This window comes from Salvelinus fontinalis, chromosome 6, assembly GCF_029448725.1.
Source record: "Salvelinus fontinalis isolate EN_2023a chromosome 6, ASM2944872v1, whole genome shotgun sequence".
Taxonomy (NCBI): Eukaryota; Metazoa; Chordata; class Actinopteri; order Salmoniformes; family Salmonidae; genus Salvelinus; species Salvelinus fontinalis.
In genome coordinates this window covers 65,918,490-66,062,668 of record NC_074670.1, presented here as the reverse complement: position 1 = coordinate 66,062,668, position 144,179 = coordinate 65,918,490, and the positions used below count along the sequence as shown (strand labels likewise).

General features: G+C 45.9%; 1 protein-coding gene across 1 annotated transcript; it reads right to left on the bottom strand.

Moving 5' to 3' along the window:
• Positions 1 to 27,243: 27,243 nt before the first annotated feature.
• Positions 27,244 to 77,195, bottom strand: LOC129858320 (melanocortin receptor 5-like). Its single transcript, XM_055927471.1, has 2 exons — positions 76,733 to 77,195; positions 27,244 to 30,175 (listed from the first exon to the last, which is right to left on the bottom strand). Exon 2 carries the CDS (start codon positions 30,099 to 30,101, stop codon positions 29,076 to 29,078), a length of 1,026 nt encoding a protein of 341 aa, XP_055783446.1. The 5' UTR covers positions 30,102 to 30,175; positions 76,733 to 77,195; the 3' UTR covers positions 27,244 to 29,075.
• Between the last annotated feature and the right edge of the window lie 66,984 nt (positions 77,196 to 144,179).

The window sequence follows — 144,179 nt, the reverse complement described above, 5'->3', positions numbered from 1 at the left end:
GAATGGTACAAACACTAACACAGGAAACAATCACCCACAAAACACAATAGAAAACAGGCTACCTAAACATGGCTCCCAATCAGAGACAACGACTGACACCTGCCTCTGATTGAGAACCATACTAGGCCAAACACATAGAAATATAACATACAGAACAAATCATAGAAAAACAACATAGAATGCCCACCCCAACTCACGCCCTGACCAAACTAAAATAAAGACATAAAAAAGGAACTAAGGTCAGAACGTGACACCGGTACATCGGAAGATTTATTATTATTATTATTATTATTTATTAATACATTGGATTGTAGTTCTGGCCAGTGTTACACAAATGACAAAATACTCAAAAGTTATTCAAAGGTTACTAAATATAGTATGTATTTCAAATAAATGTAACAGCAATACTGCCCATCTCTGCTTACAACCATATATCTAGTCAACTGTAATTTCAAAATAAGTTTTTATTCTTCTCTTTTTTAATCAGAAAAAAAAACATGCATAGCTGGAGGTGGAATGTAATGTTACCTTAAGTTAGGTAATGTCTGTACCTTCGACCATAGTGAAACCCCCTTCAGTTAAGACTATGGTTACGTAGTCTACGTAGTTTACGGTTAGCGTTAACCCTACTCCTTCAGCTAATTATCTGTAGTACTTGAGCAGTATTATTATTTTACTGGTAAAATAGTGTCCAACCATGATGTATACTGGTAAAATAGTCTAGCTAGCTACATTTTCATTTTTCTTAACCTTTATTTAACTAGGCAAGTCAGTTAAGAAGAAATTCTTATTTTACAATGACGGCCTACCCCGGCCAAACCCGGGCGACACTGGCCCAATTGTGTGCCAACCTATGGGACTCCCAATTACAGCCGGTTGTATCTACAGTTACAGAACTGTTGTATCTACAGTTACAGACCTGTTGTATCTACAGTTACAGACCTGTTGTATCTACAGTTACAACCCTGTTGTATCTACAGTTACAGACCTGTTGTATCTACAGTTACAACCCTGTTGTATCTACAGTTACAGACCTGTTGTATCTACAGTTACAGACCTGTTGTATCTACAGTTACAGACCTGTTGTATCTACAGTTACAGACCTGTTGTATCTACAGTTACAGACCTGTTGTACCTACAGTTACAGACCTGTTGTATCTACAGTTACAGACCTGTTGTATCTACAGTTACAGACCTGTTGTACCTACAGTTACAGACCTGTTGTATCTACAGTTACAGACCTGTTGTATCTACAGTTACAGACCTGTTGCATCTACAGTTACAGACCTGTTGTATCTACAGTTACAGACCTGTTGCATCTACAGTTACAGACCTGTTGTATCTACAGTTACAGACCTGTTGTATCTACAGTTACAGACCTGTTGTATCTACAGTTACAGACCTGTTGTATCTAGTTACAGACCTGTTGTACCTACAGTTACAGACCTGTTGTATCTACAGTTACAGACCTGTTGTATCTACAGTTACAGACCTGTTGTATCTACAGTTACAGACCTGTTGTATCCACAGTTACAGACCTGTTGTATCTACAGTTTGAATGTTCAAGGCATGAAAGGGACCCATCTTTATCTCAAAGTTGTCATGCTGCAAACTTGGTGATGCTGCAATGCACCAGAAAGAGGAAGGACGTACAGGATGTGCGCAAAACCAAATAAACGACCAAAATAAACAAACACGTAACGGGGGCTGGGTGGGAGGTGGTGTGTTTATTTTGTTTATCTTGTCTGGGTAACTGCCACCCCTCCACATAGTAACACAGTCTTACCACCCCTCCACATAGTAACACAGTATCACCACCCCTCCACATAGTAACACAGTCTTACCACCCCTCCACATAGTAACACAGTACCACCACCCCTCCACATAGTAACACAGTATCACCACCCCTCCACATAGTAACACAGTACCACCACCCCTCCACATAGTAACACAGTACCACCACCCCTCCACATAGTAACACAGTACCACCACCCCTCCACATAGTAACACAGTACCACCACCCCTCCACATATTAACACGGTACCACCACCCCTCCACATAGTAACACGGTACCACCACCCCTCCACATAGTAACACAGTACCATCACCCCTCCACATAGTAACACAGTACCACCACCCCTCCACATAGTAACACAGTACCACCACCCCTCCACATAGTAACACAGTACCACCACCCCTCCACATAGTAACACAGTACCACCACCCCTCCACATAGTAACACAGTACCACCACCCCTCCACATAGTAACACAGTACCACCACCCCTCCACATAGTAACACAGTACCACCACCCCTCCACATAGTAACACAGTACCACCACCCCTCCACATAGTAAAACAGTACCACCACCCCTCCACATAGTAACACAGTACCACCACCCCTCCACATAGTAACACAGTACCACCACCCCTCCACATAGTAACACAGTACCACCACCCCTCCACATAGTAACACAGTACCACCACCCCTCCACATAGTAACACAGTACCACCACCCCTCCACATAGTAACACAGTACCACCACCCCTCCACTTAGTAACACAGTACCACCACCCCTCCACATAGTAACACAGTACCACCACCCCTCCACATAGTAACACAGTACCACCACCCCTCCACATAGTAACACAGTACCACCACCCCTCCACATAGTAACACAGTACCACCACCCCTCCACATAGTAACACAGTACCACCACCCCTCCACATAGTAACACAGTACCACCACCCCTCCACATAGTAACACAGTACCACCATCCCTCCACATAGTAACACAGTACCACCACCCCTCCACATAGTAACACAGTACCACCCCTCCACTTAGAAACACAGTACCACCACCCCTCCACATAGTAACACAGTACCACCACCCCTCCACATAGTAACACAGTACCACCACCCCTCCACATAGTAACACAGTACCACCACCCCTCCACATAGTAACACAGTACCACCACCCCTCCACATAGTAACACAGTACCACCACCCCTCCACATAGTAACACAGTACCACCACCCCTCCACATAGTAACACAGTACCACCACCCCTCCACATAGTAACACAGTACCACCACCCCTCCACATTGTAACACAGTACCACCACCCCTCCACTTAGTAACACAGTACCACCACCCCTCCACATAGTAACACAGTACCACCACCCCTCCACATAGTAACACAGTACCACCACCCCTCCACTTAGTAACACAGTACCACCACCCCTCCACATAGTAACACAGTACCACCACCCCTCCACATAGTAACACAGTACCACCACCCTTCCACATAGTAACACAGTACCACCACCCCTCCACATAGTAACACAGTACCACCACCCCTCCACCCCTCCACATAGTAACACAGTACCACCATCCCTCCACATAGTAACACAGTACCACCACCCCTCCACATAGTAACACAGTACCACCACCCCTCCACTTAGTAACACAGTACCACCACCCCTCCACATAGTAACAGAGTACCACCACCCCTCCACATAGTATCACAGTACCACCACCCCTCCACATAGTAACACAGTACCACCACCCCTCCACATAGTAACACAGTACCACCACCCCTCCACATAGTAACACAGTACCACCACCCCTCCACATAGTAACACAGTACCACCACCCCTCCACATAGTAACACAGTACCACCCCTCCACTTAGAAACACAGTACCACCACCCCTCCACATAGTAACACAGTACCACCAACCCTCCACATAGTAACACAGTACCACCACCCCTCCACATAGTAACACAGTACCACCACCCCTCCACATAGTAACACAGTACCGACACCCCTCCACTTAGTAACACAGTACCACCACCCCTCCACATAGTAACACAGTACCACCACCCCTCCACTTAGTAACACAGTACCACCACCCCTCCACATAGTAACACAGTACCACCACCCCTCCACATAGTAGCACAGTACCACCACCCCTCCACATAGTAACACAGTACCACCACCCCTCCACATAGTAACACAGTACCACCACCCCTCCACATAGTAACACAGTACCACCACCCCTCCACTTAGTAACACAGTACCACCACCCCTCCACATAGTAACACAGTACCACCACCCCTCCACATAGTAACACAGTACCACCATCCCTCCACATAGTAACACAGTACCACCACCCCTCCACATAGTAACACAGTACCACCCCTCCACTTAGAAACACAGTACCACCACCCCTCCACATAGTAACACAGTACCACCACCCCTCCACATAGTAACACAGTACCACCACCCCTCCACATAGTAACACGGTACCACCACCCCTCCACATAGTAACACAGTACCACCACCCCTCCACTTAGTAACACAGTACCACCACCCCTCCACATAGTAACACAGTACCATCACCCCTCCACATAGTAACACAGTACCACCACCCCTCCACATAGTAACACAGTACCACCCCTCCACATAGTAACACAGTACCACCACCCCTCCACATAGTAACACAGTACCACCACCCCTCCACATAGTAACACAGTACCACCACCCCTCCACATAGTAACACAGTACCACCACCCCTCCACATAGTAACACAGTACCACCACCCCTGCACATAGTAACACAGTACCACCACCCCTCCACATAGTAACACAGTACCACCACCCCTCCACATAGTAACACAGTACCACCACCCCTCCACATAGTAACACAGTAGTACCACCCCTCCACATAGTAACACAGTACCACCACCCCTCCACATAGTAACACAGTACCAACACCCCTCCACATAGTAACACAATAGTACCACCCCTCCACATAGTTACACAGTACCACCACCCCTCCACATAGTAACACAATAGTACCACCCCTCCACATAGTAACACAGTACCACCATCCCTCCACATAGTAACACAGTACCACCTCCCCTCCACATAGTAACACAGTACCACCACCCCTCCACATAGTAACACAGTACCACCACCCCTCCACATAGTAACACAGTACCACCACCCCTCCACATAGTAACACAGTACCACCACCCCTCCACATAGTAACACAGTACCACCACCCCTCCACATAGTAACACAGTACCGACACCCCTCCACTTAGTAACACAGTACCACCACCCCTCCACATAGTAACACAGTACCACCACCCCTCCACTTAGTAACACAGTACCACCACCCCTCCACATAGTAACACAGTACCACCACCCCTCCACATAGTAACACAGTACCACCATCCCTCCACATAGTAACACAGTACCACCACCCCTCCACATAGTAACACAGTACCACCCCTCCACTTAGAAACACAGTACCACCACCCCTCCACATAGTAACACAGTACCACCACCCCTCCACATAGTAACACAGTACCACCACCCCTCCACATAGTAACACGGTACCACCACCCCTCCACATAGTAACACAGTACCACCACCCCTCCACTTAGTAACACAGTACCACCACCCCTCCACATAGTAACACAGTACCATCACCCCTCCACATAGTAACACAGTACCACCACCCCTCCACATAGTAACACAGTACCACCCCTCCACATAGTAAGACAGTACCACCACCCCTCCACATAGTAACACAGTACCACCACCCCTCCACATAGTAACACAGTACCACCACCCCTCCACATAGTAACACAGTACCACCACCCCTCCACATAGTAACACAGTACCACCACCCCTCCACATAGTAACACAGTACCACCACCTCTCCACATAGTAACACAGTAGTACCACCCCTCCACATAGTAACACAGTACCACCACCCCTCCACATAGTAACACAGTACCACCACCCCTCCACATAGTAACACAATAGTACCACCCCTCCACATAGTTACACAGTACCACCACCCCTCCACATAGTAACACAATAGTACCACCCCTCCACATAGTAACACAGTACCACCATCCCTCCACATAGTAACACAGTACCACCTCCCCTCCACATAGTAACACAGTACCACCACCCCTCCACATAGTAACACCGTACCACCACCCCTCCACATAGTAACACAATAGTACCACCCCTCCACATAGTAACACAGTACCACCTCCCCTCCACATAGTAACACAGTACCACCACCCCTCCACATAGTAACACAGTACCACCACCCCTCCACATAGTAACACAGTACCACCACCCCTCCACATAGTAACACAGTACCACCACCCCTCCACATAGTAACTCAGTACCACCACCCCTCCACTTAGTAACACAGTACCACCACCCCTCCACATAGTAACACAGTACCACCACCCCTCCACATAGTAACACAGTACCACCCCTCCACATAGTAACACAGTACCACCACCCCTCCACATATTAACACAGTACCACCCCTCCACATAGTAACACAGTACCACCACCCCTCCACATAGTAACACAGTACCACCACCCCTCCACATAGTAACACAGTAACACCACCCCTCCACATAGTAACACAGTACCACCACCGCTCCACATAGTAACACAGTACCACCACCCCTCCACATAGTAACACAGTACCACCCCTCCACATAGTAACACAGTACCACTCCTCCACTTAGTAACACAGTACCACCACCCCTCCATATAGTAACACAGTACCACCCCTCCACAAAGTAACACAGTACCACCCCTCCACTTAGTAACACAGTACCACCACCCCTCCACTTAGTAACACAGTACCACCACCCCTCCACAAAGTAACACAGTACAGCCACCCCTCCACATAGTAACACAGTACCACCACCCCTCCACATAGTAACACAGTACCACCACCCCTCCACATAGTAACACAGTACCACCACCCCTCCACTTAGTAACACAGTACCACCACCCCTCCACATAGTAACACAGTACCACCACCACTCCACATAGCAACACAGTACCACCACCCCTCCACATAGTAGCACAGTACCACCACCCCTCCACATAGTAAAACAGTACCACCACCCCTCCACATAGTAACACAGTACCACCACCCCTCCACATAGTAACACAATAGTACCACCACCCCTCCACTTAGTAACACAGTACCACCCCTCCACATAGTAACACAGTACCACCACCCCTCCACATAGTAACACAGTACCACCACCCCTCCACATAGTAGCACAGTACCACCACCCCTCCACATAGTAACACAGTACCACCACCCCTCCACATAGCAACACAGTACCACCACCCCTCCACATAGTAGCACAGTACCACCACCCCTCCACATAGTAGCACAGTACCACCACCCCTCCACATAGTAACACAGTACCACCACCCCTCCACATAGTAACACAGTACCACCACCCCTCCACATAGTAACACAGTACCACCACCCCTCCACATAGTAAAACAGTACCACCACGCCTCCACATAGTAAAACAGTACCACCACCCCTCCACATAGTAACACAGTACCACCACCCCTCCACATAGTAACACAGTACCACCACCCCTCCACATAGTAAAACAGTACCACCACCCCTCCACATAGTAACACAGTACCACCACCCCTCCACATAGTAACACAGTACCACCACCCCTCCACATAGCAACACAGTACCACCACCCCTCCACATAGTAACACAGTACCACCACCCCTCCACATAGTAACACAGTACCACCACCCCTCCACATAGTAAGACAGTACCACCACCCCTCCACATAGTAACACAGTACCACCACCCCTCCACATAGTAACACAGTACCATCACCCCTCCACATAGTAACACAGTACCACCACCCCTCCACATAGTAACACAGTTCCACCACCCCTCCACATAGTAACACAGTACCACCCCTCCACATAGTAACACAGTACCACCACCCCTCCACATAGTAAAACAGTACCACCACCCCTCCACATAGTAACACAGTACCACCACCCCTCCACATAGTAACACAGTAGTACCACCCCTCCACTTAGTAACACAGTACCACCACCCCTCCACTTAGTAACACAGTACCACCACCCCTCCACTTAGTAACACAGTACCACCACCCCTCCACAAAGTAACACAGTACAGCCACCCCTCCACATAGTAACACAGTACCACCACCCCTCCACATAGTAACACAGTACCACCACCCCTCCACATAGTAACACAGTACCACCACCCCTCCACTTAGTAACACAGTACCACCACCCCTCCACATAGTAACACAGTACCACCACCCCTCCACATAGCAACACAGTACCACCACCCCTCCACATAGTAGCACAGTACCACCACCCCTCCACATAGTAACACAGTACCACCACCCCTCCACTTAGTAACACAGTACCACCACCCCTCCACATAGTAACACAGTACCACCACCCCTCCACATAGTAACACAGTACCATCACCCCTCCACATAGTAACACAGTACCACCACCCCTCCACTTAGTTACACAGTACCACCACCCCTCCACATAGTAACACAGTACCACCACCCCTCCACTTAGTTACACAGTACCACCACCCCTCCACATAGTTACACAGTACCACCACCCCTCCACATAGTAACACAGTACCACCCCCTCTCCACATAGTAACACAGTACCACCACCCCTCCACATAGTAACACAGTACCACCACCCCTCCACATAGTAACACAGTACCACCCCTCCACATAGTAACACAGTACCACCACCCCTCCACATAGTAACACAGTACCACCACCCCTCCACATAGTAACACAGTACCACCCCCCCTCCACATAGTAACACAGTACCACCACCCCTCCACATAGTAACACAGTACCACCACCCCTCCACATAGTAACACAGTACCATCACCCCTCCACATAGTAACACAGTACCACCACCCCTCCACTTAGTAACACAGTACCACCACCCCTCCACTTAGTAACACAGTACCACCACCCCTCCACTTAGTAACACAGTACCACCACCCCTCCACATAGTAACACAGTACCACCACCCCTCCACATAGTAGCACAGTACCACCACCCCTCCACTTAGTAACACAGTACCACCACCCCTCCACAAAGTAACACAGTACAGCCACCCCTCCACATAGTAACACAGTACCACCACCCCTCCACATAGTAACACAGTACCACCACCCCTCCACATAGTTACACAGTACCACCACCCCTCCACTTAGTAACACAGTACCACCACCCCTCCACATAGTAACACAGTACCACCACCCCTCCACATAGCAACACAGTACCACCACCCCTCCACATAGTAGCACAGTACCACCACCCCTCCACATAGCAACACAGTACCACCACCCCTCCACATAGTAGCACAGTACCACCACCCCTCCACATAGTAACACAGTACCACCACCCCTCCACATAGTAACACAGTACCACCCCTCCACATAGTAACACAGTACTACCACCCCTCCACATAGTAACACAGTACCACCACCCCTCCACATAGTAAAACAGTACCACCACCCCTCCACATAGTAGCACAGTACCACCACCCCTCCACATAGTAACACAGTACCACCACCCCTCCAACTAGTAAAACAGTACCACCACCCCTCCACATAGTAACACAGTACCACCACCCCTCCACTTAGTAACACAGTACCACCACCCCTCCACATAGTAAAACAGTACCACCACCCCTCCACATAGTAACACAGTACCACCCCTCCACATAGTAACACAGTACCACCACCCCTCCACATAGTAACACAGTACCACCCCTCCACATAGTAACACAGTACCACCACCCCTCCACATAGTAACACAGTACCACCACCCCTCCACATAGTAACACAGTACCACCACCCCTCCACATAGTAACACAGTACCACCCCTCCACATAGTAACACAGTACCACCACCCCTCCACATAGTAACACAGTACCACCACCCCTCCACATAGTAACACAGTACCACCACCCCTCCACATAGTAACACAGTACCACCCCTCCACATAGTAACACAGTACCACCACCCCTCCACTTAGTAACACAGTACCACCACCCCTCCACATAGTAAAACAGTACCACCACCCCTCCACATAGTAACACAGTACCACCCCTCCACATAGTAACACAGTACCACCACCCCTCCACATAGTAACACAGTACCACCACCCCTCCACATAGTAACACAGTACCACCACCCCTCCACATAGTAAAACAGTACCACCACCCCTCCACATAGTAACACAGTACCACCACCCCTCCACATAGTAACACAGTACCACCACCCCTCCACATAGTAAAACAGTACCACCACCCCTCCACATAGTAACACAGTACCACCACCCCTCCACATAGTAACACAGTAGTACCACCCCTCCACTTAGTAACACAGTACCACCACCCCTCCACTTAGTAACACATTACCACCACCCCTCCACATAGTAACACAGTACCACCCCCCCTCCACATAGTAACACAGTACCACCACCCCTCCACATAGTAACACAGTACCACCCCTCCACATAGTAAAACAGTACCACCACCCCTCCACATAGTAACACAGTACCACCACCCCTCCACTTAGTAACACAGTACCACCACCCCTCCACATAGTAACACAGTACCACCCCCTCTCCACATAGTAATACAGTACCACCACCCCTCCACATAGTAACACAGTACCACCACCCCTCCACTTAGTAACACAGTACCACCACCCCTCCACATAGTAACACAGTACCACCACCCCTCCACATAGTAACACAGTACCACCACCCCTCCACATAGTAACACAGTACCACCACCCCTCCACTTAGTAACACAGTACCACCACCCCTCCACATAGTAACACAGTACCACCACCCCTCCACATAGCAACACAGTACCACCACCCCTCCAGATAGTAGCTCAGTACCACCACCCCTCCACATAGCAACACAGTACCACCACCCCTCCACATAGTAGCACAGTACCACCACCCCTCCACATAGTAACACAGTACCACCCCTCCACATAGTAACACAGTACCACCCCCCCTCCACATAGTAACACAGTACCACCACCCCTCCACATAGTAACACAGTACCACCACCCCTCCACATAGTAACACAGTACCACCCCTCCACATAGTAACACAGTACCACCACCCCTCCACATAGTAACACAGTACCACCACCCCTCCACATAGTAACACAGTACCACCACCCCTCCACATAGCAACACAGTACCACCACCCCTCCACATAGTAACACAGTACCACCACCCCTCCACATAGTAACACAGTACCACCCCTCCACATAGTAACACAGTACCACCACCCCTCCACTTAGTAACACAGTACCACCACCCCTCCACATAGTAAAACAGTACCACCACCCCTCCACATAGTAACACAGTACCACCCCTCCACATAGTAACACAGTACCACCACCCCTCCACATAGTAACACAGTACCACCACCCCTCCACATAGTAACACAGTACCACCACCCCTCCACATAGTAAAACAGTACCACCACCCCTCCACATAGTAACACAGTACCACCACCCCTCCACATAGTAACACAGTACCACCACCCCTCCACATAGCAACACAGTACCACCACCCCTCCACATAGTAACACAGTACCACCACCCCTCCACATAGTAACACAGTACCACCACCCCTCCACATAGTAAGACAGTACCACCACCCCTCCACATAGTAACACAGTACCACCACCCCTCCACATAGCAACACAGTACCACCACCCCTCCACATAGTAACACAGTACCACCACCCCTCCACATAGTAAAACAGTACCACCACCCCTCCACATATTAACACAGTACCACCACCCCTCCACATAGTTAAACAGTACCACCACCCCTCCACATAATAACACAGTACCACCACCCCTCCACATAGTAACACAGTAGTACCACCCCTCCACTTAGTAACACAGTACCACCACCCCTCCACTTAGTAACACAGTACCACCACCCCTCCACATAGTAACACAGTACCACCCCCCCTCCACATAGTAACACAGTACCACCACCCCTCCACATAGTAACACAGTACCACCCCTCCACATAGTAAAACAGTACCACCACCCCTCCACATAGTAACACAGTACCACCACCCCTCCACTTAGTAACACAGTACCACCACCCCTCCACATAGTAACACAGTACCACCACCCCTCCACATAGTAACACAGTACCACCACCCCTCCACATAGTAACACAGTACCACCACCCCTCCACATAGTAACACAGTACCACCACCCCTCCACTTAGTAACACAGTACCACCACCCCTCCACATAGTAACACAGTACCACCACCCCTCCACATAGTAACACAGTACCACCACCCCTCCACATAGTAACACAGTACCACCACCCCTCCACATAGTAACACAGTACCACCACCCCTCCACATAGTAACACAGTACCACCACCCCTCCACATAGTAACACAGTACCAACACCCCTCCACTTAGTAACACAGTACCACCACCCCTCCACATAGTAACACAGTACCACCACCCCTCCACATAGTAACACAGTACCACCACCCCTCCACATAGTAACACAGTACCACCACCGCTCCACATAGTAACACAGTACCAACACCCCTCCACTTAGTAACACAGTACCACCCCTCCACATAGTAACACAGTACCACCACCCCTCCACTTAGTAACACAGTACCACCACCCCTCCACATAGTAAAACAGTACCACCACCCCTCCACATAGTAACACAGTACCACCCCTCCACATAGTAACACAGTACCACCACCCCTCCACATAGTAACACAGTACCACCACCCCTCCACATAGTAACACAGTACCACCACCCCTCCACATAGTAAAACAGTACCACCACCCCTCCACATAGTAACACAGTACCACCACCCCTCCACATAGTAACACAGTACCACCACCCCTCCACATAGTAAAACAGTACCACCACCCCTCCACATAGTAACACAGTACCACCACCCCTCCACATAGTAACACAGTAGTACCACCCCTCCACTTAGTAACACAGTACCACCACCCCTCCACTTAGTAACACAGTACCACCACCCCTCCACATAGTAACACAGTACCACCCCCCCTCCACATAGTAACACAGTACCACCACCCCTCCACATAGTAACACAATAGTACCACCCCTCCACATAGTAACACAGTACCACCACCCCTCCACATAGTAACACAGTACCACCACCCCTCCACATAGTAACACAGTACCACCACCCCTCCACTTAGTAACACAGTACCACCACCCCTCCACATAGTAACACAGTACCACCCCCTCTCCACATAGTAACACAGTACCACCACCCCTCCACATAGTAACACAGTACCACCACCCCTCCACTTAGTAACACAGTACCACCACCCCTCCACATAGTAACACAGTACCACCACCCCTCCACATAGTAACACAGTACCACCACCCCTCCACATAGTAACACAGTACCACCACCCCTCCACATAGTAACACAGTACCACCACCCCTCCACATAGTAACACAGTACCACCACCCCTCCACATAGTAACACAGTACCAACACCCCTCCACTTAGTAACACAGTACCACCACCCCTCCACATAGTAACACAGTACCACCACCCCTCCACATAGTAACACAGTACCACCACCCCTCCACATAGTAACACAGTACCATCACCGCTCCACATAGTAACACAGTACCAACACCCCTCCACTTAGTAACACAGTACCACCACCCCTCCACATAGTAACACAGTACCACCACCCCTCCACATAGTAACACAGTACCACCACCATTCCACATAGTAGTCCAAATGTCTTTGTCAACATTTTCAAAGCTAACCCTCGCAGGCATGACATTAACCAAAAGCACCCCATTGGGTACAACAGCAGAACATCAAAGGAAAAATAGTATCTGGAAAAGACAAACCAGGGCTTCTGTACAGCAACCCCTAACCCTAACATAGTAAGCTGTTTTTTCTCTGTGTTGGTTGGGGTGTGATGGTGACTTGGGTGGGTTATCTAGGTGAATTTGTATGTCTATGGTGGCCTGATATGGTTCCCAATCAGAGGCAGCTGTTTATCGTTGTCTCTGATTGTGGTTCATATTTAGGCAGCCATTTCCCTTTTGTGTTTGTGGGATCTTGTCTATGTTTAGTTGCCTGTCTGCACTATTTGCATAGCTTCACGTTTCGTTCGTTGATTTTGTAGTTTTTGTTAAGTGTTCATTCATAAAATTCTCTAGGATAGGGGGCAGATGAAAAGCATACTCAAATTCAACTGCCAGCTACTTATCCCCAGAAGATAAGATATGCATATTATTAGTAGATTTGGATGGAAAACACTCTGAAGTTTCCAAAACTGTTTGAACCATGTCTGTGAGTATAACAGAACTTATTTAGCAGGCCAAACCCCGAGGACAAACCATTCAGATTTTTATTTTTGAGGTCACTCTCTTTTCAATGGATTTTCATTGGGAATCCAGATTTCTAATTGACCTTCTTGCAGTTCCTACCGCTTCCACTGGATGTCAAAAGTCTTCAGAAATTGGTTGAGGGTTTTTCCTTTGTGTATTGAAGAAGTACGCCCATTTTGAATCAGAGTCACTTGAAGTGTACTGTTAGGCGCGTGACCAGAAAGCTAGCTACAGTTTGTTTTAATCCTTTATTGAACACAGATCATCCCATCTTCAATTTTATCGATTATTTACGTTAACTTCTTATGGCCCGACACCGGTACACTTATGACAACATCCAGCTCAAGTGCAGAGCGCGAAATTCAAAAGATATTTTTTTTAAATATTTAACTTTCACACATTAAAAAATACATAAAGTTATATTACAAAAGTAGTTTGAAATGTTTGGACAAAGCTTACAGGTAACTTTTGAGATATTTTTTAGTCACGTCGTGCAAGTTGGAACCGGTGTTTTTCTGGATCAAACGCGCCAAATAAATTGACATTTTGGATATTTATCGACGGAATTAATCGAACAAAAGGACCGTTTGTGATGTTTATGGGACATATTGGTGTGTCAACAGAAGAAGCTCATCAAAGGTACGGCATTAATTATATCTTTATTTCTGCGTTTTGTGTCGCGCCGGGAGGGTTGAAATATGATTGTCTGTGATTGTTTGCTGGGGTGCTCTCCTCAGATAATAGCATTGTTTGCTTTCGCCGTAAAGCAATTTTGAAATCTGACACGTTGGCTGGATTCACAACAAGTGTAGCTTTAATTTGGTATGTTGAATGTGTGATTTCATGAAAGTTAGATTTTTATAGTAATTTATTTTGAATTTGGCGCTCTGCATTTTCACTGGATGTTGGCCAGGTGGGACGCTACCGTCCCATATATCCCAGAGAGGTTGAACATTTGGAGCATTTTGAAGATAGAAACCACCTACATTTGTTTATTAGGCTACTGTGTAGTCTGACAAGTAAAGATAGCCTACAGTACATACTGTAGTAAACATGGTATAGTGCCTAATTCCTTACATAAGGAAGAGCAGGCCATGTCCAGACTTTCTCGGTGACCTCAAGTACTCATTAACTCTGTCTTTAATGCTTTTTCGGGTTGAATCAGTCATGGACAGAAACTTCTAAGACAGTAAACCACATTTGCCTCGGGATCCATCCCAGTTGGTATTCTGTGTCCACTCGTGGTATCTCTCTTCGGTTACACATCCTTGGAATAGCAGAACAGCATAACGGTCCGGGCGGCCCTTGCTGTGCCCGGTGAGCAGTTGGTCAAATTCTGTTGTCAGAAGAGGAATGGAAATGTCAGGGTGAACTGAAGACCTGACGAACCCACCACGTATGTTGACTCTGCCTGTCGGAGGCGGAGTGCAAGAGCTCACAGCCTGGCATGGATTGTGACTCCATCTCATTCCTCGCTCTCTTCAATGAGTCATTCTCCGCCTGACTCTCCACCAATAGCGCCTGACAGTTCACTAACAAGCGGTAAATTGCTGCATGCCTTTTAGGCCGCCCGTTGTGACTTGCTTGTGGGCGTGCTGGCAGCATATGGCAACATATGATTTGATTGTGCGTGAAGAAGTCAGCATTACAAGTTTGTATGAAGATCTGGTTATTAAATGGGTAAATAGTTGAATAGTAATCTGCTCTAAAACGCTCTGGTAACAAAAACACTTTGCATCCCTGTTTCTAATTGGCCACATGGCTGGAGAACCTATTCATGTAAATAAAAAAGCAATTCATTATTTGTTAACTAGCTACAGTGCTAACTGACATGAGCTGCTAAATGAGCTAACTAGTTGACTAGCTAGCTATCTAGCCAACTTTACATACTGTATAGATAGCTAGCTAAGTGATTAAATATCACCAGCTACCTAACTTCATATTAGCTAGCTATCTGGATGTATTTATCACTGTAAAAAACAAACTCCAAATGCATTTGTAGGTAGCTAGCTAACAACCATGGAGGAGGGTGAAAGGATAGCAGCCCCAATTGTCAAAGTGAGAGAGTAGGCTATTCTCGATAGGGCAGGTACTTGTGTATTTCCAGTCCCTAGAAGTGAAGACGGAGACCATAGTAACTTGTGTGGTCTTAAGTGAGTCTATGATCGTGTGCTATCCATTTGTATTTATTGTATGCTGCTCTTTTCTATGCCATTTTAATATTTGAGAAATTAACCAATGATATTAGGCCACTCTTGGCCATGATTACAGACACCTGTGTGTCTTGACACTATATAAGCGAGTCATCCCGCAGTGTCTGTGATTGTACCCTGATGAAGACAGCTTGCCTGTCGAAACGTTGGTAAATTAAATATTTTTTTGCATCTGAGCTCCTAGAGTGTGCGGCTCTCCTTTATTTTTAAGGAGACCATAGTAACAAAATATTCAGTGCGATGTAATTTGAGTATAATGAAGTCTGTTTCTTTTGAGGTTTTCTGTAGGAATATGGAAGATAATGTCATTATTAGACTGTTACATCACCAGGTCATTGTAGATTACTAAAGCATAACATCCCTTATAACAAATCATGATAATATTGGATAGATATTTGCATGTGTAGCATGTGACAATAACAGGATCATATCAAGGATAGCATCACCAATTATTATATAAATACCACTTGAGGCTTGATGATGAGTTGATCATTTGTATCAGCTGTGCAGTACTGAGGCAAAAACAAAAATGTGCACCCTTTTGAGTCCCAAGGACCGGGACTGAGAACCACTGCTCTTCATTGGGACCTCTTCATCTGTAGACAGGCTTTCATAGCTATCTTTATCTGAAGATACCTTGTAACTGGAGATTCTTTCAAAACGATTGTCTAAAGTTACCGTGTAGAGCACTGCAAGGTCCGGTGACCAGGGCCATCTGGGACTGCCTCCTGGAGGAATTCAGGTGTGTGAAGGCTACCTGTGTCCTGCATAACTGCACGAGGATGGACACGAGGACCAGGAGGGGATCTGCAGCTCGCCGCCGTGTCCCAGAGGAGGAGTCTGCTGCTCTGCAGGATGTTTCAAGGATGAGGTCCAACAATGCAGCAAGAGAGGCAATCCGTGTGCAGGAGATCTTCACCTCCTACTTCTTCAAAGAGGGTGCTGTTCCCTGGCAACACCATAGACTACACTATGCACAACCAAAGGCTCGTTTTTAGAGCCATTCACATTGCAATAAGAGTATTCTTCCATTAACTTAGCTATGTCAACTGCAGTTATTCTCAGTTTCTCTCCCTTTGTTTTCTACTTCTCAGGTGAGGGGGCTGTTTAGGTAAGGTTGTGATGTTTGTACAAAAACAAAACAGGCTATTTTAAGTCACCCATATTGAAAAAATGTAGAACAATTAGACACCCTATAACCCACACCTACACACTCATGTATCAATCTGATTGATGGATTGTGTTGTGCAGTAAGCAGGCTCAGGTGTATAACTGTGGCTCCTTCCACCTTCAAAGAATAGCCAAGAGGGCCAACCATGGAGAATAGTAAGACACTTCATTATTTCTATAACTATGCTATATTGTTTGTCCTTGTGGGTCCGTTCATGTTTTTCAGCATAAAGTACTCTGCAGCCACTTAGTGTGGACACCAGGTTAGACCCGACACACAGATTCCTGTTGAACACTCACTTTAACTACATTATTTTCTCAATAACAGTCTCTCTCCTTCACTTTAATCCTCTCTCCCCTTCTCCCTAAATCCTCTAGGTTATATCAGCTGTGTCGGTGAACCCCGCCCACATTTGAACTGGCTACGTAGAGGGCACAGCATGATCAGAGGTGAGAGGTCACTTGGTCAGGTCAACAGGAAGTATTATTAAAGAGATGCTTTACATTGAAATACAGGTAGAGATGCAGTAATTCTAGAGTTAATGATCCAAGGTTAGTTTTGCATTTCACCTCCTGATGATTATGATGACTGACAGTGTTAGAATAAAAAAAAAACACATGCTCTCTCTCTCTCTCTCCATCTGTCTCTCGTCTGCAGGTATGTTTTGATGTGAGAGAGGATGCGAACCCCCAGTCCCGTCATCACCACCTCAACCGCTCTTAAGATAACCTTAGGGCCGACTGGAGGTCGAAGGCTGGTGAAGAGAGGCCGCATGAGACACTATTATGTAACTGTGATGAACTGAGAGAATATTAGGATAGCACTGTAGTTCATTAATCATATGCTGCTCACCCTGCCCCTCCCTGCCCCTCTGTTCTTACCTCTTTCCCTTTGTCTCCCCACCTCTTTCTTCCTCTGTTTTTATAATGCACAACAGATGTGCATTGAAGTAAAGATTGAACTTGTATTTATAATATAATATTACAGTTATGATAATTAGAATGCATGTATTATGTATTTATAACACCTGGATAATGAACTTTTCACATTCTCTACTGGTTGAAGTCTCTGGTTTGATGAAATACTACACCTATCCTGTGTTTATCAGATCAATACAGATTAAGGCAATTAGACAAAGAGATTAACCGGTTTTAGAGTATTTACATGATGCATAGGAAGTGTTGTGTACTGGTTTTTAAAATTATATTTCTGTATACAGTTGAAGTCAGAAGTTTACATACGCTTATGTTGGAGTCATTCACTAATGTACACTACTCTGTTATAAACACACTATTTAGTTACATATTAATGAATGTACACTACTCTGTTATAAACACACTATTTAGTTACATATTAATGAATGTACACTACTCTGTTATAAACACACGTATTACTGTTTAATTACATATTAATGAATGTACACTACTCTGTTATAAACACACTATTTAGTTACATATTAATGAATGTACACTACTCTGTTATAAACACACTATTTAGTTACATATTAATGAATGTACACTACTCTGTTATAAACACATGTATTACTTTTTAGTTACATGTTAATAAATGGACACTACTCTGTTATAAACACACTATTTAGTTACATGTTAATGAATGTACACTACTCTGTTATAAACACACTATTTAGTTACACGTTAATAAATGGACACTTAAGGTATTACCCTATTTTTATTTTATTTCAAAAAACAAGAGTTTTTTCATTCATTTTTTTACTGGAGGACATATGACAAAAAATATATATATATCGTGTTCAATCAATTTTATTAGTGGAGTGCCTTTGTTACAACTATGAAACAGAAAGTGTTGGAACATGGTAACATGCGTATTGTTACCCATAATACCAAGATGCATGGTCAAGCGGTCACATGATGAAAACATCAGCATCCTCCACATCATTATAACACGTGGCCTTGATACATAGTGAAACTCAGCACAAAAGCAATGAAGGCATTGTAATGAATGTAAGTGTAGATATGACAGCAGATAAAAACAGTCAATTATTGTCAGCTCGTGCTTGTGTGCATCTTCACTCAATGGCATCAGTTGGATGTCAGTTAGCTGTTATCCCTTGTCCTAACAGTTGGATTTAGCTGTTATCCCTTGTCCTAACAGTTGGATGTCATTTAGCTGTTATCCCTTGTCCTAACAGTTGGATGTCAGTTAGCTGTTATCCCTTGTCCTAACAGTTGGATGTCAGTTAGCTGTTATCCCTTGTCCTGTCAGTTGGGTGTCAGTTAGCTGTTATCCCTTGTCCTAACAGTTGGATGTCAGTTAGCTGTTATCCCTTGTCCTAACAGTTGGATTTAGCTGTTATCCCTTGTCCTAACAGTTGGATTCAGCTGTTATCCCTTGTCCTAACAGTTGGATTTAGCTGTTATCCCTTGTCCTAACAGTTGGATTTAGCTGTTATCCCTTGTCCTAACAGTTGGATGTCATTTAGCTGTTATCCCTTGTCCTAACAGTTGGATGTCAGTTAGCTGTTATCCCTTGTCCTAACAGTTGGATGTCAGTTAGCTGTTATCCCTTGTCCTAACAGTTAGATGTCAGTTGGATGTCAGTTAGCTGTTATCCCTTGTCCTAACAGTTGGGTGTCAGTTAGCTGTTATCCCTTGTCCTAACAGTTGGATGTCAGTTAGCTGTTATCCCTTGTCCTAACAGTTGGATGTCAGTTAGCTGTTATCCCTGGTCCTAACAGTTAGATGTCAGTTGGATGTCAGTTAGCTGTTATCCCTTGTCCTAACAGTTAGATGTCAGTTGGATGTCAGTTAGCTGTTATCCCTTGTCCTAACAGTTAGATGTCAGTTGGATGTCAGTTAGCTGTTATCCCTTGTCCTAACAGTTGGATGTCAGTTGGATGTCATTTAGCTGTTATCCCTTGTCCTAACAGTTGGATGTCAGTTGGATGTCATTTAGCTGTTATCCCTTGTCCTAACAGTTGGATGTCAGTTAGCTGTTATCCCTTGTCCTAACAGTTGGATGTCAGTTAGCTGTTATCCCTTGTCCTAACAGTTGGATGTCATTTAGCTGTTATCCCTTGTCCTAACAGTTGGATGTCATTTAGCTGTTATCCCTTGTCCTATCAGTTGGGTGTCATTTAGCTGTTATCCCTTGTCCTATCAGTTGGATGTCAGTTAGCTGTTATCCCTTGTCCTATCAGTTGGATGTCAGTTAGCTGTTATCCCTTGTCCTATCAGTTGGATGTCAGTTAGCTGTTATCCCTTGTCCTAACAGTTGGATGTCAGTTGGATGTCATTTAGCTGTTATCCCTTGTCCTAACAGTTGGGTGTCAGTTAGCTGTTATCCCTTGTCCTATCAGTTGGATGTCAGTTAGCTGTTATCCCTTGTCCTAACAGTTGGATGTCATTTAGCTGTTATCCCTTGTCCTAACAGTTGGGTGTCAGTTAGCTGTTATCCCTTGTCCTAACAGTTGGATGTCAGTTAGCTGTTATCCCTTGTCCTAACAGTTGGGTGTCAGTTAGCTGTTATCCCTTGTCCTAACAGTTGGATGTCAGTTAGCTGTTATCCCTTGTCCTAACAGTTGGATGTCAGTTAGCTGTTACCCTTGTCCTAACAGTTGGGTGTCAGTTAGCTGTTATCCCTTGTCCTAACAGTTGGATGTCAGTTAGCTGTTATCCCTTGTCCTAACAGTTGGATGTCAGTTGGATGTCAGTTAGCTGTTATCCCTTGTCCTAACAGTTGGGTGTCAGTTAGCTGTTTTCCCTTGTCCTGTCAGTTGGGTGTCAGTTAGCTGTTATCCCTTGTCCTAACAGTTGGATGTCAGTTAGCTGTTATCCCTTGTCCTAACAGTTGGATGTCAGTTAGCTGTTATCCCTTGTCCTAACAGTTGGGTGTCAGTTAGCTGTTATCCCTTGTCCTAACAGTTGGATGTCAGTTAGCTGTTATCCCTTGTCCTAACAGTTGGGTGTCAGTTAGCTGTTATCCCATGTCCTAACAGTTGGGTGTCAGTTAGCTGTTATCCCTTGTCCTATCAGTTAGATGTCAGTTAGCTGTTATCCCTTGTCCTAACAGTTGGATGTCAGTTGGATGTCATTTAGCTGTTATCCCTTGTCCTAACAGTTGGATGTCAGTTAGCTGTTATCCCTTGTCCTAACAGTTGGATGTCAGTTAGCTGTTATCCCTTGTCCTAACAGTTGGATGTCATTTAGCTGTTATCCCTTGTCCTAACAGTTGGATGTCATTTAGCTGTTATCCCTTGTCCTATCAGTTGGGTGTCAGTTAGCTGTTATCCCTTGTCCTATCAGTTGGGTGTCAGTTAGCTGTTATCCCTTGTCCTAACAGTTGGATGTCAGTTAGCTGTTATCCCTTGTCCTAACAGTTGGGTGTCAGTTAGCTGTTATCCCTTGTCCTAACAGTTGGATGTCATTTAGCTGTTATCCCTTGTCCTAACAGTTGGATGTCATTTAGCTGTTATCCCTTGTCCTATCAGTTGGATGTCATTTAGCTGTTATCCCTTGTCCTAACAGTTGGATGTCATTTAGCTGTTATCCCTTGTCCTAAAAGTTGGATGTCAGTTAGCTGTTATCCCTTGTCCTAACAGTTGGATGTCAGTTAGCTGTTATCCCTTGTCCTATCAGTTGGATGTCAGTTAGCTGTTATCCCTTGTCCTATCAGTTAGATGTCAGTTAGCTGTTATCCCTTGTCCTATCAGTTGGATGTCATTTAGCTGTTATCCCTTGTCCTATCAGTTGGATGTCAGTTAGCTGTTATCCCTTGTCCTAACAGTTGGATTCAGCTGTTATCCCTTGTCCTAACAGTTGGGTGTCAGTTAGCTGTTATCCCTTGTCCTAACAGTTGGATTTAGCTGTTATCCCTTGTCCTAACAGTTGGATTCAGCTGTTATCCCTTGTCCTATCAGTTAGATGTCAGTTAGCTGTTATCCCTTGTCCTATCAGTTGGATGTCATTTAGCTGTTATCCCTTGTCCTAACAGTTGGATGTCATTTAGCTGTTATCCCTTGTCCTAACAGTTGGATGTCATTTAGCTGTTATCCCTTGTCCTAACAGTTGGATGTCAGTTGGATGTCATTTAGCTGTTATCCCTTGTCCTAACAGTTGGATGTCAGTTGGATGTCAGTTAGCTGTTATCCCTTGTCCTAACAGTTGGATGTCAGTTAGCTGTTATCCCTTGTCCTAACAGTTGGATGTCAGTTAGCTGTTATCCCTTGTCCTAACAGTTGGATGTCAGTTAGCTGTTATCCCTTGTCCTAACAGTTGGATGTCATTTAGCTGTTATCCCTTGTCCTAACAGTTGGATGTCATTTAGCTGTTATCCCTTGTCCTAACAGTTGGATGTCAGTTAGCTGTTATCCCTTGTCCTAACAGTTGGATGTCAGTTAGCTGTTATCCCTTGTCCTATCAGTTGGATGTCATTTAGCTGTTATCCCTTGTCCTAACAGTTGGATGTCAGTTGGATGTCAGTTAGCTGTTATCCCTTGTCCTATCAGTTGGGTGTCAGTTAGCTGTTATCCCTTGTCCTAACAGTTGGATGTCAGTTAGCTGTTATCCCTTGTCCTATCAGTTGGATGTCATTTAGCTGTTATCCCTTGTCCTAACAGTTGGATGTCAGTTAGCTGTTATCCCTTGTCCTAACAGTTGGGTGTCAGTTAGCTGTTATCCCTTGTCCTAACAGTTGGGTGTCAATTAGCTGTTATCCCTTGTCCTAACAGTTGGATGTCAGTTAGCTGTTATCCCTTGTCCTAACAGTTGGATGTCAGTTAGCTGTTATCCCTTGTCCTAACAGTTGGATGTCATTTAGCTGTTATCCCTTGTCCTAACAGTTGGATGTCATTTAGCTGTTATCCCTTGTCCTATCAGTTGGGTGTCAGTTAGCTGTTATCCCTTGTCCTATCAGTTGGGTGTCAGTTAGCTGTTATCCCTTGTCCTAACAGTTGGATGTCAGTTAGCTGTTATCCCTTGTCCTAACAGTTGGATGTCAGTTAGCTGTTATCCCTTGTCCTAACAGTTGGATGTCATTTAGCTGTTATCCCTTGTCCTAACAGTTGGATGTCATTTAGCTGTTATCCCTTGTCCTATCAGTTGGATGTCATTTAGCTGTTATCCCTTGTCCTAACAGTTGGATGTCATTTAGCTGTTATCCCTTGTCCTAACAGTTGGATGTCAGTTAGCTGTTATCCCTTGTCCTAACAGTTGGATGTCAGTTAGCTGTTATCCCTTGTCCTATCAGTTGGATGTCAGTTAGCTGTTATCCCTTGTCCTATCAGTTGGATGTCAGTTAGCTGTTATCCCTTGTCCTATCAGTTGGATGTCATTTAGCTGTTATCCCTTGTCCTATCAGTTGGATGTCAGTTAGCTGTTATCCCTTGTCCTAACAGTTGGATTCAGCTGTTATCCCTTGTCCTAACAGTTGGGTGTCAGTTAGCTGTTATCCCTTGTCCTAACAGTTGGATTTAGCTGTTATCCCTTGTCCTAACAGTTGGATTCAGCTGTTATCCCTTGTCCTATCAGTTAGATGTCAGTTAGCTGTTATCCCTTGTCCTATCAGTTGGATGTCATTTAGCTGTTATCCCTTGTCCTAACAGTTGGATGTCATTTAGCTGTTATCCCTTGTCCTAACAGTTGGATGTCATTTAGCTGTTATCCCTTGTCCTAACAGTTGGATGTCAGTTGGATGTCATTTAGCTGTTATCCCTTGTCCTAACAGTTGGATGTCAGTTGGATGTCAGTTAGCTGTTATCCCTTGTCCTAACAGTTGGATGTCAGTTAGCTGTTATCCCTTGTCCTAACAGTTGGATGTCAGTTAGCTGTTATCCCTTGTCCTAACAGTTGGATGTCAGTTAGCTGTTATCCCTTGTCCTAACAGTTGGATGTCATTTAGCTGTTATCCCTTGTCCTAACAGTTGGATGTCATTTAGCTGTTATCCCTTGTCCTAACAGTTGGATGTCAGTTAGCTGTTATCCCTTGTCCTAACAGTTGGATGTCAGTTAGCTGTTATCCCTTGTCCTATCAGTTGGATGTCATTTAGCTGTTATCCCTTGTCCTAACAGTTGGATGTCAGTTGGATGTCAGTTAGCTGTTATCCCTTGTCCTATCAGTTGGGTGTCAGTTAGCTGTTATCCCTTGTCCTAACAGTTGGATGTCAGTTAGCTGTTATCCCTTGTCCTATCAGTTGGATGTCATTTAGCTGTTATCCCTTGTCCTAACAGTTGGATGTCAGTTAGCTGTTATCCCTTGTCCTAACAGTTGGGTGTCAGTTAGCTGTTATCCCTTGTCCTAACAGTTGGGTGTCAATTAGCTGTTATCCCTTGTCCTAACAGTTGGATGTCAGTTAGCTGTTATCCCTTGTCCTAACAGTTGGATGTCAGTTAGCTGTTATCCCTTGTCCTATCAGTTGGATGTCAGTTAGCTGTTATCCCTTGTCCTATCAGTTGGATGTCAGTTAGCTGTTATCCCTTGTCCTATCAGTTAGATGTCAGTTAGCTGTTATCCCTTGTCCTATCAGTTGGATGTCAGTTAGCTGTTATCCCTTGTCCTAACAGTTAGATGTCAGTTGGATGTCAGTTAGCTGTTATCCCTTGTCCTAACAGTTGGGTGTCAGTTAGCTGTTATCCCTTGTCCTAACAGTTAGATGTCAGTTAGCTGTTATCCCTTGTCCTAACAGTTGGATGTCAGTTAGCTGTTATCCCTTGTCCTATCAGTTGGATGTCAGTTAGCTGTTATCCCTTGTCCTATCAGTTGGATGTCAGTTAGCTGTTATCCCTTGTCCTATCAGTTAGATGTCAGTTAGCTGTTATCCCTTGTCCTATCAGTTGGATGTCAGTTAGCTGTTATCCCTTGTCCTAACAGTTAGATGTCAGTTGGATGTCAGTTAGCTGTTATCCCTTGTCCTATCAGTTGGATGTCAGTTAGCTGTTATCCCTTGTCCTAACAGTTGGATGTCAGTTGGGTGTCAGTTAGCTGTTATCCCTTGTCCTAACAGTTGGGTGTCAGTTAGCTGTTATCCCTTGTCCTATCAGTTGGGTGTCAGTTAGCTGTTATCCCTTGTCCTAACAGTTGGATGTCAGTTAGCTGTTATCCCTTGTCCTAACAGTTGGGTGTCAGTTAGCTGTTATCCCTTGTCCTAACAGTTGGATGTCAGTTAGCTGTTATCCCTTGTCCTATCAGTTGGATGTCATTTAGCTGTTATCCCTTGTCCTAACAGTTGGATGTCAGTTAGCTGTTATCCCTTGTCCTAACAGTTGGGTGTCAGTTAGCTGTTATCCCTTGTCCTAACAGTTGGGTGTCAATTAGCTGTTATCCCTTGTCCTAACAGTTGGATGTCAGTTAGCTGTTATCCCTTGTCCTAACAGTTGGATGTCAGTTAGCTGTTATCCCTTGTCCTAACAGTTGGATGTCATTTAGCTGTTATCCCTTGTCCTAACAGTTGGATGTCATTTAGCTGTTATCCCTTGTCCTATCAGTTGGGTGTCAGTTAGCTGTTATCCCTTGTCCTATCAGTTGGGTGTCAGTTAGCTGTTATCCCTTGTCCTAACAGTTGGATGTCAGTTAGCTGTTATCCCTTGTCCTAACAGTTGGGTGTCAGTTAGCTGTTATCCCTTGTCCTAACAGTTGGATGTCATTTAGCTGTTATCCCTTGTCCTAACAGTTGGATGTCATTTAGCTGTTATCCCTTGTCCTATCAGTTGGATGTCATTTAGCTGTTATCCCTTGTCCTAACAGTTGGATGTCATTTAGCTGTTATCCCTTGTCCTAACAGTTGGATGTCAGTTAGCTGTTATCCCTTGTCCTAACAGTTGGATGTCAGTTAGCTGTTATCCCTTGTCCTATCAGTTGGATGTCAGTTAGCTGTTATCCCTTGTCCTATCAGTTAGATGTCAGTTAGCTGTTATCCCTTGTCCTATCAGTTGGATGTCATTTAGCTGTTATCCCTTGTCCTATCAGTTGGATGTCAGTTAGCTGTTATCCCTTGTCCTAACAGTTGGATTCAGCTGTTATCCCTTGTCCTAACAGTTGGGTGTCAGTTAGCTGTTATCCCTTGTCCTAACAGTTGGATTTAGCTGTTATCCCTTGTCCTAACAGTTGGATTCAGCTGTTATCCCTTGTCCTATCAGTTAGATGTCAGTTAGCTGTTATCCCTTGTCCTATCAGTTGGATGTCATTTAGCTGTTATCCCTTGTCCTAACAGTTGGATGTCATTTAGCTGTTATCCCTTGTCCTAACAGTTGGATGTCATTTAGCTGTTATCCCTTGTCCTAACAGTTGGATGTCAGTTGGATGTCATTTAGCTGTTATCCCTTGTCCTAACAGTTGGATGTCAGTTGGATGTCAGTTAGCTGTTATCCCTTGTCCTAACAGTTGGATGTCAGTTAGCTGTTATCCCTTGTCCTAACAGTTGGATGTCAGTTAGCTGTTATCCCTTGTCCTAACAGTTGGATGTCAGTTAGCTGTTATCCCTTGTCCTAACAGTTGGATGTCATTTAGCTGTTATCCCTTGTCCTAACAGTTGGATGTCATTTAGCTGTTATCCCTTGTCCTAACAGTTGGATGTCAGTTAGCTGTTATCCCTTGTCCTAACAGTTGGATGTCAGTTAGCTGTTATCCCTTGTCCTATCAGTTGGATGTCATTTAGCTGTTATCCCTTGTCCTAACAGTTGGATGTCAGTTGGATGTCAGTTAGCTGTTATCCCTTGTCCTATCAGTTGGGTGTCAGTTAGCTGTTATCCCTTGTCCTAACAGTTGGATGTCAGTTAGCTGTTATCCCTTGTCCTATCAGTTGGATGTCATTTAGCTGTTATCCCTTGTCCTAACAGTTGGATGTCAGTTAGCTGTTATCCCTTGTCCTAACAGTTGGGTGTCAGTTAGCTGTTATCCCTTGTCCTAACAGTTGGGTGTCAATTAGCTGTTATCCCTTGTCCTAACAGTTGGATGTCAGTTAGCTGTTATCCCTTGTCCTAACAGTTGGATGTCAGTTAGCTGTTATCCCTTGTCCTATCAGTTGGATGTCAGTTAGCTGTTATCCCTTGTCCTATCAGTTGGATGTCAGTTAGCTGTTATCCCTTGTCCTATCAGTTAGATGTCAGTTAGCTGTTATCCCTTGTCCTATCAGTTGGATGTCAGTTAGCTGTTATCCCTTGTCCTAACAGTTAGATGTCAGTTGGATGTCAGTTAGCTGTTATCCCTTGTCCTAACAGTTGGGTGTCAGTTAGCTGTTATCCCTTGTCCTAACAGTTAGATGTCAGTTAGCTGTTATCCCTTGTCCTAACAGTTGGATGTCAGTTAGCTGTTATCCCTTGTCCTATCAGTTGGATGTCAGTTAGCTGTTATCCCTTGTCCTATCAGTTGGATGTCAGTTAGCTGTTATCCCTTGTCCTATCAGTTAGATGTCAGTTAGCTGTTATCCCTTGTCCTATCAGTTGGATGTCAGTTAGCTGTTATCCCTTGTCCTAACAGTTAGATGTCAGTTGGATGTCAGTTAGCTGTTATCCCTTGTCCTATCAGTTGGATGTCAGTTAGCTGTTATCCCTTGTCCTAACAGTTGGATGTCAGTTGGGTGTCAGTTAGCTGTTATCCCTTGTCCTAACAGTTGGGTGTCAGTTAGCTGTTATCCCTTGTCCTATCAGTTGGGTGTCAGTTAGCTGTTATCCCTTGTCCTAACAGTTGGATGTCAGTTAGCTGTTATCCCTTGTCCTAACAGTTGACACCATTTTCGTAACGTTTACTTGCTTGACACACTCTGACATACCTTTGTTTGGTTGTAGTGCGTAACAGGCGTCTTTTAATTGTGTTCCTGTCATCTTGTCATTCTTCAGCACCTTTGTGGAGTATAACGACAGTGCAGTTGCTTTATTCTGCACAGAGGGAGGGAGGGAACGTCTAACTTTGTTCATTGTGCCGACCACAAGCAACTTGTTCTCCAATGACAGTGAAGAAGTTGTCCATCGTGACATTTCTCCCCTTGCCTCATCACCACATTCTTTGACACTCTCTCGCTCACCTGCTGCCTGATGTGTATATTTTCCCAGATATTGAAAGCCGTTCAGCATGTACAATTACGCACGCTCTCACTGTGTAGCCTACTCCAAGTAGGCCAGAGTAGGCTGATGAGACTGCTTTGATTCTGTGGACGGATATACACCGTAGGGTCAAAATGACTGCATTAGTAGTTCTAGTGTTAAGGCACAAAGGGTTCTACAAGTTGAGGTTAATCAGATTGGTACGAGGCAGTCTAAGACACATTTTAATAAGACAGTCTTCTATTCCAATGCACTCGGTTCATGCCCAAATCCTGCTGACTAAACCACTTGTAGGACCCATGGCCAAATCCTGCTGAATAAAGCACATGTAGGACTCATGGCCAAAGAGTCTATAAGGGCAAGAGTTCTATGCCACTCCAGGTTTATAGCACACAGGGAGACACTCAAACACGTTCCTCAGGCTGTAGCAACAGATAATCTCCTTAAAGGTATTCCTCATTTCCTGACTCCTGAAGGCGTAGATCAGAGGGTCGATCACAGAGTTACACATGATGAGGATGAGGTACATGTTGAAGTGAGACATGAAGCACACACAATACAGGTTCCTGGGGCAGGAGATCATCAGGATAAGGTGGAGGAAGAAGGGTGCCCAGCAGACGATGAAGATGCCCAGGAGGATTGTGAGAGTGATGGCTCCCTTCATGCTGGCCCTCTGGTGGATGGAGTTGTACCCTGGCAGAGCCGCGATGCGCTTAACGTGGGAGCGAGCCAGCATGAACATGTGGCTGTACAGCGAGGCCATGAGCACCAGCATGGTGAAGAACATGGACACCAAGCAAATGATAACAGGGGTGGTGTCGGAGTACATGATAAAGACGATGCCGCAGCCCGTGCAGAAGGTCCAGATGGCTCCGATGATGAGGGCGGCCCTTCTATGGGTCATGATGCTGTGGTAACGCAGAGCATAGAAAATGGTCACATACCGGTCCACAGCGATGGCCAGGAGAGAACACATAGACGCCACCACTGATATACAGATCATGGAGTCAAAGACGTTGTCCATCTGACGAATAAAATGGTCGTCCACAATGAGCTGCCGGTTGGTCAGCAGGTAGATGATGATGGTCTCCCAGGCGTTGGAGACGCTGACCAGCATGTCGGCCACAGCCAGGGAACACACAAAGAAGTACATGGGGGAGTGGAGGTTCTTGTTCTTGATGATGGCGCAGATGACCAGGATGTTCTCCAAAAAACTGATAATACCCAGGATGAGGAAGACCTCTATGGCGATGTTGAGCTGCTCACAGGCCTTGGGTTTGGTGAGAAAATTAGGGGCCACAGTGGTGTTGGGGTTGTAGTACAGCTGGCTGGAGTTGGTGAAGAGAGCCCACATCGGCAGAGACATGGTCGTCATTTCCTCCATAGGCTTCATCTTTATAACTTTGAGTTGACCTTCAGCTCTCTCTCTTTTCAACTCACTGGCACATTGTCAGGAGCATCCTGTTCCTATGGGGAATTAAGAAGAAGAGGATTTAGTATGAGGGACAGGAATTAACTGTCTGTTTGTCTTGTCCCGTACCATGTATATATCTTTTTCTTCGTATATATTTTGTATATATATATATATTATTTTTTTTCAATTTCCATCTACGGACTGAACATACTCTCCTGCAACCCGCCTTACACAATGTGGTACGGATCTGCTATTTTTTACACTTTAGAACCGGAACCCCCATCAGCAGCTAGCCAGCTAACTAGCTACTAGCTAGTAGTCAGTTAGCCACTGCTAGCGGTCATCACCGTTAACTTGGACATCAACCAGCCTCAGCCTGGTCAATTCCTGCCAGTCTGCACAGCGCGATTTCAACCCAGAGCTTATTGGACTGCTTTTTCTCTACCTCACCTCCGGATTCCTACTACTCTGAACCTTTACACCGGATCATCGCGGCTAGCTAGCTGCTATCCGAGTGGCTACTGTCTCTGTCCCGAAGAAAGCACCAGTTAGCCTGGAGCTAGCCTGGAGCTAGGCCCATATCCCAGGTAGCTGAAGAGGTCCATCAGCCAATTCTTGGGCGACAATATCTATTTTTCCCATTGGCCTGGTTCCTTTTACTGCCGATACGGTGCCCTGCCAATCCATCACGACTGGTCTGCCGACGTAACCGTCTGAGGGGGTTTCAACAGGCTCTTCCTTTGCAACGTCCCCCGAAGGCCCATCTACTAGCCTGCTAGCCCCGGCCTGCTAGCTATTTGAATCACCATGTCTCCAGCTCACCTAGCTACTCACTGGACCCTATGATCACTCGGCTACACATGCTTCTCCCTAATGTTAATATGCCTTGTCTATTGCTGTTTTGGTTAGTGACTATTGTCTTATTTCACTGTAGAGCCTCCAGCCCTGCTCAATATGTCTTAGGGTTAGGGTTAGCCGTTTTGTTCCACCCCCCACACATGCGGTGACCTCACCTGTCTTAAATGGTGACTCTAGAGACAAAACCTCTCATCGACACTCAATGCCTAGGTTTACCTCCACTGTATTCACATCCTGCCATACCCTTGTCTGTACATTATGCCTTGAATCTATTCTTCCGCGCCCAGAAATCTGCTCCTTTTACTCTCTGTTCCGAACTTACTAGACGACCAGTTCTTATAACCTTTAGCCATACCCTTATCCTACTCCTCCTCTGTTCCTCTGGTGATGTAGAGGTTAACCCAGGGCCTGCAGCCCCTAGCTCCACTCCCATTCCCCAGGCACTCTCATTTGTTGAGTTCTGGAACCATAAAAGTCTTGGTTTCATGCTTGTTAACATCAGAATCCTCCTCCCTAAGTTTGTTTTATTCACTGCTTTAACACACTCCGCCATCTCGGATGTCCAAGCCATGTCTGAATCCTGGCTTAGGAAGGCCACCAAAAATCCTGAAATTTCCATCCCTAGCTATAACATTTTCCAACAAGATAGAACTGCCAAAGGGAGCGGAGTTGCAATCTACTGCAGAGATAGCCAGCAGAGTTCTGTCATACTATCCAGGTCTGTGCCCAAACAATTCGAGCTTCTACTTCTAAAAATCCACCTTTCCAGAAACAATTCTCTCAACGTTGCCGCTTGTTATAGACCCCTTCACCCCACAGCTGTGCCCTGGACACCACATTTGAATTAATTGTCCTACATTTATCTTCAGACTATTAGGTGACCTAAACTGGGACATGCTTAAAACTTCTCTAGGATAGGGGGCAGAGTTTTCACTTTGGGAAAAATAGCATGCCCAATTTCAACTTCCTTCTACTCATCCCCAGAATATAAGATATGCATATTATTAGTTAGATATTAGTTCGTTAGATATTAGTTAGATTTGGATAGAAAACACTCTGAAGTTTCTAAAACTGTTTGAATCATGTCTGTGAGTATAACAGAACTTATGTAGCAGGCAAAACCCTGAGGACTAACCATTTATGTTTTTATGTCACTGTCTGTTCAATGAGTTTTCATTGGAATACAACATTTCTGATCACCCTGTTCTCAGTTCCTACTGCTTCCACTGGATGTCACCAGTCTTAGGAAATAGGTTGAGGATATTCATTTGCGCAATGAAGAAGAAGGCCATCAGGAAGTAGAGTAACGTCATGTGTACTGTTTGAGAGTTGCGCAAGACTTGAGAAGTAGCATTAGTTTGTTGACCTCCTGTATTGAAAACAGATAGACCAGTCTTCAATTTGATCGATTATTAACGTTTACAAATACCTTAAGTTGTGCTACAAAAGTAGTTTGAAATGTTTTGGCAAAGTTTAGAGGTAATTTTTTAGATATTTTGTAGTGACGTTCTTCAAAGTGGAAGCTGTTTTTTCTGGATCAAATGGGACAAATAAATGGACAATTTGGACATATATGGACGGAATTAATCGAACAAAAGGACCATTTGTGATGTTTATGGGACATATTGGAGTGCCAACAAAAGAATCTCGTCAAAGGTAATGTATGTTTTTATATTTTATATCTGCGTTTTGAGTAACGCTGGCATGGTTGAATATGCTTCTCTCTCTTTGTTGACATTGTGCTATCATCAGATAATAGCATCTTATGCTTTCCCCGAAAAGCCTTTTTGAAATCTGACATGTTGGCTGGATTCACAACGAGTGTAGCTTTAATTTGATATCTTATATGTGTGATTTAATGAAAGTTTGATCTTATATAATTTTTTTTATTTTGGCGCTCTACATTTTCCCTGGCTATTGGCCAGGTGGGACGCTACCGTCCCGCTATCCCAGAGAGGTTATCACCCCGGCCGTCCTACAATCTAAACTTGACGCCCTCAATCTCACAATAATTATCAAGGAACCTACCAAGTACAACCCTAAATCCGTAACAATGGGCACCCTCTTAGATATCATCCTGGCCAACATGCCCTCTACACTTGTCTTCAATCAGGATCTCAGCGATCATTGCCTCATTGCCTGTAATGGGTCTGCGGTCAAACAACCATCCCTCATCACTGTCAAACGCTCCCTAAAACACTTCAGCGAGCAGGCCCTTCTAATCGACCTGACCCGGGTATCCTGGAAGGATATTGACCTCATCCCGTCAGTAGAGGATGCCTGGTTGCTCTTTAAAAGTGCTTTCCTCACCGTCTTAAATAAGCGTGCCCCATTCGAACAATTTTGAACTAAGAACAGATATAGTTGGTCCAACCCAGACTTCATTGCCCTTGGCCAGCAAAAAAACATCCTGTGGCGTTCTGCATTAGCATCGAATAGCCCCCGCGATATGCCACGTTTCAGGGAAGTCAGGAACCAATAGTCAGTTAGGAAAGCAAAGGCTAGCTTTTCAAACAGAAATTAGCATCCTGTAACACTAATTCCAAAAAGTTTTGGGACACTACAAAGTCCATGGAAAATGAGAGATCCATCTCCCAGCTGTCCACTGCACTGAGGATAGGAAACATTGTCACCACCGATAAATCTACAATAATCGATAATTTCAAGAAGCCTTTTTCTATTGCTGACCATGCTTTCCACCTGGCTACCCCTACCCCGGCCAACATCTCAGCACCCCCTGCAGCAACTTGCCCAAGCCCCCCCACTTCTTCTTCACCCAAATCCAGACAGCTGATGTTTTGAAAGAGCTGCAAAATCTGGATCTCTACAAATCAGGAGGGCTAGACAATCTGGACCCTCTATTTCTAAAATGATGAGATCACCAAAGATTGGAAAGCTGCCGCAGTCATCCCCCTCTTCAAAGGGAGAAACACTCTCGACCCAAACTGTTACAGACCTATATCCATCCTTCCCTGCCTTTCTAAAATCTTTGAAAGCCAAGTTAACAAACAGATCACTGACCATTTTGAATCCCACCATACATCCTCCACTATGCAATCTGGTTTCAGAGCTGGTCATGGGTGCACCTCAGCCACGCTCAAGTTCCTAAATGATATCATAACCGCCATCTATAAAAGACAGTACTGTGCAGCCAGCTTCATCGACCTGGCCAAGGCTTTCGACTCTGTCAATCACCGCATTCTTATTGGCAGACTCAACAGCCTTGGCTTCTCAAATGACTACCTCGCCTGGTCCACCAACTACTTCTCAGATATAGTTCAGTGTGTCAAATCGGAGGGTCTATTGTCCGGACCTCTGGCAGTCTCTATGGGGGTGCCACAGAGGTCAATTCTCGGGCCGACTCTTTTCTCTGTATATAGCAATGATGTCGCTCTTGCTGCTGGTGATTCTCTGATCCACCTCTACGCAGACGACACCATTCTGTATACATCTGGCCCTTCTTTGGACACTATGTTAACAAACAAAAAAGCTCTTCAACCGATTGCTGCTCCCATCCTCCCGCCCAACTAGCATTACTACTCTGGACGGTTCTGACTTAGAATATGTGGACAACTACAAATACCTAGGTGTCTGGTGGGACTGTAAACTCTCCTTCCAGACTCACATTAAGCATCTCCAATCCAAAATCAAATCTAGAATCGGCTTCCTATTTTGCAACAAAGCATCCTTCACTCATGCTGCCAAACATACCCTCGTAAAACTGACCATCCTACCGATCCTTGACTTCTACGATGTAATTTACAAAATAGCATCCAACACTCTACTCAGCAAACTGGATGTAGTCTATCACAGTGCCATCCGTTTTGTCACCAAAGCCCCATATACCACCCACCACTGCGACCTGTATGCTCTTGTTGGCTGGCCCTCGCTTCATATTCGTCCCAAACCCACTGGTTCCAGGTCATCTATAAGTCTTTGCTAGGTAAAGCTCCGCCTTATCTCAGCTCACTGGTCACCATAGCAGCACACACCCGTAGCACGCGCTCCAGCAGGTATATTTCACTGGTCATCCCCAAAGCCAACACTTCCTTTAGCCGCCTTTCCTTCCAGTTCTCTGCTGCCAATGACTGGAACGAATTGCAAAAATCACTGAAGCTGGAGTCTTATATCCTCTTTAACTTTAACCTCTACAGAGTACCTAACCCGGATCCGGGAGCACCCCCCCCCCCCCCCACACACTGATTAGCATCGCTAGCATAGCGTCACAATTAAATAGTAGCATCTAAATATCATTAAATCACAAGTCCAAGACACCCAATGAAAGACACAGATCTTGTGAATAAAACCACCATTTCAGATTTTTTAAATGTTTTACAGGGAAGACAAAATATGTAAATCTATTAGCTAAACACGTTAGCAAAAGACACCATTTTCTTACTCCAACAGTTTCTTACTCCATCAGGTGCTATCACCAATTCGGCTAAACTAAGATATTGATAGCCACAAACCAACAAACAAATTTATAAGATGACAGTCTGATAACATATTTATGGTATAGCATAGTTTTTTTTTTTTAAATGTGCATTTTTCAGGTATAAATCACAGTTCTACATTGCAGCTGCAATCTGATATAGTGCTGATGCAGCTAGAACAATTACAGAGACCAACGTTATATAACTAATTACTTGTCTTAAAACATTTCAGAAAAAATACACAGCGTACAGACATTGAAAGCCCAACATCTGGTGAATCCAAACAATATTTCAGATTTTTTAAATGTTTTATAGCGAAAACAAAATGTATCGCTAAATTAGCATAACCAGGCCAGCCAGAACCGGCTGGACGCGCCCGACCAGTTCACATGCACGACAGATATATGAAATAACATCGTAAATTGGGTCTTACTATTGCTGGTCTTTCATCAGAATGTTGATCAAGGTGTCCTTAGTCCTGATGAGTCGTTCAATCCATTCACAATGGCAACCTCCCCTCTTCATTTAGCCTGGGTACTGGTCGACTGGCACGGTCCATGTCCAAAGTTAAAAAACTCAAAGAACGGAACACGGCAAAACTCCCGAAAAAATTCTAATAATCTGATTAAACTATATTGAAAAAACATACATTACGGTGATATGGTCACATGTATCAAACAAACTTCGACACGGAGATAGTTTTCATCCGTAACGTCAGCATAACAAAAGACAATGGCACCTCTGAAAACGCGCATCTCAGAAACCGGAAGTTGTCGGTCACGCTAAAGAAATAGGTCTTATTTCACGTCAGTACAAGATAAACAAAAAATTTCTCCTCTGACGTCTTCCAGACACCCAGAGGAAGAAGAAGGAAGTGTGTTTCGGGTCATAGGTCGCGTGACCATATATAGGCAGAGCTTTGAAGCGAGCATACACATCTTGCAATCTTCTTCAGGCTCAGGGAAAGTGCTGTGAAATGACCTGTGTTTGACTCAGAGACAAAATTGGAACGGTTTTAGAAACCATAGCTTGTTTTCTATCCAATGGCATATGGTTATATGCATATAGTAACAGCAATAATTGAATAAGAGGCAGTTTAATCTGTAGAGGCAATTATGCTAATGCGAAACAGCACCCCCTGTATTCTCAAGAAGTTAAACAACATTTTCAACTGCTAGAGGTTAATAGGCCTTCCCACACGTACACTGTGAAAATATTGACACATTCAGTGACAGGTGAAATATAGAATTTTATAAGCGAGACAAACTATAAAATGCTGTGCAGGGAGAGAGTTGTAATTTCTGTCCCAGGGATGTCTATCTCTCTATCGATCAGACAAAACGTTCTGATGCTGGATGAATCAGACCACATAATTTTGCCAATTGGTGGAAATGACTGGAAGCAAATAGCAGCAAATTGTTTGAGGTAAAAACAGACTTCCTACATCAATGTGTTCACCTTTAGGTTCGTGGTTGGGTTTAAAATTCACCTCACACGGCATTTGATGGAGAGAAAAAAACCTACACCACCCCGGACAGAATCATTGTTAATGTCCCTGCATCCGCCTCAGAGAAAGACAACAGTTTAAGATTTTAGGACTGGCAGGGAGAGAGTGAATACATGGATGAACAAACCAGAAGGAGGAGAGAGAGAGAGAGAATACATGGATGAACAAAGCAGGAGGAGAGAGAGAGAGAATACATGGATGAACAAAGCAGGAGGAGAGAGAGAGAGAATACATGGATGAACAAAGCAGGAGGAGAGAGAGAGAGAAAATACATGGATGAACAAAGCAGGAGGAGAGAGAGAGAATACATGGATGAACAAAGCAGGAGAAGAGAGAGAGAATACATGGATGAACAAAGCAGGAGGAGAGAGAGAGAATACATGGATGAACAAAGCAGGAGGAGAGAGAGAGAGAGAATACATGGATGAACAAACAAGGAGGAGAGAGAGAGAATACATGGAAGAACAAAGCAGGAGGAGAGAGAGAGAGAGAATACATGGATGAACAAACAAGGAGGAGAGAGAGAGAATACATGGAAGAACAAAGCAGGAGGAGAGAGAGAGAGAATACATGGATGAACAAAGCAGGAGGAGAGAGAGAGAGAATACATGGATGAACAAACCAGGAGGAGAGAGAGAGAATACATGGATGAACAAAGCAGGAGGAGAGAGAGAGAGAATACATGGATGAACAAAGCAGGAGGAGAGAGAGAGAGAATACATGGATGAACAAACCAGGAGGAGAGAGAGAATACATGGATGAACAAACCAGGAGGAGAGAGAGAGAGAATACATGGATGAACAAAGCAGGAGGAGAGAGAGAGAGAATACATGGATGAACAAAGCAGGAGGAGAGAGAGAGAATACATGGATGAACAAAGCAGGAGGAGAGAGAGAGAATACATGGATGAACAAAGCAGGAGGAGAGAGAGAGAGAATACATGGATGAACAAAGCAGGAGGAGAGAGAGAGAGAATACATGGATGAACAAACCAGGAGGAGAGAGAGAATACATGGATGAACAAACCAGGAGGAGAGAGAGAGAGAATACATGGATGAACAAAGCAGGAGGAGAGAGAGAGAATACATGGATGAACAAAGCAGGAGGAGAGAGAGAGAATACATGGATGAACAAAGCAGGAGGAGAGAGAGAGAGAATACATGGATGAACAAAGCAGGAGGAGAGAGAGAGAGAGAATACATGGATGAACAAAGCAGGAGGAGAGAGAGAATACATGGATGAACAAAGCAGGAGGAGAGAGAGAGAGAATACATGGATGAACAAAGCAGGAGGAGAGAGAGAGAGAGAGAATACATGGATGAACAAAGCAGGAGGAGAGAGAGAGAATACATGGATGAACAAAGCAGGAGGAGAGAGAGAGAATACATGGATGACCAAAGCAGGAGGAGAGAGAGAGAATACATGGATGAACAAAGCAGGACGAGAGAGAGAGAGAATACACGGATGAACAAAGCAGGAGGAGAGAGAGAGAATACATGGATGAACAAAGCAGGAGGAGAGAGAGGAAGAATACATGGATGAACAAAGCAGGAGGAGAAAGAGGAAGAATACATGGATGAACAAAGCAGGACGAGAGAGAGAGAGAATACACGGATGAACAAAGCAGGAGGAGAGAGAGAGAATACATGGATGAACAAAGCAGGAGGAGAGAGAGAGAGAATACATGGATGAACAAAGCAGGAGGAGAGAGAGAGAGAGAATACATGGATGAACAAAGCAGGAGGAGAGAGAGAATACATGGATGAACAAAGCAGGAGGAGAGAGAGAGAATACATGGATGAACAAAGCAGGAGGCGAGAGAGAGAATACATGGATGAACAAAGCAGGAGGAGAGAGAGAGAGAGAATACATGGATGAACAAACAAGGAGGAGAGAGAGAGAATACATGGAAGAACAAAGCAGGAGGAGAGAGAGAGAGAGAATACATGGATGAACAAACAAGGAGGAGTGAGAGAGAATACATGGAAGAACAAAGCAGGAGGAGAGAGAGAGAGAATACATGGATGAACAAAGCAGGAGAGAGAGAGAGAATACATGGATGAACAAAGCAGGAGGAGAGAGAGAGAGAATACATGGATGAACAAACCAGGAGGAGAGAGAGAGAATACATGGATGAACAAAGCAGGAGGAGAGAGAGAGAGAATACATGGATGAACAAAGCAGGAGGAGAGAGAGGAAGAATACATGGATGAACAAAGCAGGAGGAGAGAGAGAATACATGGATGAACAAACCAGGAGGAGAGAGAGAGAGAATACATGGATGAACAAAGCAGGAGGAGGGAGAGAGAATACATGGATGAACAAAGCAGGAGGAGAGAGAGAGAATACATGGATGAACAAAGCAGGAGGAGAGAGAGAGAGAATACATGGATGAACAAAGCAGGAGGAGAGAGAGAGAGAACACATGGATGAACAAAGCAGGAGGAGAGAGAGAATACATGGATGAACAAAGCAGGAGGAGAGAGAGAGAGAATACATGGATGAACAAAGCAGGAGGAGAGAGAGAGAGAGAGAACACATGGATGAACAAAGCAGGAGGAGAGAGAGAGAATACATGGATGAACAAAGCAGGAGGAGAGAGAGAGAATACATGGATGAACAAAGCAGGACGAGAGAGAGAGAGAATACACGGATGAACAAAGCAGGAGGAGAGAGAGAGAATACATGGATGAACAAAGCAGGAGGACAGAGGAAGAATACATGGATGAACAAAGCAGGAGGAGAGAGAGGAAGAATACATGGATGAACAAAGCAGGACGAGAGAGAGAGAGAATACACGGATGAACAAAGCAGGAGGAGAGAGAGAGAATACATGGATGAACAAAGCAGGAGGAGAGAGAGGAAGAATACATGGATGAACAAAGCAGGAGGAGAGAGAGAGAGAATACATGGATGAACAAAGCAGGAGGAGAGAGAGAGAGAATACATGGATGAACAAACCAGGAGGAGAGAGAGAGAATACATGGATGAACAAAGCAGGAGGAGAGAGAGAGAATACATGGATGAACTAACCAGGAGGAGAGAGAGAATACATGGATGAACAAAGCAGGAGGAGAGAGAGGGAGAGAATACATGGATGAACAAAGCAGGAGGAGAGAGGGAGAGAATACATGGATGAACAAACCAGGAGGAGAGAGAGAATACATGGATGAACAAACCAGGAGGAGAGAGAGAGAGAGAATACATGGATGAACAAAGCAGGAGGAGAGAGAGAGAGAATACATGGATGAACAAAGCAGGAGGAGAGAGAGAGAGAGAGAATACATGGATGAACAAAGCAGGAGGAGAGAGAGAATACATGGATGAACAAAGCAGGAGGAGAGAGAGAGAATACATGGATGAACAAAGCAGGAGGAGAGAGAGAGAATACATGGATGAACAAAGCAGGAGGAGAGAGAGAGAGAATACATGGATGAACAAAGCAGGAGGAGAGAGAGAGAGAATACATGGATGAACAAAGCAGGAGGAGAGAGAGAGAATACATGGATTAATAAACCAGGAGGAGAGAGAGAGAATACATGGATGAACAAAGCAGGAGGAGAGAGAGAGAGAATACATGGATGAACAAAGCAGGAGGAGAGAGAGAGAATACATGGATGAACAAAGCAGGAGGAGAGAGAGAGAATACATGGATGAACAAAGCAGGAGGAGACAGAGAGAGAATACATGGATTAATAAACCAGGAGGAGAGAGAGAGAGAGAGAATACATGGATGAACAAAGCAGGAGGAGAGAGAGAGAATACATGGATGAACAAAACAGGAGGAGAGAGAGAGAGAATACATGGATGAACAAAGCAGGAGGAGAGAGAGAGAGAGAATACATGGATGAACAAAGCAGGAGGAGAGAGAGAGAATACATGGATGAACAAAACAGGAGGAGAGAGAGAGAGAATACATGGATGAACAAAGCAGGAGGAGAGAGAGAGAGAGAATACATGGATGAACAAAGCAGGAGGAGAGAGAGAATACATGGATGAACAAAACAGGAGGAGAGAGGTGTTTTGCAAGGATTACTTGAGAAAGGAATAAACCGGCATGTTCCTCTTGGACACCTGGAGATAAATAGAGCATGATGGGACAGGGACTGAACATGTGCTCGTTTTTCCCAAACAAATAAAGCCAGGACATCACATGAGAGCTAGAAGCTTCATTACTCCTCAAAGGATGTCTTCTCTTAAAGAGATCCCAGCTGCTCAGCCCTACCCATTCCTCCCTTGGTCCGTAATCAGTAATAATTTCATAGTATGAGTACTGATTTAGGTTCAGTTGAGCTGTTTAGATATAAGATAAGACTAGTGGACATGACCCTAGATCAGCACTCCTATTCTGAGAGAATTTCTAAATACTGTGTGGCGTACAGCAGGTCAGCCACCAGGGGGAGACCCGTCGAGGCTTGGTGACAGACGGAGTATACATCACTAAGCGATGGCTCCATCTGCTGGACGTGCCAGGTCTCGACGGGCTCTCTGGCCAGGACTAATTGGGGCTGATTGGGGATCGGTGAGTAATCAAGGGCTGATTGCTCACCAGCTGTACAACTCCCATAAAGCTGCCAGAAGGGCAGCCCACAGGGGAGAGACAGGTGGAGGAAAGGACTCCCGTATAGTTGGGGAAGGTACCAGAGGAAACAGGAGAGAGTTCAGTTTTTGATCCCCACAGGATACAGCAAGACCTGGAGCCCAGAAGACGGGAGCCCAGAGAGGGTCTCTTGGGGGAGACCTATTCTTTTAGACTATTATTTTAATAAACACTTTTGAAACTGAGCTAATCCAACTCTGTCTGTGATAACGTTTTAGCCTCTGATCTGTGTAAACCACAGGTGTCAAACTCATTCCACGGAGGGCCGAGTGTCTGCGGGTTTTCGCTCCTCCCTTGTACTTGATTGATGAATTAACATCACTAATTAGTTAGGAACTCCCCACACCTGGTTGTCTAGGGCTTTATTGAAAGGAAAAAACAAAAACCTGCAGACACTAGGCCCTCCGTGGAATGAGTTTGACACCCCTGGTGTAAACGTTTTAGCCCAACCCCCCTGGTCTGACACAACTGATGGATCATTCCGTTGAGATATCTCCCTTTCAGCCCTACAATCTCCCTAATCTCCCTAATCTCCTCCCTACCCTGTTAGGCATAAATCTCTAAAACCTCACATTTCAGCCCTACATCTCTCTAAAATCTCAATGTTAGCCCTAAATATCTCTTATCTGCACTACATTTCTCTAATATCTCCCCTTACAAGGGGGAGCCATCAATCTCTCTATTATCACCCTGTCATCCTTAAATCTCAAATATCTCCCGTTCAGCCCTATATCTCTCTAATATCTCCCTGACGGCTCTAAATCGAAGTCTGTAGTTAATCTACACTACCCTGGCCTGCACTAAGAGACCTGGCTGTCTGTCTACAGTACCCTGGCCTACACTAAGAGACCTGGCTGTCTGTAGTTAATCTACCCTGGCCTGCACTAAGAGACCTGGCTGTCTGTAGTTAATCTACCCTACCCTGGCCTGCACTAAGAGACCTGGCTGTCTGTAGTTAATCTACACTACCCTGGCCTGCACTAAGAGACCTGGCTGTCTGTAGTTAATCTACCCTGGCCTGCACTAAGAGACCTGGTTGTCTGTAGTTAATCTACACTACCCTGGCCTGCACTAAGAGACCTGGCTGTCTGTAGTTAATCTACACTACCCTGGCCTGCACTAAGAGACCTGGCTGTCTGTAGTTAATCTACCCTGGCCTGCACTAAGAGACCTGGCTGTCTGTAGTTAATCTACCCTGGCCTACACTAAGAGACCTGGCTGTCTGTAGTTAATCTACACTACCCTGGTCTACACTAAGAGACCTGGCTGTCTGTAGTTAATTTACCCTGGCCTGCACTAAGAGACCTGGCTGTCTGTAGTTAATCTACACTACCCTGGCCTACACTAAGAGACCTGGCTGTGTGTAGTTAATCTACACTACCCTGGCCTGCACTAAGAGACCTGGCTGTCTGTAGTTCATCTACACTATACTGGCCTGCACTAAGAGACCTGGCTGTCTGTCTACACTACCCTGGCCTGCACTAAGAGACCTGGCTGTCTGTAGTTAATCTACCCTGGCCTGCACTAAGAGACCTGGCTGTCTGTAGTTAATCTACACTACCCTGGCCTACACTAAGAGACCTGGCTGTCTGTAGTTAATCTACACTACCCTGGCCTGCACTAAGAGACCTGGCTGTCTGTAGTTCATCTACACTATACTGGCCTACACTAAGAGACCTGGCTGTCTGTAGTTAATCTACACTACCCTGGCCTGCACTAAGAGACCTGGTTGTCTGTAGTTAATCTACACTACCCTGGCCTACACTAAGAGACCTGGCTGTCTGTAGTTCATCTACACTATACTGGCCTACACTAAGAGACCTGGCTGTCTGTAGTTAATCTACCCTGGCCTGGCCTGCACTAAGAGACCTGGCTGTCTGTAGTTAATTTACCCTGGCCTGCACTAAGAGACCTGGCTGTCTGTAGTTCATCTACACTACCCTGGCCTGCACTAAGAGACCTGGCTGTCTGTAGTTAATCTACACTACCCTGGCCTGCACTAAGAGACCTGGCTGTCTGTAGTTAATCTACCCTGGCCTGCACTAAGAGACCTGGCTGTCTGTAGTTCATCTACACTATCCTGGCCTGCACTAAGAGACCTGGCTGTCTGTAGTTAATCTACCCTGGCCTACACTAAGAGACCTGGCTGTCTGTAGTTAATCTACACTACCCTGGCCTGCACTAAGAGACCTGGCTGTCTGTAGTTAATCTACACTACCCTGGCCTACACTAAGAGACCTGGCTGTCTGTAGTTAATCTACCCTGGCCTGCACTAAGAGACCTGGCTGTCTGTAGTTAATCTACACTACCCTGGCCTACACTAAGAGACCTGGCTGTCTGTAGTTAATCTACCCTGGCCTGCACTAAGAGACCTGGCTGTCTGTAGTTAATCTACCCTGGCCTACACTAAGAGACCTGGCTGTCTGTAGTTAATCTACACTACCCTGGTCTACACTAAGAGACCTGGCTGTCTGTAGTTAATTTACCCTGGCCTGCACTAAGAGACCTGGCTGTCTGTAGTTAATCTACACTACCCTGGCCTGCACTAAGAGACCTGGCTGTCTGTAGTTAATCTACCCTGGCCTGCACTAAGAGACCTGGCTGTCTGTAGTTAATCTACACTACCCTGGCCTACACTAAGAGACCTGGCTGTCTGTAGTTAATCTACCCTGCCCTGGCCTGCACTAAGAGACCTGGCTGTCTGCTTTCTGTCTTCCACACCTCTCTCTCTCTCTCTAACACTACCTCGTTCTCTCTCTCTCTCTCTCTTTGAATCTCTATACATTACTAGTAACAGGTTGTCAACAGCATTAGTATCATGTTTGGTACTTGGCCTCCATCTCTCTCCCTTCCTCAGGTCTCTCATCCATCGCTCCTCAAACCTCCTCTAATATTCAATTTAAATACGTCCCTCCATCTCTCTCCCTTCCTCAGGTCTCTCATCCATCTCTCCTCAATCCTCTACTATTCTATTTAAATACGTCCCTCCATCTCTCTCCCTTCCTCAGGTCTCTCATCCATCTCTCCTCAATCCTCTACTATTCTATTTAAATACGTCCCTCCATCTCTCTCCCTTCCTCAGGTCTCTCATCCATCGCTCCTCAAACCTCCTCTAATATTCAATTTAAATACGTCCCTCCATTGCTCTCCCTTCCTCAGGTCTCTCATCCATCTCTCCTCAATCCTCTACTATTCTATTTAAATGGGAGCCCACATCTCTCTCCTCCCAATTTGTCCCAACAGGCTTTGAACATCGACTTGCTGTTGAGCCTCTGTCTGGACCCACCCAACCCCCACTCCGACTTCCTCACACCCACGCACTGAACCGCTGACTCAAGCTTGCAGGCACACAGAACCACAGAGAGCAGACAGAGATCTACAAACCATGTTATTTTATGAAATAGTCTGGCTGAATGGCAGACAAACAAGTTACTGAAAGAGTAATTGTCTGGGTAACTCTACTGGTAGTGTAGGTGTCTAGGATGGTAACTCTACTGATAGTGTAGGTGTCTAGGATGGTAACTCTACTGGTAGTGTAGGTGTCTAGGATGGTAACTCTACTGGTAGTGTAGGTGTCTAGGATGGTAACTCTACTGGTAGTGTAGGTGTCTAGGATGGTAACTCTACTGGTAGTGTAGGTGTCTAGGATGGTAACTCTACTGGTAGTGTAGGTGTCTAGGATGGTAACTCTACTGGTAGTGTAGGGGTCTAGGATGGTAACTCTACTGGTAGTGTAGGTGTCTAGGATGGTAACTCTACTGGTAGTGTAGGTGTCTAGGATGGTAACTCTACTGATAGTGTAGGTGTCTAGGATGGTAACTCTACTGATAGTGTAGGTGTCTAGGATGGTAACTCTACTGATAGTGTAGGTGTCTAGGATGGTAACTCTACTGATAGTGTAGGTGTCTAGGATGGTAACTCTACTGATAGTGTAGGTGTCTAGGATGGTAACTCTACTGGTAGTGTAGGTGTCTAGGATGGTAACTCTACTGGTAGTGTAGGTGTCTAGGATGGTAACTCTACTGATAGTGTAGGTGTCTAGGATGGTAACTCTACTGGTAGTGTAGGTGTCTAGGTAACTCTACTGGTAGTGTAGGTGTCTAGGATGGTAACTCTACTGGTAGTGTAGGTGTCTAGGATGGTAACTCTACTGGTAGTGTAGGTGTCTAGGATGGTAACTCTACTGGTAGTGTAGGTGTCTAGGATGGTAACTCTACTGATAGTGTAGGTGTCTAGGATGGTAACTCTACTGGTTGTGTAGGTGTCTGGGTAACTCTACTGGTAGTGTAGGTGTCTAGGATGGTAACTCTACTGGTAGTGTAGGTGTCTAGGTAACTCTACTGGTAGTGTAGGTGTCTAGGATGGTAACTCTACTGGTAGTGTAGGTGTCTAGGATGGTAACTACTGGTAGTGTAGGTGTCTAGGATGGTAACTCTACTGGTAGTGTAGGTGTCTAGGATGGTAACTCTACTGGTAGTGTAGGTGTCTAGGATGGTAACTCTACTGGTAGTGTAGGTGTCTAGGATGGTAACTCTACTGGTAGTGTAGGTGTCTAGAATGGTAACTCTACTGGTAGTGTAGGTGTCTAGGATGGTAACTCTACTGATAGTGTAGGTGTCTAGGATGGTAACTCTACTGATAGTGTAGGTGTCTAGGATGGTAACTCTACTGGTAGTGTAGGTGTCTAGGATGGTAACTCTACTGGTAGTGTAGGTGTCTAGGATGGTAACTCTACTGGTAGTGTAGGTGTCTAGGATGGTAACTCTACTGGTAGTGTAGGTGTCTAGGATGGTAACTCTACTGATAGTGTAGGTGTCTAGGATGGTAACTCTACTGGTAGTGTAGGTGTCTAGAATGGTAACTCTACTGGTAGTGTAGGTGTCTAGGATGGTAACTCTACTGGTAGTGTAGGTGTCTAGGATGGTAACTCTACTGGTAGTGTAGGTGTCTAGGATGGTAACTCTACTGATAGTGTAGGTGTCTAGGATGGTAACTCTACTGATAGTGTAGGTGTCTAGGATGGTAACTCTACTGATAGTGTAGGTGTCTAGGATGGTAACTCTACTGGTAGTGTAGGTGTCTAGGATGGTAACTCTACTGATAGTGTAGGTGTCTAGGATGGTAACTCTACTGATAGTGTAGGTGTCTAGGATGGTAACTCTACTGGTAGTGTAGGTGTCTAGGATGGTAACTCTACTGGTAGTGTAGGTGTCTAGGATGGTAACTCTACTGATAGTGTAGGTGTCTAGGATGGTAACTCTACTGATAGTGTAGGTGTCTAGGATGGTAACTCTACTGATAGTGTAGGTGTCTAGGATGGTAACTCTACTGATAGTGTAGGTGTCTAGGATGGTAACTCTACTGGTAGTGTAGGTGTCTAGGTAACTCTACTGGTAGTGTAGGTGTCTAGGATGGTAACTCTACTGGTAGTGTAGGTGTCTAGGATGGTAACTCTACTGGTAGTGTAGGTGTCTAGGATGGTAACTCTACTGGTAGTGTAGGTGTCTAGGATGGTAACTCTACTGGTAGTGTAGGTGTCTAGGATGGTAACTCTACTGGTAGTGTAGGGGTCTAGGATGGTAACTCTACTGGTAGTGTAGGTGTCTAGGATGGTAACTCTACTGGTAGTGTAGGTGTCTAGGATGGTAACTCTACTGATAGTGTAGGTGTCTAGGATGGTAACTCTACTGATAGTGTAGGTGTCTAGGATGGTAACTCTACTGATAGTGTAGGTGTCTAGGATGGTAACTCTACTGATAGTGTAGGTGTCTAGGATGGTAACTCTACTGATAGTGTAGGTGTCTAGGATGGTAACTCTACTGGTAGTGTAGGTGTCTAGGATGGTAACTCTACTGGTAGTGTAGGTGTCTAGGATGGTAACTCTACTGATAGTGTAGGTGTCTAGGATGGTAACTCTACTGGTAGTGTAGGTGTCTAGGTAACTCTACTGGTAGTGTAGGTGTCTAGGATGGTAACTCTACTGGTAGTGTAGGTGTCTAGGATGGTAACTCTACTGGTAGTGTAGGTGTCTAGGATGGTAACTCTACTGGTAGTGTAGGTGTCTAGGATGGTAACTCTACTGATAGTGTAGGTGTCTAGGATGGTAACTCTACTGGTTGTGTAGGTGTCTGGGTAACTCTACTGGTAGTGTAGGTGTCTAGGATGGTAACTCTACTGGTAGTGTAGGTGTCTAGGTAACTCTACTGGTAGTGTAGGTGTCTAGGATGGTAACTCTACTGGTAGTGTAGGTGTCTAGGATGGTAACTACTGGTAGTGTAGGTGTCTAGGATGGTAACTCTACTGGTAGTGTAGGTGTCTAGGATGGTAACTCTACTGGTAGTGTAGGTGTCTAGGATGGTAACTCTACTGGTAGTGTAGGTGTCTAGGATGGTAACTCTACTGGTAGTGTAGGTGTCTAGAATGGTAACTCTACTGGTAGTGTAGGTGTCTAGGATGGTAACTCTACTGATAGTGTAGGTGTCTAGGATGGTAACTCTACTGATAGTGTAGGTGTCTAGGATGGTAACTCTACTGGTAGTGTAGGTGTCTAGGATGGTAACTCTACTGGTAGTGTAGGTGTCTAGGATGGTAACTCTACTGGTAGTGTAGGTGTCTAGGATGGTAACTCTACTGGTAGTGTAGGTGTCTAGGATGGTAACTCTACTGATAGTGTAGGTGTCTAGGATGGTAACTCTACTGGTAGTGTAGGTGTCTAGAATGGTAACTCTACTGGTAGTGTAGGTGTCTAGGATGGTAACTCTACTGGTAGTGTAGGTGTCTAGGATGGTAACTCTACTGGTAGTGTAGGTGTCTAGGATGGTAACTCTACTGATAGTGTAGGTGTCTAGGATGGTAACTCTACTGATAGTGTAGGTGTCTAGGATGGTAACTCTACTGATAGTGTAGGTGTCTAGGATGGTAACTCTACTGGTAGTGTAGGTGTCTAGGATGGTAACTCTACTGATAGTGTAGGTGTCTAGGATGGTAACTCTACTGATAGTGTAGGTGTCTAGGATGGTAACTCTACTGGTAGTGTAGGTGTCTAGGATGGTAACTCTACTGGTAGTGTAGGTGTCTAGGATGGTAACTCTACTGATAGTGTAGGTGTCTAGGATGGTAACTCTACTGATAGTGTAGGTGTCTAGGATGGTAACTCTACTGATAGTGTAGGTGTCTAGGATGGTAACTCTACTGATAGTGTAGGTGTCTAGGATGGTAACTCTACTGGTAGTGTAGGTGTCTAGGATGGTAACTCTACTGGTAGTGTAGGTGTCTAGGATGGTAACTCTACTGATAGTGTAGGTGTCTAGGATGGTAACTCTACTGATAGTGTAGGTGTCTAGGATGGTAACTCTACTGATAGTGTAGGTGTCTAGGATGGTAACTCTACTGATAGTGTAGGTGTCTAGGATGGTAACTCTACTGATAGTGTAGGTGTCTAGGATGGTAACTCTACTGATAGTGTAGGTGTCTAGGATGGTAACTCTACTGATAGTGTAGGTGTCTAGGATGGTAACTCTACTGGTAGTGTAGGTGTCTAGGATGGTAACTCTACTGATAGTGTAGGTGTCTAGGATGGTAACTCTACTGATAGTGTAGGTGTCTAGGATGGTAACTCTACTGGTAGTGTAGGTGTCTAGGATGGTAACTCTACTGATAGTGTAGGTGTCTAGGATGGTAACTCTACTGGTAGTGTAGGTGTCTAGGATGGTAACTCTACTGGTAGTGTAGGTGTCTAGGATGGTAACTCTACTGATAGTGTAGGTGTCTAGGATGGTAACTCTACTGATAGTGTAGGTGTCTAGGATGGTAACTCTACTGATAGTGTAGGTGTCTAGGATGGTAACTCTACTGATAGTGTAGGTGTCTAGGATGGTAACTCTACTGGTAGTGTAGGTGTCTAGGATGGTAACTCTACTGGTAGTGTAGGTGTCTAGGATGGTAACTCTACTGATAGTGTAGGTGTCTAGGATGGTAACTCTACTGATAGTGTAGGTGTCTAGGATGCTAACTCTACTGATAGTGTAGGTGTCTAGGATGGTAACTCTACTGATAGTGTAGGTGTCTAGGATGGTAACTCTACTGATAGTGTAGGTGTCTAGGATGGTAACTCTACTGGTAGTGTAGGTGTCTAGGATGGTAACTCTACTGATAGTGTAGGTGTCTAGGATGGTAACTCTACTGGTAGTGTAGGTGTCTAGGATGATAACTCTACTGGTAGTGTAGGTGTCTAGGATGGTAACTCTACTGGTAGTGTAGGTGTCTAGGATGGTAACTCTACTGGTAGTGTAGGTGTCTAGGATGGTAACTCTACTGGTAGTGTAGGTGTCTAGGATGGTAACTCTACTGGTAGTGTAGGTGTCTAGGTAACTCTACTGATAGTGTAGGTGTCTAGGATGGTAACTCTACTGGTAGTGTAGGTGTCTAGGTAACTCTACTGGTAGTGTAGGTGTCTAGGATGGTAACTCTACTGGTAGTGTAGGTGTCTAGGATGGTAACTCTACTGGTAGTGTAGGTGTCTAGGATGGTAACTCTACTGGTAGTGTAGGTGTCTAGGATGGTAACTCTACTGATAGTGTAGGTGTCTAGGATGGTAACTCTACTGATAGTGTAGGTGTCTAGGATGGTAACTCTACTGATAGTGTAGGTGTCTAGGATGGTAACTCTACTGGTAGTGTAGGTGTCTAGGATGGTAACTCTACTGGTAGTGTAGGTGTCTAGGATGGTAACTCTACTGGTAGTGTAGGTGTCTAGGATGGTAACTCTACTGATAGTGTAGGTGTCTAGGATGGTAACTCTACTGGTAGTGTAGGTGTCTAGGATGGTAACTCTACTGGTAGTGTAGGGGTCTAGGATGGTAACTCTACTTATAGTGTAGGTGTCTAGGATGGTAACTCTACTGGTAGTGTAGGTGTCTAGGTAACTCTACTTATAGTGTAGGTGTCTAGGATGGTAACTCTACTGGTAGTGTAGGTGTCTAGGATGGTAACTCTACTGGTAGTGTAGGTGTCTAGGATGGTAACTCTACTGGTAGTGTAGGTGTCTAGGATGGTAACTCTACTGATAGTGTAGGTGTCTAGGATGGTAACTCTACTGGTAGTGTAGGTGTCTAGGATGGTAACTCTACTGGTAGTGTAGGGGTCTAGGATGGTAACTCTACTGGTAGTGTAGGTGTCTAGGATGGTAACTCTACTGGTAGTGTAGGTGTCTAGGATGGTAACTCTACTGGTAGTGTAGGTGTCTAGGATGGTAACTCTACTGGTAGTGTAGGTGTCTAGGTAACTCTACTGATAGTGTAGGTGTCTAGGATGGTAACTCTACTGGTAGTGTAGGTGTCTAGGATGGTAACTCTACTGATAGTGTAGGTGTCTAGGATGGTAACTCTACTGGTAGTGTAGGTGTCTAGGATGGTAACTCTACTGATAGTGTAGGTTTCTAGGATGGTAACTCTACTGGTAGTGTAGGTGTCTAAGATGGTAACTCTACTGATAGTGTAGGTGTCTAGGATGGTAACTCTACTGGTAGTGTAGGTGTCTAGGATGGTAACTCTACTGATAGTGTAGGTGTCTAGGATGGTAACTCTACTGGTAGTGTAGGTGTCTAGGATGGTAACTCTACTGATAGTGTAGGTGTCTAGGATGGTAACTCTACTGGTAGTGTAGGTGTCTAGGATGGTAACTCTACTGATAGTGTAGGTGTCTAGGATGGTAACTCTACTGGTAGTGTAGGTGTCTAGGATGGTAACTCTACTGATAGTGTAGGTGTCTAGGATGGTAACTCTACTGGTAGTATAGGTGTCTAGGATGGTAACTCTACTGGTAGTGTAGGTGTCTAGGTAACTCTACTGGTAGTGTAGGTGTCTAGGATGGTAACTCTACTGGTAGTGTAGGTGTCTAGGATGGTAACTCTACTGGTAGTGTAGGTGTCTAGGATGGTAACTCTACTGATAGTGTAGGTGTCTAGGATGGTAACTCTACTGGTAGTGTAGGTGTCTAGGATGATAACTCTACTGATAGTGTAGGTGTCTAGGATGGTAACTCTACTGGTAGTGTAGGTGTCTAGGATGGTAACTCTACTGGTAGTGTAGGTGTCTAGGATGGTAACTCTACTGGTAGTGTAGGTGTCTAGGATGGTAACTCTACTGGTAGTGTAGGTGTCTAGGTAACTCTACTGGTAGTGTAGGTGTCTAGGATGGTAACTCTACTGGTAGTGTAGGTGTCTAGGATGGTAACTCTACTGGTAGTGTAGGTGTCTAGGATGGTAACTCTACTGGTAGTGTAGGTGTTTAGGATGATAACTCTACTGGTAGTGTAGGTGTCTAGGATGGTAACTCTACTGGTAGTGTAGGTGTCTAGGATGGTAACTCTACTGGTAGTGTAGGTGTCTAGGATGGTAACTCTACTGATAGTGTAGGTGTCTAGGATGGTAACTCTACTGGTAGTGTAGGTGTCTAGGTAACTCTACTGGTAGTGTAGGTGTCTAGGATGGTAACTCTACTGATAGTGTAGGTGTCTAGGATGGTAACTCTACTGGTAGTGTAGGTGTCTAGGATGGTAACTCTACTGGTAGTGTAGGTGTCTAGGTAACTCTACTGATAGTGTAGGTGTCTAGGTAACTCTACTGATAGTGTAGGTGTCTAGGATGGTAACTCCACTGATAGTGTAGGTGTCTAGGTAACTCTACTGGTAGTGTAGGTGTCTAGGATGGTAACTCTACTGGTAGTGTAGGTGTCTAGGATGGTAACTCTACTGGTAGTGTAGGTGTCTAGGATGGTAACTCTACTGGTAGTGTAGGTGTCTAGGATGGTAACTCTACTGGTAGTGTAGGTGTCTAGGATGGTAACTCTACTGGTAGTGTAGGTGTCTAGGATGGTAACTCTACTGGTAGTGTAGGTGTCTAGGATGGTAACTCTACTGGTAGTGTAGGTGTCTAGGATGGTAACTCTACTGGTAGTTGAGGTGTCTAGGTAACTCTACTGGTAGTGTAGGTGTCTAGGATGGTAACTCTACTGGTAGTGTAGGTGTCTAGGAAGGTTAACTCTACTGGTAGTGTAGGTGTCTAGGAAGGTTAACTCTACTGGTAGTGTAGGTGTCTAGGTAACTCTACTGGTAGTGTAGGTGTCTAGGATGGTAACTCAACTGGTAGTGTAGGTGTCTAGGTAACTCTACTGGTAGTGTAGGTGTCTAGGATGGTAACTCTACTGGTAGTGTAGGTGTCTAGGATGGTAACTCTACTGGTAGTGTAGGTGTCTAGGTAACTCTACTGGTAGTGTAGGTGTCTAGGTAACTCTACTGGTAGTGTAGGTGTCTAGGATGGTAACTCTACTGGTAGTGTAGGTGTCTAGGTAACTCTACTGATAGTGTAGGTGTCTAGGTAACTCTACTGGTAGTGTAGGTGTCTAGGTAACTCTACTGGTAGTGTAGGTGTCTAGGTAACTCTACTGGTAGTGTAGGTGTCTAGGATGGTAACTCTACTGGTAGTGTAGGTGTCTAGGATGGTAACTCTACTGATAGTGTAGGTGTCTAGGATGGTAACTCTACTGGTAGTGTAGGTGTCTAAGATGGTAACTCTACTGGTAGTGTAGGTGTCTAGGATGGTAACTCTACTGATAGTGTAGGTGTCTAGGTAACTCTACTGGTAGTGTAGGTGTCTAGGTAACTCTACTGGTAGTGTAGGTGTCTAGGTAACTCTACTGGTAGTGTAGGTGTCTAGGATGGTAACTCCACTGGTAGTGTAGGGGTCTAGGATGGTAACTCTACTGGTAGTGTAGGTGTCTAGGATGGTAACTCTACTGGTAGTGTAGGTGTCTAGGATGGTAACTCTACTGGTAGTGTAGGTGTCTAGGTAACTCTACTGATAGTGTAGGTGTCTAGGATGGTAACTCTACTGGTAGTGTAGGTGTCTAGGATGGTAACTACTGATAGTGTAGGTTTCTAGGATGGTAACTCTACTGGTAGTGTAGGTGTCTAGGATGGTAACTCTACTGATAGTGTAGGTGTCTAGGATGGTAACTCTACTGGTAGTGTAGGTGTCTAGGATGGTAACTCTACTGGTAGTGTAGGTGTCTAGGATGGTAACTCTACTGGTAGTGTAGGGGTCTAGGATGGTAACTCTACTGGTAGTGTAGGTGTCTAGGATGGTAACTCTACTGGTAGTGTAGGTGTCTAGGATGGTAACTCTACTGGTAGTGTAGGTGTCTGGGATGGTAACTCTACTGGTAGTGTAGGTGTCTAGGATGGTAACTCTACTGGTAGTGTAGGTGTCTAGGTAACTCTACTGGTAGTGTAGGTGTCTAGGATGGTAACTCTACTGGTAGTGTAGGTGTCTAGGATGGTAACTACTGATAGTGTAGGTTTCTAGGATGGTAACTCTACTGGTAGTGTAGGTGTCTAGGATGGTAACTCTACTGATAGTGTAGGTTTCTAGGATGGTAACTCTACTGGTAGTGTAGGTGTCTAGGATGGTAACTCTACTGGTAGTGTAGGGGTCTAGGATGGTAACTCTACTGGTAGTGTAGGTGTCTAGGATGGTAACTCTACTGGTAGTGTAGGTGTCTAGGATGGTAACTCTACTGATAGTGTAGGTGTCTAGGATGGTAACTCTACTGGTAGTGTAGGTGTCTAGGATGGTAACTCTACTGGTAGTGTAGGTGTCTAGGATGGTAACTCTACTGGTAGTGTAGGTGTCTAGGATGGTAACTCTACTGATAGTGTAGGTGTCTAGGATGGTAACTCTACTGGTAGTGTAGGTGTCTAGGATGGTAACTCTACTGGTAGTGTAGGGGTCTAGGATGGTAACTCTACTGGTAGTGTAGGTGTCTAGGATGGTAACTCTACTGGTAGTGTAGGTGTCTAGGATGGTAACTCTACTGGTAGTGTAGGTGTCTAGGTAACTCTACTGATAGTGTAGGTGTCTAGGATGGTAACTCTACTGGTAGTGTAGGTGTCTAGGTAACTCTACTGATAGTGTAGGTGTCTAGGATGGTAACTCTACTGATAGTGTAGGTGTCTAGGATGGTAACTCTACTGATAGTGTAGGTGTCTAGGATGGTAACTCTACTGATAGTGTAGGTGTCTAGGATGGTAACTCTACTGATAGTGTAGGTGTCTAGGATGGTAACTCTACTGATAGTGTAGGTTTCTAGGATGGTAACTCTACTGATAGTGTAGGTGTCTATGATGGTAACTCTACTGATAGTGTAGGTGTCTAGGATGGTAACTCTACTGATAGTGTAGGTGTCTAGGATGGTAACTCTACTGGTAGTGTAGGTGTCTAGGATGGTAACTCTACTGATAGTGTAGGTGTCTAGGATGGTAACTCTACTGGTAGTGTAGGTGTCTAGGATGGTAACTCTACTGATAGTGTAGGTTTCCAGGATGGTAACTCTACTGGTAGTGTAGGTGTCTAGGATGGTAACTCTACTGATAGTGTAGGTGTCTAGGATGGTAACTCTACTGGTAGTGTAGGTGTCTAGGATGGTAACTCTACTGATAGTGTAGGTGTCTAGGATGGTAACTCTACTGGTAGTGTAGGTGTCTAGGATGGTAACTCTACTGATAGTGTAGGTGTCTAGGATGGTAACTCTACTGGTAGTGTAGGTGTCTAGGATGGTAACTCTACTGATAGTGTAGGTGTCTAGTATGGTAACTCTACTGGTAGTGTAGGTGTCTAGGATGGTAACTCTACTGATAGTGTAGGTGTCTAGGATGGTAACTCTACTGGTAGTGTAGGTGTCTAGGATGGTAACTCTACTGGTAGTGTAGGTGTCTAGGTAACTCTACTGGTAGTGTAGGTGTCTAGGATGGTAACTCTACTGGTAGTGTAGGTGTCTAGGATGGTAACTCTACTGGTAGTGTAGGTGTCTAGGATGGTAACTCTACTGGTAGTGTAGGTGTCTAGGTAACTCTACTGGTAGTGTAGGTGTCTAGGATGGTAACTCTACTGGTAGTGTAGGTGTCTAGGATGGTAACTCTACTGGTAGTGTAGGTGTCTAGGATGGTAACTCTACTGGTAGTGTAGGTGTCTAGGATGATAACTCTACTGGTAGTGTAGGTGTCTAGGATGGTAACTCTACTGGTAGTGTAGGTGTCTAGGATGGTAACTCTACTGGTAGTTTAGGTGTCTAGGATGGTAACTCTACTGATAGTGTAGGTGTCTAGGATGGTAACTCTACTGGTAGTGTAGGTGTCTAGGTAACTCTACTGGTAGTGTAGGTGTCTAGGATGGTATCTCGACTGATAGTGTAGGTGTCTAGGATGGTAACTCTACTGGTAGTGTAGGTGTCTAGGATGGTAACTCTACTGGTAGTGTAGGTGTCTAGGTAACTCTACTGATAGTGTAGGTGTCTAGGATGGTAACTCTACTGATAGTGTAGGTGTCTAGGATGGTAACTCCACTGATAGTGTAGGTGTCTAGGTAACTCTACTGGTAGTGTAGGTGTCTAGGATGGTAACTCTACTGGTAGTGTAGGTGTCTAGGATGGTAACTCTACTGGTAGTGTAGGTGTCTAGGATGGTAACTCTACTGGTAGTGTAGGTGTCTAGGATGGTAACTCTACTGGTAGTGTAGGTGTCTAGGATGGTAACTCTACTGGTAGTGTAGGTGTCTAGAATGGTAACTCTACTGGTAGTGTAGGTGTCTAGGATGGTAACTCTACTGGTAGTGTAGGTGTCTAGGATGGTAACTCTACTGGTAGTTGAGGTGTCTAGGTAACTCTACTGGTAGTGTAGGTGTCTAGGATGGTAACTCTACTGGTAGTGTAGGTGTCTAGGATGGTAACTCTACTGGTAGTGTAGGTGTCTAGGATGGTAACTCTACTGGTAGTGTCGGTGTCTAGGAAGGTTAACTCTACTGGTAGTGTAGGTGTCTAGGAAGGTTAACTCTACTGGTAGTGTAGGTGTCTAGGTAACTCTACTGGTAGTGTAGGTGTCTAGGTAACTCTACTGATAGTGTAGGTGTCTAGGTAACTCTACTGGTAGTGTAGGTGTCTAGGTAACTCTACTGGTAGTGTAGGTGTCAAGGTAACTCTACTGGTAGTGTAGGTGTCTAGGTTGGTAACTCTACTGATAGTGTGGGTGTCTAGGATGGTAACTCTACTGGTAGTGTAGGTGTCTAGGTAACTCTACTGGTAGTGTAGGTGTCTAGGTAACTCTACTGGTAGTGTAGGTGCCTAGGATGGTAACTCTACTGGTAGTGTAGGTGTCTAGGATGGTAACTCTACTGATAGTGTAGGTGTCTAGGATGGTAACTCTACTGGTAGTGTAGGTGTCTAAGATGGTAACTCTACTGGTAGTGTAGGTGTCTAGGATGGTAACTCTACTGATAGTGTAGGTGTCTAGGTAACTCTACTGGTAGTGTAGCTGTCTAGGTAACTCTACTGGTAGTGTAGGTGTCTAGGTAACTCTACTGGTAGTGTAGGTGTCTAGGATGGTAACTCCACTGGTAGTGTAGGGGTCTAGGATGGTAACTCTACTGGTAGTGTAGGTGTCTAGGATGGTAACTCTACTGGTAGTGTAGGTGTCTGGGATGGTAACTCTACTGGTAGTGTAGGTGTCTAGGATGGTAACTCTACTGGTAGTGTAGGTGTCTAGGTAACTCTACTGATAGTGTAGGTGTCTAGGATGGTAACTCTACTGGTAGTGTAGGTGTCTAGGATGGTAACTACTGATAGTGTAGGTTTCTAGGATGGTAACTCTACTGGTAGTGTAGGTGTCTAGGATGGTAACTCTACTGATAGTGTAGGTTTCTAGGATGGTAACTCTACTGGTAGTGTAGGTGTCTAGGATGGTAACTCTACTGGTAGTGTAGGGGTCTAGGATGGTAACTCTACTGGTAGTGTAGGTGTCTAGGATGGTAACTCTACTGGTAGTGTAGGTGTCTAGGATGGTAACTCTACTGATAGTGTAGGTGTCTAGGATGGTAACTCTACTGGTAGTGTAGGTGTCTAGGATGGTAACTCTACTGGTAGTGTAGGTGTCTAGGATGGTAACTCTACTGGTAGTGTAGGTGTCTAGGATGGTAACTCTACTGATAGTGTAGGTGTCTAGGATGGTAACTCTACTGGTAGTGTAGGTGTCTAGGATGGTAACTCTACTGGTAGTGTAGGGGTCTAGGATGGTAACTCTACTGGTAGTGTAGGTGTCTAGGATGGTAACTCTACTGGTAGTGTAGGTGTCTAGGATGGTAACTCTACTGGTAGTGTAGGTGTCTAGGTAACTCTACTGATAGTGTAGGTGTCTAGGATGGTAACTCTACTGATAGTGTAGGTGTCTAGGATGGTAACTCTACTGATAGTGTAGGTGTCTAGGATGGTAACTCTACTGATAGTGTAGGTGTCTAGGATGGTAACTCTACTGATAGTGTAGGTGTCTAGGTTGGTAACTCTACTGATAGTGTAGGTGTCTAGGATGGTAACTCTACTGATAGTGTAGGTTTCTAGGATGGTAACTCTACTGATAGTGTAGGTGTCTAGGATGGTAACTCTACTGATAGTGTAGGTGTCTAGGATGGTAACTCTACTGATAGTGTAGGTGTCTAGGATGGTAACTCTACTGGTAGTGTAGGTGTCTAGGATGGTAACTCTACTGATAGTGTAGGTGTCTAGGATGGTAACTCTACTGGTAGTGTAGGTGTCTAGGATGGTAACTCTACTGATAGTGTAGGTTTCTAGGATGGTAACTCTACTGGTAGTGTAGGTGTCTAGGATGGTAACTCTACTGATAGTGTAGGTGTCTAGGATGGTAACTCTACTGGTAGTGTAGGTGTCTAGGATGGTAACTCTACTGATAGTGTAGGTGTCTAGAATGGTAACTCTACTGGTAGTGTAGGTGTCTAGGATGGTAACTCTACTGATAGTGTAGGTGTCTAGGATGGTAACTCTACTGGTAGTGTAGGTGTCTAGGATGGTAACTCTACTGATAGTGTAGGTGTCTAGTATGGTAACTCTACTGGTAGTGTAGGTGTCTAGGATGGTAACTCTACTGATAGTGTAGGTGTCTAGGATGGTAACTCTACTGGTAGTGTAGGTGTCTAGGATGGTAACTCTACTGGTAGTGTAGGTGTCTAGGTAACTCTACTGGTAGTGTAGGTGTCTAGGATGGTAACTCTACTGGTAGTGTAGGTGTCTAGGATGGTAACTCTACTGGTAGTGTAGGTGTCTAGGATGGTAACTCTACTGATAGTGTAGGTGTCTAGGATGGTAACTCTACTGGTAGTGTAGGTGTCTAGGATGATAACTCTACTGATAGTGTAGGTGTCTAGGATGGTAACTCTACTGGTAGTGTAGGTGTCTAGGATGGTAACTCTACTGGTAGTGTAGGTGTCTAGGATGGTAACTCTACTGGTAGTGTAGGTGTCTAGGATGGTAACTCTACTGGTAGTGTAGGTGTCTAGGTAACTCTACTGGTAGTGTAGGTGTCTAGGATGGTAACTCTACTGGTAGTGTAGGTGTCTAGGATGGTAACTCTACTGGTAGTGTAGGTGTCTAGGATGATAACTCTACTGGTAGTGTAGGTGTCTAGGATGGTAACTCTACTGGTAGTGTAGGTGTCTAGGATGGTAACTCTACTGGTAGTGTAGGTGTCTAGGATGGTAACTCTACTGATAGTGTAGGTGTCTAGGATGGTAACTCTACTGGTAGTGTAGGTGTCTAGGTAACTCTACTGGTAGTGTAGGTGTCTAGGATGGTAACTCGACTGATAGTGTAGGTGTCTAGGATGGTAACTCTACTGGTAGTGTAGGTGTCTAGGATGGTAACTCTACTGGTAGTGTAGGTGTCTAGGTAACTCTACTGATAGTGTAGGTGTGTAGGATGGTAACTCTACTGATAGTGTAGGTGTCTAGGATGGTAACTCCACTGATAGTGTAGGTGTCTAGGTAACTCTACTGGTAGTGTAGGTGTCTAGGATGGTAACTCTACTGGTAGTGTAGGTGTCTAGGATGGTAACTCTACTGGTAGTGTAGGTGTCTAGGTAACTCTACTGGTAGTGTAGGTGTCTAGGTAACTCTACTGGTAGTGTAGGTGTCTAGGATGGTAACTCTACTGGTAGTGTAGGTGTCTAGGATGGTAACTCTACTGATAGTGTAGGTGTCTAGGATGATAACTCTACTGGTAGTGTAGGTGTCTAGGATGGTAACTCTACTGGTAGTGTAGGTGTCTAGGATGGTAACTCTACTGGTAGTGTAGGTGTCTAGGATGGTAACTCTACTGGTAGTGTAGGTGTCTAGGATGATAACTCTACTGGTAGTGTAGGTGTCTAGGATGATAACTCTACTGGTAGTGTAGGTGTCTAGGATGATAACTCTACTGGTAGTGTAGGTGTCTAGGATGGTAACTCTACTGGTAGTGTAGGTGTCTAGGATGATAACTCTACTGGTAGTGTAGGTGTCTAGGATGGTAACTCTACTGGTAGTGTAGGTGTCTAGGTAACTCTACTGATAGTGTAGGTGTCTAGGTAACTCTACTGATAGTGTAGGTGTCTAGGATGGTAACTCTACTGATAGTGTAGGTGTCTAGGATGGTAACTCTACTGGTAGTGTAGGTGTCTAGGTAACTCTACTGGTAGTGTAGGTGTCTAGGATGGTAACTCTACTGGTAGTGTAGGTGTCTAGGATGGTAACTCTACTGGTAGTGTAGGTGTCTAGGATGGTAACTCTACTGATAGTGTAGGTGTCTAGGATGGTAACTCTACTGGTAGTGTAGGTGTCTAGGTAACTCTACTGGTAGTGTAGGTGTCTAGGATGGTAACTCTACTGATAGTGTAGGTGTCTAGGATGGTAACTCTACTGGTAGTGTAGGTGTCTAGGATGGTAACTCTACTGGTAGTGTAGGTGTCTAGGTAACTCTACTGATAGTGTAGGTGTCTAGGATGGTAACTCTACTGGTAGTGTAGGTGTCTAGGATGGTAACTCTACTGGTAGTGTAGGTGTCTAGGATGGTAACTCTACTGATAGTGTAGGTGTCTAGGATGGTAACTCTACTGGTAGTGTAGGTGTCTAGGTAACTCTACTGGTAGTGTAGGTGTCTAGGATGGTAACTCTACTGATAGTGTAGGTGTCTAGGATGGTAACTCTACTGGTAGTGTAGGTGTCTAGGATGGTAACTCTACTGGTAGTGTAGGTGTCTAGGTAACTCTACTGATAGTGTAGGTGTCTAGGTAACTCTACTGATAGTGTAGGTGTCTAGGATGGTAACTCCACTGATAGTGTAGGTGTCTAGGATGGTAACTCTACTGATAGTGTAGGTGTCTAGGATGGTAACTCTACTGGTAGTGTAGGTGTCTAGGATGGTAACTCTACTGATAGTGTAGGTGTCTAGGATGGTAACTCTACTGGTAGTGTAGGTGTCTAGGTAACTCTACTGGTAGTGTAGGTGTCTAGGATGGTAACTCTACTGATAGTGTAGGTGTCTAGGATGGTAACTCTACTGGTAGTGTAGGTGTCTAGGATGGTAACTCTACTGGTAGTGTAGGTGTCTAGGATGGTAACTCTACTGGTAGTGTAGGTGTCTAGGATGGTAACTCTACTGGTAGTGTAGGTGTCTAGGATGGTAACTCTACTGATAGTGTAGGTGTCTAGTATGGTAACTCTACTGGTAGTGTAGGTGTCTAGGATGGTAACTCTACTGGTAGTGTAGGTGTCTAGGATGGTAACTCTACTGGTAGTGTAGGTGTCTAGGTAACTCTACTGGTAGTGTAGGTGTCTAGGATGGTAACTCTACTGGTAGTGTAGGTGTCTAGGATGGTAACTCTACTGATAGTGTAGGTGTCTAGGATGATAACTCTACTGGTAGTGTAGGTGTCTAGGATGGTAACTCTACTGGTAGTGTAGGTGTCTAGGATGGTAACTACTGATAGTGTAGGTTTCCAGGATGGTAACTCTACTGGTAGTGTAGGTGTCTAGGATGGTAACTCTACTGGTAGTGTAGGTGTCTAGGATGGTAACTCTACTGGTAGTGTAGGTGTCTAGGATGGTAACTCTACTGGTAGTGTAGGTGTCTAGGATGGTAACTCTACTGGTAGTGTAGGTGTCTAGGATGATAACTCTACTGGTAGTGTAGGTGTCTAGGATGATAACTCTACTGGTAGTGTAGGTGTCTAGGATGATAACTCTACTGGTAGTGTAGGTGTCTAGGATGGTAACTCTACTGGTAGTGTAGGTGTCTAGGATGATAACTCTACTGGTAGTGTAGGTGTCTAGGATGGTAACTCTACTGGTAGTGTAGGTGTCTAGGATGGTAACTCTACTGGTAGTGTAGGTGTCTAGGATGGTAACTCTACTGATAGTGTAGGTGTCTAGGATGGTAACTCTACTGGTAGTGTAGGTGTCTAGGTAACTCTACTGGTAGTGTAGGTGTCTAGGATGGTAACTCTACTGATAGTGTAGGTGTCTAGGATGGTAACTCTACTGGTAGTGTAGGTGTCTAGGATGGTAACTCTACTGGTAGTGTAGGTGTCTAGGTAACTCTACTGATAGTGTAGGTGTCTAGGTAACTCTACTGATAGTGTAGGTGTCTAGGTAACTCTACTGGTAGTGTGGGTGTCTAGAATGGTAACTCTACTGGTAGTGTAGGTGTCTAGGTAACTCTACTGGTAGTGTAGGTGTCTAGGATGGTAACTCTACTGGTAGTGTAGGTGTCTAGGATGGTAACTCTACTGGTAGTGTAGGTGTCTAGGATGGTAACTCTACTGGTAGTGTAGGTGTCTAGGATGGTAACTCTACTGGTAGTGTAGGTGTCTAGGATGGTAACTCTACTGGTAGTGTAGGTGTCTAGGATGGTAACTCTACTGATAGTGTAGGTGTCTAGTATGGTAACTCTACTGGTAGTGTAGGTGTCTAGGATGGTAACTCTACTGATAGTGTAGGTGTCTAGGATGGTAACTCTACTGGTAGTGTAGGTGTCTAGGATGGTAACTCTACTGGTAGTGTAGGTGTCTAGGTAACTCTACTGGTAGTGTAGGTGTCTAGGATGGTAACTCTACTGGTAGTGTAGGTGTCTAGGTAACTCTACTGGTAGTGTAGGTGTCTAGGATGGTAACTCTACTGGTAGTGTAGGTGTCTAGGATGGTAACTCTACTGGTAGTGTAGGTGTCTAGGATGGTAACTCTACTGGTAGTGTAGGTGTCTAGGATGATAACTCTACTGGTAGTGTAGGTGTCTAGGATGGTAACTCTACTGGTAGTGTAGGTGTCTAGGATGGTAACTCTACTGGTAGTGTAGGTGTCTAGGATGGTAACTCTACTGATAGTGTAGGTGTCTAGGATGGTAACTCTACTGGTAGTGTAGGTGTCTAGGTAACTCTACTGGTAGTGTAGGTGTCTAGGATGGTAACTCGACTGATAGTGTAGGTGTCTAGGATGGTAACTCTACTGGTAGTGTAGGTGTCTAGGATGGTAACTCTACTGGTAGTGTAGGTGTCTAGGTAACTCTACTGATAGTGTAGGTGTCTAGGATGGTAACTCTACTGATAGTGTAGGTGTCTAGGATGGTAACTCCACTGATAGTGTAGGTGTCTAGGTAACTCTACTGGTAGTGTAGGTGTCTAGGATGGTAACTCTACTGGTAGTGTAGGTGTCTAGGATGGTAACTCTACTGGTAGTGTAGGTGTCTAGGTAACTCTACTGGTAGTGTAGGTGTCTAGGATGGTAACTCTACTGGTAGTGTAGGTGTCTAGGATGGTAACTCTACTGATAGTGTAGGTGTCTAGGATGATAACTCTACTGGTAGTGTAGGTGTCTAGGATGGTAACTCTACTGGTAGTGTAGGTGTCTAGGATGGTAACTCTACTGGTAGTGTAGGTGTCTAGGATGGTAACTCTACTGGTAGTGTAGGTGTCTAGGATGGTAACTCTACTGGTAGTGTAGGTGTCTAGGATGATAACTCTACTGGTAGTGTAGGTGTCTAGGATGATAACTCTACTGGTAGTGTAGGTGTCTAGGATGATAACTCTACTGGTAGTGTAGGTGTCTAGGATGGTAACTCTACTGGTAGTGTAGGTGTCTAGGATGATAACTCTACTGGTAGTGTAGGTGTCTAGGATGGTAACTCTACTGGTAGTGTAGGTGTCTAGGATGGTAACTCTACTGGTAGTGTAGGTGTCTAGGATGGTAACTCTACTGATAGTGTAGGTGTCTAGGATGGTAACTCTACTGGTAGTGTAGGTGTCTAGGTAACTCTACTGGTAGTGTAGGTGTCTAGGATGGTAACTCTACTGATAGTGTAGGTGTCTAGGATGGTAACTCTACTGGTAGTGTAGGTGTCTAGGATGGTAACTCTACTGGTAGTGTAGGTGTCTAGGTAACTCTACTGATAGTGTAGGTGTCTAGGTAACTCTACTGATAGTGTAGGTGTCTAGGATGGTAACTCCACTGATAGTGTAGGTGTCTAGGTAACTCTACTGGTAGTGTAGGTGTCTAGGATGGTAACTCTACTGGTAGTGTAGGTGTCTAGGATGGTAACTCTACTGGTAGTGTAGGTGTCTAGGATGGTAACTCTACTGGTAGTGTAGGTGTCTAGGATGGTAACTCTACTGGTAGTGTAGGTGTCTAGGATGGTAACTCTACTGGTAGCGTAGGTGTCTAGGATGGTAACTCTACTGGTAGTGTAGGTGTCTAGGATGGTAACTCTACTGGTAGTGTAGGTGTCTAGGATGGTAACTCTACTGGTAGTTGAGGTGTCTAGGTAACTCTACTGGTAGTGTAGGTGTCTAGGATGGTAACTCTACTGGTAGTGTAGGTGTCTAGGAAGGTTAACTCTACTGGTAGTGTAGGTGTCTAGGAAGGTTAACTCTACTGGTAGTGTAGGTGTCTAGGATGGTAACTCTACTGGTAGTGTAGGTGTCTAGGTAACTCTACTGGTAGTGTAGGTGTCTAGGTAACTCTACTGATAGTGTAGGTGTCTAGGTAACTCTACTGGTAGTGTAGGTGTCTAGGTAACTCTACTGGTAGTGTAGGTGTCAAGGTAACTCTACTGGTAGTGTAGGTGTCTAGGATGGTAACTCTACTGATAGTGTGGGTGTCTAGGATGGTAACTCTACTGGTAGTGTAGGTGTCTAGGATGGTAACTCTACTGGTAGTGTAGGTGTCTAGGTAACTCTACTGGTAGTGTAGGTGTCTAGGATGGTAACTCTACTGGTAGTGTAGGTGTCTAGGATGGTAACTCTACTGATAGTGTAGGTGTCTAGGATGGTAACACTACTGGTAGTGTAGGTGTCTAGGATGGTAACTCTACTGGTAGTGTAGGTGTCTAGGATGGTAACTCTACTGATAGTGTAGGTGTCTAGGTAACTCTACTGGTAGTGTAGGTGTCTAGGTAACTCTACTGGTAGTGTAGGTGTCTAGGTAACTCTACTGGTAGTGTAGGTGTCTAGGATGGTAACTCTACTGGTAGTGTAGGTGTCTAGGATGGTAACTCTACTGGTAGTGTAGGTGTCTAGGTAACTCTACTGGTAGTGTAGGTGTCTAGGTAACTCTACTGGTAGTGTAGGTGTCTAGGATGGTAACTCTACTGGTAGTGTAGGTGTCTAGGATGGTAACTCTACTGGTAGTGTAGGTGTCTAGGATGGTAACTCTACTGATAGTGTAGGTTTCTAGGATGGTAACTCTACTGGTAGTGTAGGTGTCTAGGATGGTAACTCTACTGGTAGTGTATGTGTCTAGGATGGTAACTCTACTGGTAGTGTAGGGGTCTTGGATGGTAACTCTACTGGTAGTGTAGGTGTCTAGGATGGTAACTCTACTGGTAGTGTAGGTGTCTAGGTAGCTCTACTGGTAGTGTAGGTGTCTAGGATGGTAACTCTACTGGTAGTGTAGGTGTCTAGGATGGTAACTCTACTGGTAGTGTAGGTGTCTAGGATGGTAACTCTACTGGTAGTGTAGGTGTCTAGGATGGTAACTCTACTGATAGTGTAGGTGTCTAGGATGGTAACTCTACTGGTAGTGTAGGTGTCTAGGATGGTAACTCTACTGGTAGTGTAGGTGTCTAGGTAACTCTACTGGTAGTGTAGGTGTCTAGGATGGTAACTCTACTGGTAGTGTAGGTGTCTAGGTAACTCTACTGGTAGTGTAGGTGTCTAGGATGGTAACTCTACTGGTAGTGTAGGTGTCTAGGAAGGTTAACTCTACTGGTAGTGTAGGTGTCTAGGAAGGTTAACTCTACTGGTAGTGTAGGTGTCTAGGTAACTCTACTGGTAGTGTAGGTGTCTAGGATGGTAACTCTACTGGTAGTGTAGGTGTCTAGGTAACTCTACTGGTAGTGTAGGTGTCTAGGAAGGTTAACTCTACTGGTAGTGTAGGTGTCTAGGTAACTCTACTGGTAGTGTAGGTGTCTAGGATGGTAACTCTACTGGTAGTGTAGGTGTCTAGGATGGTAACTCTACTGGTAGTGTAGGTGTCTAGGATGGTAACTCTACTGATAGTGTAGGTGTCTAGGTAACTCTACTGGTAGTGTAGGTGTCTAGGTGACTCTACTGGTAGTGTAGGTGTCAAGGTAACTCTGCTGGTAGTGTAGGTGTCTAGGATGGTAACTCTACTGGTAGTGTAGGTGTCTAGGATGGTAACTCTACTGGTAGTGTAGGTGTCTAGGATGGTAACTCTACTGGTAGTGTAGGTGTCTAGGATGGTAACTCTACTGGTAGTGTAGGTGTCTAGGATGGTAACTCTACTGATAGTGTGGGTGTCTAGGATGGTAACTCTACTGGTAGTGTAGGTGTCTAGGTAACTCTACTGGTAGTGTAGGTGTCTAGCTAACTCTACTGGTAGTGTAGGTGTCTAGGATGGTAACTCTACTGGTAGTGTAGGTGTCTAGGATGGTAACTCTACTGATAGTGTAGGTGTCTAGGATGGTAACTCTACTGGTAGTGTAGGTGTCTAGGATGGTAACTCTACTGGTAGTGTAGGTGTCTAGGATGGTAACTCTACTGGTAGTGTAGGTGTCTAGGATGGTAACTCTACTGGTAGTGTAGGTGTATAGGATGGTAACTCTACTGGTAGTGTAGGTGTCTAGGATGGTAACTCTACTGGTAGTGTAGGTGTCTAGGTAACTCTACTGATTGTATAGGTGTCTAGGATGGTAACTCTACTGGTAGTGTAGGTGTCTAGGATGGTAACTCTACTGGTAGTGTAGGTGTCTAGGATGGTAACTCTACTGATAGTGTAGGTGTCTAGGTAACTCTACTGGTAGTGTAGGTGTCTAGGTAACTCTACTGGTAGTGTAGGTGTCTAGGATGGTAACTCTACTGGTAGTGTAGGTGTCTAGGATGGTAACTCTACTGGTAGTGTAGGTGTCTAGGATGGTAACTCTACTGGTAGTGTAGGTGTCTAGGTAACTCTACTGGTAGTGTAGGTGTCTAGGATGGTAACTCTACTGGTAGTGTAGGTGTCTAGGATGGTAACTCTACTGGTAGTGTAGGTGTCTAGGATGGTAACTCTACTGGTAGTGTAGGTGTCTAGGATGGTAACTCTACTGGTAGTGTAGGTGTCTAGGTAACTCTACTGGTAGTGTAGGTGTCTAGGTAACTCTACTGGTAGTGTAGGTGTCTAGGATGGTAACTCTACTGGTAGTGTAGGTGTCTAGGATGGTAACTCTACTGGTAGTGTAGGTGTCTAGGATGGTAACTCTACTGATAGTGTAGGTTTCTAGGATGGTAACTCTACTGGTAGTGTAGGTGTCTAGGATGGTAACTCTACTGGTAGTGTAGGTGTCTAGGATGGTAACTCTACTGGTAGTGTATGTGTCTAGGATGGTAACTCTACTGGTAGTGTAGGGGTCTAGGATGGTAACTCTACTGGTAGTGTAGGTGTCTAGGTAACTCTACTGGTAGTGTAGGTGTCTAGGATGGTAACTCTACTGGTAGTGTAGGTGTCTAGGTAACTCTACTGGTAGTGTAGGTGTCTAGGATGGTAACTCTACTGGTAGTGTAGGTGTCTAGGTAACTCTACTGGTAGTGTAGGTGTCTAGGATGGTAACTCTACTGGTAGTGTAGGTGTCTAGGAAGGTTAACTCTACTGGTAGTGTAGGTGTCTAGGAAGGTTAACTCTACTGGTAGTGTAGGTGTCTAGGTAACTCTACTGGTAGTGTAGGTGTCTAGGATGGTAACTCTACTGGTAGTGTAGGTGTCTAGGTAACTCTACTGGTAGTGTAGGTGTCTAGGAAGGTTAACTCTACTGGTAGTGTAGGTGTCTAGGTAACTCTACTGGTAGTGTAGGTGTCTAGGATGGTAACTCTACTGGTAGTGTAGGTGTCTAGGATGGTAACTCTACTGGTAGTGTAGGTGTCTAGGATGGTAACTCTACTGATAGTGTAGGTGTCTAGGTAACTCTACTGGTAGTGTAGGTGTCTAGGTGACTCTACTGGTAGTGTAGGTGTCAAGGTAACTCTGCTGGTAGTGTAGGTGTCTAGGATGGTAACTCTACTGGTAGTGTAGGTGTCTAGGATGGTAACTCTACTGGTAGTGTAGGTGTCTAGGATGGTAACTCTACTGGTAGTGTAGGTGTCTAGGATGGTAACTCTACTGGTAGTGTAGGTGTCTAGGATGGTAACTCTACTGATAGTGTGGGTGTCTAGGATGGTAACTCTACTGGTAGTGTAGGTGTCTAGGTAACTCTACTGGTAGTGTAGGTGTCTAGCTAACTCTACTGGTAGTGTAGGTGTCTAGGATGGTAACTCTACTGGTAGTGTAGGTGTCTAGGATGGTAACTCTACTGATAGTGTAGGTGTCTAGGATGGTAACTCTACTGGTAGTGTAGGTGTCTAGGATGGTAACTCTACTGGTAGTGTAGGTGTCTAGGATGGTAACTCTACTGGTAGTGTAGGTGTCTAGGATGGTAACTCTACTGGTAGTGTAGGTGTATAGGATGGTAACTCTACTGGTAGTGTAGGTGTCTAGGATGGTAACTCTACTGGTAGTGTAGGTGTCTAGGTAACTCTACTGATTGTATAGGTGTCTAGGATGGTAACTCTACTGGTAGTGTAGGTGTCTAGGATGGTAACTCTACTGGTAGTGTAGGTGTCTAGGATGGTAACTCTACTGATAGTGTAGGTGTCTAGGTAACTCTACTGGTAGTGTAGGTGTCTAGGTAACTCTACTGGTAGTGTAGGTGTCTAGGATGGTAACTCTACTGGTAGTGTAGGTGTCTAGGATGGTAACTCTACTGGTAGTGTAGGTGTCTAGGATGGTAACTCTACTGGTAGTGTAGGTGTCTAGGTAACTCTACTGGTAGTGTAGGTGTCTAGGATGGTAACTCTACTGGTAGTGTAGGTGTCTAGGATGGTAACTCTACTGGTAGTGTAGGTGTCTAGGATGGTAACTCTACTGGTAGTGTAGGTGTCTAGGATGGTAACTCTACTGGTAGTGTAGGTGTCTAGGTAACTCTACTGGTAGTGTAGGTGTCTAGGTAACTCTACTGGTAGTGTAGGTGTCTAGGATGGTAACTCTACTGGTAGTGTAGGTGTCTAGGATGGTAACTCTACTGGTAGTGTAGGTGTCTAGGATGGTAACTCTACTGATAGTGTAGGTTTCTAGGATGGTAACTCTACTGGTAGTGTAGGTGTCTAGGATGGTAACTCTACTGGTAGTGTAGGTGTCTAGGATGGTAACTCTACTGGTAGTGTATGTGTCTAGGATGGTAACTCTACTGGTAGTGTAGGGGTCTAGGATGGTAACTCTACTGGTAGTGTAGGTGTCTAGGTAACTCTACTGGTAGTGTAGGTGTCTAGGATGGTAACTCTACTGGTAGTGTAGGTGTCTAGGTAACTCTACTGGTAGTGTAGGTGTCTAGGATGGTAACTCTACTGGTAGTGTAGGTGTCTAGGATGGTAACTCTACTGATAGTGTAGGTGTCTAGGATGGTAACTCTACTGGTAGTGTAGGTGTCTAGGATGGTAACTCTACTGGTAGTGTAGGTGTCTAGGATGGTAACTCTACTGGTAGTGTAGGTGTCTAGGATGGTAACTCTACTGATAGTGTAGGTGTCTAGGATGGTAACTCTACTGGTAGTGTAGGTGTCTAGGATGGTAACTCTACTGGTAGTGTAGGTGTCTAGGATGGTAACTCTACTGATAGTGTAGGTGTCTAGGATGGTAACTCTACTGGTTGTGTAGGTGTCTTGGTAACTCTACTGGTAGTGTAGGTGTCTAGGATGGTAACTCTACTGGTAGTGTAGGTGTGTAGGATGGTAACTCTACTGGTAGTGTAGGTGTCTAGGATGGTAACTCTACTGGTAGTGTAGGTGTCTAGAATGGTAACTCTACTGGTAGTGTAGGTGTCTAAATAACTCTACTGGTAGTGTAGGTGTCTAGGATGGTAACTCTACTGGTAGTGTAGGTGTCTAGGATGGTAACTCTACTGGTAGTGTAGGTGTCTAGGATGGTAACTCTACTGGTAGTGTAGGTGTCTAGGATGGTAACTCTACTGGTAGTGTAGGTGTCTAGGATGGTAACTCTACTGGTAGTGTAGGTGTCTAGGATGGTAACTATACTGATAGTGTAGGTGTCTAGGATGGTAACTCTACTGGTAGTGTAGGTGTCTAGGATGGTAACTCTACTGATAGTGTAGGTGTGTAGGATGGCTTAGTCAAGTGTATGTAAACGTCTGACCCACTGGAACTGTGATACAGTGAATTATAAATGAAATAATCTGTCTGTAAACAATTGTAGGAAACATGACTTGTGTCGTGAACAAAGTAGATGTCCTAACCGACTTGCCAAAACTATAGTTTGTTAACAAGAAATTTGTGGAGTGGTTGAAAAACGAGTTTTAATGACTCCAACCTCAGTGTATGTAAACTGTATGTGAACTTCCGACTTCAACTGTAGGTGTGGTTTCTTGACAAAGACCATAAGAGTATCCACGCACCATCTCCAACGCAGGTACACTTAACAGAAGGCAATGATAAGCTATTGTGTTTTTCAGGCTATCAACGGTTACCGCTGATCTGAGTGAATCCTGGCCTTACTAAAACCTCTGTTAGTGATGGTTGTACAGTTATTATTGCATAGCATTGATAATAGCACGTTCGGAAATGACTGTGTTCATGACTGATCATTATTTACTTACATTTGATACTTGAGTCATTTACTCTTATTTATGCATTCATCTTAAGACAGCTAGGTGAACAACAACATATCACAATCATAGAAAGTACATTTTCACTCAACAAAGTCTTTCTCAGTCAGAGCTAGTAGGAAGAGATAAGTACTTTTTTTTACTCTGTGGTAGGTTATTTAAGTTATTTTATTTACATTTCAAAGAGGTTTCAGACATTTTCAGAAGACTGGCAGGCAGGAACTCCGCTATCCTTTCGACTTTAGTGGGAAGCTTGTTCCACCATTGGGGTGCCAGGACAAAGAAGAGCTTGGACTGGGTTGAGCGGGAGGTGCCCTTGCGTAGGGTTGGGAGGGCCCAGAGACCATGGGTGTCAGGATGGATTACTTGGGTTGGGGGTGTAGGGTTTCCCTTGTTGCACCAGGGTCCTGAAGACTGGAAGCTAATGGAGAGGAACGTGTGTGAGACGGGAGAACTTTGGAAGGTTGAACACCAGGCAGGCTTCTGAGTTTTGGATAATTTGCAGAGGTTTGCTGGAACAAACAGGGAGCCCAGCCAACAGAGTTGCAGAGTCTAGAAGGTAGAACGTAAAACCTGCAACGCTTACTGTGTGAGGAAAGGTTGTGCTCTACGGATGTTGTAGAGAAGGAACCTGCAGGAGCGAGTCACTGCTTGGATGTTTGCAGAGAATGACAAGGTGTTGTCCAGGGTCACGGTTCTTTGCACTCTGGGAGGGGGACACTGTGGAGTTGTTGATTGTTAATCGTTAAGGTCTTGGAGTGAGCAGGCCTTCCCTGGGAGGAAGAGGTTGAGGGCCAATATCCAAGTTGAGATGTCTGCCAGGCACGCAGAGATGCGTCACCACTATTCAATATACACTACATGCACATCTACTCATTGAACATCTTATTCCAAAATCATGAGCATTAATATGGAGTTGGTCCCCCCTTTGCTGCTATAACAGTCCTCCACTCTTTCTTTTTTTAACCTTTATTTAACTAAGAAAGCAGGTTAAGAGCACATTTTTTTATTTTCAATGACAGCCTAGGAACAGTGGGTTAACTGTCTTGTTCAGGGGCAGAACTACAGATTTTTACCTTGTCAGCTCAGGGATTCAAACTTGCAACCTTTCGGTTACTAGTCCAACACTCTAACCACTAGGCTACCTGCCACCTCCTGGGAAGGCTTTCCAATAAATCTTGAAACATTGCTGCGGGGACTTGCTTTAATTCAGCGACAAGAGCATTAGTGAGGTCAGGCACTGATGTTGTGCGATTAGGCCTGGCTCGCAGTCGGCGTTCCAATTCATCCCAAAGGTGTCCGATGGGGTTGAGGTCAGGTCTCAGTGCAGGTAAGTCAAGTTCTTCCACACCGATCTCGACAAACCATTTCTGGATAGTCCTCGTTTTGTGAGCATGGACATTGTCATGCTGAAACTCTTAGAGAAAGGGCCTTCCCCATATTTGGAAGCACAGAATCGTCTAGAATGTCAGTGTATGCTGTAGCATTAAGATTTCCCGTCACTGGAACTAAGGGGCCTAGCCTGAACCATGAAAAACAGCCCCAGAACAGTGTGATTCATCCTTCCAGAGAACGCGTTTCCACTGCGCCATTGTCCAATGGTGGCGAGCTTTACACCACTCCAGCAGACGCTCGGCATTGCGCATGGTGATCTTACGTTTGCATTTCATGAAGCTCTCACTGAACAGCTCTTGTGCTGACGTTGCTTTCAGAGGCAGTTTGGAATTCAGTAGTGAGTGTTACAACTGAGGACAGATGATTTTTACACGCTACACGCTACACGCTACACGCTTCAGCACTCAGTGATCATGTTCTGCTTTTGTGGCCTACCACTTCGACCGGCTGAGTGGTGGTTGCTCCTAGACGTGTGCACTTCACAATCATAGTACTTCCAGTTGACCAGGTCTAGCAGGACAGAAATTAGAAACATCCCATGGCAGTGCCACATTGAAAGTCACTGAGCTGTCCAGTGAGGCCATTCATTCTACTGCCAATGTTTTGTATTTATTACGGATCCCCATTAGCTGCTGCAAAAGCATCCTGGGGTCCAGCAAAATTAAGGCAGTTTATACAATTTAAAAAACATTACATTCACAGATTTCACAACACACTGTGTGCCCTCAGGTCCCTACTCCACCATTACCATATATCTACAGTACTAAATCCATGTGTATGTACAGTGCGTAAGTTATCGTGTGTGTGTGTGTGTGTGTGTGTGTGTGTGTGTGTGTGTGTGTGTGTGTGTGTGTGTGTGTGTGTGTGTGTGTGTGTGTGTGTGTGTGTGTGTGTGTGTGTGTGTGTGTGTGTGTGTGTGTGTCTGTGCCAATGTTTCTGTTGCTTCACAGTCCCCGTTGTTCCATAAGGTGTATTATAATATGTTTTTTAAATCTGACGGCAACCAGAGGCGAGCTGACAGAGGCTGACAGAGTGTACTTGGTAAATGACACACAAGAGCCCACGGAGGGCTAAATCTGATTCTACTGCTGCATCAGTTACCTGATGTGGAATAGAGTTCCATGTAGTCGTGGCTCTATGTAGTACTGTGGAATAGAGTTCCATGTAGTCATGGCTCTATGTAGTACTGTGGAATAGAGTTCCATGTAGTCATGGCTCTATGTAGTACTGTGGAATAGAGTTCCATGTAGTCATGGCTCTATGTAGTACTGTGGAATAGAGTTCCATGTAGTCGTGGCTCTATGTAGTACTGTGGAATAGAGTTCCATGTAGTCGTGGCTCTATGTAGTACTGTGGAATAGAGTTCCATGTAGTCGTGGCTCTATGTAGTACTGTGGAATAGAGTTCCATGTAGTCATGGCTCTATGTAGTACTGTGGAATAGAGTTCCATGTAGTCATGGCTCTATGTAGTACTGTGGAATAGAGTTCCATGTAGTCATGGCTCTATGTAGTACTGTGGAATAGAGTTCCATGTAGTCATGGCTCTATGTAGTACTGTGGAATAGAGTTCCATGTAGTCATGGCTCTATGTAGTACTGTGGAATAGAGTTCCATGTAGTCATGGCTCTATGTAGTACTGTGGAATAGAGTTCCATGTAGTCATGGCTCTATGTAGTACTGTGGAATAGAGTTCCATGGAGTCATGGCTCTATGTAGTACTGTGGAATAGAGTTCCATGGAGTCATGGCTCTATGTAGTACTGTGGAATAGAGTTCCATGGAGTCATGGCTCTATGTAGTACTGTGGAATAGAGTTCCATGTAGTCATGGCTCTATGTAGTACTGTGGAATAGAGTTCCATGTAGTCATGGCTCTATGTAGTACTGTGGAATAGAGTTCCATGTAGTCATGGCTCTATGTAGTACTGTGGAATAGAGTTCCATGTAGTCATGGCTCTATGTAGTACTGTGGAATAGAGTTCCATGTAGTCATGGCTCTATGTAGTACTGTGGAATAGAGTTCCATGTAGTCATGGCTCTATGTAGTACTGTGGAATAGAGTTCCATGTAGTCATGGCTCTATGTAGTACTGTGGAATAGAGTTCCATGTAGTCGTGGCTCTATGTAGTACTGTGGAATAGAGTTCCATGTAGTCGTGGCTCTATGTAGTACTGTCGAATAGAGTTCCATGTAGTCATGGCTCTATGTAGTACTGTGGAATAGAGTTCCATGGAGTCATGGCTCTATGTAGTACTGTGGAATAGAGTTCCATGTAGTCATGGCTCTATGTAGTACTGTGGAATAGAGTTCCATGTAGTCATGGCTCTATGTAGTACTGTGGAATAGAGTTCCATGTAGTCATGGCTCTATGTAGTACTGTGGAATAGAGTTCCATGTAGTCATGGCTCTATGTAGTACTGTGGAATAGAGTTCCATGTAGTCATGGCTCTATGTAGTACTGTGGAATAGAGTTCCATGTAGTCATGGCTCTATGTAGTACTGTGTTCCTCCCATAGTCTGTTCTGGACTTGGGGACTGTGAAGAGACCTCTTGTGGCATGTCTTGTGGGGTATGCATGGATGTCTGAGCTGTGTGCCAGTAGTTTAGAAAGACAGCTCGGTTCATTCAACATGTCAATACCTCTCATAAATAAAAATAGTGATGAAGTCAATCTCTCCTCTACTGAAATAGCTTCCTGAAAAAGCCGAATCCACTCATTTGAAGGGGTGTTGACATACTTTTGTGTATATGGTGTAGTTATAATAATGATACTAGTAAAACAATGTCATATTTTGTATTATCAGCAAACTAATCTATGGTATTGATGACCATGTTCTGAGACATGTGATAGAACAAAGCATTACAAACAGTACGTTATTCTCTATAGATCTCTCTATAATAGATCAACTCTCCAATACATTATTCTCTATAGATCTCTCTATAATAGATCAACTCTCCAGAACATTATTCTCTATAGATCTCTCTATAATAGATCAACTCTCCAGTACATTATTCTCTAGAAATATCTCTATAATAGATCAACTCTCCAGAACATTATTCTCTATAGATCTCTCTATAATAGATCAACTCTCCAATACATTATTCTCTATAGATCTCTCTATAATAGATCAACTCTCCAGAACATTATTCTCTATAGATCTCTCTATAATAGATCAACTCTCCAATACATTATTCTCTATAGATCTCTCTATAATAGATCAACTCTCCAGTACATTTATTCTCTATAGATCTCTCTATAATAGATCAACTCTCCAATACATTATTCTCTATAGATCTCTCTATAATAGATCAACTCTCCAATACATTATTCTCTATAGATCTCTCTATAATAGATCAACTCTCCAATACATTATTCTCTATAGATCTCTCTATAATAGATCAACTCTCCAATACATTATTCTCTATAGATCTCTCTATAATAGATCAACTCTCCAGAACATTATTCTCTATAGATCTCTCTATAATAGATCAACTCTCCAATACATTATTCTCTATAGATCTCTCTATAATAGATCAACTCTCCAATACATTATTCTCTATAGATCTCTTTATACTAGATCAACTCTCCAATACATTATTCTCTATAGATCTCTCTATAATAGATCAACTCTCCAGTACATTTATTCTCTATAGATCTCTCTATAATAGATCAACTCTCCAATACATTATTCTCTATAGATCTCTCTATAATAGATCAACTCTCCAGTACATTTATTCTCTATAGATCTCTCTATAAAAGATCAACTCTCCAATACATTATTCTCTATAGATCTCTCTATAATAGATCAACTCTCCAATACATTATTCTCTATAGATCTCTCTATAATAGATCAACTCTCCAATACATTATTCTCTATAGATCTCTCTATAATAGATCAACTCTCCAATACATTATTCTCTATAGATCTCTCTATAATAGATCAACTCTCCAATACATTATTCTCTATAGATCTCTCTATAATAGATCAACTCTCCAGTACATTATTCTCTATAGATCTCTCTATAATAGATCAACTCTCCAGAACATTATTCTCTATAGATCTCTCTATAATAGATCAACTCTCCAATACATTATTCTCTATAGATCTCTCTATAATAGATCAACTCTCCAGAACATTATTCTCTATAGATCTCTCTATAATAGATCAACTCTCCAATACATTATTCTCTATAGATCTCTCTATAATAGATCAACTCTCCAATACATTATTCTCTATAGATCTCTCTATAATAGATCAACTCTCCAATACATTATTCTCTATAGATCTCTCTATAATAGATCAACTCTCCAATACATTATTCTCTATAGATCTCTCTATAATAGATCAACTCTCCAATACATTATTCTCTGTAGATCTCTCTATAATAGATCAACTCTCCCGTAGGAGTTGCTGCCTAGCCTATAGTTGGTGTATTGGTATAGTGGATATAACACTGAAGATCTGATATTGTTTCAAAGGTACACATGTAACTTATTTTGTAAGGTTTGTCCATATTGAAAATGTGTTACAATGATGACATTATCCTCTTTTTGAAATTTCACTATTAAAATGTTTTTTTTCAAATCCATTTATTTTCCATGAAGATTCCAAATCACAATATATTATATTTATATATTGTATTTATATTAATATATTTATATATATAATATATTGACAACATCTTTGAAGCTACATTGCTCCAACCAGTTTGTGCCCGGTGGGCAGCATCCATAAAATATAATTTGTGGAGCGCTCACCTTCGTGCTGCATGCTGCTGCTGAAGCTGGATTCAATCCGTTATAGCCGGTAGCCGGTAACCGGTAGCCGGTAGCCGGTATAGCAGCTTGCCAGAGCTTGATTTAGCAATGGACAATCCCCTTCTGATTCTAGCGCGAGGAGAGACTGCCAGCAGTAACTGGTCCGATGGATGGAACAGGGAATGAGAGCATTCCTGGATGTATAAATAGATGACGAGGGATCCTCCTCTCTCTCCTCTGCATTGCTCCGTTTCAACGATATGATACGTTCTCCTCCAGCTCATCGACCCTCCTCTGAGTCAATTATATGATACGTTCTCCTCCAGCTCATCGACCCTCCTCTGTGTCAATTATATGATCCGTTCTCCTCCAGCTCATCGACCCTCCTCTGTGTCAACGATATGATCCGTTCTCCTCCAGCTCATCGACGTAGCTCAACACGTAGACTAACCTGCTGCAGGGAGCAGAGAGATCCTAGTTTGTTCATATTCTACACACAGACAAGACACCTCATGAAGCAATTCATTCAAGTCATGAAATAATTGTATTATTATTTGGTACTTTAGTGTACAAAGGAAACAAATAAATAATTATTCTAGAACAATCCAAATGCAGCATCATGTTTTAAGATGAGGAAGATTGGGGTTTGCAAAATTATGTCTCACATTTATTTACCATAAATTCAATCTGGTCAGTTACTATCATATATATTCACTCCCCTTGGATTATTTAAAATTTTGTTGTGCTACAAAGTGGGATTGAAATAGATTTAATTGTGATTATTTTCGCACCAAGAAGACAGTGAATGTTTGAGTGGTCTATTTACAGTTTGGATTTAAATCTGATTGAAAATCTATAGCAAGACTTGAGAATGACTGTTGAGCAATGATCAAAAACAAATTTGACAGAGCTTGAAGAATTTAGAAAATAATGCACAGCTGTAATCGTTTCTAACATACAGTATATATTTTCTTTTTCATTAATTAAAATTGTAACATTTTCTTCCACTTTGGAATTACAGAGTACTTTGTGTAGACTGTTGACATTTTTTTTTACAATTGAACCTATTTTAATCCCACTTTGCAACAAGAAATCATCCGGTTTGGATGAATCATCCGAAGAGTCATCCGGTTTGGGGCGAGCGGTCGCATTTGCATTCGCTCTGCATTCGCTCTGCAGGTAGTATAACTTTTATAACTTTTCATTACATTTCATTATAGTACAACGATTTAATTTGTCCAACCTTAGCAATTTCTTCTTAACTAGCTACATAGCCGTCTGTGTATCAAAGATAACTGCGTAATTATCGTATTTCGTCGTCTCGTTGTCCACTGCTATCTGCCCAGCAGCTAGCAAACGTCCACCGTCTACCGAATAGTAGTATAACTTTTCATTACATTTCATTATAGTACAACGGTCTGATTTTCATTTTCATTACAGTACAACGGTTTGATTTGTTTGATCTTAGCTAGCTACATAGCCGTCTTTTATCAAACATAATTGCGTCGTTATTGAGGTTCGCTAGCGAGCTATTTTCGTTCGAAATTAACGCAACGTAGCCAACACTGCTAGCTAGCCAGCTTGCCACCGAAGAGCATTGTAGAAACGATTACAATACAACGGAACGACTTGTTTTGTGTAGTGTTAGCTAGCTACATAGTTTTCTTTGCTAGCTTTGTATCTAAGATAATTGTGTAACTCTGAGTAATTATCGGTTAGCTACCCAGCTAGTTTCGCCTGCCGCGCTGCCGTCCTCCTACCTAGCCAACACTGCTAGCTAACACTGCTAGCTAGCCAACTTCTACCGAATAGCAGCACTGTAGAAACTTACATTACAACGGAACGACTTGATTAGCGTAGTGTTAGCTAGTTGTCTTTGCTGTCCTTGTATCCATGATAATTGTGTAGTTTAGAGAAACTTAGAGAAACTGTCGAGGTCACCTAGCCAGCTTCACTTTCAACAACGCAGCTACTGCTAGCCAGGCTACTTCACCAGCCAGCAGTACTATATCATTTTAGTCAATAAGATTTTTAATTTTATTGATTTTTTGCTACGTAAGCTTAACTTTCTGAACATTCGAGACGTGTAGCCCACTTGTCATTCTAATCCCCTTTGCTTTAGCGTAGCCTCTTCTGTAGCCTGTCAAATATGTGTCTGTCTATCCCTGTTCTCTCCTCTCTGCACAGACCATACAAACGCCTCACACCGCGTGGCCGCGCCCACCCTAACCTGGTGGTCCCAGCCCGCACGACCCACGTGGAGTTCCAGGTCTCCGGTAGCCTCTGGAACTGCCGATCCGCGGCCAACAAGGCAGAGCTCATCTCAGCCTATGCGTCCCTCCAGTCCCTCGACTTCTTGGCACTGACGGAAACATGGCTCACCACAGATAACACTGCTACTCCTACTGCTCTCTCTTCGTCTGCCCACGTGTTCTCGCACACCCCGAGAGCTTCTGGTCAGCGGGGTGGTGGCACCGGGATCCTCATCTCTCCCAAGTGGTCATTCTCTCTTTCTCCCCTTACCCATCTGTCTATCGCCTCCTTTGAATTCCATGCTGTCACAGTTACCAGCCCTTTCAAGCTTAACATCCTTATCATTTATCGCCCTCCAGGTTCCCTTGGAGAGTTCATCAATGAGCTTGATGCCTTGATAAGCTCCTTTCCTGAGGACGGCTCACCTCTCACAGTTCTGGGTGACTTTAACCTCCCCATGTCTACCTTTGACTCATTCCTCTCCGCCTCCTTCTTTCCACTCCTCTCCTCTTTTGACCTCACCCTCTCACCTTCCCCCCCTACTCACAAGGCAGGCAATACGCTTGACCTCATCTTTACTAGATGCTGTTCTTCCACTAACCTCATTGCAACTCCCCTCCAAGTCTCCGACCACTACCTTGTATCCTTTTCCCTCTCGCTCTCATCCAACACTTCCCACACTGCCCCTACTCGGATGGTATCGCGCCGTCCCAACCTTCGCTCTCTCTCCCCCGCTACTCTCTCCTCTTCCATCCTATCATCTCTTCCCTCTGCCCAAACCTTCTCCAACCTATCTCCTGATTCTGCCTCCTCAACCCTCCTCTCCTCCCTTTCTGCATCCTTTGACTCTCTATGTCCCCTATCCTCCAGGCCGGCTCGGTCCTCCCCTCCCGCTCCGTGGCTCGACGACTCATTGCGAGCTCACAGAACAGGGCTCCGGGCAGCCGAGCGGAAATGGAGGAAAACTCGCCTCCCTGCGGACCTGGCATCCTTTCACTCCCTCCTCTCTACATTTTCCTCTTCTGTCTCTGCTGCTAAAGCCACTTTCTACCACTCTAAATTCCAAGCATCTGCCTCTAACCCTAGGAAGCTCTTTGCCACCTTCTCCTCCCTCCTGAATCCTCCTCCCCCTCCCCCCCCCTCCTCCCTCTCTGCAGACGACTTCGTCAACCATTTTGAAAAGAAGGTCGACGACATCCGATCCTCGTTTGCTAAGTCAAACGACACCGCTGGTTCTGCTCACACTGCCCTACCCTGTGCTTTGACCTCTTTCTCTCCTCTCTCTCCAGATGAAATCTCGCGTCTTGTGACGGCCGGCCGCCCAACAACCTGCCCGCTTGACCCTATCCCCTCCTCTCTTCTCCAGACCATTTCCGGAGACCTTCTCCCTTACCTCACCTCGCTCATCAACTCATCCCTGACCGCTGGCTACGTCCCTTCCGTCTTCAAGAGAGCGAGAGTTGCACCCCTTCTGAAAAAACCTACACTCGATCCCTCCGATGTCAACAACTACAGACCAGTATCCCTTCTTTCTTTTCTCTCCAAAACTCTTGAACGTGCCGTCCTTGGCCAGCTCTCCTGCTATCTCTCTCAGAATGACCTTCTTGATCCAAATCAGTCAGGTTTCAAGACTAGTCACTCAACTGAGACTGCTCTTCTCTGTATCACGGAGGCGCTCCGCACTGCTAAAGCTAACTCTCTTTCCTCTGCTCTCATCCTTCTAGACCTATCGGCTGCCTTCGATACTGTGAACCATCAGATCCTCCTCTCCACCCTCTCCGAGTTGGGCATCTCCGGCGCGGCCCACGCTTGGATTGCGTCCTACCTGACAGGTCGCTCCTACCAGGTGGCGTGGCGAGAATCTGTCTCCTCACCACGCGCTCTCACCACTGGTGTCCCCCAGGGCTCTGTTCTAGGCCCTCTCCTATTCTCGCTATACACCAAGTCACTTGGCTCTGTCATAACCTCACATGGTCTCTCCTATCATTGCTATGCAGACGACACACAACTAATCTTCTCCTTTCCCCCTTCTGATGACCAGGTGGCGAATCGCATCTCTGCATGTCTGGCAGACATATCAGTGTGGATGACGGATCACCACCTCAAGCTGAACCTCGGCAAGACGGAGCTGCTCTTCCTCCCGGGGAAGGACTGCCCGTTCCATGATCTCGCCATCACGGTTGACAACTCCATTGTGTCCTCCTCCCAGAGCGCTAAGAACCTTGGCGTGATCCTGGACAACACCCTGTCGTTCTCAACTAACATCAAGGCGGTGGCCCGTTCCTGTAGGTTCATGCTCTACAACATCCGCAGAGTACGACCCTGCCTCACACAGGAAGCGGCGCAGGTCCTAATCCAGGCACTTGTCATCTCCCGTCTGGATTACTGCAACTCGCTGTTGGCTGGGCTCCCTGCCTGTGCCATCAAACCCCTACAACTCATCCAGAACGCCGCAGCCCGTCTGGTGTTCAACCTTCCCAAGTTCTCTCACGTCACCCCGCTCCTCCGCTCTCTCCACTGGCTTCCAGTTGAAGCTCGCATCCGCTACAAGACCATGGTGCTTGCCTACGGAGCTGTGAGGGGAACGGCACCTCAGTACCTTCAGGCTCTGATCAGGCCCTACACCCAAACAAGGGCACTGCGTTCATCCACCTCTGGCCTGCTCGCCTCCCTACCACTGAGGAAGTACAGTTCCCGCTCAGCCCAGTCAAAACTGTTCGCTGCTCTGGCACCCCAATGGTGGAACAAACTCCCTCACGACGCCAGGACAGCGGAGTCAATCACCACCTTCCGGAGACACCTGAAACCCCACCTCTTCAAGGAATACCTAGGATAGGATAAAGCAATCCTTCTGCCCCCCCCCCCCCCCCCTTAAAAGATTTAGATGCACTATTGTAAAGTGGCTGCTCCACTGGATGTCATTAGGTGAATGCACCAATTTGTAAGTCGCTCTGGATAAGAGCGTCTGCTAAATGACTTAAATGTAAATGTAATGTAAATGTAAGAAATCCAAGAGGGATGGCGATTTATGATAGGCAGAGTAAACAAATTAGCTACACATCTGAAAAGACTGCTTAACAGTATTTCCTTAATGATAGCTTGAATGGAGCCTGCAGGACAACATGTTGGTTACTTGAATAAAACGACATGGTACATATAGTCCTGTGTGGCTCACTTGGAAGAGCATGGCACTTGTAAAGTCAGGGTTGTGGGTACAATTCCCACGGTATGAAAATCTATGCACTCGCTCTAGATAAGAGTGTCTGGTAAATGTAAACTCTATCATATATGTAAATCAAAGTTTATTTGTCACCGAATACAACAGGTGTAGATTACAGTGAAATGCTTACTAACAGGCTCTATCCAAACGTGCAAATTTTAAATAAAAAACATAAATAAAAAGTATTAGGTGAACAATAGATAAGTAAAGAAATAAATACAACAGTGAAAAATAACAGTAGCGAGGCTTTAACAGTATTGATGCTATATACAGGCACCGGTTAGTCAGGCTGATTGAGGTAGTATGTACATGTAGATATGGTTAAAGTGACTATGCATATATGATGAACAGAGAGTAGCAGTAGCGTAAAAGAGGGGTTGGCGGGTGGTGGGACACAATGCAGATAGCCCGGTTAGCCAATGTGCAGGGGCAACGGTTAGTCGGGCTAATTGAGGTAGTATGTATGTGAAATTATAGTTAAAGTGACTATGCATATATGATAAACAGAGAGTAGCATCAGCATAAAAGAGGGGTTGAGGGGGGGAACACAATGCAAATAGTCCAGGTAGCCATTTGATGACCTGTTCAGGATTCTTATGGCTTGGGGGTAAAAACTGTTGAGAAGCCTTTTGGTCAAAGACGTGGCGATCCGGTACCGCTTGTCATGCAGTAGTAGAGAGAACAGTCTATGACTAGGGTGGCTGGTATTTGACAATTTTTAGGGCCTTCCTCTGATAACGCCTGCTGCAGAGGTCCTGGATGGCAGGCAGCTTAGCCCCAGTGATGTACTGGGCCGTACGCACTACCCTCTGTAGTGCCTTGCGGTCGGAGGCCGAGCATTTCCCGTACCAGGCAGTGATGCAACCTGTCAGGATGCTCTCGATTTTGCAGCTGTAGAAACTTTTGAGGATCTCAGGACCCATGCCAAATCTTTTTAGTTTCCTGAGGGGGAATAGGCTTTGTCGTGCCCTCTTCATGACTGTCTTGGTGTGTTTGGACCATGATAGTTTGTTGGTGATGTGGACACCAAGGAACTTGAAGCTCTCAACCTGCTCCACTGCAGCCCCGTTGATGAGAATGGGGGCGTGGTCGGTCCTCCTTTTCCTGTAGTCCACAATCATCTGCCAAGTCTTGGTTACGTTGAGGGATAGGTTGTTATTCTGGCACCACAGGCCACGTCTCTGACCTCCTCCCTATAGGCTGTCTTGTCGTTGTCGGCCGACTACTGTTGTGTCGTCAGCAAACTTAATGATGGTGTTGGAGTCGTGCCTGGCCATGCAGTCGTGGATGAACAGGGAGCACAGGAGGGGACTGAGCACGTACCCCTGAGGGGCTCCAGTGTTGAGGATCAGCGTGGCAGATGTGTTGCTACCTACGCTCACCACCTGGGGGAGGCCCGTCAGGAAGTCCAGGATCCAGTTGCAGAGGGAGGTGTTTAGACCCAGGATCCTTAGTATGGTGATGAGCTTTGTGGGTACTTTGGAAATTAACGCTGAGCTGTAGTCAAGGAATAGCATTCTCACATAGGTGTTCCTTTTGTCCAGGTGGGAAAGGGCAGTGTGGAGTGCAATAGAGATTGCATCATCTGTGGATCTGTTTGGGCAGTATGCAAATTGGAGTGGGTCTAGGGTTTCTGGAATAATGGTGTTGATGTGAGCCATTACCAGCCTTTCAAAGCATTTCATGGCTACGGACGTGAGTGCTACGTGTCTGTAGTCATTTAAGCAGGCTACCTTAGTGTTCTTGGGCCTAGGGACTATGGTGGTCTGCTTGAAACATGTTGGTATTACAGACTCAATCAGGGACATGTTGAAAATGTCAGTGAAGACACCTCCCAGTTGGTCAGCACATGCCCTGAGCACACGTCCTGGTAATCCATCTGGCCCTTTGTGAATGTTGACCTGTTCAAAGGTCTTACTCACGTCGGCTACGGAGAGCGTGATCACAGTCGTCTGGAACAGCTGATGCTCTCTTGAGTGCCTCAGTGTTGTTTTCCTCAAAGCGAACATAGAAGTGATTTAGCTCGTCTGGTAGGCTCGTGTCACTAGGCAGCTCGCGTTGCCTAGAATTCAAATAGGCTTTTCGGCGAAAGCATACGATGCTATTATCTGAGTATAGCACAATAGTAAACAAAGAGGGAAGCATATTTTAACCCTGCAGGCGTGACACAAAACGCATAAATACAAATATAATTCATGCCTTACCTTTGACGAGCTTCTGTTGTTGGCACTCCAATATGTCCCATAAACATCACAAATGGTCCTTTTGTTCGATTAATTCCGTCGATATATATCCAAAATGTCCATTTATTTGGCGCGTTTGATCCAGAAAAACACAGGTTCCAACTTGCTCAAACGTGACGACAAAATATCTCAAAGGTTACCTGTAAACTTTGCCTAAAATAAAATAAAAAATTGAAAAGAGAGTGACCTCAAAACAAAAACAAATCTGAATGGTTTGTCCTCTGGGTTTCGCCTGCTAAATAAGTTCTGTTATACTCACAGACATGGTTCAAACAGTTTTAGAAACTTCAGAATGTTTTGTATCTAAATCTACCAATATTATGCATATCTAATCTCCTGGGGATGAGTAGCTGGCAGTTGAATTTGGGTATGCTTTTCATCCAAACGTGAAAATGCTGCCCCCTACCCTAGAGAAGTTAACATGTTGATAGAAATGAGGTAGAACTGATTTAAGTTTCCCTGTATTAAAGTCTATGGCCACTAGGAGCGCCGCCTCTGGGTGAGAGGTTTCCTGTTTGCGTATTTCCTTATACAGCTGACTGAGTGCTGTCTTAGTGCCAGCATCTGTCTGTGGTGGTAAATAAACAGCCACGAAAAGTATAAATGAAAACTTTCTAGGCAAATAGTGTGGTCTGCAGTTTATCATAAGATACTCTACTTCAGGCGAGCAAAATCTAGAGACTTCCTTAGATTCCGTGCACCAGATGATGTTTACAGCCCGCCCCCCCGCCCCCCCCCCCCCCCCCCCCCCTCGTTTTCCTGGTGTGTTCTGTTCTATCTAGCCGGTGTAGCGTTATATGTGGTTAAGCCCCATAGTGTACTGTATGTAACAAACAATGACAGGCTTTTTGGACCTCTAATGATGGGTAACAACATGTGACACATGATGCATGGCCTGGCTGGGCAACCACGCCTGAGGCCCCGGCGCATAAAAGCCTATTCACTGGGTAACATAATTATGAATACCCGATACTAATTCAATTATAATGAAGTGAATTGTTTCAGAAAAGTGAATATCCACAACCAGACTTTAGTGTTTATAAGCATCATTGATGTGCATATACCTGCCAGAGCATAAATACTAAATTGGGTGATCCTTGATATCCTTCATCTGCACCTATGGACTGCCCTCTTTAATCAAACTATACGTTTTCAAACAAAAAAATAGAAAGGCTCAGTGCCGTTATCCTCACAAGGTATTGAAAACAGGGTCAAAATTTGGACCACTACCTTTGAGAGATAAAAATGGTTATTTGTTTAACAAAATCTCTTTCTCGACCAATTGTATGAATTTAAAATAATATAATTTAAAAAAATTTAAGCTTAGAATAAAGCTCAGCATTTGAATTATTCTTTTACAGTTATTTTTGCTCATCTTTATCAAGGGTGTCAATAATTTTGGACCCCACTGTATTGGACCCCGCTGTATTGGACCCCAGTGTATTAGACCCCGCTGTATTGGACCCTGCTGTATTGGACCCCGCTGTATTGAACCCCGCTGTATTGGACCCCACTGTATTGGACCCCGCTGTATTGGACCCCGCTGTATTGGACCCCACTGTATTGGACCCCGCTGTATTGGACCCCGCTGTATTGGACCCCGCTGTATTGGACCCCACTGTATTGGACCCAACTGTATTGGACCCCGCTGTATTGGACCCCGCTGTATTGGACCCCGCTGTATTGGACCCCGCTGTATTGGACCCCGCTGTATTGGACCCCACTGTATTGGACCCTGCTGTATTGGACCCCGCTGTATTGGACCCCGCTGTATTGGACCCCACTGTATTGGACCCCGCTGTAATGGACCCTGCTGTATTGGACCCCACTGTATTGGACCCCGCTGTATTGGACCCCGCTGTATTGGACCCCGCTGTATTGGACCCCGCTGTATTGGACCCCGCTGTATTGGACCCAACTGTATTGGACCCCGCTGTATTGGACCCCGCTATATTGGACCCCGCTGTATTGGACCCCACTGTATTGGACCCCACTGTATTGGACCCCACTGTATTGGACCCCACTGTATTGGACCCCGCTGTATTGGACCCCACTGTATTGGACCCCGCTGTATTGGACCCCGCTGTATTGAAGCCCACTGTATTGGACCCCACTGTATTGGACCCCACTGTATTGTACCCCGCTGTATTGGACCCCGCTGTATTGGACCCCACTGTATTGGACCCCACTGTATTGGACCCCACTGTATTGGACCCCGCTGTATGTGGGTATTACAACTGAAAGCTGCATATGGACCAGTACTTTTTAATGAAATGATGATGATACTTAATGCGTCATACTTCCATAGGTTTGTATGGGTTACCTTCAGATGAAGGGTTAATATCTATATATACCTCCATACTTCCATAGGTTTGTATGGGTTACCTTCAGATGAAGGTTTAATATCTATATATACCTCCATACTTCCATAGGTTTGTATGGGTTACCTTCAGATGAAGGTTTAATATCTATATTGTCACGATCGTCGTACAGAGCGGACCAAGGCGCAGCCTGAGTTGAGTTCCACATCATTTTAATTCACAGTGAAACAACAAAAACAACAGAACATCCAACGACCGTGAAGTACCGCACATAGACACTAACTGAAACAAAATCCCACAAAGCAGGTGGGAGAAAGGGCTTCCTAAATATCATCCCTAATTCGAGGCAACGATTACCAGCCGCCTCTAATTGGGAACCATACAACTTAAAAAACTTAACATACAACCAGTAAGGATGCTCTCGATGGTGCAGCCGTAGAAACTTTAGAGGATCTGAGGACCCATTTCTGCTTTTTGTTACTGCTCTCTTTGACTGGAAAATGGCTCTGTTTTTCTGTGAATAGGCACTCACCTAACATAATCGTTTATGGTGCTTTCGCCGTAAAGCCTGTTTGAAATCGGACACTGTGGTGAGATTAACAAGAAGTGTATCTTTAAAATGGTGTGAAATACTTGTATGTTTGAGGTAAAACGGATTTAAGTTTCCCTGCATTAACCTGTTTGGGCTGCAGGGGCAGTATTGAGTAGCCAGATAAAAGGTGCCCATTTCAAATGGCCTCGTACTCAATTCTTACTCGTACAATATGCATATTATTATTACTATTGGATAGAAAACACTCTCTGGTTTCTAAAACCGTTTGAATTATATCTGTGAGTCAAACAGAACTGATTTTGCAGCAAACTTCCTGACAGGAAGTGGAAAATCTGAAATCGATGCTCTGTTCTAGGGCCTGCCTATAAAGGTCCTTGATATTTATTAGAATACATGCACTTCATACGTCTTCCACTAGATGTCGACAAGCAGTGAGAGAAGAAATAGAGTGTGTAACTTGATCTGGGGTCGAATAAAAGCTCTCGGCATGACGTGTCACCAGTTTCCTGTTTTCTGGAGAGCGCGTGAAGGGACCTGGTTTTGCCTTCTGATAAGCTGTCGTTATAGACGACTAATATCTCCGGCTTTGATTTTATTTGATACATGTGACAATATCATCGTAAAGTATGTTTTTTCAATATAGTTATATTAGATTATTGAAATTTATTCGGGACGTTAGGCGTGTTGCGTTGTGTGCCTTTGTTCAGGAAGGAGAGCTTCGGGCCACTTTGCTAGCTTTCCGTGCTAATTGACTGGAGAAGAGGACATTCTAAATCCAAACAACGATTGTTCCCGACAAAGGACCCCTTGTACAACATTCTGATGAAAGATCATCAAAAGTAGGACCCATTTTATGATGCTATTTCATATAACTGTCGAACATGTGAAATAGTCGTTTGCGCCCAGATTTTGGGTACTCTCTCGCTATACCTAAGCTGGATGTCGTAATGAAGTTATTTTTAGAATTCTAACACGGTGATTGCATTAAGAACTAGTGTATCTATCATTTCCTATTGTCACGCCCTGGCCTTAGTATTCTTTGTTTTTCTTTATTATTTTAGTTAGGTCAGGGTGTGACATGGGGAATGTTTATGTTTTGTTAGTTTTGGGTGTTTATATGGTAAAGGGGTTATGGGGTGTAGTATATGGGTTTGTGTTGAGTGTAGATGTCTAGCGTTGTCTATGTATGTTTAGTTGTCTAGGAGAGTCTATGGTTACCTGAATGAGTTCCCAATTAGAGACAGCTGATTTCGGTTGTCTCTGATTGGGAGCCTTATTTAGGGTAGCCATAGGCTCTCATTGGTTGTGAGTAATTGTCTATGTCAGAACGTTTGTAGCCTGTTGTATGTGCACGACGTTTATTAGCTTCACGATCGTTTGTTGTTTTTGTTAGTTTGTATTAAGTGTTTCGTGTTTATTTTTCGTCATCTTTTTTAAAATAAAAGAAGATGGCTTATTTTCCAACTGCTGCGTTTTGGTCCGTCAATCCCCCACACGATCGTGACAGAATTACTCACCATAGGACCAAGCGGCATGGAAGGCGGCAACAGGACCTACCTACACAGGATTTCTGGAGTTGGGAGGACGAATTGGAAGGAGATGGACCTTGGGATCAACCTGGAGAATATCGCCTCCCTCGTGAAGAGCTGGAGGCAGCGAAAGCCGAGAGGAGGCGATATGAGGAGGCAGCACGGAGACAAGGCTGGAGACCCGTGAGTACAACCCCAAAATTTCTTGGGGGGGGCCTTAAAGGGAGTGTGGCGAAGTCAGGTAGGAAACCTGCGCCTACTCCCTGTACTTACCGTGGAGAGCGGGAGTACGGGCAGACACCGTGTTACGCAGTAGAGCGCACGGTGTCTCCTGTACGCGTGCATAGCCCGGTTCGGTACATTTCAGCTCCACGTATCGGCCGGGCTAGACTGAGCGTTGAGCCGTATGTCATGAAGCCGGCCCAACGCATCTGGTCACCAGTGCATCTCCTCGGGCCGGCGTACATGACACCAGCCTTACGCATGGTGTCCCCGGTTCGCCTACATAGGCCGGTGCGGGTTATTCCACCTCCCCGCACTGGTCAGGCGACGGGGAGCATACAACCAGGTAAGGTTGGGCAGGCTCGGCGTTCAAGGGAGCCAGTACGCCTGCACGGTCCGGTATTTCCGGCGCCACCTCCCCGCCCCAATCCAGTACCACCAGTGCCTCCTCCACGCACTAGCTATATGGTGCGTGTCTCCAGCCCTTTACCACCAGTGTCTAAACCACGCACCAAGCCTCCTGTGTGTCCCCAGAGTCCTGTGCGTCCTGTTGCTGCTCCCCGCACTAGCCCTGAGATGCGTGTCCCCAGCCCGGTGCCACCAGTCCCGGCACCACGCACCAGGCCTACAGTGCGCCTCAGCCGGCAGGAGTCTGCCGTCTGCACAGCGATGACTGAACTGCTCGTCTCCCCAGCGCCATCTGAGCCATCCGTCTCCCCAGCGCCATCTGAGCCATCCGTCTCCCCAGCGTCATCTGAGCCATCCGTCTGCCATGAGCCTGCAAAGCCGCCCGTCTGCCATGAGCCTGCAAAGCCGCCCGTCTGCCATGAGCCCACTGAGCCGTCCGCCAGACAGGAGCCGCTAGAGCCGCCAGCCAGACAGGAGCCGCTAGAGCCGTCCGTCAGACAGGATCTGCCAGAGCCGCCAACCAGACAGGATCTGCCAGAGCCGCCAACCAGACAGGATCTGCCAGAGCCGCCAACCAGACAGGAGCAGCCAGATCCGCCAGCCAGCCATGAGCAGCCAGATCCGTCAGCCAGCCATGAGCAGCCAGATCCGTCAGCTAGCCATGAGCAGCCAGATCCGTCAGCTAGCCATGAGCAGCCAGATCCGTCAGCTAGCCATGAGCAGCCAGATCCGTCAGCTAGCCATGAGCAGCCAGATCCGTCAGCTAGCCATGAGCAGCCAGATCCGTCAGCTAGCCATGAGCAGCCAGATCCGTCAGCTAGCCATGAGCAGCCAGATCCGTCAGCTAGCCATGAGCAGCCAGATCCGTCAGCCAGCCATGAGCAGCCAGATCCGTCAGCCAGCCATGAGCAGCCAGATCAGTCAGCCAGCCATGAGCAGCCAGATCAGTCAGCCAGCCATGAGCAGCCAGATCAGTCAGCCAGCCATGAGCAGCCAGATCAGTCAGCCAGCCATGAGCAGCCAGATCCGTTAGCCAGCCATGAGCAGCCAGATCTGTCAGCCAGCCATGGGCCGTCCCTCAGTCCGGAGCTGCAGTCCCTCAGTCCGGAGCTGCAGTCCCTCAGTCCGGAGCTGCCATTCCTCAGTCCGGAGCTGCCATTCCTCAGTCCGGAGCTGCCATTCCTCAGTCCGGAGCTGCCCCTTACCCTGGTGCTGCCCCTTACCCTGGTGCTGCCCCTTACCCTGGTACTGCCCCTTACCCTGGTACTGCCCCTTACCCTGGTACTGCCCCTGACCCTGGTACTGCCCCTGACCCTGGTACTGCCCCTGACCCTGGTACTGCCCCTTACCCTGGTACTGGCCCTTAGTCCGGAGCTGTCCCTTAATGCAATGGGATTAATGTGGAGAGGGGTCATTTTGAAGAGGCTAAGGAGGTGGTTAGGGACTGTGGTGAAGTGGGGACCACGACCAGAGCCGGAGCCGCCACCGTGGAGGGAAGCCCACCCAGACCCTCCCCTAGACTGTGTATGGTGCGCCCGGAGTTCGCGCCTCAAGGGGGGGGTTATGTCACGCCCTGGCCTTAGTATTCTTTGTTTTTCTTTATTATTTTAGTTAGGTCAGGGTGTGACATGGGGAATGTTTATGTTTTGTTAGTTTTGGGTGTTTATATGGTAAAGGGGTTATGGGGTGTAGTATATGGGTTTGTGTTGAGTGTAGATGTCTAGCGTTGTCTATGTATGTTTAGTTGTCTAGGAGAGTCTATGGTTACCTGAATGAGTTCCCAATTAGAGACAGCTGATTTCGGTTGTCTCTGATTGGGAGCCTTATTTAGGGTAGCCATAGGCTCTCATTGGTTGTGAGTAATTGTCTATGTCAGAACGTTTGTAGCCTGTTGTATGTGCACGACGTTTATTAGCTTCACGATCGTTTGTTGTTTTTGTTAGTTTGTATTAAGTGTTTCGTGTTTATTTTTCGTCATCTTTTTTAAAATAAAAGAAGATGGCTTATTTTCCAACTGCTGCGTTTTGGTCCGTCAATCCCCCACACGATCGTGACACCTATACAACATGTATTTTTTAATAACGTTTATGTATAGTTATTTGGTCAGAATAGTTGAGTGCCATAAAAATATCCGCACATTCTGGGAAAAAGACGCTACGTTTGCACAATGTATAACCACTGATTACAGCTCTAAATATGCAAAACATAAGTGTATGTATAACCTGATGTTATAGGACTGTCATCTGATGAAGCTTATCAAGGTTAGTCAAAATTTATATATCTTTTGCTGGTTTATTCGCTAACGCTAACGTGCCTATTGCTATCGCTAACGTGCCTTGATGAATGAATGCGGTAGTGTGGTAGGCTATTGTAGTAAGCTAATATAATGCTATATTGTGTTTTCGCTGTAAAACACTTAAAAAATCGGAAATATTGGCTGGATTCACAAGATGTTTGTTTTTAATTTGCTATACACCATCGATTTTTCAGAAATGTTTTATGATGAGCATTTAGGTATTTGACGTTGGTGTCTGTAATTACTCTGGCTGCTTCGGTCCTATTTGTGACGGTAGCTGTGATGGTAGCTGCAATGTAAAACTGATTTATACCTCAAATATGCACATTTTTCGAACAAAACATAGATTTATTGAATAACATGTTATAAGACTGTCTTCTGATGAAGTTGTTTCTTGGTTAGTTTGGTTGGTTCTTGGTTAGTTAGGTTGGCTTTGTGCATGCTACCTGTGCTGTGAAAAATGTCTGTCCTTTTTTGTATTTGGTGGTGAGCTAACATAAATATATGTGGTGTTTTCGCTGTAAAACATTTAAAAAATCGGACATGTTGGCTGGATTCACAAGATGTTTATCTTTCATATGCTGTATTGGACTTGTTAATGTGTGAAAGTTAAATATTTTAAAAATATATATTTTGAATTTCGCGCCCTGCACTTGAAGTGGCTGTTGTCATATTGTGCCCGGCTTCGGGCTTGCAGCCAGTCCCTGGCCATTAGGAGTGTCGCCTCTGGGTGAGCATTTTCTTGTTTGCTTATGGTGGAATACAGCTCATTCAATGATGTCTTTGTACCAGCCTGAGTCTGTGGTGGTATGTAAACAACTATGAAGAATACAGATGAACACTCTAGGTAGATAGTTTGGTCTACAGCTTACCATGAGATACTCTACCTCAGGCGAGCAATAGCTCGAGACTTCCTTAGATATCGTGCACCAGCTGTTATTTACAAAAATACATAGTCCGCCGCCCCTTGTCTTACCAGACGCCGCTGTTCTATCCTGCCGGTACACCGCATAACCAGCCAGCTGTATGTTGATAATGTCGTTGTTCAGCCACGACTCCGTGAAGCATAAGATGTTATAGTTTTGAATGTCCCGTTGGTAGTTTAATCTTCTGCGTAGGTCATCTATTTTATTCTCCAAAGATTGCACGTTTGCCAGCAGAATGGAAGGAAGTGGGGGTTTATTCAATCGCCTACGAGTTCTCAGAAGGCAGCCTGCCCTCTGGCCCCTTTTTCTCCACTTCCTCTTCACGCAAATTATGGGCATTCGGGCCTGTTCCTGAGAAAGCAGTATAACCTTCGTGTCAGGCTCGTCAGACTTGTTAAAGGAAAAAAAAGATTCTGCCAGTCCGTGGTGAGTAATCGCAGTCCTCATGTCTAGAAGTTATTTTCGGTCATAAGAGACGTTAGCGGCAACATTATGTACAAAATAAGTAAAACAACAAGTTACAGAGAATGCAAATAAACAAATAAAAAAACACAATCATTTGGGGACTCGTAGAAAGTCAGCCTTCTTCTCTGTCACATTTTTCTGGCGCTAACACTTGCCTTACTGGCATTAACTTTGTTGATAGCTGCTTTATTGGGGAAAGTTTTTCTTAATGTGACTGAGATGTGGTTGTTTTACCTACCTTAAAGGGCAATTCCGCCACTTCATCCTTAGATTCATTATCTCCAGCACTACACCAGTGTCTACATTTCTGAAAAAGGCACATTTCTACGATTTGTGGTTAAAAAGATGAGAAGAAAGGTCCTAAAAAAAGATTTTCTGTAAAATCAAAGGGTAGGATTAAAAGTAAGAAAAAAATTGATTTTCAAAACCTGCAACAAGTTTCTAACCAGGTATTTTCTTGCTCCCCACATCATCACAAATCTTATGGTGCTTGAAAATCGCTTTTTTTTTTAAAAATCACTTTTGATGATGTCATCGGGTAGAACTTTTTAACTGTATATTTTTCTACAAAATGTAGAAATGCGGCATTTTCACATACTGTATGTACACAGCAAATTAGCCAGTGAACTAGTGTCCTAACAGACTTGCCAAAACTATAGTTTGTTAACAAGGAAGTTGACTCCAATCTAAGTGTATGTAAACTTCCAACTTCAACTGTACTAGATAAATTATAATTCTAAAAGGTTCTAGATAAATGTTAATTCTAAAGGTACTAGATAAATGTTAATTCTAAAGATTCTAGATAAATGTTAGTTCTAAAGATTCTAGATAAATGATAGTTCTAAAGATACTAGATAAATGTTAATTCTAAAGATTCTAGATAAATGATAGTTCTAAAGATACTAGATAGTTCTAAAGATACTAGATAAATGATAGTTCTAAAGATACTAGATAAATGTTAATTCTAAAGATTCTAGATAAATGTTAGTTCTAAAGATACTAGATAAATGTTAATTTTAAAGATTCTAGATAAATGATAGTTCTAAAGATACTAGATACATGTTAATTCTAAAGATTCTAGATAAATGTTAGTTCTAAAAGGTACTAGATAAATGTTACTTCTAAAGATACTAGATAAAGGATAGTTCTAAAGATACTAGATAAATTAGAGTTCTAAAGATTCTAGATAAATGTTAGTTCTAAAGATTCTAGATAAATTAGAGTTCTAAAAATTCTAGATAAATATTACTTCTAAAGATTCTAGATAAATGTTACTTCTAAAGATTCTAGATAAATGTTACTTCTAAAGATACTAGATAAATGTTACTTCTAAAGATACTAGATAAATGTACTTCTAAAGATACTAGATAAATGTTACTTCTAAAGATACTAGATAAATGATACTTCTAAATATACTAGATAAATGATAGTATTAAAGATACTAGATAAATGATAGTTTTAAAGATACTAGATAAATTAGAGTTCTAAAGATACTAGATAAATTAGAGTTCCAAAGATACTAGATAAATTAGAGTTCTAAAGATTCTAGATAAATGATAGTTCTAAAGATACTAGATAAATTAGAGTTCTAAAAATACTGGATAAATGTTACTTCTAAAGGTACTAGATACATGTTAGTTCTAAAGATTCTAGATAAATGTTACTTCTAAAGATACTAGATACATGTTAGTTTTAAAGATACTAGATAAATGTTACTTCTAAAGATACTAGATAAATGATAGTTCTAAAGATACTAGATAAATGTTACTTCTAAAGATACTAGATAAATGATAGTTTTAAAGATACTAGATAAATGATAGTTCTAAAGATACTAGATAAATGTTACTTCTAAAGATACTAGATAAATGATAGTTCTAAAGATACTAGATAAATGATAGTTTTAAAGATACTAGATAAATGATAGTTTTAAAGATACTAGATAAATTAGAGTTCTAAAGATTCTAGATAAATTAGAGTTCTAAAGATACTGGATAAATGTTACTTCTAAAGATACTAGATAAATGTTACTTCTAAAGATACTAGATAAATGATAGTTCTAAAGATACTAGATAAATGATAGTTTTAAAGATACTAGATAAATTAGAGTTCTAAAGATTCTAGATAAATGATAGTTCTATTGATACTAGATATATGTTACTTCTAAAGATACTAGATAAATGATAGTTATAAAGATACTAGATAAATGATAGTTCTAAAGATTGTAGATAAAGGATAGTTCTAAAGATACTAGATAAATGATAGTTCTAAAGATACTAGATAAATGATAGTTCTAAAGATACTAGATAAATGATAGTTCTAAAGATACTAGATACATGTTACTTCTAAAGATACTAGATAAATGATAGTTTTAAAGATACTAGATAAATGATAGTTCTAAAAGGTACTAGAATAATGGATGATGGAAGTCTGTCTCCTGGCCTGACCCGTGTCTGTTTCTCTGGGCTTGTCTGTTGAGCTGAAAGGCTAGGGTCGGCCCTGGTTGGTTCATAATGGTTTCCTGGAACATGGCTTTGTGCCGGTTATGTATGACTTATGAACTGGACAATGAAGACAAGCAGCTTGCATAGCATATCATATCATAAAATAGCTTCAATGCAGTTACATCACCTTAACAAAACCAATAATATGCTATGCCATTGTGGGTTACAGCAGGTTAATAATGAGCTGATTGAATAGTGTCCTTAATCTCAGAACCTCCACCCCCAAGCCATAAGACTGCTAAATAGTTCATTACATAGTTAACCAAATAGCTACCTGGACTATATGTGTTGACTACTATTTCCACACACTTTTTTGACTCACAAATGCTCCTGATACTGTTTATTATCTATCCTGTTGCCTAGTCACTTTGGGTCAGATTCCGACATAAGAAATGTCACCTTTCTTGCTTGAAATTCCAGGTCAGATTACGCATAGAGCAAAAAGTGCATAAAAGGGAATGACATTCCGTTTATGCCCGCTTAACTGGGTCGGAATCGGGTCCTACATTCCTAGCTATATGTACATATCTTCAAAAAATGACCTAGCATGTCACAGATCCCTCCGGAACTGTCATCACACACACCTGGCCCCTATTCCATTTCATTAGTAATTGTATACGTGTGCCCTTTGTTCACCATTGTCCTGTCGATTATTGTTCCAATGTCCGTTGGTCGTGTGAGTACGGGTCTAGTCCCGAGTGTTAATCATTTTGTGTAGAATATTCTAGATACTCCTCACTCTTTTGTTTGGGTTTCTACCCTGTGTTTTGTATATGTGTTTGTTTAGTCCCCGTGCCTTTAAACTTCACAGTGTAATTTGGGAAATAAAAACTCATATTACCCCGTTCCTGCGCCTGTCTCCCGATCCTTTTAACTAACGTGACATGGTACCCCTGAACATCAACTGGGTACTGGTACCCTGTGTATATAGCCAAGTTATCGTTACTCACTGTGTATTCATATTTACATTCATTATTAAGTGATATGACTTTTCTATTATTTCTCTATTTTCTTTCTCTCTGCATTGTTGGGAAGTGCCCATAAGTAAGCGTTTCATTGTTTGTTTACACATGTTGTTTACGAAGCATGTGACGAATAAAAATGGTATTTGATTGATTTGATTTAAATAAAACTGGGGTAATAGAACTAATAATAGAACTGGTAACAACAGACCTTGTGATTTAAAAAAAGTTTTTACAAGGTTGTTATTCAATATTTCAGTGTCACATAACACATCATAGTTATACAACTTACAACTCAGATATATTCTTAGCTCTGTACTGTTTGGCTCCACAATGTTTGGTTATCCAACCAGATAATTAATTAGTGAGAAACTGAGTAATGAGAAATGAAACATGATATAACTATTCTCAATAAGCAGAGCATGTGACAGGGACTGGGTTTAAAAAGTGTTTGTTTTCTTTTTTCTTTTAAATAGTTGGAGACTTGATTATACTTTAAGAGGTTTTGATTAAGTCTGTATAGTGTGGATAAATGGGCAGCGTTTCTACTTTGATAGGAAACCAACTATTTGGTTTCTATTTGAACCCTATTTGAACCCAGGTATGTCATATTGACGAGTCAGTGTTACAGAAGACGGTTCAATGTGGGCCAGAGGCCAGAGGAGAGGACATTTCTAACATGGCAGAAGGAGAGGAACATTCTAACATGGCAGAAGGAGAGGAACATTCTAACATGGCAGGAGGAGAAGACCATTCTAACATGGCGGAGGAGAAGACCATTCTAACATGGCAGCAGGAGAGGAACATTCCAACATGGCAGGAGGAGAGGAACATTCTTACATGGCAGGAGGAGAGGAACATTCTAACATGGCAGAAGGAGAGGAACATTCTAAAATGGCGGAGGAGAAGACCATTCTAACATGGCAGCAGGAGAGGAACATTCCAACATGGCGGAGGAGAAGACCATTCTAACATGGCGGAGGAGTAGACCATTCTAACATGGCAGAAGTAGAGGAACATTCTAACATGGCAGAAGGAGAGGAACATTCTAACATGGCAGAAGGAGAGGAACATTCTAACATGGCAGAAGGAGAGGAACATTCTAACATGGCAGAAGGAGAGGACCATTCTAACATGGCAGAAGGAGAGGAACATTCTAACATGGCAGAAGTAGAGGAACATTCTAACATGGCAGAAGGAGAGGAACATTCTAACATGGCAGAAGGAGAGGAACATTCTAACATGGCAGAAGGAGAGGAACATTCTAACATGGCAGAAGGAGAGGAACATTCTAACATGGCAGAAGGAGAGGAACATTCTAACATGGCAGGAGGAGAGGACCATTCTAACATGGCAGGAGGAGAGGACCATTCTAACATGGCAGGAGGAGAGGACCATTCTAACATGGTGGGAGGAGAGGACCATTCTAACATGGTGGGAGGAGAAGACCATTCTAACATGGCGGGAGGAGAGGACCATTCTAACATGGTGGGAGGAGAAGACCATTCTAACATGGTGGTAGGAGAGGACCATTCTAACATGGCGGAGGAGAAGACCATTCTAACATGGCAGAGGGGAGGACCATTCTAACATAGTGGGAGGAGAAGACCATTCTAACATGGTGGGAGGAGAGGACCATTCTAACATAGTGGGAGGAGAAGACCATTCTAACATGGTGGGAGGAGAGGACCATTCTAACATGGCAGAGGAGAGGACCATTTTAACATGGTGGGAGGAGAAGACCATTCTAACATGGTGGGAGGAGAAGACCATTCTAACATGGTGGGAGGAGAAGACCATTCTAACATGGTGGGAGGAGAGGACCATTCTAACATGGCAGAGGAGAGGAACATTCTAACATGGCAGAAGGAGAGGAACATTCTAACATGGCAGAAGGAGAGGAACATTCTAACATGGCAGGAGGAGAGGACCATTCTAACATGGCAGGAGGAGAGGAACATTCTAACATGGCAGAAGGAGAGGAACATTCTAACATGGCAGGAGGAGAGGACCATTCTAACATGGTGGGAGGAGAAGACCATTCTGACATGGTGGGAGGAGAAGACCATTCTGACATGGTGGTAGGAGAGGAACATTCTAACATGGCAGAAGGAGAGGAACATTCTAACATGGCAGGAGGAGAGGAACATTCTAACATAGCAGGAGGAGAGGACCATTCTAACATGGCAGGAGGAGAGGAACATTCTAACATGGCAGAAGGAGAGGAACATTCTAACATGGCAGGAGGAGAGGACCATTCTAACATGGTGGGAGGAGAAGACCATTCTGACATGGTGGGAGGAGAAGACCATTCTGACATGGTGGTAGGAGAGGAACATTCTAACATGGCAGAAGGAGAGGAACATTCTAACATGGCAGGAGGAGAGGAACATTCTAACATGGCAGAAGGAGAGGAACATTCTAACATGGCAGGAGGAGAGGACCATTCTAACATGGCAGGAGGAGAGGACCATTCTAACATGGTGGGAGGAGAAGACCATTCTGACATGGTGGGAGGAGAAGACCATTCTGACATGGTGGTAGGAGAGGAACATTCTAACATGGCAGAAGGAGAGGAACATTCTAACATGGCAGAAGGAGAGGAACATTCTAACATGGCAGAGGAGAGGAACATTCTAACATGGCAGAAGGAGAGGACCATTCTAACATGGCAGAAGGAGAGGAACATTCTAACATGGCAGGAGGAGAGGACCATTCTAACATGGTGGGAGGAGAAGACCATTCTAACATGGCAGAGGAGAAGATCATTCTAACATGGTGGGAGGAGAGGACCATTCTAACATGGTGGGAGGAGAAGACCATTCTAACATGGTGGTAGGAGAGGACCATTCTAACATGGCGGAGGAGAAGACCATTCTAACATGGTGGGAGGAGAGGAACATTCCAACATGGCAGGAGGAGAGGAACATTCTTACATGGCAGGAGGAGAAGACCATTCTAACATGGTGGGAGGAGAGGAACATTCTTACATGGCAGGAGGAGAAGACCATTCTAACATGGTGGGAGGAGAGGAACATTCCAACATGGCAGGAGGAGAGGAACATTCCAACATGGCAGGAGGAGAGGAACATTCCAACATGGCAGGAGGAGAGGAACATTCTAACATGGCAGGAGGAGAGGAACATTCTTACATGGCAGGAGGAGAAGACCATTCTAACATGGCGGAGGAGTAGACCATTCTAACATGGCAGAAGGAGAGGAACATTCTAACATGGCAGAGGAGAGGAACATTCTAACATGGCAGAAGGAGAGGAACATTCTAACATGGCAGAAGGAGAGGAACATTCTAACATGGCAGGAGGAGAGGAACATTCTAACATGGCAGGAGGAGAGGAACATTCTAACATGGCAGAAGGAGAGGAACATTCTAACATGGCAGGAGGAGAGGAACATTCTAACATGGTGGGAGGAGAAGACCATTCTGACATGGTGGGAGGAGAAGACCATTCTGACATGGTGGTAGGAGAGGAACATTCTAACATGGCAGGAGGAGAGGACCATTCTAACATGGTGGGAGGAGAAGACCATTCTGACATGGTGGGAGGAGAAGACCATTCTGACATGGTGGTAGGAGAGGAACATTCTAACATGGCAGAAGGAGAGGAACATTCTAACATGGCAGAAGGAGAGGAACATTCTAACATGGCAGAGGAGAGGACCATTCTAACATGGTGTGAGGAGAGGAACATTCTAACATGGCAGAAGGAGAGGAACATTCTAACATGGCAGGAGGAGAGGACCATTCTAACATGGTGGGAGGAGAAGACCATTCTAACATGGCAGAGGAGAAGATCATTCTAACATGGTGGGAGGAGAGGACCATTCTAACATGGTGGGAGGAGAAGACCATTCTAACATGGTGGTAGGAGAGGACCATTCTAACATGGCGGAGGAGAAGACCATTCTAACATGGTGTGAGGAGAAGACCATTCTAACATGGTGGGAGGAGAGGACCATTCTAACATGGTGGGAGGAGAGGACCATTCTAACATGGTGGGAGGAGAAGACAATGTTAACATGGCAGAGGAGAGGACCATTCTGACATGGTGGGAGGAGAGGACTATTCTAACATGGTGGGAGGAGAAGACCATTCTAACATGGTGGGAGGAGAAGACCATTGTAACATGGTGGGAGGAGAAGACCATTCTAACATGGCAGAGGAGAAGACCATTCTAACATGGCAGAGGAGAAGACCATTCTAACATGGTGGGAGGAGAGGAACATTCTAACATGGCAGAAGGAGAGGAACATTCTAACATGGCAGAAGGAGAGGAACATTCTAACATGGCAGGAGGAGAGGAACATTCTAACATGGCAGAAGGAGAGGAACATTCTAACATGGCAGAGGAGAGGAACATTCTAACATGGCAGAAGGAGAGGAACATTCTAACATGGCAGGAGGAGAGGACCATTCTAACATGGTGGGAGGAGAAGACCATTCTAACATGGCAGAGGAGAAGATCATTCTAACATGGTGGGAGGAGAGGACCATTCTAACATGGTGGGAGGAGAAGACCATTCTAACATGGTGGTAGGAGAGGACCATTCTAACATGGCGGAGGAGAAGACCATTCTAACATGGCAGAGGGGAGGACCATTCTAACATAGTGGGAGGAGAAGACCATTCTAACATGGTGGGAGGAGAGGACCATTCTAACATAGTGGGAGGAGAAGACCATTCTAACATGGTGGGAGGAGAGGACCATTCTAACATGGCAGAGGAGAGGACCATTTTAACATGGTGGGAGGAGAAGACCATTCTAACATGGTGGGAGGAGAAGACCATTCTAACATGGTGGGAGGAGAAGACCATTCTAACATGGTGGGAGGAGAGGACCATTCTAACATGGCAGAGGAGAGGAACATTCTAACATGGCAGAAGGAGAGGAACATTCTAACATGGCAGAAGTAGAGGAACATTCTAACATGGCAGAAGGAGAGGAACATTCTAACATGGCAGGAGGAGAGGAACATTCTAACATGGCAGGAGGAGAGGAACATTCTAACATGGCAGAAGGAGAGGAACATTCTAACATGGCAGGAGGAGAGGACCATTCTAACATGGCAGGAGGAGAGGAACATTCTAACATGGCAGAAGGAGAGGAACATTCTAACATGGCAGGAGGAGAGGACCATTCTAACATGGCAAAAGGAGAGGAACATTCTAACATGGCAGAAGGAGAGGAACATTCTAACATGGCAGAAGGAGAGGAACATTCTAACATGGCAGAAGGAGAGGAACATTCTAACATGGCAGGAGGAGAGGACCATTCTAACATGGCAGAAGGAGAGGAACATTCTAACATGGCAGAAGGAGAGGAACATTCTAACATGGCAGAAGGAGAGGAACATTCTAACATGGCAGGAGGAGAGGACCATTCTAACATGGCAGAAGGAGAGGAACATTCTAACATGGCAGAAGGAGAGGAACATTCTAACATGGCAGAGGAGAGGAACATTCTAACATGGCAGAGGAGAGGAACATTCTAACATGGCAGAAGGAGAGGAACATTCTAACATGGCAGAAGGAGAGGAACATTCTAACATGGCAGAAGGAGAGGAACATTCTAACATGGCAGGAGGAGAGGACCATTCTAACATGGTGGGAGGAGAAGACCATTCTGACATGGTGGGAGGAGAAGACCATTCTGACATGGTGGTTTTAGAGGAACATTCTAACATGGCAGAAGGAGAGGAACATTCTAACATGGCAGGAGGAGAGGAACATTCTAACATGGCAGAAGGAGAGGAACATTCTAACATGGCAGGAGGAGAGGACCATTCTAACATGGCAGGAGGAGAGGACCATTCTAACATGGTGGGAGGAGAAGACCATTCTGACATGGTGGGAGGAGAAGACCATTCTGACATTGTGGTAGGAGAGGAACATTCTAACATGGCAGAAGGAGAGGAACATTCTAACATGGCAGAAGGAGAGGAACATTCTAACATGGCAGAGGAGAGGAACATTCTAGCATGGCAGAAGGAGAGGACCATTCTAACATGGCAGAAGGAGAGGAACATTCTAACATGGCAGGAGGAGAGGACCATTCTAACATGGTGGGAGGAGAAGACCATTCTAACATGGCAGAGGAGAAGATCATTCTAACATGGTGGGAGGAGAGGACCATTCTAACATGGTGGGAGGAGAAGACCATTCTAACATGGTGGTAGGAGAGGACCATTCTAACATGGCGGAGGAGAAGACCATTCTAACATGGTGGGAGGAGAGGAACATTCCAACATGGCAGGAGGAGAGGAACATTCTTACATGGCAGGAGGAGAAGACCATTCTAACATGGTGGGAGGAGAGGAACATTCTTACATGGCAGGAGGAGAAGACCATTCTAACATGGTGGGAGGAGAGGAACATTCCAACATGGCAGGAGGAGAGGAACATTCCAACATGGCAGGAGGAGAGGAACATTCTAACATGGCAGGAGGAGAGGAACATTCTTACATGGCAGGAGGAGAAGACCATTCTAACATGGCGGAGGAGTAGACCATTCTAACATGGCAGAAGGAGAGGAACATTCTAACATGGCAGAGGAGAGGAACATTCTAACATGGCAGAAGGAGAGGAACATTCTAACATGGCAGAAGGAGAGGAACATTCTAACATGGCAGGAGGAGAAGACCATTCTAACATGGTGGGAGGAGAGGAACATTCCAACATGGCAGGAGGAGAGGAACATTCCAAAATGGCAGGAGGAGAGGAACATTCTAACATGGCAGGAGGAGAGGAACATTCTTACATGGCAGGAGGAGAAGACCATTCTAACATGGCGGAGGAGTAGACCATTCTAACATGGCAGAAGGAGAGGAACATTCTAACATGGCAGAGGAGAGGAACATTCTAACATGGCAGAAGGAGAGGAACATTCTAACATGGCAGAAGGAGAGGAACATTCTAACATGGTGGGAGGAGAAGACCATTCTGACATGGCGGAGGAGTAGACCATTCTAACATGGCAGGAGGAGAGGAACATTCTAACATGGCAGAGGAGACGAACATTCTAACATGGCAGGAGGAGAGGAACATTCTAACATGGCAGGAGGAGAGGAACATTCTAACATGGCAGAAGGAGAGGAACATTCTAACATGGCAGGAGGAGAGGAACATTCTAACATGGTGGGAGGAGAAGACCATTCTGACATGGTGGGAGGAGAAGACCATTCTGACATGGTGGGAGGAGAAGACCATTCTGACATGGTGGTAGGAGAGGACCATTCTAACATGGCAGGAGGAGAGGACCATTCTAACATGGTGGGAGGAGAAGACCATTCTGACATGGTGGGAGGAGAAGACCATTCTGACATGGTGGGAGGAGAAGACCATTCTGACATGGTGGGAGGAGAAGACCATTCTGACATGGTGGGAGGAGAAGACCATTCTGACATGGTGGGAGGAGAAGACCATTCTGACATGGTGGGAGGAGAAGACCATTCTGACATGGTGGTAGGAGAGGAACATTCTAACATGGCAGAAGGAGAGGAACATTCTAACATGGCAGGAGGAGAGGACCATTCTAACATGGTGGGAGGAGAAGACCATTCTAACATGGCAGAGGAGAAGATCATTCTAACATGGTGGGAGGAGAGGACCATTCTAACATGGTGGGAGGAGAGGACCATTCTAACATGGTGGTAGGAGAGGACCATTCTAACATGGCGGAGAAGACCATTCTAACATGGTGTGAGGAGAAGACCATTCTAACATGGTGGGAGGAGAGGACCATTCTAACATGGTGGGAGGAGAGGACCATTCTAACATGGTGGGAGGAGAAGACAATGTTAACATGGCAGAGGAGAGGACCATTCTGACATGGTGGGAGGAGAGGACTATTCTAACATGGTGGGAGGAGAAGACCATTCTAACATGGTGGGAGGAGAAGACCATTGTAACATGGTGGGAGGAGAAGACCATTCTAACATGGCAGAGGAGAAGACCATTCTAACATGGCAGAGGAGAAGACCATTCTAACATGGTGGGAGGAGAGGACCATTCTGACATGGTGGGAGGAGAGGACCATTCTAACAATGCAGAGGAGAAGACCATTCTAACATGGTGGGAGGAGAAGACCATTCTAACATGGTGGGAGGAGAAGACCATTCTAACATGGTGGTAGGAGAGGACCATTCTAACATGGCGTAGGAGAAGACCATTCTAACAATTTGGGAGGAGAGGACCATTCTAACATAGTGGGAGGAGAAGACCATTCTAACATGGTGGGAGGAGAGGACCATTCTAACATGGCAGAGGAGAAGACCATTCTAACATGGCAGAGGGGAGGACCATTCTAACATGGTGGAAGGAGAAGACCATTCTAACATGGTGAGAGGAGAATACCATTCTAACATGGTGGGAGAAGACCATTCTAACATGGTGGGAGGAGAAGACCATATTATCATGGTGGGAGGAGAGGACCATTCTAACATGGTGGGAGGAAAGGACCATTCTAACATGGTGGGAGGAGAGGACCATTCTAACATGGCAGAGGAGAAGACCATTCTAAAATGGCAGAGGAGAAGACAATTCTAACATGGCAGAGGAGAAGACCATTCTAAAATGGCAGAGGAGAAGACAATTCTAACATGGCAGAGGAGAAGACCATTCTAACATGGCAGAGGAGAAGACCATTCTAACATGGCAGAGGAGAAGACAATTCTAACATGGCAGAGGAGAAGACCATTCTAACATGGCAGAGGAGAAGACCATTCTAACATGGCAGAGGAGAAGACAATTCTAACATGGCAGAGGAGAAGACAATTCTAACATGGCAGAGGAGAAGACCATTCTAACATGGCAGAGGAGAAGACCATTCTAACATGGCAGAGGAGAAGACCATTGTAACATGGCAGAGGAGAAGACCATTGTAACATGGCAGAGGAGAGGACCATTCTAACATGGCAGAGGAGAAGACCATTCTAACATGGCAGAGGAGAAGACTATTCTAACATGGCAGAGGAGAAGACCATTCTAACATGGTGGGAGGAAAAGACCAATCTAACATGGCAGAGTAGAAGACCATTGTAACATGGCAGAGGAGAAGACCATTCTAACATGGCAGAGGAGAAGACTATTCTAACATGGCAGAGGAGAAGACTATTCTAACATGGTGGGAGGAGAAGACCATTCTAACATGGTGGGAGGAAAAGACCAATCTAACATGGCAGAGTAGAAGACCATTGTAACATTGCAGAGGAGAAGACCATTGTAACATGGCAGAGGAGAAGACCATTCTAACATGGTGTGAGGAGAGGACCATTCTAACATGGCAGAAGGAGAGGAACATTCTAACAAGGCAGAAGGAGAGGAACATTCTAACATGGCAGAGGAGAAGACCATTCTAACATGGCAGGAGGAGAGGAACATTCTAACATGGTGGGAGGAGAAGACCATTCTAACATGGCAGAAGGAGAGGAACATTCTAACATGGCAGGAGGAGAGGACCATTCTAACATGGTGGGAGGAGAAGACCATTCTAACATGGCAGAGGAGAAGATCATTCTAACATGGTGGGAGGAGAGGACCATTCTAACATGGTGGGAGGAGAAGACCATTCTAACATGGTGGTAGGAGAGGACCATTCTAACATGGCGGAGGAGAAGACCATTCTAACATGGTGGGAGGAGAGGACCATTCTAACATAGTGGGAGGAGAAGACCATTCTAACATGGTGGGAGGAGAGGACCATTCTAACATGGCAGAGGAGAAGACCATTCTAACATGGTGGGAGGAGAGGACCATTCTAACATGGTGGGAGGAGAGGACCATTCTAACATGGTGGTAGGAGAGGACCATTCTAACATGGCAGAGGAGAGGACCATTCTAACATGGTGGAAGGAGAAGACCATTCTAACATGGCAGAGGGGAGGACCATTCTAACATGGTGGAAGGAGAAGACCATTCTAACATGGCAGAGGGGAGGACCATTCTAACATGGCAGAGGAGAGGACCATTCTAACATGGTGGTAGGAGAGGACCATTCTAACATGGCAGAGGGGAGGACCATTCTAACATGGTGGAAGGAGAAGACCATTCTAACATGGTGGGAGGAGAGGACCATTCTAACATGGTGGGAGGAGAAGACAATGTTAACATGGCAGAGGAGAGGACCATTCTGACATGGTGGGAGGAGAGGACTATTCTAACATGGTGGGAGGAGAAGACCATTCTAACATGGTGGGAGGAGAAGACCATTGTAACATGGTGGGAGGAGAAGACCATTCTAACATGGCAGAGGAGAAGACCATTCTAACATGGCGGGAGGAGAGGACCATTCTGACATGGTGGGAGGAGAGGACCATTCTAACAATGCAGAGGAGAAGACCATTCTAACATGGCGGGAGGAGAGGACCATTCTGACATGGTGGGAGGAGGAGACCATTCTAACATGGCAGAAGGAGAGGAACATTCTAACATGGTGGGAGGAGAGGACCATTCTAACAATGCAGAGGAGAAGACCATTCTAACATGGTGGGAGGAGAGGACCATTCTAACATGGTGGGAGGAGAAGACCATTCTAACATGGTGGGAGGAGAAGACCATTCTAACATGGTGGGAGGAGAGGACCATTCTAACATGGTAGGAGGAGAAGACCATTCTAACATGGTGGGAGGAGAAGACCATTCTAACATGGTGGTAGGAGAGGACCATTCTAACATGGCGGAGGAGAAGACCATTCTAACATGGTGGGAGGAGAGGACCATTCTAACATAGTGGGAGAAGAAGACCATTCTAACATGGTGGGAGGAGAGGACCATTCTAACATGGCAGAGGAGAAGACCATTCTAACATGGCAGAGGGGAGGACCATTCTAACATGGTGGAAGGAGAAGACCATTCTAACATGGTGGGAGGAGAGGACCATTCTAACATGGCAGAGGAGAATACCATTCTAACATGGTGGGAGAAGACCATTCTAACATGGTGGGAGGAGAAGACCATTCTATCATGGTGGGAGGAGAGGACCATTCTAACATGGTGATAGGAAAGGACCATTCTAACATGGTGGGAGGGGAGGACCATTCTAACATGGCAGAGGAGAAGACCATTCTAAAATGGCAGAGGAGAAGACAATTCTAACATGGCAGAGGAGAAGACCATTCTAACATGGCAGAGGAGATGACCATTCTAACATGGCAGAGGAGAAGACCATTCTAACATGGCAGAGGAGAAGACAATTCTAACATGGCAGAGGAGAAGACCATTCTAACATGGCAGAGGAGAAGACAATTCTAACATGGCAGAGGAGAAGACAATTCTAAAATGGCAGAGGAGAAGACAATTCTAACATGGCAGAGGATAAGACCATTCTAACATGGCAGAGGATAAAACCATTTTAACATGGCAGAGGAGAAGACAATTCTAACATGGCAGAGGAGAAGACCATTCTATCATGGCAGAGGAGAAGACAATTCTAACATGGCAGAGGAAAAGACGATTCTAACATGGCAGAGGAGAAAACCATTCTAACATGGTGTGAGGAGAAGACAATTCTAACATGGCAGAGGAGAAGACCATTCTAACATGGCAGAGGAGAAGACAATTCTAACATGGCAGAGGAGAAGAACATTCTAACATGGCAGAGGAGAAAACAATTCTAACATGGCAGAGGAGAAGACAATTCTAACATGGCAGAGGAGAAGACATTCTAACATGGCAGAGGAGAAGACAATTCTAACATGGCAGAGGAGAAGACCATTCTAACATGGCAGAGGAGAAGACCATTCTAACATGGCAGAGGAGAAGACCATTGTAACATGGCAGAGGAGAAGACCATTGTAACATGGCAGAGGAGAGGACCATTCTAACATGGCAGAGGAGAAGACCATTCTAACATGGCAGAGGAGAAGACTATTCTAACATGGCAGAGGAAAAGACCATTCTAACATGGTGGGAGGAAAAGACCAATCTAACATGGCAGAGTAGAAGACCATTGTAACATGGCAGAGGAGAAGACCATTCTAACATGGCAGAGGAGAAGACTATTCTAACATGGCAGAGGAGAAGACTATTCTAACATGGTGGGAGGAGAAGACCATTCTAACATGGTGGGAGGAAAAGACCAATCTAACATGGCAGAGTAGAAGACCATTGTAACATTGCAGAGGAGAAGACCATTGTAACATGGCAGAGGAGAAGACCATTCTAACATGGTGTGAGGAGAGGACCATTGTAACATGGCAGAGGAGAAGACCATTCTAACATGGTGGGAGGAGAAGACCATTCTAACATGGTGTGAGGAGTGGACCATTCTAGCATGGCAGAGGAGAAGACCATTCTAACATGGTGGGAGGAGAGGACCATTCTAACATGGTGGGAGGAGAGGACCATTGTAACATGGCAGAGGAGAAGACCATTCTAACATGGCAGAGGAGAAGACCATTTTAACATGGCAGAGGAGAAGACCATTCTAACATGGTGGGAGGAGAGGACCATTGTAACATGGTGGGAGGAGAGGACCATTGTAACATGGCAGAGGAGAAGACCATTCTAACATGGCAGAGGAGAAGACCATTTTAACATGGCAGAGGAGAAGACCATTCTAACATGGTGGGAGGAGAGGACCATTCTAACATGGTGGGAGGAGAGGACCATTCTAACAATGCAGAGGAGAAGACCATTCTAACATGGTGTGAGGAGAAGACCATTGTAACATGGTGGGAGGAGAGGACCATTGTAACATGGCAGAGGAGAAGACCATTCTAACATGGCAGAGGAGAAGACCATTCTAACATGGCAGAGGAGAAGACCATTCTAACATGGCAGAGGAGAAGACCATTCTAACATGGTGGGAGGAGAGGACCATTCTAACATGGTGGGAGGAGAAGACCATTCTAACATGGTGGGAGGAGAAGACCATTCTAACATGGCAGAGGAGAAGACCATTCTAACAATGCAGAGGAGAAGACCATTCTAACATGGTGGGAGGAGAAGACCATTCTAACATGGCAGAGGAGAGGACCATTCTAACAATGCAGAGGAGAAGACCATTCTAACATGGTGTGAGGAGAAGACCATTGTAACATGGTGGGAGGAGAGGACCATTGTAACATGGCAGAGGAGAAGACCATTCTAACATGGCAGAGGAGAAGACCATTCTATCATGGCAGGAGGAGAGGACCATTCTAACATGGTGGGAGGAGAAGACCATTCTAACATGGTGGGAGGAGAGGACTATTCTAACATGGTGGGAGGAGAAGACCATTCTATCATGGCAGGAGGAGAGGACCATTCTAACATGGTGGGAGGAGAGGACCATTCTAACATGGCAGAGGAGAAGACCATTCTATCATGGTGGGAGGAGAGGACCATTCTAACATGGTGGGAGGAGAAGACCATTCTAACATGGTGGGAGGAGAAGACCATTCTAACATGGTGGGAGGAGAGGACCATTCTAACATGGCAGAGGAGAAGACCATTCTAACATGGTGGGAGGAGAAGACCATTCTAACATGGTGGGAGGAGAAGACCATTCTAACATGGTGGGAGGAGAGGACCATTCTAACATGGCAGAGGAGAGGACCATTGTAACATGGCAGAGGAGAAGACCATTGTAACATGGTGGGAGGAGAGGACCATTCTAACATGGCAGAGGAGAAAACCATTCTAACATGGTGGGAGGAGAAGACCATTGTAACATGGTGGGAGGAGAGGAACATTCTAACATGGTGGGAGGAGAAGACCATTGTAACATGGCAGAGGAGAAAACCATTCTAACATGGTGGGAGGAGAAGACCATTCTAACATGGTGGGAGGAGAGGACCATTCTAACATGGCAGAGGAGAAGACCATTCTAACATGGCAGAGGAGAAGACTATTCTAACATGGCAGAGGAGAAGACCATTCTAACATGGTGGGAGGAGAGGACCATTCTAACATGGCAGAGGAGAAGACTATTCTAACATGGTGGGAGGAGAGGACCATTCTAATATGGTGGGAGGAGAAGACCATTCTAACATGGTGGGAGGAGAAGACCATTCTAACATGGTGGGAGGAGAGGACCATTCTAACATGGTGGGAGGAGAAGACCATTCTAACAAGGTTGGGAGGAGGAGACCATTCTAACATGGTGGGAGAAGGAGACCATTCTAACATGGTGGGAGGAGGAGACCATTCTAACATGGTGGGAGGAGAGGACCATTCTAACATGGTGGGAGGAGAAGACCATTCTAACATGGTGGGAAGAGAAGACCATTCTAACATGGTGGGAGGAGAAGACCATTCTAACATGGTGGGAGGAGAGGACCATTCTAACATGGCGGGAGGAGAGGACCATTCTAACATGGTGGGAGGAGAGGACCATTCTAACATGGCGGGAGGAGAGGACCATTCTAACATGGTGGGAGGAGAAGACCATTCTAACATGGTGGGAGGAGAAGACCATTCTAACATGGTGGGAGGAAAAGACCATTCTAACATGGTGGGAGGAGAGGACCATTCTAACATGGTGGGAAGAGAGGACCATTCTAACATGGTGGGAGGAGAAGACCATTGTAACATGGTGGGAGGAGAAGACCATTGTAACATGGCAGAGGAGAGGACCATTTTAACATGGTGGGAGGAGAGGACCATTGTAACATGGCAGAGGAGAAGACCATTGTAACATGGCAGAGGAGAAGACCATTCTAACATGGCAGAGGAGAAGACCATTGTAACATGGCGGGAGGAGAGGACCATTGTAACATGGCAGAGGAGAAGACCATTCTAACATGGTGGGAGGAGAAGACCATTCTAACATGGCAGGGAGAGGACCATTCTAACATGGTGGGAGGAGAAGACCATTCTGACATGGTGGTAGGAGAGGACCATTCTAACATGGTGGGAGGAGAAGACCATTCTAACATGGTGGGAGGAGAAGACCATTCTAACATGGTGGGAGGAGAGGACCATTCTAACATGGCAGAGGAGAATACCATTCTAACATGGCAGAGGAGAAGACCATTCTAACATGGCAGAGGAGAAGACCATTGTAACATGGCAGAGGAGAAGACCATTGTAACATGGCAGAGGAGAAGACCATTGTAACATGGCAGAGGAGAAGACCATTGTAACATGGCAGAGGAGAAGACCATTGTAACATGGCAGAGGAGAAGACCATTGTAACATGGCAGAGGAGAAGACCATTGTAACATGGCAGAGGAGAAGACCATTTTAACATGGCAGGAGGAGAAGACCATTGTAACATGGCAGAGGAGAAGACCATTGTAACATGGCAGAGGAGAAGACAATTCTAACATGGCAGAGGAGAACACAATTCTAACATGGCAGAGGATAAGACCATTCTAACATGGCAGAGGATAAGACCATTCTAACATGGCAGAGGAGAAGTCAATTCTAACATGGCAGAGGAGACGACCATTCTAACATGGAAGAGGAGAAGACAATTCTAACATGGCAGAGGAGAAGACCATTCTAACATGGCAGAGGAGAAAACCATTCTAACATGGTTGGAGGAGAGGACCATTCTAACATGGCAGAGGAGAAGACAATTCTAACATGGCAGAGGAGAAGACATTCTAACATGTCAGAGGAGAAGACAATTCTAACATGGCAGAGGAGAAGACCATTCTAACATGGCAGAGGAGACGACCATTCTAACATGGCAGAGGAGAAGACCATTGTAACATGGCAGAGGAGAAGACCATTGTAACATGGCAGAGGAGAGGACCATTCTAACATGGCAGAGGACAAGACCATTCTAACATGGCAGAGGAGAAGACCATTCTAACATGGTGGGAGGAAAAGACCAATCTAACATGGCAGAGTAGAAGACCATTGTAACATGGCAGAGGAGAAGACCATTCTAACATGGTGGGAGGAGAAGACCATTCTAACATGGTGGGAGGAAAAGACCAATCTAACATGGCAGAGTAGAAGACCATTGTAACATTGCAGAGGAGAAGACCATTGTAACATGGCAGAGGAGAAGACCATTCTAACATGGTGTGAGGAGAGGACCATTGTAACATGGCAGAGGAGAAGACCATTCTAACATGGTGTGAGGAGAGGACCATTGTAACATGGCAGAGGAGAAGACCATTCTAACATGGTGTGAGGAGTGGACCATTCTAGCATGGTGGGAGGAGAGGACCATTGTAACATGGCAGAGGAGAAGACCATTCTAACATGGTGGAAGAGAAGACCATTCTAACATGGCAGAGGAGAAGACCATTCTAACATGGCAGAGGAGAAGACCATTCTAACATGGCAGAGGAGAAGACCATTCTAACATGGCAGAGGAGAAGACCATTCTAACATGGTGGGAGGAGAGGACAATTCTAACATGGTGGGAGGAGAGGACCATTGTAACATGGCAGAGGAGAAGACCATTCTAACATGGTAGAGGAGAAGACCATTCTATCATGGTGGGAGGAGAGGACCATTCTAACATGGTGGGAGGAGAGGACCATTCTAACATGGCAGAGGAGACGACCATTGTAACATGGCAGAGGAGAAGACCATTGTAACATGGTGGGAGGAGAGGACCATTCTAACATGGCAGAGGAGAAAACCATTCTAACATGGTGGGAGGAGAAGACCATTGTAACATGGTGGGAGGAGAGGACCATTCTAACATGGTGGGAGGAGAAGACCATTGTAACATGGCAGAGGAGAAGACCATTCTAACATGGTGTGAGGAGTGGACCATTCTAGCATGGTGGGAGGAGAGGACCATTGTAACATGGCAGAGGAGAAGACCATTCTAACATGGTGGGAGGAGAAGACCATTGTAACATGGTGGGAGGAGAGGACCATTCTAACATGGTGGGAGGAGAAGACCATTCTAACAATGCAGAGGAGAAGACCATTCTAACATGGTGTGAGGAGAAGACCATTCTAACATGGTGGGAGGAGAGGACCATTGTAACATGGTGGGAGGAGAGGACCATTCTAACATGGTGGGAGGAGAAGACCATTGTAACATGGCAGAGGAGAAAACCATTCTAACATGGTGGGAGGAGAAGACCATTCTAACATGGTGGGAGGAGAGGACCATTCTAACATGGCAGAGGAGAAGACTATTCTAACATGGCAGAGGAGAAGACTATTCTAACATGGTGGGAGGAGAGGACCATTCTAACATGGTGGGAGGAGAGGACCATTCTAACATGGTAGGAGGAGAAGAACATTCTAACATGGTGGGAGGAGAAGACCATTCTAACATGGTGGGAGGAGAAGACCATTCTAACATGGTGGGAGGAGAAGACCATTCTAACATGGCAGAGGAGAGGACCATTCTAACATGGCGTAGGAGAAGACCATTGTAACATGGCAGAGGAGAAGACCATTATAACATGGTGGGAAGAGAAGACCATTCTAACATGGCAGAAGGAGAGGAACATTCTAACATGGCAGAGGAGAGGAACATTCTAACATGGCAGAAGGAGAGGAACATTCTAACATGGCAGAAGGAGAGGAACATTCTAACATGGCAGGAGGAGAGGAACATTCTAACATGGCAGGAGGAGAGGAACATTCTAACATGGCAGAAGGAGAGGAACATTCTAACATGGTGGGAGGAGAAGACCATTCTGACATGGTGGGAGGAGAAGACCATTCTGACATGGTGGGAGGAGAAGACCATTCTGACATGGTGGTAGGAGAGGACCATTCTAACATGGCAGGAGGAGAGGAACATTCTAACATGGTGGGAGGAGAAGACCATTCTGACATGGTGGGAGGAGAAGACCATTCTGACATGGTGGGAGGAGAAGACCATTCTGACATGGTGGTAGGAGAGGACCATTCTAACATGGCAGGAGGAGAGGACCATTCTAACATGGTGGGAGGAGAAGACCATTCTGACATGGTGGGAGGAGAAGACCATTCTGACATGGTGGGAGGAGAAGACCATTCTGACATGGTGGGAGGAGAAGACCATTCTGACATGGTGGGAGGAGAAGACCATTCTGACATGGTGGGAGGAGAAGACCATTCTGACATGGTGGGAGGAGAAGACCATTCTGACATGGTGGTAGGAGAGGAACATTCTAACATGGCAGAAGGAGAGGAACATTCTAACATGGCAGAAGGAGAGGAACATTCTAACATGGCAGAGGAGAGGAACATTCTAACATGGCAGAAGGAGAGGAACATTCTAACATGGCAGGAGGAGAGGACCATTCTAACATGGTGGGAGGAGAAGACCATTCTAACATGGCAGAGGAGAAGATCATTCTAACATGGTGGGAGGAGAGGACCATTCTAACATGGTGGGAGGAGAAGACCATTCTAACATGGTGGTAGGAGAGGACCATTCTAACATGGCGGAGGAGAAGACCATTCTAACATGGTGTGAGGAGAAGACCATTCTAACATGGTGGAAGGAGAAGACCATTCTAACATGGTGAGAGGAGAATACCATTCTAACATGGTGGGAGAAGAAGACCATTCTAACATGGTGGAAGGAGAAGACCATTCTAACATGGTGGAAGGAGAAGACCATTCTAACATGGTGTGAGGAGAAGACCATTCTAACATGGTGGAAGGAGAAGACCATTCTAACATGGTGAGAGGAGAAGACCATTCTAACATGGTGGTAGGAGAGGACCATTCTAACATGGCGGAGGAGAGGACCATTCTAACATGGTGGGAGGAGAAGACAATGTTAACATGGCAGAGGAGAGGACCATTCTGACATGGTGGGAGGAGAGGACTATTCTAACATGGTGGGAGGAGAAGACCATTCTAACATGGTGGGAGGAGAAGACCATTGTAACATGGTGGGAGGAGAAGACCATTCTAACATGGCAGAGGAGAAGACCATTCTAACATGGCAGAGGAGAAGACCATTCTAACATGGTGGGAGGAGAGGACCATTCTGACATGGTGGGAGGAGAGGACCATTCTAACAATGCAGAGGAGAAGACCATTCTAACATGGTGGGAGGAGAAGACCATTCTAACATGGTGGTAGGAGAGGACCATTCTAACATGGCGTAGGAGAAGACCATTCTAACAATTTGGGAGGAGAGGACCATTCTAACATAGTGGGAGGAGAAGACCATTCTAACATGGTGGGAGGAGAGGACCATTCTAACATGGCAGAGGAGAAGACCATTCTAACATGGCAGAGGAGAAGACCATTCTAAAATGGTGGGAGAAGACCATTCTAACAATGCAGAGGAGAAGACCATTCTAACATGGTGGGAGGAGAAGACCATTCTAACATGGTGGAAGGAGAAGACCATTCTAACATGGTGAGAGGAGAATACCATTCTAACATGGTGGGAGAAGACCATTCTAACATGGTGGGAGGAGAAGACCATATTATCATGGTGGGAGGAGAGGACCATTCTAACATGGTGGGAGGAAAGGACCATTCTAACATGGTGGGAGGAGAGGACCATTCTAACATGGCAGAGGAGAAGACCATTCTAAAATGGCAGAGGAGAAGACAATTCTAACATGGCAGAGGAGAAGACCATTCTAAAATGGCAGAGGAGAAGACAATTCTAACATGGCAGAGGAGAAGACCATTCTAACATGGCAGAGGAGAAGACCATTCTAACATGGCAGAGGAGAAGACAATTCTAACATGGCAGAGGAGAAGACCATTCTAACATGGCAGAGGAGAAGACCATTCTAACATGGCAGAGGAGAAGACAATTCTAACATGGCAGAGGAGAAGACAATTCTAACATGGCAGAGGAGAAGACTATTCTAACATGGCAGAGGAGAAGACCATTCTAACATGGCAGAGGAGAAGACCATTGTAACATGGCAGAGGAGAAGACCATTGTAACATGGCAGAGGAGAGGACCATTCTAACATGGCAGAGGAGAAGACCATTCTAACATGGCAGAGGAGAAGACTATTCTAACATGGCAGAGGAGAAGACCATTCTAACATGGTGGGAGGAAAAGACCAATCTAACATGGCAGAGTAGAAGACCATTGTAACATGGCAGAGGAGAAGACCATTCTAACATGGCAGAGGAGAAGACTATTCTAACATGGCAGAGGAGAAGACTATTCTAACATGGTGGGAGGAGAAGACCATTCTAACATGGTGGGAGGAAAAGACCAATCTAACATGGCAGAGTAGAAGACCATTGTAACATTGCAGAGGAGAAGACCATTGTAACATGGCAGAGGAGAAGACCATTCTAACATGGTGTGAGGAGAGGACCATTCTAACATGGCAGAAGGAGAGGAACATTCTAACAAGGCAGAAGGAGAGGAACATTCTAACATGGCAGAGGAGAGGAACATTCTAACATGGCAGGAGGAGAGGACCATTCTAACATGGCAGAAGGAGAGAAATTCTAACATGGCAGAAGGAGAGGAACATTCTAACATGGCAGAGGAGAGGAACATTCTAACATGGCAGAAGGAGAGGAACATTCTAACATGGCAGAAGGAGAGGAACATTCTAACATGGCAGGAGGAGAGGACCATTCTAACATGGCAGAAGGAGAGGAACATTCTAACATGGCAGGAGGAGAGGAACATTCTAACATGGCAGAGGAGAGGAACATTCTAACATGGCAGAAGGAGAAGACCATTCTAACATGGCAGGAGGAGAGGAACATTCTAACATGGCAGAAGGAGAGGAACATTCTAACATGGCAGAGGAGAGGAACATTCTAACATGGCAGAAGGAGAGGAACATTCTAACATGGCAGGAGGAGAGGACCATTCTAACATGGTGGGAGGAGAAGACCATTCTAACATGGCAGAGGAGAAGATCATTCTAACATGGTGGGAGGAGAGGACCATTCTAACATGGTGGGAGGAGAAGACCATTCTAACATGGTGGTAGGAGAGGACCATTCTAACATGGCGGAGGAGAAGACCATTCTAACATGGTGGGAGGAGAGGACCATTCTAACATAGTGGGAGGAGAAGACCATTCTAACATGGTGGGAGGAGAGGACCATTCTAACATGGCAGAGGAGAAGACCATTCTAACATGGTGGGAGGAGAGGACCATTCTAACATGGTGGGAGGAGAGGACCATTCTAACATGGTGGTAGGAGAGGACCATTCTAACATGGCAGAGGAGAGGACCATTCTAACATGGTGGAAGGAGAAGACCATTCTAACATGGCAGAGGGGAGGACCATTCTAACATGGTGGAAGGAGAAGACCATTCTAACATGGCAGAGGGGAGGACCATTCTAACATGGCAGAGGAGAGGACCATTCTAACATGGTGGTAGGAGAGGACCATTCTAACATGGCAGAGGGGAGGACCATTCTAACACGGTGGAAGGAGAAGACCATTCTAACATGGTGGGAGGAGAGGACCATTCTAACATGGTGGGAGGAGAAGACAATGTTAACATGGCAGAGGAGAGGACCATTCTGACATGGTGGGAGGAGAGGACTATTCTAACATGGTGGGAGGAGAAGACCATTCTAACATGGTGGGAGGAGAAGACCATTGTAACATGGTGGGAGGAGAAGACCATTCTAACATGGCAGAGGAGAAGACCATTCTAACATGGCGGGAGGAGAGGACCATTCTGACATGGTGGGAGGAGAGGACCATTCTAACAATGCAGAGGAGAAGACCATTCTAACATGGCGGGAGGAGAGGACCATTCTGACATGGTGGGAGGAGGAGACCATTCTAACATGGCAGAAGGAGAGGAACATTCTAACATGGTGGGAGGAGAGGACCATTCTAACAATGCAGAGGAGAAGACCATTCTAACATGGTGGGAGGAGAGGACCATTCTAACATAGTGGGAGGAGAGGACCATTCTAACATAGTGGGAGGAGAAGACCATTCTAACATGGTGGGAGGAGAGGACCATTCTAACAATGCAGAGGAGAAGACCATTCTAACATGGTGGGAGGAGAGGACCATTCTAACATGGTGGGAGGAGAAGACCATTCTAACATGGTGGGAGGAGAAGACCATTCTAACATGGTGGGAGGAGAGGACCATTCTAACATGGTAGGAGGAGAAGACCATTCTAACATGGTGGGAGGAGAAGACCATTCTAACATGGTGGTAGGAGAGGACCATTCTAACATGGCGGAGGAGAAGACCATTCTAACATGGTGGGAGGAGAGGACCATTCTAACATGGTGGGAGGAGAGGAACATTCTAACATGGCAGAGGAGAAGACCATTCTAACATGGCAGAGGGGAGGACCATTCTAACATGGTGGAAGGAGAAGACCATTCTAACATGGTGGGAGGAGAGGACCATTCTAACATGGTGGTAGGAGAGGACCATTCTAACATGGCGGAGGAGAAGACCATTCTAACATGGTGGGAGAAGAAGACCATTCTAACATGGTGGGAGGAGAGGACCATTCTAACATGGCAGAGGAGAAGACCATTCTAACATGGCAGAGGGGAGGACCATTCTAACATGGTGGAAGGAGAAGACCATTCTAACATGGTGGGAGGAGAGGACCATTCTAACATGGCAGAGGAGAATACCATTCTAACATGGTGGGAGAAGACCATTCTAACATGGTGGGAGGAGAAGACCATTCTATCATGGTGGGAGGAGAGGACCATTCTAACATGGTGATAGGAAAGGACCATTCTAACATGGTGGGAGGGGAGGACCATTCTAACATGGCAGAGGAGAAGACCATTCTAAAATGGCAGAGGAGAAGACAATTCTAACATGGCAGAGGAGAAGACCATTCTAACATGGCAGAGGAGATGACCATTCTAACATGGCAGAGGAGAAGACCATTCTAACATGGCAGAGGAGAAGACAATTCTAACATGGCAGAGGAGAAGACCATTCTAACATGGCAGAGGAGAAGACAATTCTAACATGGCAGAGGAGAAAACAATTCTAAAATGGCAGAGGAGTAGACAATTCTAACATGGCAGAGGATAAGACCATTCTAACATGGCAGAGGATAAAACCATTTTAACATGGCAGAGGAGAAGACAATTCTAACATGGCAGAGGAGAAGACCATTCTATCATGGCAGAGGAGAAGACAATTCTAACATGGCAGAGGAAAAGACGATTCTAACATGGCAGAGGAGAAAACCATTCTAACATGGTGTGAGGAGAAGACAATTCTAACATGGCAGAGGAGAAGACCATTCTAACATGGCAGAGGAGAAGACAATTCTAACATGGCAGAGGAGAAGAACATTCTAACATGGCAGAGGAGAAAACAATTCTAACATGGCAGAGGAGAAGACAATTCTAACATGGCAGAGGAGAAGACATTCTAACATGGCAGAGGAGAAGACAATTCTAACATGGCAGAGGAGAAGACCATTCTAACATGGCAGAGGAGAAGACCATTCTAACATGGCAGAGGAGAAGACCATTGTAACATGGCAGAGGAGAAGACCATTGTAACATGGCAGAGGAGAGGACCATTCTAACATGGCAGAGGAGAAGACCATTCTAACATGGCAGAGGAGAAGACTATTCTAACATGGCAGAGGAAAAGACCATTCTAACATGGTGGGAGGAAAAGACCAATCTAACATGGCAGAGTAGAAGACCATTGTAACATGGCAGAGGAGAAGACCATTCTAACATGGCAGAGGAGAAGACTATTCTAACATGGCAGAGGAGAAGACTATTCTAACATGGTGGGAGGAGAAGACCATTCTAACATGGTGGGAGGAAAAGACCAATCTAACATGGCAGAGTAGAAGACCATTGTAACATTGCAGAGGAGAAGACCATTGTAACATGGCAGAGGAGAAGACCATTCTAACATGGTGTGAGGAGAGGACCATTGTAACATGGCAGAGGAGAAGACCATTCTAACATGGTGGGAGGAGAAGACCATTCTAACATGGTGTGAGGAGTGGACCATTCTAGCATGGCAGAGGAGAAGACCATTCTAACATGGTGGGAGGAGAGGACCATTCTAACATGGTGGGAGGAGAGGACCATTGTAACATGGCAGAGGAGAAGACCATTCTAACATGGCAGAGGAGAAGACCATTTTAACATGGCAGAGGAGAAGACCATTCTAACATGGTGGGAGGAGAGGACCATTGTAACATGGTGGGAGGAGAGGACCATTGTAACATGGCAGAGGAGAAGACCATTCTAACATGGCAGAGGAGAAGACCATTTTAACATGGCAGAGGAGAAGACCATTCTAACATGGTGGGAGGAGAGGACCATTCTAACATGGTGGGAGGAGAGGACCATTCTAACAATGCAGAGGAGAAGACCATTCTAACATGGTGTGAGGAGAAGACCATTGTAACATGGTGGGAGGAGAGGACCATTGTAACATGGCAGAGGAGAAGACCATTCTAACATGGCAGAGGAGAAGACCATTCTAACATGGCAGAGGAGAAGACCATTCTAACATGGCAGAGGAGAAGACCATTCTAACATGGTGGGAGGAGAGGACCATTCTAACATGGTGGGAGGAGAAGACCATTCTAACATGGTGGGAGGAGAAGACCATTCTAACATGGCAGAGGAGAAGACCATTCTAACAATGCAGAGGAGAAGACCATTCTAACATGGTGGGAGGAGAAGACCATTCTAACATGGCAGAGGAGAGGACCATTCTAACAATGCAGAGGAGAAGACCATTCTAACATGGTGTGAGGAGAAGACCATTGTAACATGGTGGGAGGAGAGGACCATTGTAACATGGCAGAGGAGAAGACCATTCTAACATGGTGGGAGGAGAGGACCATTCTAACATGGTGGGAGGAGAAGACCATTCTATCATGGCAGGAGGAGAAGACCATTCTATCATGGCAGGAGGAGAAGACCATTCTAACATGGTGGGAGGAGAAGACCATTCTAACATGGTGGGAGGAGAGGACCATTCTAACATGGTGGGAGGAGAAGACCATTCTATCATGGCAGGAGGAGAAGACCATTCTATCATGGCAGGAGGAGAAGACCATTCTAACATGGTGGGAGGAGAAGACCATTCTAACATGGTGGGAGGAGAGGACCATTCTAACATGGCAGAGGAGAAGACCATTCTAACATGGTGGGAGGAGAAGACCATTCTAACATGGTGGGAGGAGAAGACCATTCTAACATGGTGGGAGGAGAGGACCATTCTAACATGGCAGAGGAGAGGACCATTGTAACATGGCAGAGGAGAAGACCATTGTAACATGGTGGGAGGAGAGGACCATTCTAACATGGCAGAGGAGAAAACCATTCTAACATGGTGGGAGGAGAAGACCATTGTAACATGGTGGGAGGAGAGGAACATTCTAACATGGTGGGAGGAGAAGACCATTGTAACATGGCAGAGGAGAAAACCATTCTAACATGGTGGGAGGAGAAGACCATTCTAACATGGTGGGAGGAGAGGACCATTCTAACATGGCAGAGGAGAAGACCATTCTAACATGGCAGAGGAGAAGACTATTCTAACATGGCAGAGGAGAAGACCATTCTAACATGGTGGGAGGAGAGGACCATTCTAACATGGCAGAGGAGAAGACTATTCTAACATGGTGGGAGGAGAGGACCATTCTAATATGGTGGGAGGAGAAGACCATTCTAACATGGTGGGAGGAGAAGACCATTCTAACATGGTGGGAGGAGAGGACCATTCTAACATGGTGGGAGGAGAGGACCATTCTAACATGGTGGGAAGAGGAGACCATTCTAACATGGTGGGAGGAGAGGACCATTCTAACATGGTGGGAGGAGAAGACCATTCTAACATGGTGGGAAGAGAAGACCATTCTAACATGGTGGGAGGAGAAGACCATTCTAACATGGTGGGAGGAGAGGACCATTCTAACATGGCAGAGGATAAGACCATTCTAACATGGCAGAGGAGAAGACCATTCTAACATGGCAGAGGAGAAGACAATTCTAACATGGCAGAGGAGAAGACCATTCTAACATGGCAGAGGAGAAGACAATTCTAACATGGCAGAGGAGAAAACAATTCTAAAATGGCAGAGGAGTAGACAATTCTAACATGGCAGAGGATAAGACCATTCTAACATGGCAGAGGATAAAACCATTTTAACATGGCAGAGGAGAAGACAATTCTAACATGGCAGAGGAGAAGACCATTCTATCATGGCAGAGGAGAAGACAATTCTAACATGGCAGAGGAAAAGACGATTCTAACATGGCAGAGGAGAAAACCATTCTAACATGGTGTGAGGAGAAGACAATTCTAACATGGCAGAGGAGAAGACCATTCTAACATGGCAGAGGAGAAGACAATTCTAACATGGCAGAGGAGAAGAACATTCTAACATGGCAGAGGAGAAAACAATTCTAACATGGCAGAGGAGAAGACAATTCTAACATGGCAGAGGAGAAGACATTCTAACATGGCAGAGGAGAAGACAATTCTAACATGGCAGAGGAGAAGACCATTCTAACATGGCAGAGGAGAAGACCATTCTAACATGGCAGAGGAGAAGACCATTGTAACATGGCAGAGGAGAAGACCATTGTAACATGGCAGAGGAGAGGACCATTCTAACATGGCAGAGGAGAAGACCATTCTAACATGGCAGAGGAGAAGACTATTCTAACATGGCAGAGGAAAAGACCATTCTAACATGGTGGGAGGAAAAGACCAATCTAACATGGCAGAGTAGAAGACCATTGTAACATGGCAGAGGAGAAGACCATTCTAACATGGCAGAGGAGAAGACTATTCTAACATGGCAGAGGAGAAGACTATTCTAACATGGTGGGAGGAGAAGACCATTCTAACATGGTGGGAGGAAAAGACCAATCTAACATGGCAGAGTAGAAGACCATTGTAACATTGCAGAGGAGAAGACCATTGTAACATGGCAGAGGAGAAGACCATTCTAACATGGTGTGAGGAGAGGACCATTGTAACATGGCAGAGGAGAAGACCATTCTAACATGGTGGGAGGAGAAGACCATTCTAACATGGTGTGAGGAGTGGACCATTCTAGCATGGCAGAGGAGAAGACCATTCTAACATGGTGGGAGGAGAGGACCATTCTAACATGGTGGGAGGAGAGGACCATTGTAACATGGCAGAGGAGAAGACCATTCTAACATGGCAGAGGAGAAGACCATTTTAACATGGCAGAGGAGAAGACCATTCTAACATGGTGGGAGGAGAGGACCATTGTAACATGGTGGGAGGAGAGGACCATTGTAACATGGCAGAGGAGAAGACCATTCTAACATGGCAGAGGAGAAGACCATTTTAACATGGCAGAGGAGAAGACCATTCTAACATGGTGGGAGGAGAGGACCATTCTAACATGGTGGGAGGAGAGGACCATTCTAACAATGCAGAGGAGAAGACCATTCTAACATGGTGTGAGGAGAAGACCATTGTAACATGGTGGGAGGAGAGGACCATTGTAACATGGCAGAGGAGAAGACCATTCTAACATGGCAGAGGAGAAGACCATTCTAACATGGCAGAGGAGAAGACCATTCTAACATGGCAGAGGAGAAGACCATTCTAACATGGTGGGAGGAGAGGACCATTCTAACATGGTGGGAGGAGAAGACCATTCTAACATGGTGGGAGGAGAAGACCATTCTAACATGGCAGAGGAGAAGACCATTCTAACAATGCAGAGGAGAAGACCATTCTAACATGGTGGGAGGAGAAGACCATTCTAACATGGCAGAGGAGAGGACCATTCTAACAATGCAGAGGAGAAGACCATTCTAACATGGTGTGAGGAGAAGACCATTGTAACATGGTGGGAGGAGAGGACCATTGTAACATGGCAGAGGAGAAGACCATTCTAACATGGTGGGAGGAGAGGACCATTCTAACATGGTGGGAGGAGAAGACCATTCTATCATGGCAGGAGGAGAAGACCATTCTATCATGGCAGGAGGAGAAGACCATTCTAACATGGTGGGAGGAGAAGACCATTCTAACATGGTGGGAGGAGAGGACCATTCTAACATGGTGGGAGGAGAAGACCATTCTATCATGGCAGGAGGAGAAGACCATTCTATCATGGCAGGAGGAGAAGACCATTCTAACATGGTGGGAGGAGAAGACCATTCTAACATGGTGGGAGGAGAGGACCATTCTAACATGGCAGAGGAGAAGACCATTCTAACATGGTGGGAGGAGAAGACCATTCTAACATGGTGGGAGGAGAAGACCATTCTAACATGGTGGGAGGAGAGGACCATTCTAACATGGCAGAGGAGAGGACCATTGTAACATGGCAGAGGAGAAGACCATTGTAACATGGTGGGAGGAGAGGACCATTCTAACATGGCAGAGGAGAAAACCATTCTAACATGGTGGGAGGAGAAGACCATTGTAACATGGTGGGAGGAGAGGAACATTCTAACATGGTGGGAGGAGAAGACCATTGTAACATGGCAGAGGAGAAAACCATTCTAACATGGTGGGAGGAGAAGACCATTCTAACATGGTGGGAGGAGAGGACCATTCTAACATGGCAGAGGAGAAGACCATTCTAACATGGCAGAGGAGAAGACTATTCTAACATGGCAGAGGAGAAGACCATTCTAACATGGTGGGAGGAGAGGACCATTCTAACATGGCAGAGGAGAAGACTATTCTAACATGGTGGGAGGAGAGGACCATTCTAATATGGTGGGAGGAGAAGACCATTCTAACATGGTGGGAGGAGAAGACCATTCTAACATGGTGGGAGGAGAGGACCATTCTAACATGGTGGGAGGAGAGGACCATTCTAACATGGTGGGAAGAGGAGACCATTCTAACATGGTGGGAGGAGAGGACCATTCTAACATGGTGGGAGGAGAAGACCATTCTAACATGGTGGGAAGAGAAGACCATTCTAACATGGTGGGAGGAGAAGACCATTCTAACATGGTGGGAGGAGAGGACCATTCTAACATGGCGGGAGGAGAGGACCATTCTAACATGGTGGGAGGAGAGGACCATTCTAACATGGCGGGAGGAGAGGACCATTCTAACATGGTGGGAGGAGAAGACCATTCTAACATGGTGGGAGGAGAAGACCATTCTAACATGGTGGGAGGAAAAGACCATTCTAACATGGTGGGAGGAGAGGACCATTCTAACATGGTGGGAAGAGAGGACCATTCTAACATGGTGGGAGGAGAAGACCATTGTAACATGGTGGGAGGAGAAGACCATTGTAACATGGCAGAGGAGAGGACCATTTTAACATGGTGGGAGGAGAGGACCATTGTAACATGGCAGAGGAGAAGACCATTGTAACATGGCAGAGGAGAAGACCATTCTAACATGGCAGAGGAGAAGACCATTGTAACATGGCGGGAGGAGAGGACCATTGTAACATGGCAGAGGAGAAGACCATTCTAACATGGTGGGAGGAGAAGACCATTCTAACATGGCAGGGAGAGGACCATTCTAACATGGTGGGAGGAGAAGACCATTCTGACATGGTGGTAGGAGAGGACCATTCTAACATGGTGGGAGGAGAAGACCATTCTAACATGGTGGGAGGAGAAGACCATTCTAACATGGTGGGAGGAGAGGACCATTCTAACATGGCAGAGGAGAATACCATTCTAACATGGCAGAGGAGAAGACCATTCTAACATGGCAGAGGAGAAGACCATTGTAACATGGCAGAGGAGAAGACCATTGTAACATGGCAGAGGAGAAGACCATTGTAACATGGCAGAGGAGAAGACCATTGTAACATGGCAGAGGAGAAGACCATTGTAACATGGCAGAGGAGAAGACCATTGTAACATGGCAGAGGAGAAGACCATTGTAACATGGCAGAGGAGAAGACCATTGTAACATGGCAGAGGAGAAGACCATTGTAACATGGCAGGAGGAGAAGACCATTGTAACATGGCAGAGGAGAAGACCATTGTAACATGGCAGAGGAGAAGACAATTCTAACATGGCAGAGGAGAACACAATTCTAACATGGCAGAGGATAAGACCATTCTAACATGGCAGAGGATAAGACCATTCTAACATGGCAGAGGAGAAGTCAATTCTAACATGGCAGAGGAGACGACCATTCTAACATGGAAGAGGAGAAGACAATTCTAACATGGCAGAGGAGAAGACCATTCTAACATGGCAGAGGAGAAAACCATTCTAACATGGTTGGAGGAGAGGACCATTCTAACATGGCAGAGGAGAAGACAATTCTAACATGGCAGAGGAGAAGACATTCTAACATGTCAGAGGAGAAGACAATTCTAACATGGCAGAGGAGAAGACCATTCTAACATGGCAGAGGAGACGACCATTCTAACATGGCAGAGGAGAAGACCATTGTAACATGGCAGAGGAGAAGACCATTGTAACATGGCAGAGGAGAGGACCATTCTAACATGGCAGAGGACAAGACCATTCTAACATGGCAGAGGAGAAGACCATTCTAACATGGTGGGAGGAAAAGACCAATCTAACATGGCAGAGTAGAAGACCATTGTAACATGGCAGAGGAGAAGACCATTCTAACATGGTGGGAGGAGAAGACCATTCTAACATGGTGGGAGGAAAAGACCAATCTAACATGGCAGAGTAGAAGACCATTGTAACATTGCAGAGGAGAAGACCATTGTAACATGGCAGAGGAGAAGACCATTCTAACATGGTGTGAGGAGAGGACCATTGTAACATGGCAGAGGAGAAGACCATTCTAACATGGTGTGAGGAGAGGACCATTGTAACATGGCAGAGGAGAAGACCATTCTAACATGGTGTGAGGAGTGGACCATTCTAGCATGGTGGGAGGAGAGGACCATTGTAACATGGCAGAGGAGAAGACCATTCTAACATGGTGGAAGAGAAGACCATTCTAACATGGCAGAGGAGAAGACCATTCTAACATGGCAGAGGAGAAGACCATTCTAACATGGCAGAGGAGAAGACCATTCTAACATGGTGGGAGGAGAGGACAATTCTAACATGGTGGGAGGAGAGGACCATTGTAACATGGCAGAGGAGAAGACCATTCTAACATGGTAGAGGAGAAGACCATTCTATCATGGTGGGAGGAGAGGACCATTCTAACATGGTGGGAGGAGAGGACCATTCTAACATGGCAGAGGAGACGACCATTGTAACATGGCAGAGGAGAAGACCATTGTAACATGGTGGGAGGAGAGGACCATTCTAACATGGCAGAGGAGAAAACCATTCTAACATGGTGGGAGGAGAAGACCATTGTAACATGGTGGGAGGAGAGGACCATTCTAACATGGTGGGAGGAGAAGACCATTGTAACATGGTGGAAGAGAAGACCATTCTAACATGGCAGAGGAGAAGACCATTCTAACATGGTGTGAGGAGTGGACCATTCTAGCATGGTGGGAGGAGAGGACCATTGTAACATGGCAGAGGAGAAGACCATTCTAACATGGTGGAAGAGAAGACCATTCTAACATGGCAGAGGAGAAGACCATTCTAACATGGCAGAGGAGAAGACCATTCTAACATGGCAGAGGAGAAGACCATTCTAACATGGCAGAGGAGAAGACCATTCTAACATGGTGGGAGGAGAGGACAATTCTAACATGGTGGGAGGAGAGGACCATTCTAACAATGCAGAGGAGAAGACCATTCTAACATGGTGTGAGGAGAAGACCATTCTAACATGGTGGGAGGAGAGGACCATTGTAACATGGTGGGAGGAGAGGACCATTCTAACATGGTGGGAGGAGAAGACCATTGTAACATGGCAGAGGAGAAAACCATTCTAACATGGTGGGAGGAGAAGACCATTCTAACATGGTGGGAGGAGAGGACCATTCTAACATGGCAGAGGAGAAGACTATTCTAACATGGCAGAGGAGAAGACTATTCTAACATGGTGGGAGGAGAGGACCATTCTAACATGGTGGGAGGAGAGGACCATTCTAACATGGTAGGAGGAGAAGAACATTCTAACATGGTGGGAGGAGAAGACCATTCTAACATGGTGGGAGGAGAAGACCATTCTAACATGGTGGGAGGAGAAGACCATTCTAACATGGCAGAGGAGAGGACCATTCTAACATGGCGTAGGAGAAGACCATTGTAACATGGCAGAGGAGAAGACCATTATAACATGGTGGGAAGAGAAGACCATTCTAACATGGTGGGAGGAGAGGACCATTCTAACATGGCAGAGGAGAGGACCATTCTAACATGGTGGGAGCATAGGACCATTCTAACATGGCAGAGGAGAGGACCATTCTAACATGGTGGGAGGAGAAGACCATTCTAACATGGTGGGAGGAGAAGACCATTCTAACATGGTGGGAGGAGAAGACCATTCTAACATGGTGGGAGGAGAAGACCATTCTAACATGGTGGGAGGAGAGGACCATTCTAACATGGTGGGAAGAGAGGACCATTCTAACATGGTGGGAGGAGAGGACCATTCTAACATGGTGGGAGGAGAAGACCATTCTAACATGGCAGAGGAGAGGACCATTGTAACATAGTGGGAGGAGAGGACCATTGTAACATGGCAGAGGAGAAGACCATTGTAACATGGCAGAGGAGAAGACCATTCTAACATGGCAGAGGAGAAGACCATTGTAACATGGCGGAGGAGAGGACCATTGTAACATGGCAGAGGAGAAGACCATTCTAACATGGCAGAGGAGAAGACCATTGTAACATGACAGAGGAGAAGACCATTCTAACATGGTGGGAGGACAAGACCATTCTAACATGGCAGGGAGAGGACCATTCTAACATGGTGGGAGGAGAAGACCATTCTGACATGGTGGTAGGAGAGGACCATTCTAACATGGTGGGAGGAGAAGACCATTCTAACATGGTGGGAGGAGAAGACCATTCTAACATGGTGGGAGGAGAGGACCATTCTAACATGGCAGAGGAGAAGACCATTCTAACATGGCAGAGGAGAAGACCATTCTAACATGGCAGAGGAGAAGACCATTGTAACATGGCAGAGGAGAAGACCATTGTAACATGGCAGAGGAGAAGACAATTGTAACATGGCAGAGGAGAAGACCATTGTAACATGGCAGAGGAGAAGACCATTGAAACATGGCAGAGGAGAAGACCATTGTGACATGGCAGAGGAGAAGACCATTGTAACATGGCAGGAGGAGAAGACCATTGTAACATGGCAGAGGAGAAGACCATTGTAACATGGCAGAGGAGAAGACCATTCTAACATGGCAGGGGAGAGGACCATTGTAACATGGCAGAGGAGAGGACCATTGTAACATGGCAGAGGAGAGGACCATTGTAACATGGCAGAGGAGAAGACCATTGTAACATGGCAGAGGAGAGGACCATTGTAACATGCTTTTATGGTTGAGAATCCAACATCAGGTGTGTATTCGTAGCTGGATTCGGCAGCAAAATGTTTCGCAAAGGAAACAAAAACAAATCTCTATTGGACAAAGTCAGGTCCCTCCCATTTCCGTTCCTTTTGCTCTGTTCGCTTCCGCTTGCTTCCTAGAATTAACGGTAAACGGTTTCTCTTGCGAAACGTTTTACAGAAGACCAAATGTTTTACACCGTAATCAGACTAATGAATATACCCCAGGTTACGCTACTGTGAACTCATGACTCTGTTACAAAACAAACACAATGGGTCCATTGATTTGGATAGTGTGAACACTATCTGTGTTAGCGTCCCAGCATGACAAATAGGTTTTCCCTAGAGCTCTGATGAAGTAGCTGCTAACAGAAGAACGAAGAGGCTGACACAGTCAGGAGGGAAGAGAACGAGCTCTATATCAATACAGCTATTAAATTCAGATCCAGTTAGCGAACACCACGACTTCATTTGATGCTCAGGGTTTTCATCGTGTTTTGTCACTTTTATGCTCCCTTGATCATACACTGCTCAAAAAAATAAAGGGAACACTTAAACAACACAATGTAACTCCAAGTCAATCACACTTCTGTGAATTCAAACTGTCCACTTAGGAAGCAACACTGATTGACAATAAATTTCACATGCTGTTGTGCAAATGGAATAGACAAAAGGTGGAAATTATAGGCAATTAGCAAGACACCCCCCAAAACAGGAGTGATTCTGCAGGTGGTGACCACAGACCACTTCTCAGTTTCTATGCTTCCTGGCTGATGTTTTGGTCACTTTTGAATGCTGGCGGTGCTCTCACTCTAGTGGTAGCATGAGACAGAGTCTACAACCCACACAAGTGGCTCAGGTAGTGCAGTTCATCCAGGATGGCACATCAATGCGAGCTGTGGAAAAAGGTTTGCTGTGTCTGTCAGCGTAGTGTCCAGAGCATGGAGGCCCTACCAGGAGACAGGCCAGTACATCAGGAGACGTGGAGGAGGCCATAGGAGGGCAACAACCCAGCAGCAGGACCGGTACCTCCGCCTTAGTGCAAGGAGGTGCACTGCAAGAGCCCTGCAAAATGACCTCCAGCAGGCCACAAATCAAAAGGTTGCTGGATCGAATCCCAGAGGTAACAATCTGTTGTTCTGCCCCTGAGCAAGGCAGTTCCCCAGGCACCGAAGACGTGGGTGTCGATTATGGCAGCCCCCTGCACCTCTGGGTTAAATGCAGAAGACACATTTCAGTTGAATGCATTCGGTGTACAACTGACTAGGTATCCCCCTTTCCCTACTTTCTATTAATTTATTTTTTATAATATTTATTTTCCACTTCAGTTTATTTTAGTAAGTACTTTAACACTTTTTTTTAAACTGCATTGTTGGGAGGTCTAAGCCTGTAGTGTTCATTTGATTTGGTATGTGACCAATCAGCTCAAATCGTTCTTATATAGCAACATTTTACATTTCGTTTTTTACATTGGATAAAAGTAGAGACTCAGAGCTACAAAATGGTACATCAACACTACAGTTGAGGAACAATGGGAAAGTAATTTTGCTTTGAAAGTTGATAAACTTGTAAACTCACTTTTGAGAAAATGACATTTGAATGTATTGGTAATGTACCTACTGGTGAGCTCTTCTTTCTCTACACCCATTCAGCATCGTTCACACCCTTTTAAACTTCATCTCTTTAAGGGTTGATCCGAGCATTCTGCACTAACAACAGCAGTCAAGCACCCCTGTAAAGGCTTTTATTATACACAGATTAAAAATAGCTATTGATAACAAATGTGTATGTTGTGGTTTTGACCCAGAGCCCCTTGACCCTTTTTGGGGGGGACTGTTCTTATGTCAGAACATTTTGGAGTGAGTTAGAAGATTTATTAAAATTAACTACTATTAATGTTCATTTGAAAGACTGATATTTTGTTTTATTTTGATCCAAAGTATATGGACCCTGATTTAACTTTCATTGTTCATTTCTTTATTTTTCATGAGATTCTTAATCCATAAAATTATGTGGGCGGAGATCAAACCTCTACATAGTATCAGTAAGTGTAAAAACAAAAAAAGCAATACCTAACACTTTTGAAGAAATTTCAAATGTATCTCAATATGTAATACCCTGTCTGTTAGGTTAATTTACTCTTGTTGGTATATTTCTGGTTTTGTATTTGTTTTGTTCCCGAGTGGCACAGAGACCTAAGGCCCTGGTTCAAATCCTGGCTATATCACATCCGGCCGTGATTGGGAGTCCCATAGGGCGGCGTACGATTGGCTCAGTGTCATCCGGGTTTGGCTGGGGTAGGCCGTCATTGGCCGGGGTAGGCCGGGTTTGGCCGGGTTTGGCCGGGGTTGGCCGTCATTGTAAATAAGAATTTGTTCTTAACTGACTTGCCTAGTTAAATAAAGGTTACACATTTTATTTTTTATTTAAAATAATAATAATAGTCAGGCAACCATGCTAACTTGCTAGCTACTTCCAGAAACAAAAGAGAGAACAGTTCCCTGAACATTAAACATCTGAGAGTCATGATGGACGCAGTGATGACGCAGAAAGGATATGCATTCAGTTGTACAATTGACTAGGTGTCCCCCCTGACCCTGTCCCTGTCCCCCCTGTCCCTGTCCCTGTCCCCCCTGACCCTGTCCCTGTCCCCCCTGAACCCCCTGACCCTGTCCCCCTCTGTCCCTGTCCCCCCTGACCCTGTCCCTGTCCCCCCTGACCCTGTCCCTATCCCCCCTGACCCTGTCCCTGTCCCCCCTGACCCTGTCCCTGTCCCCCCTGTCCCTGTCCCTGTCCCCCCTGACCCTGTCCCTGTCCCCCCTGAACCCCCTGACCCTGTCCCCCTCTGTCCCTGTCCCCCCTGACCCTGTCCCTGTCCCCCCTGACCCTGTCCCTATCCCCCCTGACCCTGTCCCTGTCCCCCCTGACCCTGTCCCTGTCCCCCCTGACCCTGTCCCTGTCCCCCCTGACCCTGTCCCTATCCCCCCTGACGCTGTCCCTGTCCCTGTCCCCCTCTGTCCCTGTCCCCCCTGACCCTGTCCCTGTCCCCCCTGACCCTGATCCTGTCCCTGTCCCCCCTGACCCTGTCCCCCCTGACCCTGACCCTGACCCTGTCCCCCCTGACCCTGTCCCTGTCCCCAAAGAACCCTGTCCCTGTCCCTGTCCCCCCTGTCCATGTCCCCCCTGACCCTGACCCTGTCCCCCCTGTCCCTGTCCCCCCTGACCCTGTCCCTGTCCCCCCTGTCCCTGTCCCCCCTGACCCTGTCCCCCCTGTCCCTGTCCCCCCTGTCCCCCCTGACCCTGTCCCCCCTGACCCTGTCCCTGTCCCCCCTGACCCTGTCCCCCCTGTCCCTGTCCCCCCTGTCCCCCCTGACGCTGTCCCCCCTGACCCTGTCCCCCCTGACCCTGTCCCTGACCCTGTCCCCCCTGACCCTGTCCCCCCTGTCCCTGTCCCCGCTGTCCCTGTCCCCCCTGTCCCCCCTGACCCTGTCCCTGTCCCCCCTGTCCCCCCTGACCCTGACCCTGTCCCCACTGACCCTGTCCCCCCTGACCCTGTCCCTTCCCCCTGACCCTGTCCCCCCTGACCCTGTCCCCCCTGTCCCTGTCCCCCCTGTCCCCCCTGACCCTGTCCCTGTCCCCCCTGACCCTGTCCCCCCTGACCCTGTCCCTGTCCGCCCTGACCCTGTCCCTGTCCCCCCTGTCCCTGTCCCTGTCCCCCCTGTCCCTGTCCCCCCTGACCCTGTCCCTGTCCCCCCTGACCCTGTCCCTGTCCCCCCTGACCCTGTCCCTGTCCCCCCTGACCCTGTCCCAGTCCCCCCTGACCCTGTCCCTGTCCCCCCTGACCCTGTCCCCCCTGACCCTGACCCTGTCCCTGTCCCCCCTGACCCTGTCCCTGTCCCCCCTGACCCTGTCCCTGTCCCCCCCTGACCCTGTCCCTGTCCCCCGTGTCCCTGTCCCCCCTGACCCTGTCCCTGTCCCCCCTGTCTCTGTCCCTGTCCCCCCCTGACCCTGTCCCTGTCCCCCCTGTCCCTGTCCCCCCTGACCCTGTCCCTGTCCCCCCTGTCCCTGTCCCCCCTGACCCTGTCCCTCCTGCCCCTTTCCCTCCTGACACTGTCCCTGTCCCCCCTGACACTGTCCCTGTCCCCCCCTGTCTCTGTCCCCCCTGACCCTGTCCCTGTCCCCCCTGACCCTGTCCCCCCTGACACTGTCCCCCCCTGACCCTGACCCTGTCCCCCCAGACCCTGTCCCCCCTGACCCTGTCCCCCCTGTCCTTGTCCCCCCCTGACCCTGTCCCTGTCCCCCCTGTCCCTTTTCCACCCCTGACCCTGTCCCTGTCCCCCCTGTCCCTGTCCCCCCTGACCCTGTCCCTGTCCCCCCTGTCCCTGTCCCCCCTGACCCTGTCCCTCCTGCCCCTTTCCCTCCTGACCCTGTCCCTGTCCCCCCCGACACTGTCCCTGTCCCCCCTGTCTCTGTCCCCCCTGACCCTGTCCCTGTCCCCCCTGACCCTGTCCCCCCTGACACTGTCCCCCCCTGACCCTGACCCTGTCCCCCCAGACCCTGTCCCCCCTGACCCTGTCCCCCCTGTCCTTGTCCCCCCCTGACCCTGACCCTGTCCCCCCTGACCCTGACCCTGTCCCTCCTGTCCCTGTCCCCCCTGACCCTGTCCCCCCTGTCCCTGTCCCTGTCCCTGTCCCCCCTTGACCCTGTCCCTGTCCCCCCTGTCCCTGTCCCCCCTTGACCCTGTCCCTGTCCCCCCTGACCCTGTCCCCCCCTGACCCTGTCCCTGTCCCCCGTGTCCCTGTCCCCCCTGACCCTGTCCCTGTCCCCCCTGTCTCTGTCCCCCCTGACCCTGTCCCTGATCCCCCCTGACCCTGTCCCTGTCCCCCCCTGACCCTGTCCCTGTCCCCCCTGTCCCTGTCCCCCCTGACCCTGTCCCTGTCCCCCCTGTCCCTGTCCCCCCTGACCCTGTCCCCCCTGACCCTGTCCCCCCTGTCCCTGACCCTGTCCCTGTCCCCCCTGACCCTGTCCCTGTCCCCCCTGACCCTGTCCCTGTCCCCCCCTGACCCTGTCCCTGTCCCCCCTGTCCCTGTCCCCCCTGACACTGTCCCTGTCCCCCCTGTCTCTGTCCCCCCTGACCCTGTCCCTGTCCCCCCTGACCCTGTCCCTGTCCCCCCCGACCCTGTCCCTGTCCCCCCTGTCCCTGTCCCCCCTGACCCTGTCCCTGTCCCCCCTGTCCCTGTCCCCCCTGACCCTGTCCCTGTCCCCCCTGACCCTGTCCCTGTCCCCCCCGACCCTGTCCCTGTCCCCCCTGTCCCTGTCCCCCCTGACCCTGTCCCTGTCCCCCCTGTCCCTGTCCCCCCTGACCCTGTCCCTGTCCCCCCTGACCCTGTCCCTCCTGCCCCTTTCCCTCCTGACCCTGTCCCTGTCCCCCCTGACCCTGTCCCTGTCCCCCCTGTCTCTGTCCCCCCTGACCCTGTCCCTGTCCCCCCTGACCCCCCTGACACTGTCCCTGTCCCCCCTGACCCTGTCCCTGTCTCTGTCCCCCCCTGACCCTGACCCTGTCCCCCCTGACCCTGTCCCCCCTGACCATGTCCCCCCTGTCCTTGTCCCCCCCTGACCCTGTCCCTGTCCCCCCTGACCCTGTCCCCCCTGACCCTGACCCTGTCCCCCCTGACCCTGTCCCCCCTGACCCTGTCCCCCCTGTCCCTGTCCCCCCTGACCCTGTCCCCCCTGACCCTGTCCCCCCTGACCCTGTCCCTGTCCCCCCTGTCCCTGTCCCCCCTGAACCTGTCCCCCCTGACCCTGTCCCTGTCCCCCCTGACCCTGTCCCCCCTGACCCTGTCCCCCCTGACCCTGTCCCCCCTGTCCCTGTCCCCCCTTGACCCTGTCCCTGTCCCCCCTGTCCCTGTCCCCCCTTGACCCTGTCCCTGTCCCCCCTGACCCTGTCCCCCCCTGACCCTGTCCCTGTCCCCCGTGTCCCTGTCCCCCCTGACCCTGTCCCTGTCCCCCCTGTCTCTGTCCCCCCTGACCCTGTCCCTGATCCCCCCTGACCCTGTCCCTGTCCCCCCCTGACCCTGTCCCTGTCCCCCCTGTCCCTGTCCCCCCTGACCCTGTCCCTGTCCCCCCTGTCCCTGTCCCCCCTGACCCTGTCCCTCCTGCCCCTTTCCCTCCTGACCCTGTCCCTGTCCCCCCTGACACTGTCCCTGTCCCCCCTGTCTCTGTCCCCCCTGACCCTGTCCCTGTCCCCCCTGACCCTGTCCCCCCTGACACTGTCCCCCCCTGACCCTGACCCTGTCCCCCCAGACCCTGTCCCCCCTGTCCTTGTCCCCCCCTGACCCTGTCCCTGTCCCCCCTGTCCCTGTCCCCCCCTGACCCTGTCCCTGTCCCCCCTGTCCCTGTCCCTGTCCCCCCTGTCCCTGTCCCCCCTGACCCTGTACCTCCTGCCCCTTTCCCTCCTGACCCTGTCCCTGTCCCCCCTGACACTGTCCCTGTCCCCCCTGTCTCTGTCCCCCCTGACCCTGTCCCTGTCCCCCCTGACCCTGTCCCCCCTGACACTGTCCCCCCCTGACCCTGACCCTGTCCCCCCAGACCCTGTCCCCCCTGACCCTGTCCCCCCTGTCCTTGTCCCCCCCTGACCCTGACCCTGTCCCCCCTGACCCTGACCCTGTCCCCCCTGTCCCTGTCCCCCCTGACCCTGTCCCCCCTGTCCCTGTCCCTGTCCCTGTCCCCCCTGACCCTGTCCCCCCTGACCCTGTCCCCCCTGACCCTGTCCCTTCCCCGACCCTGTCCCCCCTGTCCCTGTCCCCCCTGTCCCCCCTGACCCTGTCCCTGTCCCCCCTGACCCTGTCCCCCCTGACCCTGTCCCTGTCCGCACTGACCCTGTCCCTGTCCCCCCTGTCCCTGTCCCTGTCCCCCCTGTCCCTCTCCCCCCTGACCCTGTCCCTGTCCCCCCTGTCCCTGTCCCCCCTGACCCTGTCCCTGTCCCCCCTGACAATGTCCCAGTCCCCCCTGACCCTGTCCCTGTCCCCCCTGACCCTGTCCCCCCTGACCCTGTCCCCCCTGTCCCTGACCCTGTCCCTGTCCCCCCTGACCCTGTCCCTGTCCCCCCTGACCCTGTCCCTGTCCCCCCCTGACCCTGTCCCTGTCCCCCCTGTCCCTGTCCCCCCTGACACTGTCCCTGTCCCCCCTGTCTCTGTCCCCCCTGACCCTGTCCCTGTCCCCCCTGACCCTGTCCCTGTCCCCCCCGACCCTGTCCCTGTCCCCCCTGTCCCTGTCCCCCCTGACCCTGTCCCTGTCCCCCCTGTCCCTGTCCCCCCTGACCCTGTCCCTGTCCCCCCTGACCCTGTCCCTGTCCCCCCCGACCCTGTCCCTGTCCCCCCTGTCCCTGTCCCCCCTGACCCTGTCCCTGTCCCCCCTGTCCCTGTCCCCCCTGACCCTGTCCCTGTCCCCCCTGACCCTGTCCCTCCTGCCCCTTTCCCTCCTGACCCTGTCCCTGTCCCCCCTGACCCTGTCCCTGTCCCCCCTGTCTCTGTCCCCCCTGACCCTGTCCCTGTCCCCCCTGACCCCCCTGACACTGTCCCTGTCCCCCCTGACCCTGTCCCTGTCTCTGTCCCCCCCTGACCCTGACCCTGTCCCCCCTGACCCTGTCCCCCCTGACCATGTCCCCCCTGTCCTTGTCCCCCCCTGACCCTGTCCCTGTCCCCCCTGACCCTGTCCCCCCTGACCCTGACCCTGTCCCCCCTGACCCTGTCCCCCCTGTCCCTGTCCCCCCTGACCCTGTCCCCCCTGACCCTGTCCCCCCTGACCCTGTCCCTGTCCCCCCTGTCCCTGTCCCCCCTGAACCTGTCCCCCCTGACCCTGTCCCTGTCCCCCCTGACCCTGTCCCCCCTGACCCTGTCCCCCCTGACCCTGTCCCCCCTGTCCCTGTCCCTGTCCCTGTCCCCCCTGACCCTGTCCCCCCTGACCCTGTCCCCCCTGTCCCTGTCCCTGTCCCCCCTGACCCTGTCCCCCCTGACCCTGTCCCTGTCTCCCCTGACCCTGTCCCTGTCCCCCCCTGACCCTGTCCCTGTCCCCCCTGACCCTGTCCCTGTCCCCCCTGACCCTGTCCCTGTCCCCCCCTGACCCTGTCCCTGTCCCCCCTGTCCCTGTCCCCCCTGACCCTGTCCCTGTCCCCCCTGTCTCTGTCCCCCCTGACCCTGTCCCTGTCCCCCCTGACCCTGTCCCTGTCCCCCCCTGACCCTGTCCCTGTCCCCCCTGTCCCTGTCCCCCCTGACCCTGTCCCTGTCCCCCCTGTCCCTGTCCCCCCTGACCCTGTCCCCCCTTTCCCCCCTGTCCCCCCTGACCCTGTCCCTGTCCCCCCTGACCCTGTCCCTGTCCCCCCTGACCCTGTCCCTGTCCCCCCTGTCCCTGTCCCCCCTGACCCTGTCCCTGTCCCCCCCTGACCCTGTCCCCCCTGACCCTGACCCTGTCCCCCCTGACCCTGTCCCCCCTGACCCTGTCCCTGTCCCCCCTGTCCCCCCTGACCCTGTCCCTGTCCCCCCTGACCCTGTCCCTGTCCCTTTATTATTTCTAAACTGCGAGAGAAGCGCTAAACCAAGTGGAGAGAGGCAGTACGACACAGAATGAGTTGCATAATGTGTGCTGTACATTACGTCATGACACGTCACAATGTAACGTACAGTGTCAGAGGGGTCTGTTTTTTTTTCAACTTTTCTCCAATACTATTGGGCCATGTCAATTACCATGTCAATCAACGCTTGAATAGAAATGTAGTCCACCCCCCGGATGTTGATGCTAACACAGTTAACACAGTCGCTACAGTCCCATTAGTTTTCATTTCAGCCTTGTTTGAATTTAACAGTTGCGCAAATTAGCACGGAACGTGGTTAGTCACCATTAGCTAGCTATAAACAATGAACCATAATCCCAACTCATGACGTTACTACCCTGCATGAATCTGAACCTGGTTGGTTAGCTACCTGCAATGTTAGCTAGCTAACATTAGGCTATAGCTAGCTAACATTAGGCTATAGCTAGCTAACATTAGGCTATAGCTAGCTAACATTAGGCTATAGCTGGCTTACATTAGGCTATAGCTAGCTTACATTAGGCTATAGCTAGCTTACATTAGGCTATAACTAGTCAAGCAAATGGGTCTGAGATACGAATAATACGATCAAACACGTAACGTTAGCTAGCGAGCAAGCCAGCTAACGTTAGCTAGCTAATAGTACACTATTTAGCTTGCAGTGAAACCACTTTGTCAAAATTAGAAACGTGTTATCTGAAAATGTAGCTAGCTAAACTATCTTACCCGTATACATCATCAAATCTCAGAGTAAAAAGAGCTGAATATATTAATAAAAGTCACCTTGTCCTAGATTGATATACACGGCTATCAAAACATCAGGCCAGGGTAAGCCTACATGAAACACAGCCCTCATTTTAAGTGTTTTCGAAAAACTCCCAATGGGAAAAATGAATGGTGGAAAAACAATTGGAACCATTTCCCTGTTTGACCTGTTTGACCACGAGGTTTATTCGGTATTATGACTCATACTGTGGTACTCTATTAACCAATGAAATCAAGCCACACCCGGCCATGATTACAGATACCTGTGTGTCCTTCTAAACTCTATAAACTAGTGACCCGCAGTGTTTGTCATTATACCCTAATGAAGACAGTTTCTCAGTCCAAACTTTGGTTATCCTCCCTGTCTGGCCCACACTCTAGTACAGTAGGTGTCGGTAATGGACCATAACGTTGGATGCCAACCACCGGAAAAACAAAAGAAGAAGAAGAAGATTGATTGACGGTCGGTGGCGGCGCCGAATAAACATAAATGCACTTCCTTGACAACAAACATGGAGAACTTTGACGAAAGGCTATCAGAACATGTTCACGAAGAAAAAAACAGCTTTATGATACCTCGTATAGGGATTTCAAAGACACGAAAACTCCTGGAAAGAGCTCGGGACGTAATGGGGATGCGGTAAAGAGGTCAATGGAATGCAGACCGCAGGGATAGGAGGACGCTGGATTGGCGCACATTCAACAAATGATTTGTTGTAACTATTGTAACAGTCCCACAATGTGGTTACTAAAATTCGATTTAGATATATTTGATGGTTATGCTGCATAACATTTAGAAGTTGTCCCTTTTCAGGTTTAACTCCCATTTGTATAAGCTAATAGAATAGCTAGTAGAATAGCTAGTAGAATAGCTAGTAGAATAGCTAATAGAATAGCTAATAGAATAGCTAGTAGAATAGCTAGTAGAATAGCTAGTAGAATAGCTAATAGAATAGCTAGTAGAATAGCTAGTAGAATAGCTAGTAGAATAGCTAGTAGAATAGCTAGTAGAATAGCTAGTAGAATAGCTAGTAGAATAGCTAGTAGACTAGCTAGTAGACTAGCTAGTAGAATAGCTAGCACACATAAATCAATGGTTGTAGTCAAAGTAGTTTTAAATGCAGTTGATTGACGACAATGACATGAACATGTATTAGGGTTGACATCCATACAATCATTTTATTCAGATCTTTACATCGACATATTGTGAAATAGACATATAAACAGTAGCCTAAATGTTGGCTAATTTGCTGGAGGGCAATGGGGAGATTCAGGATGGAGATGCAGGTGAGAAAACGATGCAGCCTTTTAACTTCATGCTGTCTTGGCTGAGCTCCTGTGTAAAGCACTGGGAAATGGACTCCAACATCTCAGAAGAGACAAGGACTTTTAGTTTAGCCTGTTACTTGTAATTAGCTGGATGGCTATAGAGATTAGCACTCAATCACTATAAGTGGTTCAGTGCAGACCAATTTATTGGATGCGTATGACAGCTTATCGAAGTGCAATAAATGCTCTGACTTCTGCATTGCAGTAAATGCTGTAAAGCCACTGAAGACTTCAGATTGACCACGCAGAGCCTTTAAGGTGCCCGCCTGCTTCCCAATAGTCCGGCACAGTGAACATGTCATAATACCCTTAAAACCTAGCAGTAAAAACCGGTAATGGTTTGTTTTTTCACCATACATTTTCTGTGTATGGGATTTTAGAACTGTTTCATATAAGGTTTCATATAAAAGTATGTTTTCTCAGTATATTCGCCTCAATTTACTCTCAAAAATGCAAAATTCTAGTTAGCAACAGAGAAGACCTCAGGAAGACTACAAATTACTGCCGAAACCTCCTACAATGATTCTTTAGTCACCAGCGTGATCAGACCTTTGTGCCCAACCCTTATCGACTGCTGCTTGGATTCCAACTGGCGATCTGTTCACCGTCTGCCCTGGTTGTCTCCCCCTGTCTCGTACAGGTAGTTAGACAGACTTTTGGCCTCCCATCCTATTCTAACCACCTCTAGCCAACTTTGTCTTCATGTTACCTGCTGAAATTGCTGTACAACATGATCTTGTTGCCAACTGATGCACATTCAGTGTGTCATAAATCAGCACTGTAGAGCTCTCCCTGTCCTTGATTGTATTACTGTTGACGATATCTGGAATCTGGAATATCTGGAAATGTGCATGTACACCCTGGCCCATCTACTGTTGCTAGCCCCAATTCTGACTTGTGCTCTGATATCTGCTTCACTGATTTCTGCATTATGATTTCCGTAAAAGCCTGGGTTTTCTGCACGTTGACGCTAGAAGCTTATTACCTAAAGTGGATCAATTGAAAGTGTGGGTTCACGGTTCCAATCCAGATGTGTTGGTCATTACTGAGACATGGAACCTGTTAGGGGGGCAGCCCGTCACCGGTACACTTATGACAACATCCAGCTCAGGTGCAGGGAGCGAAATTCAAAATCTATTTTTTTTTTTTTAATTTAACTTTCACACATTAACCTGTTGGGGATGGGGGCGCTGTTTAGACTATTTATGCTAATTGGGTAATTTTTGAAACGGCTTCCCACAAAATCCTTGATCGTACAATATGCATATTATTATTATTATTGGATAGAAAACAGTCTATAGTTTCTATAGGAGTTGAAATTTTGTCTCTAAGTGGAACAGAGCCCATTCTACAGCAATTTCCCTGACATGGAGTCAGATTTGAGAAATGTTGGCCACTGTTCTGAAGTCAGTTAAAAGGGCACTGTCATTGCTATGACTATACGGACACTTCTTACGTCTTCCCCTGGATGCCTTTACGTGATGACGATTCCAATGGGGTCGATTGCGCGTTCACAGGCACTACAAATGAAAAAACCCTGAGGCTAGTCATTCTTTTGGAGCTGCGTCATGCGCCTAGAGGACACCGGCCCGCACCTGTTCCAAGCGTTAGTTTAGCCTGTTATATTTCTCCGGTCATCTTTTCACTCGTTATAGGAGTTAAAAACATCATAAGGTAGTTAATTTAAAGCGTTTTATAGCAATTTATATCCGTTTAGTGCGATTTTGGGACATTTATTTTTGAAACGATGTGAATAGTTGGGCACGCTTTTCAGTTCATCCCGAACGCAGTTGGCATTTCCACATGGCAAGAGGACAGCTTTCCACCAAAAGACGCTTACTCCCAAGAAAGGATCCTTTGCCCAAGATACTGATGGAAGAACAGCTCAAGGTAGGACATTTTTATTATGATAAATCGTGTTTCTGTCGAAACATTTTAGTGGCTTAGGACGCCATGTTTTTTGACGTAGCTTCGCTTGGCGCAAACTGTATTGAAAAGTAAGGATAAATTAAAAAATGTAATTCCGCAATTGTATTAAGAATTAAATTGTCTATCAATCCCTGTCCACCCTATATTTTTTAGTCACGTTTATGAGTATTTATGTATAAGAGTAGATCACTGTCTAAGTGGCGCAAGGACATATTCTGACCAGCTGAGTTACATTTCACATTGTCTAACCATGATTTTGGTGGCTAAATATAAACGTTTTCGATCAAACTCTATATGCATTGTGTAATATGATGTTACAGGAGTGTCATCTGAAGAATTCTGAGAAGGTTAGTGAAAAAATTAATATATTTTTGGCGATGTTGACGTTATCGCTCACTTTGGCTAGAATCAATGCTGGGCTGCTATGTGCTATGTGCTATGCTAATATAACGATTTATTGTGTTTTCGCTGTAAGACACTTAGAAAATCTGAAATATTGTCTGTATTCACAGGATCTGTGTCTTTCGATTCGTGTATGCTGTGTATTTTTACGAAATGTTTGATGATTAGTAAGTAGGTAAACACGTTGCTCAATGTAGTTTTTCTATTCCATTTGTGACGGTGGGTGCAATTGTAACCTATGCCATCTACCTGAAATATGCACTTTTTTCTAACAAAACCTATCCCATACCATAAATATGTTATCAGACTGTCATCTGATGAGTTTTTTTGTTGGTTAGGGGCTATAAATATCTTAGTTTAGCCGAATTGGTGATGGCTACTGGTGTTGGTGGACAAATAAAAGATGGTGGATTATGCTAATGTGTTTTTAGGTAATAGATGTACATCTTTACATATTGTGTCTTCCCTGTAAAACATTTTAAAAATCGGACATGTTGACTGGATTCACAAGATCTGTGTCTTTCATTAGCTGTATTGGACTTTAATGTGTGAAAGTTAAATATTTTAAAAAATATTTTTTTTGAATTTCGCGGCACTGGTTTTTCAGTGGGGGGGGGGGGGGGGGTGTGCCGCTAGCGCCACGCTGATCCTAGACAGGTTAACAAGTCCAATACAGCATTTGAAAGATAAACATCTTGTCAATCCAGCCAACATGTCCGATTTTTTTAATGTTTTACAGAGAAAACACCACATATATTTATGTTAGCTCACCACCAAATAAAAAAGAGGACAGACATTTTTCACAGCACAAGTAGGATTCAAGTAGCATGCACAAGCCAACCTAACTAACCTAGAACCAACCTAAACAACCTAGAAAAAACTACCTCAGATGACAGTCCTATAACATGTTACACAATAAATCTATGTTTTGTTCAAAAAATGTGCATATTTTAGCTATAAATCAGTTTTACATTACTGCTCCCATCATAGCTACAGTCTGAAATCGCACGGGAGTAGCCAGAGAAAATACAGACACCAACGTCAACTACTAATTACACCTCATAAAACATTTCAGAAAAATATATGGTGGATAGCTAATGAAAGACAAAGATCGTGTGAATAGAGCCAATATTTCCGAATTTTGAAGTGTTTTACAGCGAAAACACAATATATCGTTATATTAGCTTACTACATTAGCTAGCATACGGCAGCATTGATTCTAGTCAAACGGTAGCATAGCACAGTTCGACAGATATATGAAAAAGCATCCCAAATTGGGTCCTTATCTTTGTTGATATTCCATCAGAATGTTGTAAAGGGGTCCAATGTCCAGTACAGTCTTTGTTTGGGT

What these genes read in the sequence shown, in the direction of transcription:
- LOC129858320 (XM_055927471.1), bottom strand. Translation starts at nt 30,101, where the DNA reads ATGAAGCCTATGGAGGAAATGACGACCATGTCTCTGCCGATGTGGGCT.